General features: G+C 42.6%; 3 protein-coding genes and 1 long non-coding RNA gene across 7 annotated transcripts; 2 read left to right on the forward strand and 2 right to left on the reverse strand.

Moving 5' to 3' along the window:
- The first annotated feature begins 32,412 nt into the window (after positions 1-32,412).
- LOC135523133 (uncharacterized) lies at positions 32,413-35,334 on the forward strand. Of its 2 annotated transcripts, none has more exons than XR_010452781.1 (3): positions 32,413-32,582; positions 33,637-33,806; positions 33,916-35,334. It is a non-coding gene; the product is annotated as an uncharacterized LOC135523133 (long non-coding RNA). The 2 variants fall into 2 exon arrangements; XR_010452782.1 differs by having other exon boundaries at positions 33,662-33,806.
- Positions 35,335-44,354: 9,020 nt separating this feature from the next.
- LOC135523134 (PR domain zinc finger protein 13-like) lies at positions 44,355-49,853 on the reverse strand. The gene is made up of 4 exons (XM_064949859.1): positions 49,680-49,853; positions 48,070-48,201; positions 47,845-47,965; positions 44,355-45,823 (listed from the first exon to the last, which is right to left on the reverse strand). The coding sequence occupies exons 1-4, from the start codon at positions 49,851-49,853 to the stop codon at positions 44,355-44,357; spliced, it is 1,896 nt and encodes a 631-aa protein (XP_064805931.1).
- Positions 49,854-58,382: 8,529 nt separating this feature from the next.
- Positions 58,383-65,502, reverse strand: LOC135523137 (glial fibrillary acidic protein-like). Its single transcript, XM_064949860.1, has 11 exons — positions 65,071-65,502; positions 62,280-62,439; positions 61,625-61,774; positions 61,117-61,236; positions 60,922-61,017; positions 60,278-60,412; positions 60,061-60,171; positions 59,772-59,882; positions 59,477-59,601; positions 58,816-59,325; positions 58,383-58,641 (listed from the first exon to the last, which is right to left on the reverse strand). Exons 1-11 carry the CDS (start codon positions 65,289-65,291, stop codon positions 58,548-58,550), a joined length of 1,833 nt encoding a protein of 610 aa, XP_064805932.1. The 5' UTR covers positions 65,292-65,502; the 3' UTR covers positions 58,383-58,547.
- A 10,315-nt stretch (positions 65,503-75,817) lies between these two features.
- On the forward strand, positions 75,818-121,268 carry LOC135522489 (ubiquitin carboxyl-terminal hydrolase 45-like). 3 transcript variants are annotated; one of them, XM_064948786.1, is made up of 18 exons: positions 75,818-76,086; positions 77,164-77,272; positions 77,545-77,714; positions 77,934-78,034; positions 78,336-78,436; positions 103,056-103,207; positions 104,746-104,841; positions 105,148-105,278; positions 111,007-111,094; positions 115,616-115,697; positions 115,925-116,016; positions 116,431-116,487; positions 116,623-116,748; positions 116,843-117,473; positions 118,415-118,512; positions 118,727-118,813; positions 119,034-119,181; positions 120,403-121,268. In XM_064948786.1, exons 2-18 carry the CDS (start codon positions 77,170-77,172, stop codon positions 120,531-120,533), a joined length of 2,394 nt encoding a protein of 797 aa, XP_064804858.1. In that variant the 5' UTR covers positions 75,818-76,086; positions 77,164-77,169; the 3' UTR covers positions 120,534-121,268. The 3 variants fall into 3 exon arrangements, with proteins under 3 accessions (XP_064804858.1, XP_064804859.1, XP_064804860.1); XM_064948787.1 differs by having other exon boundaries at positions 116,846-117,473; XM_064948788.1 differs by lacking the exons at positions 75,818-76,086; positions 77,164-77,272; positions 77,545-77,714; positions 77,934-78,034; positions 78,336-78,436 and adding an exon at positions 98,581-99,152.
- Positions 121,269-122,266: the final 998 nt, after the last annotated feature.

Consider the following 122,266-nt stretch of genomic DNA (forward strand, 5'->3'; position numbering starts at 1 on the left):
TGGCTCTGTCATAACCTCACATGGTCTCTCCTATCATTGCTATGCAGACGACACACAATTAATCTTCTCCTTTCCCCCTTCTGATGACCAGGTGGCGAATCGCATCTCTGCATGTCTGGCAGACATATCAGTGTGGATGACTGATCACCACCTCAAGCTGAACCTCGGCAAGACGGAGCTGCTCTTCCTCCCGGGGAAGGACTGCCCGTTCCATGATCTCGCCATCACGGTTGACAACTCCATTGTGTCCTCCTCCCAGAGCGCTAAGAACCTTGGCGTGATCCTGGACAACACCCTGTCGTTCTCAACTAACATCAAGGCGGTGGCCCGTTCCTGTAGGTTCATGCTCTACAACATCCGCAGAGTACGACCCTGCCTCACACAGGAAGCGGCGCAGGTCCTAATCCAGGCACTTGTCATCTCCCGTCTGGATTACTGCAACTCGCTGTTGGCTGGGCTCCCTGCCTGTGCCATTAAACCCCTACAACTAATCCAGAACGCCGCAGCCCGTCTGGTGTTCAACCTTCCCAAGTTCTCTCACGTCACCCTGCTCCTCCGCTCTCTCCACTGGCTTCCAGTTGAAGCTCGCATCCGCTACAAGACCATGGTGCTTGCCTACGGAGCTGTGAGGGGAACGGCACCGCAGTACCTCCAGGCTCTGATCAGGCCCTACACCCAAACAAAGGCACTGCGTTCATCCACCTCTGGCCTGCTCGCCTCCCTACCACTGAGGAAGTACAGTACCCGCTCAGCCCAGTCAAAACTGTTCGCTGCTCTGGCCCCCCAATGGTGGAACAAACTCCCTCACGATGCCAGGACAGCGGAGTCAATCACCACCTTCCGGAGACACCTGAAACCCCACCTCTTTAAGGAATACCTAGGATAGGATAAAGTAATCCTTCTCACCCCCCCTTAAATGATTTAGATGCACTATTGTAAAGTGGCTGTTCCACTGGATGTCATAAGGTGAATTCACCAATTTGTAAGTCGCTCTGGATAAGAGCGTCTGCCAAATGACTTAAATGTAAATGTTAAATGAGTAAAATAAGCTAATATTTTGGGTTCTGACGGGTATGACAGTTGAACTACGCTGATGAGGAATTTACAGAGCATTCGGAAGGTATTCAGACCCCTTGACATTTTCAACATTTTGTTATGTTAATCAATCTACAAAACAATAACACATAAAAACAGTTTTTTGACATTTTTGAAACTGTATTAAAAATAATAAACTGAAGTAATCACATTTACATAAGTATTCAGAACCTTTACTCAGTACTTTGTTGAAGCATCTTTGGCAGCGATTACAGCCTTGAGTCTTGTTGAGTACAACACTACAAGCTTGGCACACCTGTATTTGGGGTTTCTCCCATTTGTCTCTGCAGTCTCTCCAGAGACTCCTGCATTGTCTTGGCTGCTTGCTTAGGGTCATTGTCTTGTTGAAAGGTGAACCTTCACCCCGGTCTGAGGTCTTGAGCGTTCAGGAGCGATTTTCATTGAGTATCTCTCTGTTCTTTGCTCCTTCATCTTTCCCTCGACCCTGACTAGTCTCCCAGTCCCTGCAGCTGAAAGACATCCCCACAGCATGATGCTGCCACCACCATGCTTCACCGTAAGGATGGTGCCAGGTTGCCTCCAGACATGACGCTTAGCATTCAAGTTCATTCTTGGTTTCATCAGACTAGATAATCTTGTTTCTCAATGTCAGAGTCCTTTAGGTGCCTTTTGGCAAACTCCAAGCGGGCTGTCATGTGCCTTTTACTGAGTAGTGGCTTCCTTCTGGCCACTCTACCATAAAGGCCTGATTGGTGAAGTGCTACAGAGATGGTTGTCTTTCTGGAAGGTTCTCCCATCTCCACAGAGGAACTATTGAGCTCTGTCAGAGTGACCATCGGTTCTTAGTCACCTCCCTGACCAGGGCCCTTCTCCCCCGATTACTCAGTTTGGAAGGGCGGTCAGTTTTAGGAAGAGTCTTGGTGGTTCTAAACTTCTTCCATTTATAAATAATGGAGGCCATTGTTTTCTTAGGGACTTGTGCCTTTCCAAATCATGTCCAAATCATGTCCAATCAATTGAATTTACTACAGGTGGATTCCAATCAAGTTGTTGAAACATCTCAAGGATGATTAATGGGAACAGGATGCATCTGAGCTCAATTTTGAGTCTCATAGTAAAGGGTCTGAACACTTATGTAAATAAGGTATTTCTGATTTTTATTTGTAATCAATTTGCAAAAATGTCTTAACTTGTTTTGGCTTTGTTATTATGGGGTATTGTGTGTAGATTGATGAGGGAGAAAAAAATATTTAATCAATTTTGGAATAAGGTTGTAACGTAAACAAAATGTGGAAAAAGTAAAGGGGTCTGAATACATTCCGAATGCACTGTAGATATATTCTTCAAGAGTCAATGGGTACATATCATTAATTTATATGTCCAAAAATGGATGTAGCGACTGCAGATTGACCCTAGTTAGTTGTATTAGTTGTCTCATTGCAGACAGATGCCACCAAGTTTGGGACTCGACACAGATGTAGTGATGTAACATACACGATTGACAGGATTCCCAATCCAGTCATTAATTGGCACCCATGTAGTTTCTGTGAGACTTCTGATTTGACGTGCCTGAGGTGCTTACACTCTGTCTCGCTTGCTTTTATAATATTCCCTTGTAATACTCCTACACAACTTTTCTTCTTGGGTCATTCTACAAATGTCACATAGCAGTGTGTGCACAATTCATTCTTCATCTCACACAACTTTTTATCGCTTCGATTCAAGCAACACTGAACCAAGCACCAGCTGTTCCCGGATGACTTTGTGATCACAATCTCCATAGCAGATGAGAGAAATACCTTACAAAAGGTTAATATTCACAAGGCCTCAGGGCCAGACGGATTACCACGATGTGTACTCAGAGCAAGCGCTGACCAGCTGGCAAGTGTCTTCACTGACATTTTCAACCTCTCCCTGATCCAGTCTGTAATACCTACATGTTTCAAGCACACCACCACAGTCCCTGTGCCCAAGAACGCCAAGTTAACCTGTCTAAATGACCTGTAGCACTCACATCTGTAGTCATGAAATGTTTTGAAAGGCTGGTCATGGCTCACACCATCATCCAGACACACACTCTAATTCACATACTCCACCAACAGATCCACAGATGATAATCTTTATTGCACTCCACTCTGCCCTCTCCCACCTGGACAAAACAAATATCTATGTGAGAATGCTATTCATTGACTACAGCTCAGTGTTCAACACCATAGTGCCCTCCAAGCTCATCACAAAGCTAAGGACCCTGGCACTGAACACCCCCCTGTGCAACTGGATCCTGAACCTCCTGACGGGCCGCCCCCAGGTAGTAAGGCTAGGTAATAACACATTTGCCACGCTGATCCTCAACACGGGGACCCCTAAGGAGTGTGTGCTCAGTCCTCTCCTGTACTCCCTGTTCACTCATGACGGCACGGCCAGGCACGACTCCAACACCATCATTAAGTTTGCTGATGACAGAACAGTGGTAGGCCTGATCACCAACAACAACAAGACAGCCTATAGGGAGAAGGTCAGAGACCTTAGTATGGAGTGCAGTGTGGAGTGCAATAGAGATTGCATCATTTGTGGATCTGTTGGTGCGGTATGCAAATTGGAGTGGATCTAGGGTTTCTTAGATAATGTTGTTGATGTGAGCCATGACCAGCCTTTCAAAGCATTTAATGGCAACAGATGAGAGTGCTACGGGTTGGTAGTAATTTAGGCAGGTTACCTTAGTGTTCTTTGGCACAGGGACTGTGGTGGTCTGCTTGAAACATGTTGGTATTACAGACTATCAGGGACAGGTTGAAAATGTCAGGGAAGACACTTGCCAGTTGATCAGCACCTGCTCGGAATACACGTCCTGGTAATCCGTCTGGCCCTGCGGCCTTGTGAATGTTGACCTGTTTAAAAGGTCTTACTCACATCGGCTACGGAGAGCATGATCACACAGTCATTCAGAACAGCTGATGCTCTCATGCATGTTTCAGTGCTACTTGCCTCGAAGCGAGCATAGAAGTGATTTAGTTTGTCTAGTAGGCTTGTGTCACTGGGCAGCTTACGGCTGTGCTTTTCTTTGTAGTCTGTAATAGTTTGCAAGCCCTGCAAAATACGACGAGCATCGGAGCCAGTGTAGTACGATTCACTCTTAGTCCTGTATTGATGGTTTGCCTGTTTGATGGTTTGCCTGAGGGCTTAGCGGGATTTATTTTAAGCTTCTGGGTCCCGCTCCTTGGAAGCAGCAGCTCTACCCTTTAGCTCAGTGCGGATGTTGCCTGTAATCAATGGCTTCTGGTTGGGGTTATGTACGTACGTACAGTCCCTGAGGGGATGACATCATCGATGCACTTATTGATAAAGCCAGTGACTGATGTGGTTTACTCCACAATGCCATCGGAAGAATCCCGGAATATATCCCAGTCTGTGCTAGCAAAACAGTCCTGTAGCTTAGCATCTGCTTCATCTGACCTCTTATTTATTGACCGAGTCACTGGTGCTTCCTGCTTTAGTTTTTGCTTGTAAGCATGAATCAGGAGGATAGAATTATGGTCAGATTTGCCAAATGGAGGGCGAGGGAGAGCTTTGTATGTGTCTCTGTGTGTGGAGTAAAGGTCGTCTAGAGTTTTTTTCCCCTCTGATTGCACATTTAACATGCTAGGTAAAACGGTTTTAAGTTTCCCTGCATTGAAGTCCCTGGCCACTAGGAGCGCCTCCTCTGGATGAGCATTTTCCTGTTTGCTTATGGCCTTATACAGCTCGTAAAGTGCAGTCTTTGACAGCTACAAAGAATATAGATGAAAACTCTCTTGGTAAAAAGTGTGTTCTACAGCTTATCATGAAATACTCTACCTCAGGCGAGCAAAACCTTGAGACTTCCTTAGATTTCGTGCACCAGCTGTTGTTTACAAATATACATTGACCACCACCCCTTGTCTTACCAGAGGCTGCTCTTCTATCCTGACGAAAAAAGTGTAAAACACCCAAGCCAGCTGTATGTTATTCATATCTCTTCTTCAGCCACAACTCGATGAAACATTAGATATTATAATTTTGAATGTCCCGTTGGTAGGATATACGTGCTCATAGTTTGTCTATTTTATTATCCAATGATTGTACGTTGGCTAATAGGACAGATGGAAGAGGCAGATTACTCACCCGCCGTCGGATCCTTACAAGGCACTCAGACCTACGTCCCCGATATCCTCCATCTTTTTCTTCTGCGAATGATGGGGATGAGGGCCTTGTCGTGTGTCTGGAGTAAATCCTTTGCGTCCGACTTGTTAAAGTATATTCTTCCAGTACGGGGTGAGTAATCGCTGTCCTGATATCTAGAAGCTATTTCTGGTCATGAGAGACGGTGGCAGAAACATTCTGTACAAAATAAGCAACAAATAACACTAGGTAGAAGGACGTCCTACGGAAGTCGTCATAATTACTGTGTAAGTCTATGGAAGGGGGTGAGAACCATGAGCCACCTAGGTTTTGTATTGAAGTCAATGAAAATAGCTGTCCTCCGGCTACACCATGGTGCTACCCTACAGAGTGCTTATTGAGACTACTGTAGACCATCATTTCAGACAGTGTTTTAATCAGTTATTTGGTGACGTGAATATATTTAGCATAGTTTTATCTAAAAAGTACCGCTATTAATGTTTCACTATTTGATTTTTTAATGTGTAGGATGGTCCAACCTTTCTCCTCTGAGGAGCGGGGACTGCAGTTAACATGTATACAAAATGAAATTGCTGGGGTCTTTTTGATGGGTGGGGGGGGGAGGGATCACACTGCTTTACTAAAATTACAATACTGTAATATATGCCATTTACGTGCAGCCGTTTTATCCACAACAATGAGTCCACATAATTTTGTATGTGACTTCAGTGGGAATCAAACCCGCAACTTGTGTTGCTAGTGCCATGCTCTTACTAACACAGGAGCACTACAATACATAAGTACAATACAATACTGTGAAATACAGTACATGATTACAATAGAGGTGGTACGTGTAGGATCATCTTCCCCATGAGCGTGCCACTCTCCTCCAGGCCATGGGTGAGGCATGCATAACATCAATCCAGATCTACAGTATGTCAGGCTTGGATTCTCCATTAATTCGACATAAATTATACAGCGATGTCGATGAGAACCTAGGCCAAATTCTCAAGACAAGCTTGATGCAAACTAGTGCCCGCTAAACGTTATGTTTCTTTCATTCATATAATTTGTTTCATTTGATTATAGTACATCTACGTTGTAATTATATCTGAACAATACATTAATTTATTTGTGTCAAGGAAATATCTCTTTAATGATCACACCTTTGATCACACATGGGATAGAAATGATGGAAATTTGATTTTCAGTCAATTTTGATGGGTATTTCAAGTGTATTGCCTGATGTGAAAACGGTACAATGTACTGTAATGTGCAGTACTGTAGCATATTACATTCCAAGGGGAATTGTAAAACATGTATTTTGCATTTTTTGCTATTGGATTAACTGGTTGTTAGAACAACTACATTGAGAAGATACAGAATTATTATGTTTTGATGATTAAATCAATGTCCTCATGGCATTTCACAGTACATTTATATTTTTGATCAATGGTTATGTGTTAAAAGATGTTTCCATGTCACGGCCGTTAAAAGAACTGGACCAAGGTGCAGAGTGTTGAGCGTACATTTTCTCTTTTATTCGAAATGACGCCAACAAAACAATAAACAATGCAATGCAATGCAATGCAATGCAATGCAATGCAATGCAATGCAATGCAATGCAATGCAATGCAATGCAATGCAATGCAATGCAATCAAACAAAGTTAACTTCCCACAAACACAGGTGGGGAAAAGGGTACCTAAGTATGGTTCCCAATCAGAGACAACAATAGACAGCTGTCCCTGATTGAGAACCATACCTGGCCAAAACATAGAAATAGAAAATCATAGAAACGCAAAACATAGAATGCCCACCCCAACTCACGCCCTGACCAAACCAAAATAGAGACATAAAAAGGATCTCTAAGGTCAGGGTGTGACACTCCAAACAAAATGAATGCACAATAAAAAGTTTTTAAGATAAGACTAGCTGCGTTACAAGGGTAACCTTGGGTTTGGAGTTTTGTTCTAAGAGTATAGAAAATTCACCACATACTTTTGAAAATAGCACCAAACAATTGAAGTTAACATGGTTTGGACAGAATCGAATATGGATGCGGTTGGATAAGACATTAAACAGTATGATTGAGGGCTGAAAGGCAGTGTACAATAGGAATGTTTAAAGGGGAAGGGCCCCCAAAAAAACATTGGAAGAATATAGCTCCTGCTGATCAATGACCTCATTTAGAGCCAGCAGCTCTTTGAAAGGCGGTGAGACCAAAGAGGGCCGCCTCCTTTTCAGAGGGCCGATAACAAACCAACACCAGACACCCAATAAAGAGACTTCCACTTCATTTAAAAGCAATTAATATTCTTGGCTGGCCGGTGTGGTCTCTTTGGTGTGGCAGGTCTGTACACGCCCCCTGCACTGTAATGGAGTTGACTGGTTAACTTTGTCTGTAGCCAGTGTTGCTGCTGCCTGGGTGAGAGCGCTGATGCACAGTCTGACACCGTGCTTAGATTTGGCTCAATGGGCCTGTCTCACACCCCACTGCACCCCAAAAGAGACCCTTCTCTATCTCCCTCTCCCTCTCTCTCTACCCTCTCTCTTTCTTACTCTTCTACTCTATTTTGCTCTCTGTGTTCTGTCTTGCCTTTGTTTCCCTTCTTTCCATTTTTCTCACTTTCTTGATCTTTTATCTTCTTTAATGCAGAAGTATAGCCCTACAGGGATAGGGTTTACATTTTAACAGTATATTATCGTCTCAAATAACTAATCTATGTAAAAACATTATTAAAACAGCATGCATAATCAGAAGGATAGCTAAATATTTACCAGGGAAAATCCTTCAGCAAATAACACAGGCATTGGTTGAGAGTCAAGTGAACTATTGTTCGGTGGTCTGGGGAAATGCATCATCGAGTGAAGTTAGGAGGCTGCAGAATGCACAGAATAAAGCAGCAAGGATTGTTTTAAGGCGGAGATATGGTTCTTCTGTTGCAGTCATGCGCAGTGTTCATGGTTGGTCATCAATCGACAAGATAATTGAAAAAAACATGCTTATCTTATTTTATAATATACATAATTTAAAACTGCCAAGTTCTATTCACAATGGTATTCAGTTGGTAAGAGACAGACATTCCGTAAATACTAGGAATAGATTGTCCACCATCTATGCGTTATCCAGAGAAAAAAGAAATGGGCAAAAGAACATTTCAATTTAGAGCAATAAAGAAATGGAATATACGTATTAACTGAGCAAACTAGAAACCTTTCAATATATAAGTTTAAACATTATTTAAAAACAATTTAAATATAGTATATAGAAATGTTGTGGGACTATAGTAGATGAAGAATCAATATTATTTTTTTTTTATATATATATAGTTTTAATTTTTAGATTGAGTATTTGTTGGGTCATTATGCTAGTGTATTATGTATGGTTGTAATAGTGTGTTATATGTGAAAGTGTGTTTGTATTATAAATTGTATTTTAATGTTAAGGACTCTTGGAAGATTAGTCCAAATGGGGACAAAAAGAGATCCTAATAAAATAAAATCCCAAATTATCTGTTTGGCTCAACAGCAGGCCTATGCCTCATACCAGAAATGAATGAAAGACGGACTTAGGGATATTATGATGGACCAACTGTATGTGTTTTGAAATTAAAGTTAACATAGACACCTCTGCACTGTTTTCAGAAAAGTCCATAGTTTAGTTCATCACGGACAAAACGGATAGCTTACCTTCTATATTTGCCACGCCTGCTCCCGCTCTCCGTCTCTGGCACTCAAGGGCACCAGGCTGCCCTTCAACATGCTCCTCAGTTTGTTCCCTGTGTCAGCATTAATGTCATTATTTTTCCTGTCCAGACACTGTTCCTGTTCTGTTTCACGTCCGTTGTTTATTAAATGTTCACTCCCTGTACCTACTTCTCATCTCCAGCGTTGATCCTCACAATATTGGTTTATTGCTAGACAGTGAGTTAAGGTGAACATTGAGCTAAGTATTCAAATAGCGGAAAACAAAGCCAAACCTGTATAGGCCTGCCAGTATTCTGCATCCACTTCAAGGTCTTACGTTCAGACATTTCAGAGACTAAAAGAGAAAAGTGAAGGTTGGGATGTCTTCCAAACAGTGGAAGTTACTAAGAAAACATTATCTAAGATTGTGGTTTGAATGAAAATGTACAAAGGATGGTATTCTGAGATCTCTGCACTTAGAAAATACATTCTGTATAATCAACAGGTTTTACACAAGTAGAGTTTTTCCTCCTCATGTGATGTCATGTGAGGAAATAATTGAATAGACCAGTAAAAAATCATTTAATTTCAAACTATCTCCCAATATTGTTACCCAGAAATAATTTGTTAAAAGGAAAGAACATGAAAATGGCTTTACTGCGCCTTTAAGTCTCCCATTGGTATCATTTAATGATTTACGTGAATGCCTGAGTGGCACACGCTTATCTCAAATCTGAATCTCAATGCACCTTCTAAGGCAAATGGAGACATTTTTCGTTTCTCCAGGCAACATAGATTACAGTGTTTATTGCCCTTTTAATTACATTTTGGTGCCATTTTAAAATTATGAAATGTGTTACCCTTTTAATTACAGAGTGTGTGGCGATGTGTTAGCTATCAGTCAAACTGCACAAAAGTGAAACCAAAACTAACCTCAATTTTAACATTAGGCATTATTCCGAGATTTTATTTAAAGTTTAGGCATTAGGGTTAAATTTGGGTATTAATTCCGACTGATTGAGGTTAGGGTTAAGGTTTGGGTTAAAACAAACACACAAAATGCTAAATGAGTGCCTTGCGCTGAGATTGAATCTGCGATGTTCAGAGATGTAGCGCATGATTTTAGCCTATCCTCAACCCTTTCGTCCAGGCCCTAGCCTGTTGTGAGCCGACTTGATGATAACATGTAAGGGTGTGCCGAGTACTCGGACAAAATGAGTACCTTAACGGACATGGGGTATTTTCCAGATATGATTATGATCAGATAGTTTTTTCTAATTAGCCGCATCTCTCTTATGTCACTCAAACATGTGTGAGGTACTCTAAATGCTCTAAATAATTGCTCTTAATAAACAGACGGGCTAGTTCTGCTTTCTGTAAAGAAATGGGCGGGCTGTCTGTTGATCATAGTATTACGATTGGATATAGCGCAGTTTTAACTCCATTCAGTCGCAAACTCCAATCATCGACATTCATTTTACGATTACAAATACGAGTATAGCCAGATCGGCACACCACGTAGAGCTCTTCTACCCGACCCAAGCCCGACGGGTCCCAACACTCTACATTGGGTTAAGGCTGGGTCGGGCCTGTTTTTTCATCCTAGACGGGCCGACTCTGGTATTATTTTCAAGAATTATTCAATTAATTTTGAAGCTTCAAACTTGTCAAATATATGACCAGAACATTGTCTGAGTTGACAGAAGAGATTATTTGACAGAAAATAACGATGTTCTGTGAGTTTTGTTTGAGTTAAGAGTGACAAGATGTAGCTAGCTAACAGCTAAGAGGTCTCCCAGGCTTTGTCAATGAGCAGCCCAAAGTGGGCTGTTGCTATGGATACTCACACATGCAGAGAGCGCATGAAGCGGGGTTAGTGCAGGGAGCAGGGGACAGATAGAGACGAGCAGCTAATGGAATGGATATAGTAGCAGAGGAAGTTGTTTCTGATTTCGGGTTCGTGCACGGCTGGGCCTTAAATTTGGCATAAGCCAAACGAGGCCTGAACATCATGGGCATGGTTAGGGCTCAGGCATCAATTTCATTCCCATGTGGCGTGCAGGGTTCTCATTAAAGGCACTTGCATTGCCCCAAGTGGATGGTTGGAAATTGCCAAGGAAATATAATGCCAAGTGGTGCCCATAATGACTAGTGCGTAACCACTGTAGTTTGGGCTTCTTAATCTGTAATGGAGTTGGCTGGGCCCTATGTCTGTATTATTTAAACATCTGACTGATAATACCAGTTTAAGGATGACTACCTTTGAAAATAGCTGCTGTCCTAGTAAAAGCACGTTGAACTAAATATAAGGGCATACCTTGCCTTTTAAAATAAGTTATCGATGAGCCTTGACTTCATCAAAAACCACAGATAATGATAGTGTTCTTTCACTTCAGGGAGGGAGTCCACTGAGTGTGTGTTGATTCACAGTGCATTAGCAGAGTAGCCTGACTGTTTAATAGGCTGAGGGTAATGAGGAAATCAATGGGCCACATTTACGCATCTTTAGCCATGCCCACGCACACGCACGCACACACACACACACACACAGCAAAGCATAAAAGCAGACAGTAGTCCCTCAAACCTATGGGCCTCATATTGAATTCTTCCTCTAAGTTAGTACCATAGTAGTGGCCGTAATGGCCCTAGAACATACCCTATAGCTATAACTGTATTGCTCATAGATTAAGCACATTGATGAGATGTTACACTCCTCTACAGTCATGTGGTCAACTGCAACCAGACAGTCGATGTGGCAGGCTCCAATTGAGTCCAACCTTTGACCCACCCGTTAGTCGATCCAAACCCAACCTGGTACTTTGAGTGCCTTTCACTTGTTTGTTTTTTCCCCTTCTTCCCCAGTAAACAGGTTGGTCAGTACATGTTGGTAACCAGCTTTGTTTGGAGTGATCCAACCAAGGTACTCAGTCCTGCTTTCAACTTACTCTTGAAAGTTGTAATGCTAGAATGCACAAGGTGCAATTTATTTAATTGTGTAGTGCATCATCAGTTTTCCTCTTGCCATGTCAGTCTTTGTGTTCCTTAGAGAGCTATTGTAACGTTCTCAGTAATGTCCAGATCAACTGGCCCATGTCAGCTAAAGTTTTTTGCTAGGTTTTTTAACCCACCGATTATGGTGTAATGTTTGAGTCACTCAAATATCAAATGAATATACGTGAGACATAGCTAAATGTATCGAATTGCAAGACAATTAGCTTTAAAAACTGCTAAATGTTCTCTGCACCCCATGACAAAATGTGTAGAATTGCAGAAAATAAGCTTGAAACCTACAACATGTTTCCGATATCATTTCCTATGACTGAAAAGTTCCTTGGTGTCCACATCTCTAAGGACCTATCATGGTCCAAACACACCAACACTGTCGTGAGGAGGGCACGACAATACCTATTCCGCCTCAGGAGGCTGAAAATATGTGTCATGGGTCCTCAGATCCTCCAAAAGTTCTACAGCTACACCATCGAGGGCGTGCTGACTGGTTACATCACCGCTTGGTATGGCAACTGCTCAGCATCTAGGATACAATACTATACTATACTGTATACTATGTGGTGTTAGAGGAAGCAGGTAGACTGTTCTCTCTGCTACCGGATGCAAGCGGTACCGGAGCGCCAAGTCTGGGACCAAAAGGACCCTTAACCTTTTCACATGTGAGTTCCAAATATCTCTAACGGTCACCTCAGCGACTGTTGTTTTATGCACGTGATGTCAGAATGCACTCACTTTTTTCAAAAGGTGATTGTTATGCAACAGGACACATGTGGCCTGCTAATTATCTATAGGCTGTTTCAACTTGTCTATTTCAACATTATTTTCCAACAAGTTATATTTTCTAACAACAGTTTGAATAGAAGTGTGTTCCACCTCCTCATTAATTCACATAGAAGTAGCCCATTTCAGTGTTGCGGACAATTTATATTTGAGGCTTTACTGAGCCGGACAAAACTTCCAGGAGAGCCCTTCCCCATTTATTTCACACATCAAGTATGCAGACATTTGCACAGATTTCTACGAACTGGCAAATTTTCTGACTGGCGCTCACATTGTTTTTTTTCCCTTACAAATAAAAACTTTGGACATGTGTGCGTTCCTATCAAAGTAAGTGCCTTATTTTCTGTATATTATGTTGCCGTTTCTACTGTAGCATACAGTATGTATGTATGGAGCATAATGTGTGCTGGTTGCAAATAATGCATTCTGATTATTACATAGATTGTAATGTACACCTATGATGTGTGCAAAATAGTTTTTTGCTATTTTGTTGTACTGATTCTAATGAGCTAATGCTAAGCTAATTGCCAGCTATGTGTGGAGCCATGTTAGTTGAGATACAATGCATTCTGGGTTTCATGTAAATGTCTGTCAGACCAAAGACATTATAATGAGGTGAGAGAGGGTTTGTTCATTTTTCGAGTAAACTTCCGGAAGTGAATGAAGGGATGTGAACAATGGTAGATGACACACCCCCTTTAACATGCATACAATAAACAGACCAAACTCATCTTGTCTCCTCTTATTGTCTATGGTTGATGTGAAAAAACAAACATGACACAAACTACCCATCGTTTAATTATTTTCAATTTCTTGAAAGTGTTTTACTCAATTATTTCGATCAATGGTGAGCTCACCCATGATGTGATTAATTATAAATAGTAATTGCTTTAGCTAATTCATATTGTAGTTTCTGTCAGCCGAGAGTTATAAAAATATGACTGCTTGTGTTAAGTCTATCTTTCCTCAGTTTGCGCTAGGACAAATGTAGCCTACATTTTCCAGTTTGGATAATTGTGTTATGCTGTAGCTACTTCTGGGAATGTCTGAACATTACATCCAAAAATAAACTGCTCACATTCTGGACCTAACTTTGTATGGGCTGTGTTTGTACAAAATGTTTCAGTGTGGCCAGCAGTCTGGCCAGCTCAAATGCTGACTGTTGCCTCAATCGAAACTGGACGTTCTAAATAAGCATTCTAATCACATCGGTTGGAGCGTATGCTGCAGGGACCACTGTAAAATGATCACACCCAGTTTGCTGGTATGAGTGAAAAGGTTAACAGATTCTACCCCCAAGCAATAAGTGGGCCTGAACAGGTAGTCAAATGACTACCCAGACTATTTGCATTGTCCTATCGATTCTTATCTTTTGCACTTAATCTCTTGCACAGGCTCATGTACACTCACTGGACCACGTACCCACACATACTCCACTGACACTCCAACACTCACACATACATATGGACCATTGGCAGCCACTGCCCTTTTATGATGAGGGAGTATGATTTTTCTTTGTTTGTGAGCACAACCTTATTTCTATTACAGCATATTGGATGACTGTTATTCATTTTCCATTCACCCAGTTCAATGTAACAGCCGTAGGTTTAGGCTACGGCAGTACACAACACTTTAATTTCCCTATACCCATCATGAGGTTGCTACAAATAAGCCTATGAATGAAAGTTTACAACGTACAGTGGCAAGAAAAGTATTTGAAACCTTTTGAATTACATGGATTTCTGCATAAATTAGTCATAAAATATGATCTGATCTTTATCTAATTGACAACAATAGACAAACACAGTGTGCTTAAACTAAAAACACACATTATTGAATTTTTCGTGCCTACATTGAATAAATAATTTAAACATACAACGTGTAGATTGGGGAAATTATGTGAACCCCTAGGCTAATGACTTCTCCAAAAGCTAATTGGAGTCAGGAATCAGCTAACCTGGAGTCCAATCAGTGAGATGAGACTGGAGATGTTGGTTAAAGCTGCCCTGCCCTATAAAAAACACTCACAAAATGTGAATTTGCTATTCACAAGAAGTAGTGCCTGATGTGAACCATACCTCGAACAAAAGAGATCTCAGAAGACCTAAAATTAAGAATTGCTGACTTGTATAAAGCTGGAAAGGGTTACAAAAGTATCTCTAAAAGCCTTGATGTTCATCACTGCACGGTAAGACAAATTGTCTATAAATGGAGAAAGTTCAGCACTGTTGCTACTCTCCCTAGGTGTGGCCATCCTGCAAAGATGATTGCAAGTGCACAGGGCAGAATGCTCAATGAGGTTAAGAAGAATCCTGTCAGCTAAAGACTTACAGAAATCCCTGGAACATTCTAACATCTCTGTTGATGAGTCGCCACTGCTGTCCAAAAAAGCATTGCTGCACGTCTGAAGTTCGCAAAAGAGCACCTGGATGTTCCACAGCGTTACTGACAAAATATTCTGTGGACAGATTTAACTAAAGTTGAGTTGTTTGGAAGGAAGGAACACACAACACTATATGTGGAGGGAAAAAAGGCACTGCACACCAACATCAAAACCTCATCCCAACTGTAAAGTATGGTGGAGGTAGCATCATGATTTGGGGCTGCTTTGCTGCCTCAGGGCCTAAACAGCTTGCTAAAAATGAATTCCCAAGTTTATCAAGACATTTTGCAGGAGAATCTAAGGCTATCTGTCTGCCAATTAAAGCTCAACATAAGTTGGGTGATGCACCAGGACAACAACCCAAACACAGAGATAAATCAACAACAGAAGAAAATACGGTTTCTGGAGTGACCCAGTCAGAGTCCTGACCTCAACCCGATTGAGATGCTATGGTATGACCTCGAGAGCAGTTCACACCAGATATCCCAGAAATATTACCGAACTGAAACAGTTTTGTAAAGAGGAATGGTCCAAAATTCCTCCTGACTGTTGTGCAGGTCTGAGCCACAACTACAGAAAATGTTTGGTTGCGGTTATTTCTGCCGAAGGAAGGTCAACAAGTTATTAAATCCAAGGGTTCACATTCCTTTCCCACCCTGCACTGTGAATGTTTACACGGTGTATTCAATAAAGACATTAAAATGTATAATTGTTTGTGTGCGTTTAAGCATATTGTGTTTGTCTATTGTTTTGACTTAGATAAAGATCCAATAAAATGTTATGACCAATTTATGCAGAAATCCATCTAATTCCAAAGGGTTCACATACTTTTTCTTGCCACTGTAGCGGTGCACACAGGTCGAGAGTGAAATTTGAGGTGACAGACAGTGACACATTCAAACCTTGCACACCCTTGCCTGCATCTAGCTGATTTAGGGTGTAATCATTAGTGCAACAGTTGCAAACATGAATTTCTATTGAACAAATGCAGGTATGTTTATATTGTTTTGTTCCATTTGCTTCCGTTTAAGAAACATTTTTTAACACTATCGGCGGAATGAATACACCCCTTATCACGCGTAAACACAGTTCACTTTCATAGCAGCCACTTTATATTCCTTCTTGCATTTATGTGCTCTCCTCCTCTAACTGTTTCCCTTCGCTTGTGGGCTTCAATGCACAACTCATCAGCTGTATGTGACCAGGCAAAAAATACTTCCCAAGCCAAACCATATCATAACCGCTACACCCAGCCTACATCATTGTCACGATATTACTTTAAAGTAATGTCATAGCCAACAAAGCTAATAGATCTAGAACTATAGAACTAACACGTTAGTAAACCCACTACACTTTTGCAGTAACGTTACAGTGTACAGTCAGTAAGCAGTTTAACACTTACACTGGCGGGCCCCCGTGGCAATAAATTAGTCAAACCAAAAGCTTACCTTGACTTGGAAGAGGTCAGTGTTGTGTTGGATAGTCATTGCCAGCTACAGTGCCTTGCGAAAGTATTCGGCCTCCTTGAACTTTGCGACCTTTTGCCACATTTCAGGCTTCAAACATAAAGATATAAAACTATTTTTTTGTGAAGAATCAACAACATGTGGGACACAATCATGAAAAAAACGACATTTATTGGATATTTCAAACTTTTTTAACAAATCAGAAACTGAAAAATTGGGCGTGCAAAATTATTCAGCCCCCTTAAGTTAATACTTTGTAGCGCCACCTTTTGCTGCGATTACAGCTGTAAGTCGCTTGGGGTATGTCTCTATCAGTTTTGCACATCGAGAGACCAAATGTTTTTCCCATTCCTCCTTGCAAAACAGCTCGAGTTCAGTGAGGTTGGATGGAGAGCATTCAGTTCTTTCCACAGATTCTCGATTGGATTCAGTTCTGGACTTTGACTTGGCCATTCTAACACATGGATATGTTTATTTTTGAACCATTCCATTGTAGATTTTGCTTTATGTTTTGGATCATTGTCTTGTTGGAAGACAAATCTCCGTCCCAGTCTCAGGTCTTTTGCAGACTCCATCAGGTTTTCTTCCAGAATCGTCCTGTATTTGGCTCCATCCATCTTCCCATCAATTTTAACCATCTTCCCTGTCCCTGCTGAAGAAAAGCAGGCCCAAACCATGATGCTGCCACCACCATGTTTGACAGTGGGGATGGTGTGGTCAGGGTGGTGAGCTGTGTTGCTTTTACGCCAAACATAACGTTTTGCATTGTTGCCAAAAAGTTCAATTTTGGTTTCATCTGACCAGAGCACCTTCTTCCACATGTTTGGTGTGTCTCCCAGGTGGCTTGTGGCAAACTGTAAACGACACTTTTTATGGATATCTTTAAGAAATGGCTTTCTTCTTGCCACTCTTCCATAAAGGCCAGATTTGTGCAATATACGACTGATTGTTGTCCTATGAACAGAGTCTCCCACCTCAGCTGTAGATCTCTGCAGTTCATCCAGAGTGATCATGGGCCTCTTGGCTGCATCTCTGATCAGTCTTCTCCTTGTATGAGCTGAAAGTTTAGAGGGACGGCCAGGTCTTGGTAGATTTGCAGTGGTCTGATACTCCTTCCATTTCAATATTATCGCTTGCACAGTGCTCCTTGGGATGTTTAAAGCTTGGGAAATCTTTTTGTATCCAAATCCGGCTTTAAACTTCTTCACAACAGTATCTCGGACCTGCCTGGTGTGTTCCTTGTTCTTCATGATGCTCTCTGCGCTTTTAACGGACCTCTGAGACTATCACAGTGCATGTGCATTTATACAGAGACTTGATTACACACAGGTGGATTGTATTTATCATCATTAGTCATTTAGGTCAACATTGGATCATTCAGAGATCCTCACTGAACTTCTGGAGAGGGTTTGCTGCACTGAAAGTAAAGGGGCTGAATAATTTTGCACGCCCAATTTTTCAGTTTTTGATTTGTTAAAAAAGTTTGAAATATCCAATAAATGTCGTTCCACTTCATGATTGTGTCCCACTTGTTGTTGATTCTTCACAAAAAAATACAGTTTTATATCTTTATGTTTGAAGCCTGAAATATGGCAAAAGGTCGCAAAGTTCAAGGGGGCCGAATACTTTCGCAAGGCACTGTAGCTAACATAGCATCCCACTGTTTGAGTAGGTTAAACTAGCTAGCTGCATTTGCCTGCTAAGTAAGTGAAAGTGAAAAAACTTACACTCTCTCTCTCTTGTTCAACTACTGTCTTTCTTTCTCTTTCAGTCAAATACTCACCACATGTATGCACTGCAGTGCTAGCTAGCTGTAGCTTATGCTTACAGTACTAGATTCATTCTCTGATCCTTTAATTGGATCGACAACATGTCAGTTCATGCTGCAAGAGCTCTGACTGGTTGGAGGACGTCCTTCGGAAGTCATAATTACTGTGTAATTTTTTGGAAGGGGGTGATTAACTATGAACCTCCTAGATTTTGTATTGAAGTCAATGTACCCAAAGGAGGATGGAGGCTAGCTGTCCTCCAGCTACACCATGGTGCTACTCTACAGAGTGTTGTTGAGGCTACTGTATTTTGTTCATTGCAAAATATTGTGTTTTAGTATGGTTTTATCTAAAAAATGATCACCTTTTAAATGTTTTACAATTGAATTCTTATGAAATCACTGAGGAGGATGTGTCACAGATCACCCCGGTACTGATGCTCATTCTGTTTACCAGTTCCGGAGGTCTACGCCACTGGCTTTCTAGGCTTTACTGAAGAGGATGCATTATCATCAGCCCGGACTGTCTTATCTGATTACACACACCTGGTTCCCATTTCCCCTGATTAGTATGTTATAAATGTGCCCTCTGTTACCTCTGTTGATAATTGTTCCCATATCTGTTGGTGGTGTGAGTACCTATGCGTTGGTGCAGCTGTTATGCTGCGTGCTATATGCAGTTGAAGTCGGAAGTTTACATACACTTAGGTTGGAGTAAATAAAACTTGTTTTTCAACCTCTCCACAAATTTCTTGTTAACAAACCATAGTTGTGGCAAGTCGGATAGCACATCTACTTTGTGCATGACACAAGTAATTTTTCCAACAATTGTTTACAGACATAATTTCACGTATAATTCACTGTATCACAATTCCAGTGGGTCAGAAGTTTTCATACACTAAGTTGACTGTGCCTTTAAACAGCTTGGAAAATTCCAGAAAATGATGTCATGGCTTTAGAAGCTTCTGATTGGCTAATTTACATAATTTGAGTCAATTGGAGGTGTACCTATGGATGTATTTCAAGGCCTACCTTCAAACTCAGTGCCTCATTGCTTGACATCATGGGAAAATCAAAAGAAGTCAGCCAAGTCCTTAGAAGGAATTGTAGACCTCCACAAGTCTAGTTCATCCTTGGGAGCAATTTCCAAATGCCTGAAGGTACCACGTTCGTCTGTACAAACAACAGTACACAAGTATAAACATCATGGGACCACGCAGCCGTCATAACGCTCAGGAAGGAGACCCATCCTGTCTCCTAGAGAACGTACTTTTGTGCAAAAAGTGTAAATCAATACTATAACAACAGCACAGGACCTTGTGAAGATGCTGGAGGAAACGGGTACAAAAGTATCTATATCCACAGTGAAACGAGTCCTAAATCAACATAACCAGAAAGGCTGCACAGCAAGGAAGAAGCCACTGCTCCAAAACCGCCATAAAAAGCCTGACTATGGTTTGCAACTGCACATGGGGACAAAGATCATACTTTTTGGAGAAATGTCCTCTGGTCTGATGAAACAAAAATAGAACTGTTTGGCAATAATGACCATCGTTATGTTTGGAGGAAAAGGGGGAGGCTTGCAAGCCGAAGAACACCATCCCAACCGTGAAGCACGGGGGTGGCAGCATCATGTTGTGGGGGAGCTTTGCTGCAGGAGGGACTGGTGCACTTCACAAAATAGATGGCATCATGAGAACAGAAAATGATGTGGATATATAGAAGCAACATCTCAAAACATCAGTCAGGAAGTTAAAGCTTGGTCGCAGATGGCTCTTCCAAATGGACAATGACCCCCAAGCCTACTTCCAAAGTTGTGGCAAAATGGCTTAAGGACAACATATTCAAGATATTGGAGTGGCCATCACAAAGCCCTGACCTCAATCCTATAAAAAATGTGTGGGCAGAACTGAAAAAGCATGTGCGAGCAAGGAGACCTACAAACCTGACTCAGTTACACCAGCTCTGTCAGGAGGAATGGGACAAAATTCACCCAATGTATTGTGGGAAGCTTGTGGAAGGCTACCCGAAACATTTGACCCAAGTTTTTAAATTTAAAGGCAATGCTGCCAAATACTAATTGAGTGTATGTAAACTTCTGGCCCATTGGGAATGTGATGAAAGAAATAAAAGCTGAAATAAAACACTCTCTACTATTATTCTGACATTTCACTTCAAATAAAGTGGTGATCCTCACAGACCTAAAACAGGGAATTTCTACCAGGATTAAATGTCAGGAATTGTGAAAATGTATGTGAGTTTAAATGTATTTGGCTAAGGTGTATGTAAACTTCCGCCTTCAACTGTACATTCACATTCCTTCACACGCTGCTGGGGGGCCGGGATGTTCCCCAATGCTGGAGTGGGGCCTGAGTGAAAAAGTTTGAATCTGGCCCACTGCTGTTTTAGCACACTCTCTCCTCTATATTTCCTGTCCTTTCCAATACAATATACCAAATGAAAAACGGAAACGATTCAGGAGAAAAGCATTTGCAGTGTGCCAAGTTAATGTAACCATCAAATTCGATGGAACGGTACATCCAAGGCTGGTTCTGAACACTGCAACTGTGTATTCTTTGCACAATTTAGTGCTGTTTTGTGTTGAGGAAAATGTAGCCCTTACTATTTTGAGTCTATCTGAGTGTGTATGCAGTGTATCTAGTGGGTGACCAGTTGTGTATGTTTACTCTACCTGCGCTCTCCTGTTTTACCTGCTCCGGGAGAGCCAGTCTGTCAGCATCAGCAACAGCAGGAGAGCAGTCACATCACATCCTATCTCTCTGACCTCAGATAGACACAACACTGACATAAGGGACAGATGTTTCTATGAGATGGATTCTCAAAATACTGGGGGAGGGGGCTGGCTGCTTGTGTGTGTGTGTGTGTGTGTGTGTGTGTGTGTGTGTGTGTGTGTGTGTGTGTGTGTGTGTGTGTGTGTGTGTGTGTGTGTGTGTGTGTGTGTGTGTGTGTGTGTGTGTCTACTTGCTTATTCTGTATGTGTATGGACTAGATCACGCTTTGTGTGAGGGACACACAATGCACATTAGCGTTTTCAGGCCTGGACGAATGCGAATGCATTCACATTATTCCTCACATCAAACAGGGGTAGTGAGGCCCATATGCTGGCTCATTTGCAGCTGAATGTGGGAGGCAGTGGGGATGGAGCTCTGTTTAGCATGTGTTTATTTGTGGATGCGGCCGTGGGATAGAGGAGGAGAGGGTACCAGTGAGCCACAGCTGGTGTGTGCCGCCCCCCTACCTGCTGGTGCATCAGGTCTGACTTGGGATGACCTTAACACAAACTAGCTGTCACCTCCATACCGTTTATTTTTATTTAACCACCAGTCAGTTAAGAACAAATTCTTATTTACAATGACAGCCTAGCCCGGTCAAACCCTCCCCTATCCCAGACAACACTGGGGCAATTGTGCGCTGCCCTATGGGACTCCCGATCACGGCTGGTTGTGATACAGCCCGTGATCAAACCAGGGTCTGTAGGTACACCTCTAACACTGGGACGCAGTGCTTTAGATTGCTGCGCCACTCGAGATGCCAAGGTGGATCACTATCAGTCTGGGTGGCAGGTTCAGGTTTACGCTGAGGTACAGTGAGTGACATGAGTTATTCTGATGTGAGTGAGGATGGGGCAGGTGTGCTTGGCATGTGTTCTATGAGAAGTGCAAACAGTACAGTAATAGAAGAATTTTAGACTGAATCGGAAGAGGAAAACAACATGTAAATATGTGTTCACTGTTGACTACTGTATATATTGTGTGTGTGTGTGTGTGTGTGTGTGTGTGTGTGTGTGTGTGTGTGTGTGTGTGTGTGTGTGTGTGTGTGTGTGTGTGTGTGTGTGTGTGTGTGTGTGTGTGTGTGTGTGTGTGTGTGTGTGTGTGTGTATAGACCCTCAGACCCTCGCTATCCAGTGTATGTGTTTGACCAGCATTGTGTGTTTACTCTACCTGCACTCCTCTTCTGTTTTACCTGCTCCAGGAAATCCAGTCTGTCAGCAGCAGCAGGAGAGCAGTCACATCACATCCTATCTCTCTGACCTTAGATAGACAGAACACTGGGCTGAGAGCTCACTGCTCCACTGAGAGGGACAGGTTCACCCCATAGAGGACTCTAGATTGATATAACCCGTTTAAGCATGGACATTGCCATCGAGGGCTTCCACCATTTTAATGTAGTCAACTGGTGGGGATTCCTATAGGTTTGGAGTGATCGGCCCATGATCAGAGCATTGTCTTCTCCTTTAAATTTGGTTTCCTATGGTTTGTAAATGGCTTTAAACTATATCACCACCATCTAGTGGCTACAATAGAATTAATGACACACAAGATTCGGTTTAGGACTCCAGCACTGCGGGTGCAGTAAATCACCAATATTATTAGCTTTATGCTTTTTTCAAACATAAAATGTAGTACTTTAAAATGGAGAGTACAGCAATCAAATTTTATTGGCCACATACACATGGTTAGCAGATGTTGTTTCGAGTGTAGCAAAATACAGTATTGATATATATATATATATATATATATATGAGATGAGTAATGCAAGATATGTAGACATTATTAAAGTGACTAGTGATCCATTTATTAAATTGGCCAATGATGAGGCTGCAGCCTCTCTGTGTTAGTGATGGCTGTTTAACAGTCTGATGGCCTTGAGATAGAAGCTGTTTTTCAGTCGCTCGATCCCAGCTTTGATGCACCTGTACTGACCTCACCTTCTGGATCGTAGTGGGGGTGAACAGGCAGTGGCTCGGGTGGTTGTGTCCTTGATGACCTTTTTGGTATGCTATCATCAGATGTCATAATTGCACAGATGCAAAGATGAGTCCTCTATCTATCTCTGTGGTTCACCCTGAGACATCAGCTGGGAAAAGACAGTTAAACCACAAATACAAATAAAAAAAGTTGTTTTTTATATCAAATAAATGCAGATCTCCCCACACATGCAGAGCCGGGCACTTAGTTCCACCAGTTTGGTGGCAGTGTTCTTTCCTGAGAGGAACTGTGTCCTTCCTTTTTTTAGTAAACATTTGGTTGATACAGAGGCAGGTAAGGTTGGCCTTCCTGTTTTGACTGAGAGGGGACCAATACTGGTGATACTGAATGCCCCTGAAGGAGATTGTCTCTGACTCTGCTCCAGTGCAGGCTGCCTGTTATCTTTGTGCTCGCTTGTCCTTGCTCTGCTGTCTTTCCAACAACATGTTCATTTCTCCCTGCCAATTGTGTTAGTCTCCACCACGGCCTCTGTTTGTGTGTGTGTGTGTGTGTGTGTGTGCGTGTGTGCACACACGCATGTGTTTGCGAGTACTTGCAAGCTTCCTCTTTCTGGTGGTGAGGTAGGTGCAGTATCACACCTCGCCTTCGTCTTTCAAGTGGCTTAAATCTGTTGACGGCCACTGTATAAACATGAATGTGTACAATAATTAAACAGAATTCTGCTTTGTGTCCATAGAATGTTTTTAGGGTCATGTTCATTAGTTAATTTGCTTCAAAACGTTGTGCAACAGAAAACAAATAAAGCAGTTTCTTACTGGACAAGTTCTGATAGTACTTCCGTGTTTTCCTCAATTTCAGACCATTTTCTTGTGTCCCGTGCCTAGTAAATATAACACAAGATCAGGATGTTGTGGATGAGAGACGCTGAGGATGTGCTGAGGTTGTAGTTCAACGTTGATCATCATGGATAATGGTGGATTGTATTTGCTACATGTAGCGCCTCCTTTCTGGTCTTGTGCCCATCACCAAGGTGTAATGGCACCCTCCTACAGATACACCATCTTAATTTTACCCTGCTTCTCACAGCAGGAAAATAATCCTGCAGCAACAGGAAATGTGAATTATTATATGGATTATAATTAATGGACATTTTGTTGGGGTTGATGCATTTTTCGTTATTGCAAATCAAGTCTGACATTTTTAATTGGAAATTACAAACTTCGGAAGCATTTTTAAAATAGCAAATCTGTACCTGTGTGTTGCATAGTGGTGGACATTTTGCACCATAATGCCCACCACACATAAACAATTGCAGTAAGAGAGATACTTTGGCAAATATGACCTCGAGATAAATTCATCCGTGAGGTTAATATCGATTGGCCCCTTCAACAGTGACATTATGGTGTACTAGGGATGTGCATCTCTCCTTTCAAGCACAATTCTATTCACATCTAAATACATCACTGTCTGCCCATATGTAGCCATTCTCTGTGGCTTAGAGATTGAGATCCATTAACCTGTTAATGGAGCTTGTTGATAAACTCCTCATAAGGACTGATTTTTTTAAATTGAATTTTATTTATTTCACCTTTATTTAATCAGGTAGGCCAGTTGAGAACAAGTTCTCATTTATAACTGTGATCTGGCCAAGATAAAGCAAAGCAGTGCCACACAAACAACAACACAGAGGTACACAGGGAATAAACAAACGTACAGTCAATAACACAATAGGAAAAAATCTATTTACAATGTGTGCAAATTAGGTAAGATTAGGGAGGTAAGGCATTAAAATAGGCCGTAGTGGCGAAGTAATTACAATTTAGCAATTAAACACTAGAGTGATAGATGTGCAGAAGATGAATGTGCAAGTAGAGATACTGGGGTGCAAAGGAGCAAAAAGATTTAAAAAAAAAAATAACAATATGGGGATGAGGTAGTTGGATGGGCTATTTACAGATGGGCTATGTACAGGTGCAGTGATCTGTGAGCTGCTCTGACAGCTGATGCTTAAATTTTGTGAGGGAGATATAAGTCTCCAGCTTCAGTGATTTTTGCAATTCGTTCCAGTCATTTGCAGCAGAGAACTGTGAGGAAAGGCGGACAATGGAGGAATAAGCTTTGGGGGTGACCAGTGAAATATACCTGCTGGAGCACGTGCTACGGGTGGGTGCTGCTATGGTGACCAGTGAGTTGAGATAAGGCGGGGCATTACCTAGCAAAGACTTAGATGACCTGGCGGCAGTGGGTTTGGTGATGAATATGAAGCGAGGGCCAGCCAACGAGAGCAACCAGGTCACAGTGGTGGGTACTATTTGAGGCTTTGGTGACAAAACGAATGGCAATGTGATAGACTGCATCCATTTTGTTAAGTAGAGTGTTAGAGGCTATTGTATAAATGACATCGCCGAAGTCAAGGATTGTTAGGATAGTCAGTTTTACGAGGGTATGTTTGTCAGCACGAGTGAAGGATGCTTTGTTGCGAAATAGGAAGCCGATTCTAGATTTAATTTTGGATGGGAGATGCTTAATGTGAGTCTGGAAGGAGAGTTTACAGTCTAACCAGACACCTAGGTATTTATAATTGTCTACATATTCAGAATCGTCCAGAGTAGTGATGCTGGACGGGCGGGCAGGTGCGGGCAGCGATCGGTTGAAGAGCATGCATTTAGTTTAATTTGCATTTAAGAGCAGTTGGAGGCCATGGAAGGAGAGTTGTATGGCATTGACGCTCATCTGGTGGTTAGTTAACAACAAAGTGTCCAACGAAGGGCCAGAAGTATACAGAATGGTGTCGTCTGCATAGAGGTGGATCAGAGAATCACCAGCAGCAAGAGCGACATCATTGATGTATACAGAGAAAAGACTCGGCCCAAGAATTGAACCCTGTGGCACCCCCATAGAGACTGCCAGAGGTCCGGACAACAGGCCCTCCGATTTGACACACTGAACTCTGTCTGAGAAGTAATTGGTGAACCAGGCGAGGCAGTCATTTGAGAAACCATGGCTGTTAAGTCTGCCGATAAGAATGTTGAGATGGCCAGGTCGATGAATATGGCTGCACAGTATTGTCTTTTATTGATGGCGGTTATGATATCGTTTAGGACCTTGAGCGTGGCTGAGATGTACCCATGTACCCAGTTTGGGTCTAGAGTGTCTCCCCCTTTGAAGAGAGGGATGACCGCGGCAGCTTTCCAAACTTTGGGGATCTCAGACGATACGAGAGAGAGGTTGAACAGGCTAGTAATAGGGGTTGCAACAATTGCGACGGATAATTTTAGAAAGAGAGGGTCCAGATTGTCTAGCTCGGCTGATTTGTAGGGGTCCAGTTTTTGCAGCTCTTTCAGAAAATCAGCTATCTGGATTTGGGTGAAGGAGAAATGGGGGAGGTTTTGGCAAGTTGCTGTGGGGGGTGCAGGGCTGTTGACCTGGGTAGGGGTAGCCAGGTGGAAACCATGGCCAGCCGTAGAAAAATGCTTATTGAAATTCTCAATTATCATGGATTTATCGGTGGTGATAGTATTTCCTACCCTTAGTGCAGTGGGCAGCTGGGAGGAGGTGCTCTTATTCTCCATGGACTTTACAGTGTCCCAGAACTTTTTGGAGTTTGTGCTACAGGATGCACATTTCTGTTTGAAAAAGCCAGCCTTTGCTTTCTTAACTGCCTGTGTATACTGGTTCCTAACTTCCCTGAAAAGTTGCATATCGGGGAGGCTATTCGACGCTAATGCAGTACACCACAGGATGGTTTTGTGCTGATCAAGGGCAGTTAGGTCTGGAGTGAACCAATGGCAATATCTGTTCCTGGTTCTACATTTTTTGAATGGGGCATGCTTATTTAAGTGGTGAGGAAAGCACTTTTAAAGAATAACCAGGCATCCTCTACTGATAGAATGAGGTCAATATTCTTCCAGGATACCCGGGCCAGGTCGATGAGAAAGGCCTGATGTGCTCTGACCCCTCTAGAAGCAGGTAATACACTGCTGTAGCTGTATCCTAGTCAAATGAAATAGTAAGATTCATCCCCCTGAAGCATAAAGACGTGTAATTCACATCCCCTCCTGAGGAGTTTGGAGTATATACTCTGATAGGTGCTGACTTCCCAGATGCCCTAGAAACGAGACATGTCTTCAACCAAAGTACAGGCAGTTGTGTTAGCTGGCATCGCAGAGCATCACTATCAAATTGTGTCATCCATGGACAGATTTGAGGCAATATGCACACATGCATACACACACACACACACACACACGCACATTCACACGTACAAAGATGCCTGGGGTTCTGCGCTGTTGTGGTGTATTTCTTATGCTCTCACACTGTTACTTTCTCTTTCTCCATCAGATTCCCTCAATAGGAGCAGTTCAACAAAGCCAATGAGATTATATCTTACAGAGAAATCCAATGAAAGAGAAGTACATGTCAATACAAAAAAACTCATTTTGATTCACCTGAACTTTGTCTCACTCTAAGCTCAAGGTTGCTTCACAAATGAAAATTGCAATTATTAATTTAGGTCTGTTTGACCTGTTAGTTTTCTTTGTAATTATCCTTATCGGATTTAATTATCAAAAAAAATATGTTGACTGTGTTGTGCGTGGCCTTTTTGTGTACCTGGTTTGTGTGACTCCAGGAGTGAGCAAATTGAGAGAATTGAATCAACTTATTTTTGACAGACTTAGTGGGTGAACAAGAGATTTTCAACATAACCAAGATTTTTTCAACTGTTGATAATAGATATAAGCACTGATGCTTGCAAGTGTATTGGTGGTGGTTGTATAGTGGATTCAATGAGAGAGATCAGTCTCTGATAAGGGAGGAGAGTTGCCTGTCAAACACACACATTTGTAAAGCATATGTGCAATGCTTATGAAGAGTTTATTAATGTCATATATATATATATATATATATATATAATAGATTTTTTTTCATGCTTTGGAACACTTGATTTCTAGTAAACTTGTTAAGAGACTGGAAGAAACTTAAATACCTTCAAATACCTTTAAATAACTGATATTAAAGGGTCTTAAATTTGATCAAGCACTTTAGCCTTCCACTAAAAATTCTGAAGATAGTCCACCAAGTGCTCTTGTTCTATCAGCAACAAATGAGTAATAGTTGTTTTTTTATGGCTGCATAAGCCCTGTGGGACCGTGAAGTGCTATTTATATTCTGTATCTTCCTGTGTGGATAACACCTACGACCCGTACTATTTCATCCTATATACACGGTTCTCCTATTCACAGTATGAACTGTTGGCCCTCAGTGTTTTCCCATGGTACCACCTGAGTGGGTCTTCTTTTCTGTACCTGCACTTCTCCTCTTTCTCCATTCTCCTCCTTCATGACAATATGTCTTCCTCGGATGAACTGAAGACATGGCATTGATCGAATGCACATCTTTCTCCGAGAGTTTTTCCAATTGTACCTACCAATGTCATTATATTCCTATGTACGTACCAGCCTTTCAAAAAGTCTGAAACATAGAATTTTCTCTGACTGGTTTTACAGGGCCATGTTTTTCAGTTTCGATGGTGGTCTAGTTGTTTGGTTGGTAGGAATGGACAGCCACATGGATTTGGATTTTGGCTGTAGTTCCAGGGCCGAGTGTCAAATTCTCTCAATGAAACTCGTTCTAGTGTCCTCACTAATGAACGACACTAATCGATTAGAACGCTGGTGGGAGGGGGTGGGTGTTAGCAGGGTGTTGGACTGGGAGGGTGAATATGGTCTCTAGCCTCATTCCAGACCGATGTGGCCCACAGCACAGAGAAAGATGGGAAAACATACCGTATTGTGAACCCAGTGAAACATTATTCCAGAATATATAGCACAGCTATAGAACAAAAGGCAAGCTTACCAGTGTACAGAGAGCATGTTTGCATATGAATAAACAGGAATGGAAATAGATACAGAGGCACTCTCCAACATGCACCACCTCACAGGCACACAAAGAGATCAGGTGTACACAGGCAAACACTCATAAACAAAGAAATGCACACCAATGCCCTATATAATACTGGAATGCAACACATGCATATGCACACGCAGACAGAAAAATAAGCACTCCACCTACAAAAAGCAAACACCGTCAATCACAGTCATTTGAAACCACCACTAGAAAGATATTGAAGATGTTGCCCATAGAAATAGAATGGCCATGGCTTATGGTGTAAGCCCAAGTCTTTCACATGTCACTGTCATGACAACCTGCTAAATGTGACTGGTAACAACAGAGGACTGAAGGAGACTAAAGACACTGTGTTTGTGTGCCAGGCCAGCCAGAGACCGACAGACAGAGCCAGGTTGTTCAAACTGAGAATCAGTCAGCAGGCCATGTCAAAGCCACGCCAGTCCTTTTCTATACATAATGCGCTGAGATTAGTAAGTGAGATAACAAATGACTTCGAAAAAAGCACTAAAGGAATTGAAAGTCTTAGATTTCCAGGCTAACTATTTCAAAGATGTTAGATTTCCAGTAAAATAGTACAATTTCCCTATAGTCAAATATCTATGACATATATGTTTTGTGAGTAGGTTATTGCTTTGTAAAGACTGCAATTCAACTGCAGTATATGCAAGAGGAGGGATGAAAAAAAACAGAGCACACAATATCATGACTAAGACCAAGTCAAAATGGACAATAATGGTGCATACTGTAAATTGCCTCTCGTCTGAATGGCCATCATCTTCTTATTTTATCTCCAGTTTTGTGATTGCAGGCAATATGCCAGATTCAGTAGACAACCGTCAGACACCGCACAGGGCTTCGTTTCCCAGAGCCTTCATAGGGTTAAGATCATTGTTAGAACCATCTTAAAATGTATCTTTAGTAGCCAATCTTTTTTCCCCAGAGCATTCGTGAGCAACGTTACTCTTAAAAACCTTAGCACATCTATGAGTGATCACAACCTGGGTGATCCAGACATCTCGTAAAGCAGCCAAAGTGAATCTTGAGATGGTTTTTGCCATTCCGCATAACTTTATTCACAGAAGATTTCTGCAAAACAGAATCAAGATGTTTAGGCTAGGTATGCAGGTCTGGTTGATGTGTTTTCATAAGGTTGAGAAGGTTTTTAAAGATCCACTGAACATGCATATTGGCACATGAATTTTTCTGTTGCTCATTAGAAAAACAAGATTACAGTCTCAGAGGTGTGTTGCCTGACCAATTCTGTGTTTGGTTAATGATGTTTGTTCACCATGAGAAGCCTATTTCACTTTCTCAAAACCCCCAGAATGAATCTAACTCAAGAAATCTCTAATTCCTTTTGGCACTTTTGCCGAGGATGTTTAGTTGCTTCGTTTTACATCTAAGGTGCTTGGTGCAATTTCTCAAGTAAAGAAATGTGCGACATGTTGTCTTGTGTAAACAAAGTCGGAGCTGCTGGGCAGGTCTGTCTCATTGTCTATGCTATTGGATAGAGAGCAATTACCACAGCTGTTTACCCCATGTTAGTGGGCAAGTGAACATTGTCAAATCAAAACCCAACCTTCATTAACCAATTGTGACACACACACGTTCCAAACTCTATTTTTAGACAAGACTGACTTTATCCTATTTAAACTTTGTAGTACATTTTGACACTAGAATAACTGTTTCTGACTCATGTACACTGAACAAAAACATAAACGCAACATGCAACAATTTCAAAGATTTTACTGAGTTACAGTTCATATAAGGAAATCAGTCAATTTAAATAAATAAATTAGGCCCTAATCTAATCTGCAAGTTCAAACCCCGAGCTGACAAGGTACAAATCTGTCGTTCTGACCCTGAACAGGCAGTTAACCCACTGTTCCTCGGCCATCATTGTAAATAAGAATTTGTTCTTAACTGACTTGCCTGGTAAAATAAAAAATAAAGAAATATGCATCTGTTGGTCACAGATACCTTAAAAAGAAACATGTAGGGACGTGGATCAGAAAACTAGTCAGTATCTGGTGTGACCACCATTTGCCTCAAGCAGTACGACACATCTCCTTCGTATAGAGTTGATCAGGCTGTTGATTGTGGCCTGTGGAATGTTGTCCCACTCCTCTTCAAAGGCTGTGCAAAGTTGCTGGATATTGGCGGGAACTGGAAAACGCTGTCATACAAGTCGATCCAGAGCAATCCAAATATGCTCAATGGGTGACATGTCTGGTGTTATGCAGACCATGGAAGAACTGGGACATTTTTAGCTTCCATGAATTGTGTACAGATCCTTGCGACATGGGGCTATGCATTATCATGCTGAAACATGAGGTGATGGCAGCGGATGAATGGCATGACAATGGGCCTCGGGATGTCGTCACGGTATCACGACATCAGCAAACCGCTCGCCCACACGACACCATACACACTGTCGTCTGCCTGGTACAGTTGAAACCGGATTCATCCATGAAGAGCACACTTCTTCAGTGTGCCAGTGGCCATCAAAGGTGAGCATTTGTCCACTGAAGTTGGTTACGATGCCGAAATACAGTCAGGTCAAGATCCTGTTGAGGATGCAGATGAACTTCCCAGAGACGGTTTCTGACAGCTTGTGCAGAAATGATTTGGTTGTGCAAACACAGTTTCATCAGCTGTCAGGGTGGCTGGTCTCATACGATCCCGCAGGTGAAGTTCCTAGGCTGGCGTGGTTACATGTGGTCTGTGGTTGTGAGGCCAGTTGGACGTACTGCCAAATTCTCTAAAATGGCGTCAGATGTGGCTTATAGTAGAGAAATGAACATTCAATTATCTGGCAACAGCACTGGTGGACATTCCTGTAGTCAGCATACCAAATGCACACTCCCTCAAAACTTGAGACATCTGTGGCATTTTGTTGTGTGACAAAAATGCACATTTTGCAGTGGCCCTTTATTGTCCAGATCACAAGGTCCACCTGTGTAATGATCATGCTGTTTAATCGGCTTATTGATATGCCACACCTGTCAGGTGGATGGATTATCTTGGCAAAGGAGAGATGCTAAATAACATGGATGTAAACACATTTTGTGCACAACATTTTAAAGAAATTAGCTTTCTGTGTGTATGGAACATTTCTGGGATCTTTTATTTCAGCTCATGAAACATTTTGGATTTGGCGGGTTTTTTTTCAGCATTGATGCCACATTGGCCGTTTCGTAGATTTTTAAACGCAGTCGCTCGAGCCACGTTTCTAACGAAGGCTGTTGAAACACCTCAGCTACTAAAAAATACATCGTAAGAAGGTTCTAACGATAATCTTAACGCTAAGAATAGCACTAAGACGCAACATGGAAGCACAAATCACATGGAGAGACGTCAATTGCATCAAAATGTGCAATTCACATACACTGCCCTTAATTATTGTTGTGTGTTCTCTTTAACTCTCCTTATATGTCCTACTGGAGCCACCATACCTGCCTGCTCTAAACAGTTGTTACGTCAGCTCACGAACGTGAGGACAGTTGTAGCTAATACACCTGAGCACTTTAGAAATAATTTAGCTGGTATTTTCTTTACTACATAACAATATTCTCTCTTGTGAAATCTGAGTTTTTCGAGTTTCCCAGCCGTAGCCTGCCTAGGCTATATGCCTGTGATCGAAATCAAATCAAGGTAATGTTATTGTTTTCAAATATGTATTATTGGCACTGGCAGTATTATTACCAACACTAAATAGACACCTTTTAACTATACATGTCACAATTCCAGACTTAATGTATAAACAGTCTATTTTCTGGGAATTTATCTGCTAAGTTCACCAGCATTGCTTTGCGTAGAAGTGAGAAAAATAGATTTGCCTTTTACAGCTATGATACTGTTGACTCTCACGGCCTCTCTGTTTAAATAAAAAAAGATAATTATTATTATAAAAAAATAAATTACCCACAATTTTGTGATATCCAATCTTCGATCCAATTACGATCTTGTCTCATCGCTGCAACTCCCCAACGGGCTCGGGAGAGGCGATGGTCGAGTCATGCGTCCTCCAAAATATGATCCGCCAAACTGCGCTCCTTAACCCGGAAGCCAGCTGCACCAATGTGTCAGAGGAAACACCGTTCAACTGACGACCAGAGTCAGCCTGCAGGCGCCCGGCATTCACAAGTATTCACAAGAGTGTGACAAGCCAATTAAGCACTACAGACCCTGGTTCGATCCTGGGCTGTATTGCACCCGGCTGTGATCGGGAGTCCCATATGGTGGCTCACAATTGGCCCAGCATCATCCGGGTTAGGGTGGGTTTGGCCGGGGAAGGCCGTCATTGTAAAATAAGAATTTATTCTTTACAGAATTGCCAAGTTAAATAAAAATATATTTTGAGGGCATATAAATGACAGCACTTTGTCTCAGAGTCCCATCTCTTCTGCAACACATCTATCAAAATGGCTTTTATCTTCCATTTGGCCTCACCTTTACCCAGTGGAACATTAATATCAATTGTATCTAATTTCAAAGCTCTTTTGGCTAACTGGTCTATAATTTTATTCCCTTCCACAACAGAATGTGCTGGAAATCTCATTACTACACACATTCTCTCAATTCTCCATAATAACATGAATACCTCCAATTGTAGGTCCCTCCTGTTAGATTTACCAGATTCAATACAGACAGAATCTAAGCATATTATAATTGCTCAGATTCTAACAAGTTGTTATAATTATAACAGGTTGTACGTCCTCCACCCACTGTAGGGCAACTACTATCGCCAACAGTTCAACTGAGTATACTGGCAGTTCATCTGTTAGTCTTCTACATATCTTCACATCAAATTCAGAAACGTAAACACCTGCTTCTGTGCGCCCACTATCTGGGTCCTTGGATCCATCTGTGAAAGTGGTAAAAAACATAAAAACTTTACCCAAAACTTTACCCAAAACTTTACCCAACTTCAACCAGTTTACCTATATCATTGACATCTGACCAATCTTTCCTTTTCACTATCAAGGTTAGATCAAGAACAGGATCTGGGAGTAACCATGGAGGAACATTCTCTATCATCACAGAAGGGCCAACCTCTAACACCTTCAAACCACTCTCATCAGCAAGCTTTCCAACTGTCCAACCAAAACCACTGCCTTGTCTACAAGTATTCCCAACAGTCATCTAGAACTGTAGTAGTGGGTTGCTCAACCTCACATCCTTTCAACCTAACCCAATAAGCTAATGATTTTTTTTACGCCGTATATCCAAAGGCATCTCACCTGCCTCCACTATTAAGACGCATACAGATGTTAATTCACCAGATGTTGATTCACCAATTCATATCCTTAAAGTAATCAGACCCCTTAACTTTTTCCACATTTTATTATGCTACAGCCTTATTCTAACATGGATTAAATAGTTTTTTTCCTTATCAAAAACAGGTTTTTAGACGTTTTTGTAAATGTACAAAAAAAAAGGAAATATCACATTTACATAAGTATTCAGACCCTTTACTCAGTACCTTGTTGCAACACCTTTGGCAGCGATTACAGCTGTCTTCTTGGGTATGACGCTACAAGCTTGGCACACCTGTATTTGGGGAGTTTCTCCCATTTTTCTCTGCAGATCCTCTCAAACTCTGTCAGGTTGGATGGTGAGCGTCGCTGCACAGCTATTTTCAGGTCTCTCCAGAAATTTTAAATTAAGTTCATGTCCAGACTCTGGCTGGGTCACTCAATTACATTCAGAGTCTTGTCCCAAAACTACTCAAGCATTGTCTTAGCTGTGTGCTTAGGGTTGTTGTTCAGTTGGAAGGTGAACCTTTGTCCCAGTCTGAGATCCTGAGCAGGTTTTCATCAAGGATCTCGCTATACTTTGCTCCGTTCTTCTTTCCCTCGATCCTTACTAGTCTCCCAGTCTCTGCCGCTGAAAAACATCCCCACAGCCACCACCGTGCTTCACCGTATGGATGGAATTGGCCAGGTGGTGAGCGCAACGTTTGGCTATCAGGCCAAAGAGTTAAATCTTGGTTTAATCAGACCAGAGAATCTTGTTTCTCATGTCTAAGAGTCCATTAGGTTCCTTTTGACAAACTCAAGCGGGCTGTCATGTGCTTTTTACTGAGGATTGGCTTCCTTCTGGCCACTGTACCATAAAGCCCTGATTGGTGGAGTTATCTCATCTCCAAAGAGGAACTCTGGAGCTCTGTCAGAGTGACCATCGGGTTCTTGGTCACCTCCCTGACCAAAGTCCTTCTCCACCGATGTGTGCCTTTCCAAATCATGTCCAATCAATTGAATTTACCATACCATACCAATCAAGTTCTAGAAACATCTCAAAGATGATCAATGGAAACAGGGTTTTTCCTGTTTTCGCTTTGTCATTATGGTGCATTGTGTGTAGATTGATGTAATGTAATGAATAAATAATAAAATGTGCAAAAGGTAAAGCGGTCTGAATACTTTCCAAATGCACTATATTGGATTCTGTCCAGCTTCTGAAGCTAAGTCTTCACCACTGTTCCTTAAACTATACACCTGTAATCAATTGTTGTCCTGATCCGAGCTCTATAAATATTAATCAACGATTGTCTCTCAGCACCCCATTCATAAGCATAAGATTCAACACCTTCTTACACATTGTGTCAACATTTATGACATGATCTTCCCATGCATATCGCTCATTGAAACAGACCCATACAACAAGACTTCGCCACTGACTATTTAAAACCCCAGTCAATCGCTCATCTTTCAACATCCACTATAGCTTGTTGAATTATTTTGATCACGAGAGACATTCCTTCCCCTCTTCCAAATAGCTCCATCATCAGCATATAAGGAAGCCCCATTACCCCCCAAAACAATTGTTAATCATAATATTGAACAAAGTAGGACTGATAGCACTGCCTTGAGGAATACCATTGTCAACTCCATATGCATCAGATAAAATGTATCCTATTTTAACTCGAGCAAATAAATAAGAAAGCCAAACCCCAGTTATATAATCTCCCACCAATACAAAGTATTTCGAGTAGGCCTTTTCTCCACATAGTGTCATAAGCCTTTTCAATGTAAAAAAAGGACAGTAGCCATTACTTCTGTCATGACCAGAGTTTTTTCAAGTTCATTACTCACCTTTACTAATACATCCAAAGTATATCTATCTTTACGGAATCCACTTTGACATTGACTCAATAAACCTTTATGTTCCAGGAAATGTGACAATCATCTTTTCCATCAGTTTACACAAGTTAGAGGTCAGTGCTATTGGTCTATAACTATCAGCACATGAAGGGTCCTTACCAGGCTTTACGAAAGATAATATTACAGCACGTTTTCAACCAGAAGGTATAACCCCCTCACTCTAAATCACATTACATAATCCCAGGAGAACATGTATGATCTCATCAGGTAGATGCTTAAATGATGCATAGCACAACTGATCATGACCTGGGGCTGTATATCCACAGCCGATTAAGGCTGAACGCATCTCATGTATGGTAAAAACAGCATCCAAAGAAGAGTTAACAGTATCCCTTTTCTTATACACATTAACATGAGCATTTCAAATCTCACACCTGCATTGCTTATATACTTCACCCAAAGTAACACCACTATGTACCCTAGCAAATGTTTTCCCCAACAAGTCAGCTTTTTCTCTATCAGTTGTTTGACCCACAATCAAAACAGGAATTCGAGTGGACTTCCTTCTTCCAGTCATCTTCTTCAACATAGACCCTACATCCCCCAGCTCAGTACCCCTGCCTATTGTAGAGCAGAACTGTCTCCATGCATTTTTTTTTACATTATTGACTGTGCGCACATTTTTTACATTATTGACTGTGCGTGCTCTCTTTCTTTGGAAATCAAGTAGATTCTCAGGAGTCATATTCAGATGCAACACTCTGTAATCCCTATTTCTTTCTCGATTAACCGCAGTGCACTCTTCAGTCCATCAAGGCGCCACCTTCCTTTTCTCACCCACTTCACTCACTGGTACATATTTGCAGCACTCAAAATCAGAGAGGTCACAGAGGCAGCACATACATCAACCGGCCTCTCTAAAGACAACTGTCCAACAGACTTTAAGCAATGAACACCAACATTTTCCAAGTCTGCTTCATTAAAGCCCCATCTTCTGAATGGTACTCTATCTGGAATAGTATCATCAAAGTTCATGGTATACGAAATCTATAAATGATCACTTCCAACAGTAGAATCATTCTTTCCATTCCATTCACACATACAGTAGATGCAATAGAGTTAGAAGCCAGTCCAGGCAGGATGTAACCTCTCTAACAACATTAACTATTGTAAAACATCCATTGTTGAGACATACTAATGCTTCCATCATATCTTCCACAATAGTACCATTAGTATCTGTATGTTTGCTTCCCAATAAACTACTATGTGCATTAATGTCTCCGCACCATATCTCTCAAGAGCCCAATTCCACTGATATTTCATAAATATTGCTACAGATAGTTGATGACAAGGCTTGTAAAAATGTTGTAACTTAATATTCCTACCTGCACTGTAGATTTCCACCATCACACATTGATATTCATATTTGAAAGGTATATTACGATATACAAGACCTTCCCTTGTGAACATAGCACACCCACCACCCTGTCCAGTTGATCTATCAGATTGGATTGAGCAATAACCAGGAATAATACAATCAAGATGTGGTCAAAGCCATGTTTCTTGAACACATATCACATCAGGTTTGATACTTAAACGTTCAGGAGTTCTAGTATTCTTAAACTCCTGACCGTTAGCAATAAGGCTTCTGGCATTCCACTGAAGGATAACAAAAACCATAACTCTAATTATCATCATACTGAGACATTCCATCATTAGTATTGTTAGGAGTCAACATATCAACAATCATGGCGACAGTAATATCTGTTACTCCTAAATACTCTGTTGTTGCTTCCACAATGAACTTCAACTTGGCAGTTCTTCCTTCCACAAACACAATCAGATTGGTAACTTTTCCAATGAAGGCTATGAAGTCAATCTGATTCACTTTTAAAGATGTCCTCTGAAACAACACATTTGTGAGAGCAATATTTCTGAGCAGGTCTTCTATCTGTGTCTGGACCAACATAAGCAACATTTTCTACAGTAGGTCTACTTATTCCAGTAGTAACCCTATTATCTCCATCATTCTGCCTAATAGTTCCACCAATCTATCTTGCGGCCTCTGCATAAGAGACCATATGAGTGAGTTTATATCTTTGGGCCTCTTGCCTCTTTCTGCACCTGGCATCTACCAAATGCTGCACTGTGTTCCCCCCAAATTACAACATTTAACCCTGACATTGTTCCCACATTCGCCATAATCATGTTCCCATCCACACTTGACACATATTTTCTATCCTTTGCACAGAGCCGCTACATGTCCCATTTTATCAAGGTACAAGGCGATACCCAAATGCAGACACAGGAGGCAGATAGTTGGAGTTTTACAATGTTTATTAATCCAAAAAGGGGTAGGCAAGAGAATGGGTTCTCTTCGTTTGATCACATGGTTTTTCAAACTTTGTGTTGTAAAATGTGAGATCCCACTGATTTCGCCATGGTTCTGGTGCTTTCTTCAATTCTAAGCTGCTTTTAAATGCCGACCTCTACTCGGCAACGTATTTACAATGTATTTAGGATTTTTTTCATATAGTGTCACCTGATTGCTAGCTTAGCAGGTAGAGTTGGGGACAGGGACAAGATCACTCTCATACCACAGTGAATGGGGTTGAATCCTGCCAACGGCATTTTAGTTTGAAAATAGAGACACCACACTTTATGCACATTGTTGTTCAAACAATTTGTTTTATTTAGTAAAGTATAAGCATCTATCCTAAATAATGTCATAGATTCACAATTTCTGACAGCAAAAAAACAACGTTTTTCACTTCAAAAAAAGGGAAGCACGATTGAAGGTGCAAACCTGTAACAGTAGCTAGCAGAAAATAGGCGACTAACCACTGCGACACGGATATATCATATATTGTGCAATAAACGTCTATATGAACATCAAACCCTGCTTTTTGTTGCTGACCAGCGGATATCACTAATTTGCATTGTGTTAAAAGCTCAGAGTAATGAACCGGTTTTCAGGAACAATTGGTGGAATTCCCAAAGGCTTCAGAAAGCCTCGGTTTCCCCTTCACCAGCTACCAAGGCCTTGTTCAATTAGTTTGGTGCCAATCTTTTTTAAATCTTTTTTTTCTCATTTACACCTGCGACCTGGCCAAGATAGCGCAAAGCAGTGTGACACAAACAACAACACAGAGTTACACATGGAATAAACAATGGATAGTCAATAACGCAATAGGAAAAAAATAAAGTCTATATACAGTGTGTACAGCTGCATTGATCGGTTAGCAGCTCCGATAGCTCATGTTTAAAGTTACTGAGGGAAATATAAGTCTCCATCTTTAGCAATTTTTGCAATTCGTTACAGTCATTGGCAGCAGAGAACTGGAAGGAAAGGCGGCCAAAGTAGGTGTTTGCTTTGGGGATGACCAGTGAGATATACCTGCTGGAGCGCGTGCTACAGGTGGGTGTTGTTATCGTGACCAGTGAGCTGAGAAAAGGCGGAGCTTTACCTAGCATAGACTTATAGATGACCTGGAGCCAGTGGGTCTGTCGACGAATATGTAGCGAGGGCCAGCCGACTAGAGCATACAGGTCGCAGTGGTTCATCTTCTGGTGAGGGCCGCTGACATCTGAGCGGTCTTAATGTACTGCGTATTCAGTCGCTTCCTCCCACAGGCTCGCGCTCATTTGGCAGTCAAACGTCATCCATCACAGAGAAACGGAACCAGCAGAGAGCCTCGTCATAATTACCTTCAGTATAGCTCAGGGCCTCATTTCCCTGTTGTGATGGCACATAAGCATTACGATAATCATACCAGTTGCATCATTATTTATGAGCCAAATTTTTAAGAGTTTTTCCCAAACAAGCATGTAGAGAGAACCTTTGCTAAGAACTTTGTTAGACTATGTGTCGATACTGATAGGATTAAAAGAAAAGCAATGCCGCTCTCGGATTGGCCATCACTCATATCGTACCTTAGTATTATAATTATTCCACAATAGTGACAAGGGATCAGCTCCTAAAGAGATACAACTACCTATGGCTGCAAATATTGAGGTGGCTGATTATGCATACCCAATAATAATGCACTAAATCACAAATTGGGTGCATCATTGCAAGTACTTTGGAAACTTTGTATTGGTCGTCAACTTCGTTCTGAAGTTAGCCTACCTGCGTTGAGCAGCCAAAGTGCATCATTAGATTATTTTTGGCCATTCTACTTCACTTCATTCACAGAAGATCTCTGCTAAACATAGAATCAAGATGTTTAGGCTGATTAGTAGAGGTCTTCTGTGAATAAAGTGAAGCGGAAGTCCAAAAATAATCTAATGATACACTTTGGCTGCTCAACGCAGGTAGGCTATCTGTCTGACTGACTGACGATAACTTCAGAACGAAGTTCACTAGGCCTACAAATACAAAGTTGCCAAAGTGTTTGCAATTGTACAAACAAATGAAGGATAAAATTATGTTTCAAATGAAAACCGAGATGACTGCATTAAAATATACATAGGCTACATGGGCCTATATAGGCTATTTAAATCATATTGAAATCAATTTCATGTTCAATCAATTGAGTTCTATTTTGTGACTAGGCTACTGTCCATTTTTTTGTGTGTTTCATGATGTGTGACAACGTGCGCAGTGATGTGCCCGATCTGTTATTCAGTAGATTATTAATGGGTAGGCATAATCAATCAATCAATCAAATGTATTTATAAAGTCCTTTTTACATCAGCATTTTGCAAAACGTGCTCATACAGAAAGCGAGCCTAAACCCTCAGAGAGCAAGCAATGCAGATGTAGAGGCACAGTGGCTAGGAAAAACTCCCTAGAAAGGCTGGAACCTTGGAAGAAACCTAGAGAGGAACCAGGTTCTGAGGGGTGGCCAGTCCTCTTCTGGCTGTGCCTGGTGGAGATAAGAGTACATGGCCTTAAAGGCCAGATCGTTCTTCAAGATGTTCAAACGTTGATGGATGACCAGAAGGGTCAAATAATAATCACAATGATTATAGTGGGTGCAACAGGTCAGCATCTCAGGAGTAAATGTCAGTTGGCTTTTCATAGCCAAGTATTTAGAGGTCGAGACAGCAGATGAGCGACGGGGGGGGGCAAACAGCAAGTCCGGGACAGGGTAGCACGACCAGTGACCAGATCAGGGTTCCGTAACTGCGGGCAGAACAGCAGAAACTGGATCAGCAGCACAACAATGTAGCATGTTCGGTGAACAGATCAGGGTTTCATAACCACAGGCAGAACCGCAGAAACTGGATCAGCAGCACGACCCAGTAGTGTGCAACTTCAGCCTGCAATTCGGGGCGTTACTGCATGCGGAAATTCCTCCATCTGCAGGGACATCTGCAGGAACACCTCTTCCCTGGGGGGGGGAAAGGACACTGTCTTCCGGTCGCCCCCGCCTCCTGCTAGCACAGGAGGCTGGAGCGACACCATGTGCTAGCTGGCTAGCTAGAGTTGTTACCGACACCGTGGCGTCCCAGCCTGCTGTGTGCTGGAGAAAACAGTGCCTGACAGGCGGGGGGTGAAGGACAATGTCTACCGGTCACCCCCAACTCCCACTTGACACAGCAGATGGGAGGCTGGGGTGAAATTGTGTGTTAGCTAACTAGCCAGCTTGATAATTGGGGACACCCGGTGCCTACGGTGCCTACGGTGTACCAGACAAGCTGACTAGGCTAGCACAATGTCCTTCACTCTCTCCTGCTGAAAACCTGCCCTTGCCATCATTAACAGAACTGCGGGAAAACAGTTCCAACAGGCAGAGACAAAGGATACTGTCTACCGGTGTAAAGCTAGCTAGCTACCATGATCACCACCGCCCCTTCTTCTGTGGGGTTTATCAGCAGCTGGAATCCAACATTATTGTGCATTAACGCCACCTACTGTACAGGAGTGCCCCCACCTGTCCTAGCTAGACCAATAGAACCATACATTCCTGTAGATGCAGGAATGCCCACATGCAGAAACGCCCTGAATAGCTGGCAGCAATTGCACCCTTCAAGCACAGCCAGGAGTCATCAAGCCAGGTAGTCCTGAGGCATGGTAAAGGTCCTCCGGGAGGGAGGAGAGAGAGAGATGGGAGATTTTTATTTTTTTATTTTACCTTTATTTAACTAGGCAAGTCAATTAAGAACAAATTCTTACTTACAATGACGGCCTAGGAACAGTGGGTTAACTGCCTGTTCAGGGGCAGAACTAGTCTAGTCTAATGCTCTAACCACTAGGCTAACCTAGAGGGAGCATACCTAAAATAACACAGGACACCAGATAAAACAGGAGGATTAGGCCTACACCAGATATGACATAATGATAAGCACCTCAATAGCCTATTTGCAGCCATAGGTGGTAATATCTCTCCATGAGCTGATCCGTCGTCAGTATTGTGGAATAATTATAATGTTAAGGTTTCCATGAAGAAAGCTGATTTGAGAACAGCTGCTATTCTTTCGATTCTATCAGTATCGACACATGGTCTAGCGACGCACTTGGCGAACCTTCTCTCTGCATGCTTGTTTGGGAAACGTTGGCTGTAAATAAAAATGAAAAGTTGGCTGTAAATAGTTATTAATCTAGTACGATCATCATAATGCTTAAATTACATTGCAACTTGGAAACGAGACCCAGAGCCCTTTAGCAAAGGAAAAAGTAGACAGCGGGAGTCGTTAAAACGTCTGATAGGTTTTTGTTTCAAACTGGGAAAACCAAATAAGAGGGGTTTGTTTTATAGATTTTTTAATGCGTGTTATTAACTTTACACTGTTTCAGAACTATCTGCGTCTCAAATGCATCAATATTTTTGTTCTAAACCTTTTCTGGATCTCACCATTTACCCAAATAAACGTATTTTTCCCTTTTAAATGTTCCTTTTTACAACAGGCCATAAATCTGACGTCCTGATATTTTAAGATTATATCTGCTCTTTCCATGGAACAAGACATGTTCCGAAAATTCACTTTTACGCACAATGTAGGAAGGAACCATTTTCACTGCACGGTTAAAACTGTTCGCTATCTCTATAGCGAAAAGTTGACATTATTTCGTGAATAGTGCATGTTGTCGAAGGTTTAGCTCTCTATCAAGATTGAGGTTGATTTCCTTTCCAGGCAGGCATTTCAGCACACATTCGTATACATTCATGAATGTGTTGGAAACGGACCATGTTTATTTATTTTCCTATTTAAATTCCGATTATTTTTTAAATTTGAATTAAATGTATCCAGTATGTATCTAGAAGCCTACTTGTTGCAGACCCCAATCATTCTCCTTAATGGCTACACCATGCCCTACAGTGGTGAGATGTATTGCAGGTTTACTGTAATGCGCACAGCCAAGCGTTTCGTCTGGGTGCGATTGCGTCCTCAGAGGAATTCAGAGGTCACCCCATTTGAAAAACAAGAACAGGAAATATAGTGACTAACATCCTGATGATAACCCTGTCTACAATGTAGGCCTACAAATGGAAATTATTAATTAGTGCACTAACCATGGCAGTTAAAAGTGAGGGGAATTTTGTTTATGTGCATTTGTTAGCCTAATAAACAAGTAGGCTTCAGAGTAGACTATATATTTGAATCAAGCAAGTTACAAACAATTTCAAAGTTTTAAATTACATTTATTAAAAAGGAACAACTCAGTGAACAAGAGGAAAATATTGTCAATATACAATATCACTTATGAACAAACGTACAACACTTTTTCACTGAACAGTGAAATATCATATTCTTACATTTGTACATTATGCTTTTTAAATCAGATGTTATTTTCTACTATAAACAAGATCCTTAAATAATGGATTGGTACTAACTGCTATAAATATTTGCTGTCCTTCTCAACTTTGTCCTAAAACAATTAAATGCCCTCGCAAGAAAGTGCAACATTTAAGTTATTGTACTTCAAATGAATAAAAAAATAGCAGTAAGTGTGATATTCAGTGTTTAAACACTTGACCTACATGGCTTGATAATGAATTGTTCATAACTGTTTTAAAGTGCAGCCGACCTCTATTTGGGGAACATATTGGCTACCAATTAGCATATAAAAAAGAAATGCATTATCATCAGCTGTGATATTATACAATTCTGAAATCATACTGCCTATAATTTGTTCCATCTGAAACGAATAGACATTGTTGTAAAAGAAAAGGCTGTAATTTGAAACTTGTCTAGTCCTAATAAATACAAAATAAAAACAATTACATTTTCAATAGCTTTAAAACATACATAAATAACTTTCGTTCCTTGGGGGAAACATAAATTACACGGAAATCTGTACAGGTAACCTGTAACCATTTCACAAAACATTGTGCCGTCTTTGCCATAGCCCCTATTTGTGTAAAAATCTCAATTAATCATCTATTTTACTGGATTCTTGGTCGCTCTGATCATCGGTGAAGCATACATCTACGTCGCTGTCATTGTCGCTCTTTTGCTCTTGATCCTCGAATATGCCCTCGGTTTTGTCCTCAGCTTTTTTAATTGTTTGTCCAGGGTGCCTTGATTTGACATGACGCTCCAAATCCCTCCGGCGCACCAGCACCTTGCCACAGAACTCGCACCTGTACGGGGTGTTCCCCTCCGCGTGCAGACGGATGTGCTTATTCAGGTTGCTGGGGTCACCGAAGGGCCGAAAACAAACTTTGCACTTCAGTGGTTTGTACCCTGTGTGAGTTCTCATGTGGATCTTGAGTCCGTATTTCCGAGAGTACAGTTTACCACAGTAAAGACATAAGTGCCCCTTTTTGGGCTTCCCTGAGCCTGTGTTAGCAGTGGGCATAGAGTCGAGCCTGACTCGGTTCTTTTCGACGGCTATTTCAGACAACTGTTGAGTGTGCATGGCTATCTCCCTGTCGATGTTGGTTATTGAACCCAGGTCTTGGTTGAGTGCAGGTGCGCCAAAGTAGGACATAGACTCCGGGTATTTTAGGAGATTGCTAAAATGGAATTTCAGTGGGTAGTAGGGTGAACTATAAAGCAGCTCGCCATTGTACACGGTGAATGGCATGAGGGGGATATTGCAATCTCCATTATATGGCTTGACGCCATCGAACTGAGGCAGAGAAAACCTCTCAATTTGGAATCCAGAGGACATCTGAGAGTAACGCGAGGGGGACAGTCCAGAGTGCATCCGGCTCTCCACGTGCTTGAAAGCCGATGTCTCATCGAAATTAGGTATTAACGGAAAACCCCTGATGGCGTTTGCGCACGGGACCACGGGAGATGTGGAATCTAATGGATGGACGCACTTGGAGGGATGGCTTCCGGTTAAAGGTTCATTCAAGGCTCGCGTCGATTTCATGTTCCCCAGGAGTTTGCTGAAGCCTAGTCCATTATGCTTCCCATTAGTTTCCTCTCTGTAGACGTCAGCCGCGGGGACCTTGGATTGGCCCATTGGCTTGAATGCAGAGCGCACGCCTGGGTGGAACCCCATGTTGCTCAACATTGAAGACGTTGCGCCCAGGCCCATGATATGTCCGTGGTTTCTGGCTGAGGTAACGCTCATGTCAAGTGCTCTGTCCTGCTCCTCAGAGCTGGGTTTCTTTGCTACCCCCGCTTTGTTGAGGAAGGGTGAGGAAGACACGGTCCGTCTGACAGAGTCTGAGATGGAGGTGTTGTGGCCGTTCCTGGGCGAGGCCGAGGTGTTGGGAATGTCCCCGGATTTGGGTGACCTGCTGAAGCTGTCTGTGCTCCTGGCCTGCTCGCTGTTCACAAAGCCCCGCCCGTTGCTCAAAGCGCAGTGGAAATGGACGTGGGCCTTGAGTGTGTTGGGATATTTAAATATTCTCCAGCAGTACCAGCAAATGTAGCGTTCTTCACCTGTAGAGAAGCAGAGAGACATGATATTAATGTCGATGGGTCTCGATATTCGTTATTCTCCCCACTTCTGTCAATAAGGCACGTTCAATCTTGAACATTTGTGTTACTACACATTTCTATCTATTGCTTTGTGAGAGTAGAAGCCTATTACTGGGTTCTTTATGACTGATGTTCCATCTGCAGACGCTCCCAGTGGCCTATTAAAGTAACCTCAAACTGTACTGTTATTTTGTGCCACATGCAAATCTTTTCCGTTTCCTATTTACATGTTTTGGATAAATCCATTGAGATGAATCTACACGTTTCCAATTCGGGTTTTGAATAGGCGGCAGAGTATATTAACCCTATCCACCTCATCAAAGTGAGCAATGACACAAGTTGAACAATAGGAGGTCAATTATATAGATGTAATGATTTTGTAATCCTTATAGGACTGTTGTTTATCATCGCCATCAAAAGAGCAAACGCCCCGTCCAATCTGTCGCTCCGAAACCAATACGTTGGATAGGGGGACTTTCTCTGTGCTCTTTCCCGTAGAAGTGACAGCAGCTGTTGCTTGAAATCGCGAATCGCCATAGACAATAAGGCTGGCCCATCTGTTAACGCCAAATAATAGGACGCGTATGTCAAGGAGCGCACGGTGTATTGGCCAGAGAGCAGCAGAAAGTGCTTCGCCACAAATCAGGGCAATATACATCCCACATAAAAGTTAGCATTCATTAGATAACAATACCTTATGTAGCCAGCTAATTTACCGTAAAGTACCTTTTTTGAATTAATTTTCTTTTGAATACATGAATATTAATGAGGCGATGACATTTGTTAACCTCTTGTCCCCCATGAATTACTATCGACTGCTTTGAAGTTGTTAAAACACGCCTATCCCTGTTTTTAAATTGCGGGTTTATTCCATGTGCCTGTCACTGTAATTAGTTTAACAGTCGAATATAATTTTGGTAGGCTATATCTTGAAAATGATTGTCAGGCCCTCCATTTCTCATGCCTAATTTTTCTCAGACAGAGTAATTACACACACAAACATATTATAGATAGAACCAAATAGGGTTCATTATTGGCACCCCTAAAGGTTCTATATAGAATCCCTTAAGGGGTACCATAAATGCAACAACCATAGAACCATTTTTCGTTCCAGAACCTTTTTTTTCTAAGAGTGCAGTAATAGATCGGTATTGGTATTTGGTATTTTATTAGAATCCCAATTAGTTGTTGAACAAGCAGCAGCTACTCTAATATAGTCTAGGCATTATAATTGAATCTAAACACAGTTGTTGTATTTTCCTGAGTAGGCGGTACCCGTTAGGTGTAATCTGATTAAAACCGGATTATTTTGCTGGTGATCATATGATTAGGCTTTCATTTGACAAGCCTATAAAGCCATGGCATCGATGCCACTGTTTGAATATCCAGATAATCTTTTTTTTGGGGGGAGGGTGGGGGGTGGGTTATTATTATTATTGTTATTTTCTGTTTATTACACTAGCACAACGAAGCCTAATAGGTGGTGGTTAGGCCTATTGCTGGCTGTTTTGCACATTTACATTTTATTATTGAATTGTTCAACATGAAATTCTGTCAGGCCTATTTAGTTAACAAGGCCATTTAACTTGTAATGTAAATAAAACCATCAAATGAACCCGGAATCGAAATGAATGCTCTGGGGGTGCACGTTTGTCGACCGTGAAAATATAGGACTTACAACCTTTCCACAGAAATTGATTTTTCTAGCTGGACGCCAAGGTTTGGACAGTCACTTAACTGTGCAATGATGGAACTCACAAAATGTCAATTCCAGTGAACAGCATCATCAGGCCTATACTGTAGCCTAATCCATTTCTATTCAAACTTTTGTTTGGACAATACCACATAATGATATATGTGGATTTCGATCGTGCATAAGCGTGTTGAACCAGCCTGCAAACAAATATCCATGATCTATTTTTGGCTACTTTTCTCATCGTTTTGTATGGTTATATTACAGAGTCATTCTACAGTTGTCTTACCTTTCTCGTCGTGTGTTGGAGTGGCAGTGGTAGGGATGTCGTACCACTGGGCCAGAGTGTTGGAGTACCACACACTCAGCTCCTCGCCTGCTGGGATCTCCGTCAGCACACGATAGAAAATCTAACGTAAAAGGGCAACGTTAGATACATGCAACTTTCAGTTTGAGTTTTAAAAGAATCAAATGACTTGAGCTTTATGCATTTTAAATTAAACACAGTACTGACCTGCCCACCAGGTAGATCTGAGACAGCCTCCAAATTCTGTTCTTGACTGTTTCTGGCTGCCCGGATACACCCAATCCAGTCTGGCACATGGCAACCTGATTCATCCACGATTTCCCCCCTCAGCAGCCGAATCTAGGTCCACAGCATGGATGGTTCAACGTTAAAAATGATGCTAATAAGGCCTAACATGCGATGAAATCACAGCTCACTAAAAGTGCGGCAGCCGCAGCTTATAATAGTTTATGAATAAATCATAAACAGAGTTGCATTTCTGACATTGCGACGTCACGCTTGACTGCAATTGGAGCACTAAACAAACTTGGTGTTTCTTTTCGTATAGGCTTAGCACATGTACATATTCAAGGATTTCGTTTTAGAAATATTGGTTTATTAAATATTGAATTAATTATTTGTAAATATGATTGTTATTATGCCCAATGGCTAAATGACAAGCTTACCTTGAGGTGTGCCAATGCGTTTAATGCGTCTTTATCCGCGATGTTAACCAGCGGTGATAATTTACCAGGGAGAATGACACATAATTGAGTTGATATGGGAAACGAATTTGAGAAGTGTCAAAGGGTTTCTAAACTGTTCAAGCAAATTAATGAATGAAGCGTGACATTTGACACGGAGATTGCACCTGATGCATCACATGAAGCCCAGGGCGATGCATTTAGCCGCATCAATCACAAACTACGACAGCAGGGTGTAGGCCTTTTCCTATCTTAAAATGCAGTTATAATGTAGGGTACTTATCAATTGGTTTGTTAAGGACCATAAATTCACCAATAAACAATTAGCCTGTATAAAATAATTATGTTAAATCAATGAAAAAACATTACATTAAAATAGAAATAGCAGCCATTTCTGATAGTTCCATATTGTATTAATAACGATATGTTGCAATAATGTTATTTTAGATGTTCAATACATTTCTACAGGCTATATTTTAGTATTTCTTATTCATGTTGTTATTTTATAACTCGAGGCTGTGTTCTAGGATGTAGCATCTTTCCATGGCCGAAGTGCATTAAAATTAAATTGGTCATTTGAATAACTTGCCTACTAGCCTGTGAAATTTAAAGTGGGCGAGGAAATGAAATCTCACATAGCACCCCATGTCGCCCTATTAGGGCGGTTAAGTAAAGGCACAGAGTGACAAGTCGTCCCACTAATATTACTCAATTATTTCCAACCTGACAGCACGAACCAATTAATAACCGAAGGCCCAATGAACTATGACAGGTCTGGTTCAATAATGTTTAAAAAAAATATCACTGTGTCCCCTTTACCTGCCCTGATAATTAAATGTAGGTCCTATATAAAGAAAATAATGTTTTCGAAATGCATCCATTATTCATATCAGTCTTATACATAAATAATAATATGAGTATTAATATAGGCCTAAAGGTGATAATGATGATAATGGAATGATTTTTTTAAAATAGGAGAATACAATTTTTCCCCCGTTAGTTTGTAATTCAATTCTGAAAGACTGCAAAAATCATCCTACAAAAAGTAGAATTGTAAAAAAAAATAATGAATTTTTGTAGATAGAAATCATTAGGAATAAATCCTATTTCATGCCATAATAAAACTGCGCTTACCTTTTTCTTGGTTACCACCTCTTTGCGATCAGTAACGTATTTCCCTAGTTTGAAGATACCCTGCACCGGTCCTATCCGCAGGCCGGCCGGGATGCTGCAGTCTGCAAACACACTGATAGTGGATGCCCGAGTTGCTTGCATGGCTGGCTCTGCGTTCAGTGGTTTGAGAACCATGAAGACCACGCAGTGACTGATTGAGACAAGAAGGAGTCAGAGAGACGAGGACAGGCCAATCTCCGCCCGCAAAGTGATGCGGTGGCGTATGTGATCCGGCTTTTCTAATGGAGCAGCAAGGTACCCCCTCGACACATTAACGCGCAAGGGCGAGCAGTATGCGCGCGGTGTGAGAGAGTTTGCCTCTTTCGGCAGCTGTGGGGAGAAAACAGGCTGAGATGGTCACATGGAGACTTTCCCTCACCCTTGCACATAATGAATTGCTGCAAAACCGCCATCAGACAATGGGCCAGGCGACCTTCCCATCCCCAAAATCCAATTTGTCAAGGGCAAAGAAAAAAGAGTACAGAATCAAAGGTCTGGAGCTACCATTAATCCTCAGCATGTGGCTTTGTACCCCAGACAGCTCCGATATTTTAACTGACAAATCCACTGTATAATTTCTCCATAAATTCTCCCCTTTTTATTGTTCCTTTACAAACCCGTTTTTGGAAATCAGTCACTACTTTAAATCTACTTGGCTGCGTTATTTTGGGTTTGTATACTTCAAAGCACTTTATTATCTCCGTTTGGCTGCATTATGTGTCCCTAGTTTAACAAAAGGAGCAGGAATGCTTGGAAGACTTGTTAACTTCTATTGACTCCCGGCGTGTGCCGGGTTGAGATCGGGCAGGTACCAGAACCACCAGAAAAATAGCAACAGCTTTCAAAATAACCACCATCTTATCATTTCACACTTGTGGGTTTTCTTGTCACGAATTCACTCCAGACGTTTTAATTTAGATGTGACATGGCACATAACTTTAACTTTAAGTGGCCACATTTTTGAGTTTGATCATTTACATTTCATCCAATTATTTATTTCAAATAAATCTTATTTTAAGATGTTTTTTAAAGTTTTTTTATTCATCCTTTATTTTAGCAGGGAAATTACGTTGAGACTTGTATCTCTTTTTCAAGTGAGCCCTGGTATTTTAAGAGCATATTTTATATTTTACATTATTATATCATAATCTATATGTTTGTTATAAACTTCCATTTTTTTTTCTTTGTATTGATACATTCAAATACGAATCAATACATTAGGCAATAAACCATTTATTTATGCTGTGTTTTTCTTAGGCTACTATTTGTAGTAGATTTACTGGCTATTGGATGCTCAAATCCTCTGAATGAACTTTGTTTTGCGTGGTAAAACGTCACTAGTTCTACTTATAAGCTACAATAGGCATGCCTATATTATGAAATACTAGTATACTAGGCTGAGTATAGGCCTACTCAGTATTTTGTACAGTCTAAATTCCATAGAGGACGTTTATAGGCCTATTATTGTTAGGCCTACTTAATAACACAAAGTCAAGTTATGTGATCTCAAAAAAATAAAAAAATAAACCTACAGTCGCTTTTTCACCGCAGGTTTTAAAACTGCGATTGATCCCTTGATCATCTGTCGTGGAAGTCTCAACAGAGGGCGAGATAGTGAGAACAATAATCTGTGGGCGATAAATTCAGGCCATGAACATGTCCTGCTAACCTCTGCCCTGGCGACTCTGGGATGACACTGCGCCATAATTGAGGGGGGTGGAGATGGGGTCTCTCTCTAGCCACGTAAAGGTATCCCACTGCTCCATTCTGTAAGGCTTCTCTTCTCCCCGCTTCACGAGTCAACGAGCGTGAACGACACGCGAACAATTTCATCAATAGGCGTATGCAAAGTCCGGCTGTGCGGAGGGTTATTTATTAATGTTGCCATTTGTGACTGGTTCCCATCCACCCGGGAATAACGGGTCCGGCCTCCAAATCTCTCACACCAGTCGGGCCGATTCTCATTCGCATCCTGTGGCTCAACGTCGAAGTTCTCAAAGTGAAATTAATTATTCTCAGAGGGGGAACGGAAGACATTTCCTTTCTGTTAGCTAACCCTCGAAAAGTAAGGGTGAATCTCATTCCAATGCGCGCACTGAAGCACAGTGAACAGTCAAAGGCGAGGTGTCAGAAGTGAAAGCAGCGTTCGAAACAAATGAGATGGAAAATTAAATGAAATTAAATAGCTTGACAGCCGGCATTGTCCTCCTCTTTTTAAACGACACATTAATTACATGGTCTCAGCTTTATTCGATAACAGTATTGCGGAGTCAATCACAATATTCCACAAAACCTTACTCTCTTAACGAATTTCGCATCTCTTTAATGATTTCAAATAACGACCACTGAATAATTGGAACTTGAGCGGAGGAAGACGTTTTTATAGGAGTTGGCCTATTTCGCTTTGCCCAGGACCTACAGATTAGAGTGCCAGCACTTCAATTTTACAATCCCATGGTAATGTGGGGTTTTGATTTAACAAGTTGGCCCTTAATGAGCCATGAATGTAGAGGGACAACCAGTGTGTAAAACAGCGCAGTTACGGGGACCAATGCCCCACCAGGGAACTCAATTCATGCTCCTTAACTACCCGAGAGTGCCAAGGGTTCAACACACATTCTTCTGGACCGGTTACAATACCATTTCAGTCCCACCTGACTCCCTGGAAAAACAAGTAGACCATAAACTTAGTTCAGGCCTTTTCAAATAACCAAATCATTGTTCCATTTAAACTTAGCCTGTTAGGTCATTCTTTCCCATGTATAATCATGTGTTGGGTAGAGGGGGTAGCGTTGCATCTTATGCACAATGATTATTATATTTTCTTACTTAACCTTCATTTAGATTGTCTCTTTGATGCTTATTGCTTTTACTTTAGCATGTTCAGTGTGATGAAGTGCAAAGACGAGACAAAGTTTCATACTTCATACCATCATCAGTGTCACATTATTGGCCCCATGTTCGGCTAACTGACATAATGACATTTTGTGAAATATCATGTCATTCTGGTTCTTTTCCTCCACAATCACCTGACCTCAACCAAATTGAGATGGTTTGGGATGAGTTGGACCGCAGAGTGAAGGAAAAGCATCCAACAAGTGCTCAGCATATGTGGGAACTCCTTCACGACTGTTGGAAAAGCATTCCAGGCGAAGCTGGTTGAGAGAATGCCAAGAGTGTGCAAAGCTATCATCAAGGCAAAGGGTGGCTACTTTGAATAATCTAAAATAGATTTTGATTTGTTTAACACCTTTTTGGTTACTACATAATTCCATATGTGTTATTTTATAGTTTTGATCTCTTTACTATTAATTTGCAATGTAGAATAAATAGTAAAAAATAAAGAAAAACTCTTGAATGAGTAGTTGTGTCCAGACTTTTGACTGGTAATGTAATATATTTATTTGTAATGTTTGTCATATTTAAACAGGACAAATCTGAGGGGGCACGTGCCCCTGTGGCCTCTATGTGAGGACACCACTGGCATGGACTATAGCCAGGTCCACTGGGGGAACAAGTGCATTTTCATAAAGAGCATGCTTTAAAGAATGAGAGCAACGTATTTTCCTTTAATAATTTCACACTTCAGACATAGCCTATCCTTTTAATGACAATATTACCATGATGATGTTTTTCACTTTTAGGAAATTCTACAGGCTTTATTTAAATTTACTTTTCCATCTAAAACGTGGAAAATGTATGCTGCACAAAGGGTGGACCAGTTGCTTTGCAGATAGGTGATGCGTTACATACGGACTCGGATTTGAACCCAGACTAATATTCAAAATCGCATTAAAGAGTGGCGAAATAAGTGGCAACTGATTCGACGCTGTTCATGCGTGCTCTCATTTTAAAACGCTCCCTTTTTAGAGGAGGGCTGCTTCATTTTCAGCATTCAAAATCCTCAAATAAGTTTTCGCCGGGTTTTGAACCACATTTCCCTGACCTTAACTCACTTGTCTCGGTTGAGGAGACCCGGATAATGGGGTGTAACATTGTTTGAATTGAAAATTTGTTTCGGTGTACCTTATAAATTCATACCTTTTCTCACTCGACCGCCTCAGAATGAAACTGTCACTCTATTCGATTTTCTCTGTTGTTGAGCGCATTTAAGCACGAGCTCTATTTGTGAAGTTCATTCCTTGGCAAATGTATTCAGGGAGCGTTCGAGATGAATAGCGCGGCGTGTCAGCCGCCCCTAATTGGGATTAAGGCACTTAAAACAATCAAAAAGTGACAGAAATTCGCAGGTTTTAAAGAAGTCAAACGCTTGTCCTTCCAGCGCACTCAGAGCTTTATCTTTTGGCCATAAATATGAAATATTATGGCATTTTTTAAATGTTTTGTGTGGATTAGCCTATGTCGCGTATGCACGTTTTTCGCTGGATGCATGATGTGTAATGTGTGTTTTAGCCTTCTTGCTTCTCGTATGCACTATATGTAAATCATTTGAATTAGACATTGGCTGCTTATCAAAGGTAGGACTAAAACACATTCATCAAAAAAAGTTGCACTCACTTGCTGCTGTCTGCTCATTTAAAAAAAGATCACCACAAATTATATTAGGAAAATAAAATGTTTCCATGTATATATTTTCAAGATTTTCTTATTGCGGAAATACTAAAGGATCTCAATGAAGGTATAGAGGAAGTGAAAATAATATCATATATTCTTGGAATTGTAAATCAACAAGGAACGTGCATTTCAGTAGCCTACATATATTATATGTTATTATTATATTCTCATAGGTCTAATTGTTAGTTTAGTTTGCATAGGCCTACATTTGATTGATTTTTGACTGACATTAATTTCTTAATTTATCGTACAGGACTATTAACAACCGTTTTAATGTTGTGTCTGTCAAGCTCATAGCCTAAATTAATTAATCAATAGAAAAATCCATGAAGTCAATTGTTAAGGCATCATTTGGGGAGAAATATGAGTATTTACACAAATATAAGTGGGATATTTTTCATTCACAATGAGGACAATCTTCCTTGCTCGAGTAACAACTACAAGTAACAACTGATAAACGTCAATATCGCTTACCTTTTCTCTATTAAATGCATTAGGCCTACATGGAATATTATATATTTCAGTTGAACATGCACGTGTCAATATAAGGGATGTAACAAGGCCTATTTTTAGGATACTCAAGTATTTTGTCTACGATAAATGTCAAAGTGCTTTTGCTTTTATTTGTCTATTTTTCAGACATTTCTCAAAGCCGGTCAATTTCGGGGGACTTTATTCCAATAGCATGATTTATAGGTCTATAACAAAGTTAGTGCAGGAACTTTGCACACGTATAAGCTACTTCAACGGACTAGATTTAGTCTACGTTTTCATTGCCGTTCTACACAATAACTGGTTGTTAGTGGACTAATATTTATTTTATGATATTTATACTGAACAAAGCTATGAAAGCAACATGCGACAATGTAAAATATTTTACTGAGTTACAGTTCATATAAGGAAATCAGTCCATTTAAATAAATTCATTAGGCCTTCACATGAATGGGAAACCTTAAAAAAGGTAGGGGCATGGATCAGAAAACCAGTCAGTATCTGGTGTGCCCACCATTTGCCTCATGCAGTGCTACACAGCTCCTTCGCTTAGAGTTGATCAGATTGTTGACTATTGCCTGTGGAATGTTGTCAAATTCCTCTTCAATAGCTGTGCGAAGTTGCTGCATATTGGCGGGCACTGGAAAAGGTTTCTTAAACGTCAATCCAGAGCATCTCAAACATGCTCAATGGGTGACCTGCCTGGTCAGTATGCAGGCCATGGAAGAACTGGGACATTTTCAGCTTCGATGAATTGTGTTCAGATCCTTGCACCATGCGGCCGTGCATTATCATGGTGAAACATATGAGGTGATGGAGATGGATGAATGGCACGACATTGGGCTTCAGGGTCTCGTCAGGGTCAGGGCATTCAAATTGCCATTGATACAATGCAATTGTGTTCGTTGTCCATAGTTTATGCCTGCCCATACCATATTCCCACCGCCTTTGACATCATCAAACGCTCTCCCACACGTCGCCATATTTATTTACATTTTTTTATTTTACCTTTATTTAACTAGGCAAGTCAGTTAAGAACAAATTATTATTTTATACAGGTGATCTGTTGTTGTGAGGCGGGTTGTATGTACTGCCAAATTCTCTAAAACGACGTTGGCTTATGGTAGAGAAATGAACATTCAATTCTCTGGCAAAAACTCTGGTGGACATTCCTACAGTCAGCATGCCAAGCACACTCCCTCAAATGTTGAGGCATCTGTGGCATCGTGCACATTTTAGAGTGGCCTTGTATTGTCCCCAGCACAAGGTGGACCTGTGTAATGATCAGCTTCTTGATATGCCACACATATCAGGTGGATGGATTATCTAGGCAGACAAGAAATGCTCACTAACAGGGATGTAAACATATTTGTGCACAACATTTTTGAGAAATAAGCTTTTTGTGCATATGGAACATGTTTTATTTCAGCTCATAAAACATGGGACCAACACTACACATGTTGAGTTTATATTTTTGTTCAATATATATTCTGCCTGTTTAATATGTTCGATTTTGAGCAGACGATGGAATGTGCTTGACAGAACCATGGCTAGCTCCGGTTTGTGCCTGCGCCACATCAACGCATCTTGACGCAGAGGTCACTCGCAGGCCTCTGGCTCCTTCTTACGTCTTAATTATATTGATAATACACTGCATCCCATCATTTTGATGAAGGCTATTGTTCGCTGTTTTACTATTTCGCAAGTCGTCCTACAAGATCCGAGTCTCCTTTAGGTTGGATGCACATTAAGTAGCGAACAAAATAGAATCTAATGACATGAATCAAGGCCAATCAAAATCGAGAGAACGTCTGTCTGGCTCTTCCTCATTAGAGCGCGGGATTGACAGTTCTAGGTTCAAATAATCTCCTGTTCGCTTCTACATAGAAACAACAAGAGAGTGAGAGTCCTGTATACTGGATATTAATTGCGCCTGTGTTTCGATGGGATGAGCTTGTGGAAATGATGACCCAGGGACATAGGCGGCTATTGATTAATTCGATATATGCCTACATTATCTCGTGCATGATCCTGAATTATCCTGATAATTGCTCCATTAAAATGATTTGAGCTGGATAAGAACCTATAGCCTACACATATCCTACATTCGTATTTTACAAATGCATTTGCATCTTACTGTAGACCCAGCAGGTTTTTCTTTGCGCTTGGCTACATATTAAGTAACATACCCCTAACTCTGAAATTGTATTTACAACAATATAAATACAATTAGACCCTCCCCTAAATGATCCAAGAATGCTACATATTTTCGTTCATGATTACAAGTCACTACATTCACGAACGGCGTAATAAAATACACATTCAGAGAACAAAGCTGAGTATAAAATAAAATCACATCGAGAGAACAAAGCTGAGTATCGACCTCAGCTACCACAGGCCTTGTTCTTCAGATAATTGGTGTATTTTTATCTAATGTATATTTTTCTTTAGAGAAACAGAATGAGAGAGATGTATTGAGAGGTAAACACCATATATTATAGATTTTCTTCTATACCCATAGGCATGAAAACCTTTTCAACTTCTCAAACATCTTCAACGTTTGAATCATATTTCTCTTTTGTATTAATTACAAATTGACCTAAATTCATGGCAAAATACTCCTTATTATCCACAAACAGCAGCAAGTGTTTCTTTTCCTTTACTCCCACATTTATATTTTATAGGTTTTGAGGAATGGCAATGTCAAAACACTCCCTGCCTGTAGCCAAACCAGCAATAGTTCTCAGTTTATCTTGAACACAACTAGGTGAGTGAGGTCTCCAAGATCCACTGACGCTACAATTCAATTCACTAACACAAGAGCGCAGGTGCATTCGCATATATGACTAGAATCATGATACTATTCTGATATAGTACAACCGGTATTCTAATCTCAGTTGTGTTGTGGATTGGTGTTGCATGACCTTTAGATGCTCCGATCTGCCTCATGTCCTCTCCATCATGGGACGCAGACTGTGTTTGGCATGTGCTGACGAGACCCAATCACTCCCGATCAGTGGTAGATAGAAAAGGTGTGGATATGGATGGAATGGGGACATGGGACGCCTGTGTGCCTTCGCTTCGCTGCAAGACCAAAGCTGTATGATGGCCCCTCGAGAGGATGTCAAGGGCGAAGGACCCCTCAGGTGACTCTTTCTTTACTCATTCCTCACGTTACCTCTCCTTCACTCTCTTTTTGCTCTATTGCACCTTACCTCTCCACACACTCATACAACCTGTAGGCCTAGTGTGCAGCGCAAGGACCACCTCATATATTCAATGTGAGTGGGAGAACGAGTGTGAATCTGTGTAACATGGAATGTGTGTAATTTAACCTCTCCATGGTACCATATTGATTGTGGTTTTCATTGTGCCTTAGGGGGATGTCACAAAAGCTTATATGGAAATGTGTTTCAGGGTAACATTTTCTATGATTCATCGTGCACAAAAACATTATGTAGCCTAATAACTAAACCAAACTACACATAATGTAATGAATGAAACAGCAGACACAACAGGAATTGATTGCTGAGAGCTTTATTTGCTGCTTGTTGAGTAGCTGTGTAATGCACACAGAGGTTCTGAATATGCGGTTCAAAGGCACATCACAAGAGCCAAATGGGTACTACTTGACTAGGTTGCAGGGTCATTCATGGTCTCATGTCTTGGTCAAAGGTCAGAGACCAGACATGAGCCATCAGTGCAAAGCTCCAGGGGCGTGAGGGGTTAAGGGGTGAGAGAAGGTTACATGGTCATTCACGCCTATTCCTCGTCCGAGTCATCGGCAGCGCCAGAGATTATGTAGGTTTGCTCCGTTGTGTCGCTTTCCAGTGTCTCATCCTCTGATTTAACCGTTCTAAGGGAAGTTAAAAAAATGAACTGGTTGAATAAGTTTCTTTACAGAGACACAATGTGAAGAAAATGTTTTCTACTGTGTTAAACATTCTGACCTAACAATGTTCTGTCCTAACAATCGTCAATGATAAGCCTACATTACTCTCATTATTGTTTAAGTGCAGGTTACTTTTACCTGATGAGCACCGTCCTCCTCTCCGTCATCTCCACTGCCTGGTCCTCGTGGGAGTACTCCATGGAGGCGCCGTACCCATATTCACCTGCACCATTTCCCATGCCTCCTCCATTGCCTCCAGCAACCATGCCTTTAGCACCAATTCCTCCACCATCCATGCCTCCACCCATTCCTCCAGCACCTGTGCTTCCACCTCCTAGGCCTCTAGCACCCACGCCTCCAGCACCCACGCCTTTGGCTCCAATTCCTCCAGCTCCCATTCCTCCACCACCCATGATTCCAGCTCCAACCCTGCCTCCAGGGCCATGGCCTCCTGCACCCATGCCTCCTGCACCCATCCCTCCACCTAAGCCTCCAGCTCCACCCATTCCTCCACCACTGCCTCCAGGTCCAATGCCTCTAGCCATGCCCACACTCATCCCAGCGCTCATGGAGCCTGAGCTGCTACTCATTATGGACATGGTCCCAACCATGGTTGTGAGTCGCAAGTCCTCACCCTCAATCAGCTTCCTATGAAAACAGAGAAAAGCCGTATCAATGGATCAGAATCAAGAATATGACATTACCACAAATTCACTCTTCTAAAGGTTATTTACATGCTCTCTATGATCCTATCTAAATCCATTGCACTAAACCTGGCACCACCTGAGTGGTACCTCACCTGTAAGTTGTGATCTCAATCTCCAGAGCCATCTTCATGTTCAGAAGGTCCTGGTATTCACGCAGGTGCAGAGCGATTTTAGACTTGGTGGATTTCAGCTCCTCCTTCAGGGCCTCAATTCTTGCCTGTGACGTCAAAAGAGCCAGCTTGAGTTTGCACCTTAGTAGGCTACAGATGAAAGGTTCAATACCAACCATACATATGCAGCCTACTTGGATTTGAACTGTGTACAATCAATTCAGATATATTTAATGGTTGAGTTCTGTAGTAAACCAGACTGATCGAACATGCTCACCTGAAGATCCTCCAGCTCTTTCTTGTACTTTTCCTGTGCTTCACGAACTTGTGCCTCCAGAGCCTCATTCTTGGTCTTCAGAGCTTCCAGGCCACGCTCTTTGTTTAGGATCTTCAAAAGGTTAGGAAAAATACAATAAAAAATGCATTTTTCATTCACATTTTGATTAAGGAAAAATGTCCATTGCCATAGGCTACAACTCTTATTTAGATTTAGCCTCAGTAATAACAGTTCATGTGTCACATTTTACAACCATGTAGGAATATCTTTATCAAATAGCCTAACTTACATCCTTCTTGGCGCCAGAAACTTCTTCCCTGACACTTCGAACCATATCCACATGTTTTGTCGTCTTGTTGTTCAGGTCTTCAAATTTACTTTTATACCAGGAATCCATTTCCTAGAACATTTAGGGGCCATGAAACACATATTCTGGGGTCACACCTTGAAATGAATGACTGCTGTACGTATACCGTCCAGTTAATTATAAATAGGCCTAGGCCTACCTGTAGATTTTTTGCCGCAATTTCGTCATACTGAGCTTGGATTTGTTTGAGAGCGCCTGAGAGGTCGGGGAGGTCATAAGCGCTCTGGGCTGAGGAATGGGCAGCATATATCATTTTCAGTAGCTCTTCAATTTCCTGAGGAAAAAAAAAAGTGAAATTAAGTCCAGTGTAATACTATTTTGGGGTTTATATGGTCCCACCACCAGTGTTGTGTTGATATTTTTGGAGTTAAAATGACACTAATTGGAGTAAATATCCAACTCCCATAGTTGCTTAAATTGAATTCCACATATTGAAAAACACATATTGAAACAATATTTAAAAAATCTGCCTGCAACAGAGCATGCTGGGAAATATGACAGCGGCCCCTCCCACATATGTGGATAACTCCATAGATTTAACTGCCTGTCTCTGGTTACTCTTAATGGAGTTAAAAGTACTCCATCACAATGAACTCCAGTTATCAACACAGGAAGAATATCACTCTCTTGAGGGTTAAGATAACTCCTAAGAGTGAATTTAACCCACATTTGTTTTAAACACTGATTACAACTATCCTTGATTTACTGTTTAGCATTTCGTCCATTAGCTAGAGTTGGTACAGGTCGGTCCAAATCAATCAGTGCATGCTATGCGGGACCTACCTCTTTGTGCACCCTCTGAAGGAATTCAATCTCCACCTCCAACTGCTCGAGCTGATTCTCCAGGGCGATGCGCTGAGAGGTGGCTCTGTCCACATCCTGAAAACCACATAGCGGGCACACAATGGCGTCAATGGCACTTTAATGTTTATTAGGCAATTTTGGCTAAGATTATACAGTGACTAAACAATCGCTCACCGGACGGAATGCTTCTATCTCCATCTCGACCCGCCTTCTCAGCTCAACTGCCTCCTCATATTTGACTTTGGTTATCTCCAGTTGACCTGCCATGGCCTCTTTACTGGCTAAAGCATGGTCCTGTAAACCAAAACACAGATGAACCTTTATTGGGGTATAAAGGTAACAAGCCGATAATAAATGATAGGCTGTGTCAGCCGTGTCACCATATTGGACACATTCTAATTGTCGCTCTCTTTCATTCCTTCTCCCTCTCCTCCTGTGTGTGTGTGTGTGTGTGTGTGTGTGTGTGTGTGTGTGTGTGTGTGTGTGTGTGTGTGTGTGTGTGTGTGTGTGTGTGTGTGTGTGTGTGTGTGTGTGTGTGTGTGTGTGTGTGTGTGTGTGTGTGTGTGTGTGTGTGTGTGTGTGTGTGTGTGTGTGTGTGTGTGTGTGTGATTTCTGTTTTCTGCAAGGTAAACAAGAAAAACAGGGATAGTGATGACATGTGGATTAAGCCATTCCGTCTCACCCGCTGCCTTCTCATCTGATCTGCAATCCTCTTCAGATCTCTCAGCTGATCCTCATAGAGTTTGCGCAGGCCCGACGGCTTCACGAACCGGTTCTGGATGCCGTCAATCTCCATCTCCAACAGCTTGTTCTGCTGCTCCAGGGACCGAACCTTTTTAAGAGAATGACAATGGCAGGGTATGAATTATCATCATGTTCGCCAGGGCCCCCCACTTGAATATGGTCGCTGCCCAAATAAGTGGGAATAATGAGCGCCTCCGTCTCCACAGCCAGAAGGCGCGTTTCTCCACTGCAGGCCTGTATGGCACACTCAAGCAAGCGTAGTCTAATCAGACAAATTCCATCAAATAAAAATTGTTCCCCTACGTTAAGGGCGGCAGAATATCGCACAGATGTTAAAGAATATTGGCAGTGGCACTGAGGCAATGTATCCGTTCAGAATCTACACACAATAGCACATGCATGTGTGAAGAACAGATATGTGTAGGCTATAGCTTACTAGAAAGTGGGCTCTCTCTAATTAGAAAAGGCACTAAACAACAAGTTCATCCCCATATGTTGCGTGAAGTAGTCTGTGCGCGCACACCTATCCAATAAGCTGTTTATGTGCACTAGCCTTGGCGCCTTGTGTGTGAGCAAGCCTGGTGAGTGCTTACCTTCTCAATGTAAACAGCAAGTCTGTCGTTCAATACGACCATCTCCTGCCGCTCACCACTGCGCGTGCTGAGGAATTCTTTGTTCTCGGCAGCAGATGCGTCCAGGTCCACCGGGGCCCCGTTGCCATAGCCCACACATGCCATGGTTCCCACATTCCCGCTAAAATGACAGACAGTTCAACACTCACTGCTTGACCTGGAGATAACTGACGTCACTTTGTTATTCTGTGACCATCACGGCATAACGTAAACATTCAACTTTTTAAAGGTTATTGTCACTTGCACGTCATATCACAGCCATATGGTTGATCGATGGCCAGTCAAATAATATTTTATTAATTTCCAGGTCCCACATTTGTTCCTACTCTGATGTCAGATGCAAAAAAAAAACGTTTTGGCTGCGCTGAAGAAGTCTATATCTGTCTGCTAATACAGGACGAGTAAAGGCCAGTACTTCTGGAATAAAAAAATAAAAAAGACTAAATGTATTTGTATTTGAGTGTTTAATAGCATTTATAACTTGAGTCTAATAATTATCTGACAATCTGAGCCTAATACTTGCTTGATATAAAGTATGGTTTGCAGTTTCTTGAAATACTTTGCAAATGCAACCTATTTCTACGTGAAAATTGAAATGGTCCATTCATTAATTTTACTAGTCACGCTTATCCAGAGAAACTTACTGTAGTGAGTGCATACCTAGTGCATACCTATTCATACTTTTTTGTACTGGTCCCCCGTGGAAATCAAAACCACATCCCTAGCATTGCGACGTGCTGTACCAACTGAGCCACATCATCACAAACCACTTGATGTCTCAGTGTACTCGATTACTGTATTGTGCATTGTTTTCCTTCATGGTGATGGAAAGTCTACAGGGACAAACCTAGATGACCAGCCAATACAGTAATGTACATTGACATTAACTGGTTCGTAAGGATGGTAATTTAATACTTCTCAAAAAGTGGTTGTTTTCCATGTTATTTGATCAAGAAAAATATTTTATTTGATGTGGATGTTTTGTGCCTTTGCCCATAACTTTGCACCTTTTGATGTAAATGTTTGAGGACAGGGTTTCATTCTTTATTGATTCCATTAGAATGACAATCACAGAGAAAGCGAGAGGGCAGCAACTCTTACAATTCCAACTCTTGAATCCTTCAAAATACTGTTCTTAATTATATGACACTCTTTTAAAAACATATTTTTTATACAAAGCATCATTTATATATATTTTTTTTTAAATTCGGACTTTTCAGCACCCATAAATCCCGCAGCTATGGCCCACAGCTGTTACAAATTAAAATAATACATTTTAATAAAATACATTTTGTTCTCATGGATATGAACTATTTGCTATTTTGCGGTTTTTGAAATGTATTGAATTTAGTCTCTTACAATGTTTAGGCCTACCTACTTGTGTATTTATTGATACCTAAAACCTACAATTCACAATAATATAAAGAGTTGTAAATTATTTAGATGCCAGGCCTGTAGGCTAAGCTTTATGTAGAAAATTGACATAGTTGTCAAAAAAGTAAGGCCTAATAGTTTCTCTATTAATTTTAATCAATTGATGCCTTCGAATTGTATCAAATATACCTTTAGAAATAGGCTAAAGCTGCACAATAAGAAACCATTGTGTAAGAGAGGGGGAGGTGGTGGATTATACATTGTCTGTGGTTCCACTATCTATAGCCTCAGAAGAGCAGTAAGGGCAGGGGAGGTACATACACTGTTGACAGCAACATATCATCTATCTTGTACTGTAATAATTGCATGTATTTTGATGGTAATGTAACACGAGTAGTTTTCTGTAAATTCACAAATAGAATACTTGTCGTGTATCAGCAGTGTGTAATCTCACATTATCTATTTAAGATGTTACCTATGTTTTATCAAATGTATCTATATATCTCCATTACCCACTACTATGCCAAACCGAACCATACTGTGCCGTACTGGGCTTGAACATTTGAGTATAGCCGCAGATGGAACAATGAACCAGATATTTCACTGGATGTATAAATGTGTAGCATTCAGTTAGCGTTTCCACTCACTACCAAATATGGTGATGAAAGGGGGATACCTAGTCAGTTGTCCGCATTTAACCCAACCCCATTGAATCAGAGAGGTGCGGGGGGGGGCTGCCTTAATCAACATCTACGTCCTTGGCGCCCAGGGAACAGTGGGTTAACTGCCTTGCTCAGGGGCTGAACAACATATTTTTACCTTGTCAGCTCAGGGATTCGATCCAGCAACCTTTCTGTTACTGGCCCAACACTCTAACCACTAGGCTACCTGGGAGAAGATGGAGAGATGGATTTGGGCAGACATTCCGCACATTTTCTCCTCGATGAAACATTTGATCTTAATACTGTTTTCTGTTTCCAAAACTAGAATCTGTAACAAACAGAGTGGACCACGTTTGGTAGACTTTATCTTTTGCCAAAGTTTCTAAAAAATGGCATTGTTTAGAAGGAGTGCAAGGGCCAATTGAGTTATTACACATAGGGACTTCAGAGAGTAGGCATTCCCCAACTGAAATAAATGCTCAAATGCACCAGTAGGATCTCGCTAGCTCATGCTTGTTCTGTCCACTATAATTAATTTGCACCCATTGGAAACGGCAGGCTGTGGTCTTTCTTGGTTTAGTTATAAAGATCTTTGCTATAGCCCTTGCAACTATGGTGGAGGCAGAACCAGGCCAGCTCAATACAGCTCAGCTTGGCTTAGTTGTGTGAAAAGGCTGTTAGTGTACTAGGTGTACAGGGTGGAGTGAGTGTCTTACCCAGCCATGCGGGCGTTACGTGAGGTGGAGACGGTCCTTCTGCCCATGGTCTGGGCCTGCATTCTGCTGGCTCCGGCACTGGGCGAGTAGTTGGCTGACTGGTGGCGGTTAACTCTCAGGGTCGGGGATGGGCTGGACACCCTAACCTGGTAGGAGGATGAGCTGCTGCTGTCCTCAAAGTGGCGTCGGTAGGACGAAATCCTCTCAGGGCTGCGACTCATGTTGGCGGCTGCTCGGGTTTGCCTATGTATGGGTTTTCTGGAGGTGGTCAGTCTTCACCTATGGGACCTCTGCTGCTTTTGTTGTACACTAGCTCCATCGCCAAGGCTTTTTATACTCCACACGGCCTGGCTTAGCCCAACCCAAAAACATGGCCTGGCCCAACCCAACTCATGAGCCAAGAACTCTGGAATCTCTAACCTCAGCACGACACTGGGCCAGACCTGCCACGACATTCAGACATCTGCCAGCAACCTGAGAGGATCTGAATAGGGGCTATGGAACAGAAAGGTAGATAGAACAGAGGCAGCACTAGCAGGGACCATTAGACAGTAGGCACGCGCAGCAGCAGTCACTGATGTAATCTGCTCTGATGTGGCAGGGGGCTTTAATTGCACGCAGAGCATAGGGGGTGACCCGATGAGGTCAGGCTGGCTTCAGAGGGACAAGGGGCTGCCTGAGATTTGACATAAATTAGTACTTATTACTCTGGTCTGTTTTTTACATTAAATAAAGGATATGCAGAATTCCTTTTTGAATTAACTGCTTGAGAGAGAATCAGGGAAAATGAAGAAGCAGGGGGTTTATCTGAAGTTCACGCTTGATGTGGCAGAAGGATGTGAATGGAATAAACGGTAGTCTGGTCTGGCCAGGGAGTAGCTCCTACTACAACACCTATAAGGCCACTCAGCCGGTCAGGGCGTCAGCAAATAGACATGGTCCTGACAAGATACTGCCTTCCTTGACCCTAAACCCTCATTGGCCACTAACAAACCAAACTCCCCAAACCTATTCACAAGCATAGACAGCAAGTACATACATTTGAAGTCGGAAGTTTACATACACCTTAGCCAAATACATTTAAACTCAGTTTTTCACAATTTCTGACATTTAATCGAGTAAAAATTCAGTCTTAGGTCAGTTAGGATCACCACCGTATTTTAAGAATGTGAAAAGTCAGAATAATAGTCGAGAGAATTATTTATTTCAACTTTTATTTCTTTCATCACATTCCCAGTGGGTCAGACGTATACATACATATTTGGTAGCATTGCCTTTAAATTGTTTAACTTGGGTCAAACGTTTCGTGGAGCCTTCCACAAGCTTGCCACAATAAGTTGGGTGAAATTTGGCCCATTCCTCCTGACAGAGCTGGTGTAACTGAGTCAGGTTTGTAGGCCTCCTTCTGCCCACAAATTGTCTATAAGATTGAGGTCAGGGCTTTGAGATGGCCACTCCAATACCTTGACTTTGTTGTCCTTAAGCCATTTTGCCACAACTTTGGAAGCAGGCTTGGGGTCATTGTCCATTTGGAAGACCCATTTGCGACCAAGCTTTTAACTTCCTGACTGATGTCTTGAGATGTTGCTTCAATATATCTACATAATTGTCTGTCCTCATGATGCCATCTATTTTGTGAAGTGCACCAGTCCCTCCTTCAGAAAAGCACCCCCACAACATGTTGCTACCCTCGTGCTTCACGGTAGGGATGGTGTTCCTCGGCTTGCAAGCCTCCCCCTTTTTCCTCCAAACATAACGATGGTCATTTTGGCCAAACAGTTCTATTTTTTTTCATCAGACCAGAGGACATTTCTCCAAAAAGTACAGTCTTTGTCCCCATGTGCAGTTGCAAACCGTAGTCTGACTTTTTTATGGTGGTTTTGGAGCAGTGGCTCCTTCCTTGCTGAGCAGCCTTTCAGGTTATGTCGATATAGGACTTGTTTCACTGTGGATATAGATACTTTTGTACCCGTTTCCTCCAGCATCTTCACAAGGTAATTTTCTGTTGTTGTAACGGTTTTCTTTCCTTGAAGGATAGGCGGACCAAAACGCAGCATGGTGGTTATTCATGTTTAATTAAAAAATACACTATACATGAATAAACAAACAAAACAAGAAACGTGAAAACTGGCGGCCCGTGGCTGACTGGCGGCCCCTGGCTGACTGGCGGCACTGGCGGCCCCTGGCTGACTGGCGGCCCCTGGCTGACTGGCGGCTCCTGGCAGACTGGCGGCATTGGCGGCGCTGGGCAGACTGGCGGCACTGGCGGCGCTGGGCAGACTGGTGGCACTGGCGGCACTGGGCAGACTGGCAGCACTGGCGGTGCTGGGCAGACTGGTGGCACTGGCGGAGCTGGACAGACGGGTGGCTCAGGCAGCGCTGGGCAGACGGGTGGCTCAGGCGGCGCTGGGCAGACGGGTAACTCAGATGGCGCTGGGCAGACGGGAAGCTCCGGCAACGCTGGAGAGGAAGGCTCTGGCAGCGCTGGACTGAGTAGCTCTGGCCCCTCTGGAATGAGGGGCTCTAGCGCCTCTGGACTGAGGGGCGGGAGCTCTGGCAGCGCCAAACAGGCGGGAGACTCCGACTGCGCTGGAGAGGAGGAAGGCTCCGGCAGCACTGGACAGGCGGGAGCACCTGTAAGGATGAGGCGGAGAGACAGCCTGGTGCGGGGGGCTGCCACCGGAGGGCTGGTGCGTGGAGGTGGTGACGGATAGACCGGACCGTGCAGGCGCACTGGAGCACTGGAGCACCGAGCCTGGGGGCTGACTCTCGGGCTTCCATCCACGCCGCCGTGCTGCCTCCTCATACCAGCGCCTCTCCGCCTTCACCGCTTCCAGCTCTTCTTTGGGACGGCGATATTCTCCAGGCTGTGCCCAGGGTCCTTTACCATCTAACTCATCCTCCCATGTCCATTTCTCCTCGCACTGCTCCTGCTGCACCTTGGGACGGCGACACTCCCCTGGTTTTGCCCAGGGTCCTCTCCCGTCAAGGATTTCTTCCCAAGTCCAGAAATCTTTATTAGCCTATCAGAAGCTTCTAAGGCCATGACATAATTTTCTGGAATTTTCCAAGCTGTTTAAGGCACAGTCAACTTTATGTATGTAAACTTCTGACGCACTGGAATTGTGATACAATTAATTATAAGTGAAATAATATGTCTGTAAACAATTGTTGGAAAAATTACTTGTGTCATGCACAAAGTAGATGTCCTAACCGACTTGCCAAAACTGTAGTTTGTTAACAAGAAATTTGTGGAGTGGTTGAAAAACAAGTTTTCATGGCTCCAACCTAAGTGTACGTAAACTTCCGACTTCAACTGTACATACAGCATGAATATATGTGTCCCTATTACAACCTATGCACCACTGAAGTCAGGCTTCTCGAATGAACTACACTTGGCCAGCACTGTATATAGAAGATAGCAAACCTTCTGCTGGCCTGCGTACTATACTCAGGATTTCATGGTTCCCACTCATTACACTTTATTTTACAGTGATATTTCTACAATAATTATTGTACATACAGTGTAGGTAATGAATACTCAATGTTATACTGTACGTATAGCAGTAAAACGATTCACAATAAAGGGACCATCTCACAGCTGTTTACAAAAACAGTGGCGTAGTGTAGGCTTTGTTGTTGTTTGAACTGCAGATTGCCCCTTTAAGTACAGCAAAACAATGGCTATTGATTGACAAGAATAATCACATATTAAAGTGTTACCTCAAATACAATACATTGGACTCCTGTCCTATAGGCCTTATGCCTGATCTGACAAACTGCAACATTGTAACATTGTAACACTTTTACGAGAGATTCACAGAGTTTTTGTTGGTAAGATTCTTTCCATTTAACTCAGAGCTTGCAGGCGTGTGGGATGTGGAGGAGTCTGCTCTGCATATCTCAGGGATGAGAACAGAAGCTAAGTATGCCCACAAGCGCAGTTCAACAACTAATCTAACTATGACATCACTCATCCATAACATACTCGCTCCATTGCACAAGGGTGCACTGTGCCGGAGCCATATATAGAGCGATATACAGTACCTTCAGAAAGTATTCACACCCCTTTACTTTTCCCACATTTTTTTGTGTTACAGTCTGAATTTTAAATGGATTACATTTAGATTTTGTGTCACTGGCATACAGACACACAATACCCCATAGTGTCAAAGTGGAACTATGTGAAGAAAATTTTCCAAATTCATTTAAAATGAAAAGCTAAAATGTCTTGAGTCAATAGGTATTCAACTCCTTATTTATGGCAAGCCTAAATAAGTTCAGGAGTATACATTTGATTAACAATAACATAATAAGTATCATGGATGCACTCCGTGGGGAAAAAAATAGTGTTTAGTATAATTGTTTAATGACTACCTCATCTCTGTACTCCAGACATATAATTATCTGCAAGATCCCTCAGTGGAGGGATCACCCGGTCACTACAAAGACACAGGCGTCCTTCCTAACTCAGTTGCCGGAGAGGAAGGAAACCACTCAGGGATGAGGCCAATGGTGACTTTAAAACAGTTTAATGGCTGTGATAGGAGAAAACTAAGGATGGATCAACAACATTGTAGTTATTCCACAATACTAACCTAAATTACAGAGTGAAAAGAAGGAAGCCTGTACAGAGTACAAGTATTACAAAACATAAAACATGCATCCTGTTTGCAATAAGGCACTAAAGGGAAACTCCCAAAAAATGGGCAAATATTTTTTGTTGTTGTCTTGAATACAAAGTGTTATGTTTGGGGGCAATTCCAACACAACACATCACTGAGTACCACTCTTCATATTTTCAAGCACGGTGGTGGCTGCATCATGTTATGGGTATGCATGTCATCGACAAAGACTGGGGGATTTTTTTTAGGATAAAGAGAAACGGAAGAGAGCTAAGCTAGGCAAAATCCTAGAGGAAAACCGTGTCCCGTCTGCTTTCCAACAGACACTAGGAGACAAATTCACCTTTCAGCAAGACAATGAGCTAAACACAAGGCCAAAAACACTGGAGATGCTGACCAAGATAACATTGAATGTTCCCGAGTGGCCTGGTTACAGTTTTGACTTAGATCTGCTTGAAGATCTATGGCAAGACTTGAAAATGGCTGTCTAGGCAATGATCAACTACCAACTTGACAGCGCTTGAAGAATTTAAAAAAGAATAATGTGCAAATATTGTACAATCCAGGTGTGCAAAGCTCTTAGAGACTAACCAAGAAAGACTCACAGCTGTAATCGCTGCCAAAGGTGATTCTAACATGCATTGACTCAAGGGTTTGAATACTTATGTAAATTGGATATTTCGGTATTTCATTCTCAATAAATTTGCTAAAATTCTAAAAACATGTTTTCACTTTGTCATTATGGCATATTGTGTCTAATCAATTTTTAATTAAGGCTGTAATACTAGTCAACGGTTACTAATACTTTCTGAAGGCACTGTAAATAACTATGGCTCTGCATTGTCCTAGAGAAGACGTCAAATTGTCCAAAGATATTTCTTACTTTCTGTTTTTGGCTACGTACCCTTTCATGAACAGGGTTTGGGTCAATTCCATTTATATTCAGGAAGTAAACAGAAATTCCTATTCCAATTTGCCTCAATGGATCTCTATGCGAAAACCATGTAATTGGAATTACAAGTTACCTCCTGAAATGGTATTGGCCCCAACCCTGGTGATAAATTAGTTCAAGATGGCAATTCAATTAAACAGAGAATGCTAAGCCAGGAAAATTAAGAAGACACAGACATTGTTGCTTCTGAAGCAATTCTAAATGATCTGCCTCTCATTATTGGACCTGAATTGTGTTTATGGTGGGTTTTTAGTTGGATGAAGTGGAGAACCACTAGGTGAATAGATGCCCACGACTATGTATTTGTGTACAAGGACTGATGAATTTGGAAACAAACTTGACACATCTGTCATTGATGACAAAGGAACTAATGAATGCCTTCTGGAGGTTGTGGCAAATTCATATAGAGAGGTATTTGTTATTTGAAGTGGTTATTACATACAGTATAGCACCAGCTTTTTACATGGTAGGGATTAAGTTTCCAATACCTTTTTTCATAGCAGACAAATATCCTAATTTAATTCAGTTATATAGCATTTTATATGGTCATGTCTGTTATTTAATGAGAACATGTATTTCCCTAGAAAATAATGTTCTTTGCACCTTCTATAGATTTTGCCTAGTTTCCATTGCTCGATCCTCAGAAAACCTTTTTGACAATAAAAAGACACCGGTAAATCAATGTGTTTATTTCATTTCATTCAAAGCTAAATAAAATAGTTTATTTGATCAGTATATGCAGCACCAACCTACCTACCTACCTATATTATATCCAATAAATTAGCCTTCAACGCATGTTGTATTCACCAATGCTCATATTTACATCACAGGAGAGACCTGGGCGACGTTGAGTAGGCAAACATTATGGAACGTTGCAGATAGAAATGTCACGAATTGATGTAATTCAATATTATCCATGTCAATCAAGTTCATTGTATAAAGCCCTTTTTACAACAGCAGTTGTGTCACGTTCTGACCGTAGTTCTTTTATTATATCTTTGTTTTAGTATGGTCAGGGTGTGAGTTGGGTGGGTTGTCTATGTTTGCGTTTGGCCTGGTATGGTTCTCAATCAGAGGCAGGTGTCGTTAGTTGTCTCTGATTGAGAATCATACTTAGGTAGCCTTTTTTCACCTGTGTTTCGGGGGTGGTTATGTTCCTGTATGCACCATACAGGACTGTTTCGGTTTCATTTCGGTCGCTTTGTTGTTTTATTATTTTGTGTTCTGAGTTATAAATAAATATAATGAACACTTACCACGCTGCACATTGGTCCTCCAATCCTTCTTACTACTCCTCCTCAGAGTAGTAAGTCCTTAATGATCTTTTTGGCCTTCCTGTGACATCGGGTGGCCTAGGTGTCCTGCAGGGCAGATAGTTTGCCCAACGAACAGTTCTTGTGCTGACGTTGTTTCCAGAGGCAGTTTGGAACTCAGTAGTGAGTGTTGCAACCGGGGACAAGCGGTTTTTACGCGCTACGTGCTTCAGCACACGTCAGTCCCGTTCTGTGAGCTTGTGTGGCCTACCACTTTGTGGATGAACCATTGTTGCTCCTAGATGTTTCCACTTCACAACAGTTGACTGGGGCAGCTCTAGCAGCTCAGAACTTTTACGAACTGACTTGTTGGAAAGGTGGCATCCTATGACGGTGCCATGTTGAAAGTCACTGAGTTCTTCAGCAGTCATGGCAACGGAACATTTAGAATGAACGTCCATAGACAAAAGGACTTAACGACTGGGTCGATACTCTGGCAACCGAACTGAAAGAATGAACGACCAGCCGACTTGGGTAGTAACCCTAGATTTGTGTCGGGACTATCTATATCTCGTGGAATAATTCAATAGTATGAATAAATTCATCAAAATAATGTTTAATGAAAATATGTCAATCATTATTTGAACATGTTGGTAACCCATTGTATACAAATGATAATGCCCTCGAAGCCAGTGTTTGGAGGCTATATTAGCATAGTTTGCTAATAATACCCGTGGCAATATATCCTCCAAACACTGGCTTCTCTGGCATTATCAGTTAATTAAAATGAGTACCCGATGTGTTTGACAGTGCTCTTCTTGAGGCTGGAATGACATTTCGGTTTGCTAAAATCCATGTAATCGCTGCAGCAAGCCTCGAACATGCTTTCTGAGCCATGTCAATTTTGACCCATTAACTAAATCAAAGATTTCAAAACGGCACTACCGTATTGTTAAGCGTGTTCACTGCTCCAGCACGGTCGTTTTCTTCTTCTTCTTCTTTTGGTTTTATGACGAACTACACTCAAAAGATGTGTTGTCGCCACCAACTGGGCGGGGGTAAAACATTTACAAAATAAAATTCAAGCCCTCCTCTCAGCCTCCAGTATTTATGCTGCAGTAGCTTATGTGTCGGGGGGCTAGGGTCAGTCTGTTATATCTGGAGTATTTCTCCTGTCTTATCCGGTGTCCTGTGTGAATTTAAGTATGCTCTCTCTAATTCTCTCTTTCTCTCTCTCTCTTTCTTTCTTTCTTTCTTTCTCTCTCTCTGAGGCCTGATGACGACTTGCTGTCCCCAGTCCACCTGGCCATGCTGCTGCTCCAGTTTCAACTGTTCTGCCTGCGGCTATGGAACCCTGACATGTTCAACAGACATGCTACCTGTCCCAGACCTGCTGTTTTCAACTCTCTTTAGACAGCAGGAGTGGTAGAGACACACTGAATGATCGGCTATGAAAAGCCAACTGACATTTACTCCTGAGGTGCTGACCTGTTGCACCCTCGACAACCACTGTGATTATTATTATTTGACCCTGCTGGTCATCTATGAACATTTGAACATCTTGGCCATGTTCTGTTATAATCTCCACCCGGCACAGCCAGAAGAGGACTGGCCACCCCTCAGAGCCTGGTTCCTCTCTAGGTTTCTTCCTAGAAGCCTTCTGGAACCTTCTGGTTCTGGTATTTATAGGGAGTTTTTCCTAGCCAACTTGCTTCCACACCTGCATTGCTTGCTGGTTGAGGTTTTAGGTTGGGTTTCTGTACAGCACTTTGAGATATCAGCTATCAGGAAGCGAAAATTTACATAAATCCACACGCACTTCAACAAAAAAAGTAACAAACGTATATACATTCCCATCCCTTCAGTCTTTCAAAAACTAAAATACCCTACTCAGGCAGAGAAAGTAGGTGTATACTTGGTGTGTGTCTGAAAGTGGGCGTTGCAAAAAAAAGTGGGTGGATCAACAGCCATGGGTGTAACATCAGTGGGTGGATCAACAGTGATGGGTGTAACATCAGCACTCCATTATTGGTTAGACCAGCTATAGCCAGGTGCACCGTGGAGCGAGCGGACCACCGGGGAGTGCCATCACTTACCTCTGTTTCTAGGGCTCCTTGTGTGCCTGCTTGCTTCTTAAGTTGTTCTTCCTCCCTTCTGCAGATCCAGAACCAGTTTCAACACCAATACAGATCCCATTGGCCGGTCCCAGCACCAGACCACGAGGTGCAGAGGAGGGAACAAACACCCGACCTTCACCCGGAGCAAGTGGACCACAGGGGAGTGCCACAATTGACCTCCAGGTCTAGGGCTCCCTTGTGTCTGCTTGCTCTTCAGGTTGTCTTTCCTCCCCTCTACAGATCCCGACCCAGCCCCAGGTTCCTGTTTTCTCAGAGGCCCCAACACCAACCCAGGTTTTCCTGATCCCAGGCCCAGCACCAACCCTGGACACAGCACTGACCAACCAGAACTGTCACCTTCATCCAGAAATTGCCAGCTCAACCCTTCCCCTCCCCAAAGACACATTGTGGACTGACTGGCGGACTGAATTGACTGACTGACTGACTGAATTGACTGACCGATTTTTCTCATTCCTTTTTTATTTAATGATTCCTTCTTTACTTTTGTTTGATTGGATGACCATTTGGTTTGATTAATTTTAATTGATTACTTATAGTTTGAATTGTTGATTATTTTGAATTTTGAATTAATGTTGGACTGAATTTTTACTTGTTGAACATTTTAAACTGAAATTAATTTTGGAATAACTCTTGCTGCTGGCGATTCTCTTATCCACCTCTAAGCAGACAACACCATTCTGTATACTTCTGGCCCTTCTTTGGACACTGTGTTAACAAACCTCCAGACGAGCTTCAATGCCATACAACTCTCCTTCTGTGGCCTCCAACTGCTCTTAAATGCAAGTAATACTAAATGCATGCTCTTCAACCAATCATTGCCTGTACCTGCCTGCCTGTCTAGCATCACTACTATGGACGGTTCTGATTTAGAATATGTGGACAACTACAAATACCTAGGTGTCTGGACAGACTGTAAACTCTCCTTCCAGACTCACATTTAGCTTCCTATTTTGCATCAAAGCATCCTTCACTCATGCTGCCAAACATACCCTCAATAAAACTGACTATCCTACCAATCCTTGACTTCAGCGAAGTCACCCAACTAACTCATCCCCATATTGTTTTTTTCTTCTTCTCCTTTGCACCCCAGTATCTCTACTTGCACATTAATCTTCTGCACATCTATAACTCCAGTGTTAAATTGTAATTATTTCGCCACTGTCGCCTATTTATTGCCTTACCTCCCCAATCTTACTTAATTTGCACACACTGTATATAGACTTTTCTATTGTGTTATTGACTGTAGGTTTTTTTATTCCATGTGTTTGTGTCGCACTGCTTTGCTTTATCTTGGCCAGGTCGCCGTTGTAAATGAGAACTTGTTCTCAACCTCCCTACCTGGTTAAATAAAAATGTTTACATAGCAGGTTAAGATAACTAATGTAGCAGGTTATGAGAATGAAGGTAGCTGGTTATGATAATTAACGTGGCAGGTTAGGATAATGAGGATACGGGTAGGAAAATGGTTAGGGTTAGGTTTAGCTAAATGTAGCTCTTCAGATGCAAAATCGTTCAATCCCAGAAAGTGTTCAACTGCAAAACAATCAAGTACCGTCCTTCTGACTAACATGCGCAACATTGCACGTGTGCAAAAGACAGAAAAGCGCACTTCTCAAATCAAATATGTAGTATGTTTACACAAGCATACGTTGATCATATATATTTTCTTAGAATATAGCTCTATTATTGACTTTCCTTCCATCACAACTTCGCCTTTTCTGCTAGCTGTGTTTAACCTGATCGAGCCACCGTATTGCGTCACATGTTGACTTCAGCAATTTGACCATGTGACTTTTTGTGGGTTCAGATGCTAGCTTTTGATGTTCCCGACAGTTTTAGAAAGTCAAGATTATAACTGAAACTGTATTTTGCGTTTTGGACACTAGCTGCAAGTATTATATGGACTCCATTCGAGTTTCTTGTCGTGTATGACCTACAATAAAGTTATCAATCGTTTGAAATAAGCTACGACGCTACAGTGTGTTGACATATTAGCTATCTAGCTAACCTGCTAGCTCATTGGCCAGTTTAAGGGCAAAATCAAAGAGGTGAGTTGTTTCATGTTAGCAACATCATATTTTTTAAATCTTCAGAGGCATTGTGGCATGCCAGCTAAGTAGCTAGTAGTAAAAAGCTTTAAAAACCACGAACTCCCAAGTTAACTTGGCCAGCTAACGTTACAGTCTATATGGCGACCAATTTGACAGTACGAGTAGCTACCTGTCACGTTAGTTAACTTGTCATGCACTGTGTTAATTAAACGTCACCGTGGCTTGACTTGGTTTTATATTGTTATATTAAGTGTAACCCAGTTAAAATAGATTTGGAAACCTAATTAAACGTATTGTTTTCTGTTTTTGTAGCTATGGCCTTCTACAAAATAGAGCTGTATCATATGCTTTTACATCATGTTGAAATTGATGACTTTATAAATTATTTGAATGAACCATTGTCGACATCTTTACAGAACAAAACAGATTTCAGCTATTGTCGTTTAGATTATTGTGTGTGACTGTGCCCTCCTAACGTTAGTTCACGCTGGAGACCAGGCATCATCAGTCTGGCCACTACAGCTCTTACCTACACTAGATTAAACTAATTCTAATTTTGGTGGCAATTCAAGACCATGTCTATGTGATTCTTTGAATCTGGTGGTGTGTTGGGGCTGGGCTGAAACAAAAGCCTGCACATACAGCAACCCATCAATGCCAGAGATGCCCAGTAAGTAAATAAGTAACCTTGCACAAGTTAGAATAGATATCCTGTTTCTGTAGCTTGAGGCAGGTTGTTGAACAAGTATATCCCCTGGACATGATGCTAGTCTATCGCAGGTCCTTACCCCCAATCTATCTACTTAATGCGGGGTGCCAAGCAGAGACACACTGGGTCCCATTTTTACTGGCTTTGGTATGACTCTGTCAGGGATCGAAATCCCAACCTTCCAATCTCAGGCGGACACTCAAACCACAAGGTCACTGAATTGGTTAGAGTTGCCCAGCCCTATACTAAATCATGCAGCAAATCTCTTAGATTTGCCTTCAATGTTTTCTCTTGGCCCGGTCAGTTTTGAGCACTGCTTAAAACCCAGAGTAGTATTGATATTCCTATGTTTCTCCAATCTACAGCTTCAGATGCGGCTAAAGGATCCCTTCTCCTTGAAAGCTGCCGACATGACTAAGCGGACTAACAAGCCGAGGAAGCCTCGAGATGAGGAGTCATCGGACGAAGTTAGCGGTAAGATCATGGGAAGCTCATGCTCCCTGTTGTGATGAAAAAAACATATGTTTCTTTATAGGCTGCCTAAAAAAGTTGAATTGACCCAATAAGCCTTCCGCATGTTCTGCTCTAGTAATGGCTAGTCCAATCATGTCTGATTCATTCTAGAGCAGGGGATTCGTGTAGTTCAGATTATGCCTTTATTTGACATCTATTGTAAATCATGGTCATTAAGGGATTTGTAGATGCTGGGTTAGCGAGCAAAATCAATGTGACTTTGTGCTCCTCAGGGCTGACCTGCCAGCATGTCAGCAAGGCGGTAGACCTGAACTCAGTCAAGAAGGCAGTGACCTCGAGCATGTGGTCGATGTGTTCAGATTGCCTGAGGGAAAGGACTATGATAGATGGAGAGCCAGCCAGTGGCCACGACATCCTCGTATGCCTCAAGTGCGGCTTCCAGGTGAGCTTGGACTTTGAACGCTTTTAACTAAGGTGGGAGGATTAAGGTTTTGTCAGTATTTTGATGTATGAATTGCTGTACTTGACATGTGATTCAGAAATGAAACCCTGTTTGTTTCATTTGTAACAATCTAACCGACAAAGTGTATGGATGGTGGTGTATGGATGGTGGTAGCCTATCTAAGAAATGGTGATCCAGTGATCTTTACCCCTTTCACAGGGCTGTAGCCAGTCAGAGAGCCAGCACTCCACCAAGCACCACCAAACCCTCCACCCTGAGTCCCATTGCATCACCATCAGCCTCGGCACCTGGAAGGCCTGGTGAGGACCCTACAGCAATACATGGAACATACAGATTATAACAGGACAACACATTTTTTTTTACAGCCATTCTGCTGTTCCAAATAGGCTGATGTAGCACTATTCCTGTCCCTTTGTGTTCATTGTAGGCAGAGGATCTTGAACTGAAAAGTTATTTGAATATTTATGTTTTGCCTCTGAATATCTCCAGTAAATGTTGTGAGCAGTAGTTATTCACACCACCACAAAGGAATGACAATTCCGTATCAGTAAGCTGATGGCTTTGTTTGCTGCTCTCTCTATCTCTCCAATTCGTTCACAGGTGTTTTGAATGTAATGAAGAGCTCTCCACTCACTGCAATAAGAAGGCTTTGGCCCAGACCCTGGACTTCCTACAAAAGCACTCTGTCAAGGCGGCCTCAGGTAACACATTCAACACACCTGACAAGGCCATGGGTTGCCAGCCACTCAATGAAAGGTGATCAATTTTAGGTATATTTATGTGTAGACAAAGAGAACAGCAGGCTACCACCTGAAATGAAAAGGGGTGGGTAAACAGTGCTATACCGCACAAAGTGCTGCTACAACTCCCACTTCTTTTAAAATTGAAATATTGATGTTTCTTGGCTTTGACAAAGGCGCTGGACTGAATGAAGAATTTAATAAATGAGAACCACTATCAAAAAAAAGCATTTTATCTTCTAGGTTAGAGCCTAGATTTCCAAGAAGCCACTTCAGCTTCCTTTCACTTCCATGTATTTTGAGTGCAATTACTATTGGTTTTTACAATATGTGCTAATACATAGAGATACAAGTTATTACTGAATGCAGAAACCCTCTGTGGAGACTCTTCTCCTCTACAAACTTACATTGGTGCCTGTAACTCCATTGATGTTCACCTGAAGATGTGGTGTTGATTGCAACACACCAACTCCCCCTGGTGGACAAGGCTTTTTGGATTCCAAAATCTAGACACCTTTTTCTTTGCCGCTGTGGCCCATAACATTGTTAACTAAGGACGTGCATCACTTCTTTCATGAAAGATTTGATACGCATCTAACTGCATGGGCTCCGATATGATACAGGAACGATGCGTTTTAGTTCGAAAATATTCGTTTTGATTAGGGGTGCAAATTAATGTGAAGCGATTCCATGCACTAAAATGTATAGCATTAACACATTTCTATTAGAATTCATTTCTGCTGATGAAGGAGCCCCATAACTGGATCTGTCTGAGGTTACTTCTCTAAGCTGAGTGGCCCCCTCTCTCTCTCTCTCTCTCTTTCTCTCTGTGTGTGTCCATGGTGTGTGTGTGAGTGTCCATGGTGTGTGTGTGAGTGTCCATGGTGTGTGTGTGAGTGTCCATGGTGTGTGTGTGAGTGTCCATGGTGTGTGTGTGAGTGTCCATGGTGTGTATAGGCAGCTGAGCCCAGACTGAGCATCTACCACCCCACTATCAGATTAGGGGTGGTGGAAATGTATGCTTTTTGTTCCCCCACTTTTTATCTGAAATCACCATCACCAACTAATTAACTTGTCATTTTTACAGATTCAAAATGTTTTGAGCTAGTACGATGTCAATATTTATATTTAGAAATTAGCATGGCATTTAGCCAATTAATATTATGCAGCGCTGGATTTTACTCTGTCTCGAAAGCGAATGGTTTAGACAGGGTTCGTCAACTAGGTTATATCTCGGGCCAATTTCTTTCCTAAGCTAATAGTCTGTGGGCCAGAACATAATTAGTATATAAGTATATTAGCACAATTAGTTGGTCTACACTACAAATTGAACAACATTTTTAACACATCTGATTAGTACATAATAAATTCAGTGACAATAACAATCATTTTGATCTGATTACGCTTATAAAATCCCCATGCCGCTATTCAATTATTATTTTTGTCTTTAACTGTGTGTTGATAGGTGGCGGAAAATCGGTCTACGTAGCCTACTGTAGGCTACTCTACTTTTTCTAATGTCAACATTTGTTCAGAACAAATAGCTTGATAGCAAGAAAAAATGTCACTCTCAAAAAGTAGCAAAAGAAAAGTGGATAATGAAAATGGAAGTTTCAGGGAAGAATGAACAGAGAGATATGCGTTCATCTTACCGTATTTTCCCAATGCCAAGCCAGTGTGTTTTAGTTGCAATGAAAATGTCTCTGTTTGCAAAGAATTCGATCTCCGACATCATTATGAATCTTAGCATAGAACTTTCAAAGTGGCCTTCCGGCCCCAGACTGAGGCCAGACACAAACATTGAAGCCTTAACTGCAAGTTATGCACACTGCTTTTTGGGCTGACGTATTCTGTCACTTAAACCGGTTAAATCTGTAGTTACAAGGAAGAGGGAAAACCGTTGTGGACATGGTGGAAAAACTTGAGGCCTTTACTTCGAAGTTTGAGTTGTTCGATTTGGACTTGTCATCTGGAAGGCTACTGCACTTCAGCACACTGAAGAAACGACTGCACGCCGCAGTATTGTCACAGAGGTGGTGGAAGATTTCATCAAGCACTTGAGGGACAACTTCTCCACCAGATTTGAAGTCTACAGCAAGCCCAAAGATATCATTGCGTTAGTACGTGATCCTTTCACAGTCCGCCCAGGTGGAGACTTCTCCTCCCTTGCTAAGAAAACGATACTCGCTGGATGAGGCCTCAATTCAAACTGAGCTGATTGAATTCCAGACATCGAGCCAAATCAGGGATGCACTCAGGAGTGCTGAGTTCTTGTGTGTTTTGGGTGGGATGCTCAGAGAGATACAGCACAATAAAGAAACTTGCCTTTTATGTGCTAACAATGTTTGGATCGACTTACACCTATGATAGTACTCATTTTCCTCTATGTACGCAATATAGACTCACGACAGGGAACCGGCTTTCACATAAGTCAATCGAGGTTAAAATCACATCCATCTCACCCGACATCCACAAGATCGTGACCGAGGTTAAATACAACTTTTCCGATTGAGTAATTAGCTTAGTGGCCTATATGACTGTATTTAGTAAATACTAACATTATCGTGAGTGCTTATCCAGGGATATTTAGGTCTCAAGCTGACAGTATTTTCTGTTTGTTCTGTTGTTACGGGAACAGGCTATCCCGATACAGACATTCAGACGTTGCCTTTTTTCCTTTAAATGATTGTTTTTATTTGTGCTACATTTTTGTCCTGTTAGGCCATATTTTTGTTGTTGTTGTGAAAGATGCTGTTAAGCGTCATAGTCTAAGACTACCTCAGCCAGTTGTTATTTTACATAGGCATAGGCTCGGAAGAAATAGACTCCAATTAAGCCCCCTTGTTGTTTGTGAAGTCAAATTAAAATGAAGATTATTATTTAAATGAATTACTCGACTGGTGTAGTTTTTCTCTGTATGTTGCTGTGCAACACTTATTATGTAAGTTAGCAATATTTTCAGCACCAGGCGCTGTTCACCTTCTATTGATTGCACTGCGGTTGCAGTGTTACATTTCAGCAGCACAACAAAATGTTCCGCTGCCTGCTTTATTAGTTGACTGTCTCCTGCATTCTCTCTCCTCATGAATTAGGTTCAAATGTAACTTTTTCATTATTTAGGTTGGGTAACTTCCTTCTTGGGACATTGCATTTGGGAGGTTTTGCATCTTGGGTGCGAGATAAAAAAAAATATATATATATTATATATATTATTATTCTTTTATTTTTTATGAAAACAATATTCATAATTAATTTGGGGGGCTTGTTGGGGAACCCTGGTTTAGACCGTTTGGAATTCAAGCTCTGACCAATGAATACGAAATGATTGCTGTCCTTTATGAAGTTACGTTGTTCATGTAAAAATTACCATATACACTGACACTTTAAAGCAAAACTATTTCTTATGATGAACCTGAACAATCTAAATCAAATCTGAATGATTGAAAACCCCAATTGGCAGTTGGATCGGAGTTGCTGCTTTACACAACTCCGGTAAAACATGCAGTACAATTGTCTACAGCGCATTTGGTAACAATGACCTCTAACAATTTACATTGGTTGTCACTCAACTAAAACAGCACTGTGTGCACAGTTGTTGTCTGACAGTTGTATGCACTTACATGCATACAAGTTCGATAGGCTACTGAACTGAAGGAGAGGACGCAACAGATTTTTTAAATTGTTTTTTACATTTTTGTTATAAAACAATATGAGTAAAAGACATCATTAGTGAAGGCGATTCTTAACATTTGAATGGGTTTTCTTACTGATGCATGCGTAATTTGGATCGGTTTGTACTGCAACAGATGCACTCATATCTTACGCATCAGTCCCCGGTTCAAATGTTTATTGGTTTATTACATCCCTTTTGTTAACCATCATGTTCCGTGTAGGTCAATAATCCTCTGAGAATGTTGCATGTAATAACGGAGGTATTACTGTGCAAATATGTCAACTAATAATTTTCTGTGGTTGCATCAGGTTCAAGAATGTTCAAAGATTTGTTACAGCACATTTCTGCATTAAAATATGCACTGATGTGTGTTTTTAAGTTGACGAAAGCTGTGATGACCTCCCCATTCATGTTGGTCAGGGCCACAGTATGGCATAACTGCTGACATCACTGAAATGAAAAGCTGCTGTTTGGAGGCCACACAGGTGGCAACAACTGAAAACTTGTGAAGTTGATTCATTGTACAGCTTTTTCTCCAATTGAAATGATATGTAATACGCAATTTGGTAAATTCTTTTCTGAAGGGCCTTGTACAGGATTCATTTCCTTGGAAATTTCTGTATTCTGTCTTTTCTGCACTCGCCATGACTGTTTCATGATTCTACCTATTCACAAAAGTGGTTTTATAGCCTAGCCATATGTATCCCAAACTGTACAGACCAAGCCAATTCCACCTTATCCCAGCCAGCTGAGCCACCCTCACCCAGCCCACCACATTCTCCTAGACCCCCGCCCCCATCTCCCATATGGTAGATTCACATTCCTTGTGATGCCCTGTTTATTAAAGTTCCCTGGCCTAAAGACTACCAACTGCCCTTACTGAGCTGCCCTATGGATGTCTCCTGCCTGTCCTGAGCCTCCTAGCTCTGCTGCTCTTCCTCCCGCCTGCCCCATGTTCATGTCCAAGCTTAGGCTGGTTCACCACAGTCAGTCAGACAGGCTGTAGTGTTGCGGGAGTGACGCTCCAGTTCCCTGCCTGTGCCGCATGGCCACACTCATTAGTGTCATTATTCGCTTGAGCGACGCTCCCCGGCTGGGTTCCCTGAAGAACGAGAGCAGCTGTGTGGGGTCCGGCCACTGAGCTGAGCCCCCCCCCTCTCCCACAGTCCCTCCCACCTCACTGTGCCCCCTGTCCAACGCTGCATGTCTCAGCACCTCTGGGAAGGGCCTGTGGGGCATGCTTGTGGGAGCCAGGGTCCAACAACGACAACTCCAAAGTGCTGGAGATTAACAGCTGCAGCGCATTCCCAGGGCTGAACGCACTCAATGACTGGACACACACACACACACACACACAAATTCCTTCAATTGACAAGCATTTCACTATACCCACAATAACATCTGCTAAACACGTGTATGTGACAAATCAATTTTGATTTGTTAAGAATTGTATAGAATGTGTGAATAGGTACATTTATGTATTTTTTTGGTATCTGAGTATGTGTTGGGCTTTACAAGTCTCTTCCTGTGTCTTAGAAATCACAGAATGATGCTGTACCTCCAGTATTATTTCCCCAGCTTCAAGGGCACTGTGGTTTGAACATACCAGTATCCAATTAGATTCTCCAGTCCTCCTCTCACTTGTCTTAACAAAGCGTACAGGACTACACAGAACTGAAATTCCATATTGTTCCCTCATAAATTACTTTCACTCTGGTTGTGATGGCAGAGCTGGGCATTCCTTTTCAAGAAACATGGTGTTCTCTCTAGATAATTTCCTGTCACCCATCTACTCACTCAGTGGAATAGACAAAACCTGCGCGATGCATCAGTCACATGTCGATGTCCCTGAACCTTTGTTTTTTGATCAGGACCTTTGAGTCTGTGGGGGTGGCAGGGGTCCAGTGTTGAGGGGTCACAGAGGGTGAACACTGCTGGGTGCCAACATCCCTTCCCCTTTACCTCTACATTACCTGTTACCTTTCTTCCCACCTGATTGTTCCACACCGGCTGGGAGAGAAAACAGGCGGCCATTGTTGCGGTGAAAATGGACTGCTGCTGTCAGATGGGGAGCTGGTGAAATTGCATTTCTGGTTGAAGGCCAGGTTTTAGGCAGAGTCTGTTTTTGTATTCTCCTTTTACCATAGACCCCAGGCACAAAAGAGCCCCAGCAAGAATTTTTCTAAATCCATAATAGTTTTGTACAACAACAGCTCAGGGAAGAAAGAAAATCTATTAACTGTACTCTCTCACCAACAAGGCCTTCAGCTCAAGTACCAGAGTCCCACTAAAAGGAGACATGACCTCAGGGAGCTAGTGTTCGGCTTGTAACACAGCTGGGGTGTCTTTGTGGAGGAAATTAAAATGTTTCCTTTCAATAGGCATCAGAGCTTGGTGCTCGCTGCGTTTTGCCCATTATTTTCTGGTAGTGAGAAATGTTTCCCCCTCTCTTTGTTATTAGTGTACTTGCAACAGCAAGGACACACACAATTGTATGGAATCTTTACTTATTACTATTATACTATTATATTTTTCTTCCACATACCTCTCCTACATATACCAAAACCGATGGCTATACGTTTAATAGATTGGTTGTTCTTTTTGAGCTGATAAATTTTAATTACATTTTTAAGACCAGCGTACACTCTGATAACGTCTCTATGACCACAATATTTCTGTATTTTATGGTCAGTAGAATTTTTAGAAGTATAAGAACCACAGCTCGATTTCTAAAGCTGATAACATAGAAATGGGGATTCTTCAATACCAAACAAGAGAACCCATGTCAACTTTGTTAAAGGGACAGTGCAGTCAATAACATGATTTGCCTGTTTTGTTAATGATATTTCACCACTATGAGGTTGACATAACCTATGATAATGCCATTTTACTAGTATAAGAACTTTTTGTATTTGAATTTCAGCATGTTTAGGTGGGATGGAGTTTTTGGTCCCAGCATGACATCACAATCTTATCTGATTATTCTGACAATTAACCAGTCATCATTTATTTGCATAATGTATCCTCCTACTTTGAAGGGGTAAGCGGGGTAGGCTCTAGACTAGAGTCTAGTTGATCCTATCTGCGAATCAGGGCTGTGTATGTAGAAATGTTGAAATTTGTATCGAACATACCGACGCGATCAGTGTGACGACCCTCCCACTCTGTCTGCCGAATTCTTTCTCTTTGCTCTTGTTTTCCTTAATAGGATGTCGGTGGGTGGAGCATGGAGGGACCTCAGAGAAATGGGACACACCTGGGCTCGGGTGTGTCCCAGGAAAAATGCACCTCTTCCCCATTCGTTGGGGGAGATTCTCTCCATGCAGACACCTTTATAGATTTTGTTGTGGTATTTTTTGTGGCCTTTTGGTTGTTTGCTTTGGCACCTTTCAACAACCGCTTTATCACATTTATGCATGCAAAACACTCACTTACATTACTGATTACACACACTATTGTTAATAGTATTTAATTTACTTTATTTAATAAATATATTTTGTTATTCCTTGTCTCCATGTTGTCTCCCTTTTGTTACGAACTTTGAGCCGGTTCTTGACAAGTGGGGGCTCATCCAGGTTAATAAGGTTGGTTCCTAGACATTTTGGCGTATAGCAATTTGTTGCATTATGAAGGACTAATACTAGTGTCGTTTGGCTTACTAGTATGTGTGTTGTGTTTGGGAGAAAATGTGGAGTTAATGTTAAATTCTGTAGGTGCTTTGTTTGCATCTTTTGTTAGTTTTTGAGTTTGGTGCCAAGTACTGGTTGTTTGTTTTTGGTTAGTTTGCCATTGCGGTGGATAGTTTGTGTGCTGCTTTGGAGTGAGTACATTGGTTAGTTTCCAGGCCCCTGTCCAGCCTGGAAATTCTTGCTCTACTCACTGTTGGGACATCGGTCTGAGGTGAGTACAATCGGCTGTGTACCTCAGCGGGAGATTTGGATAGGGTATTGATACTCGCTACCCGGAGCTGTAGCCTTTTTCCCCTGTTAGGCTTAGGGACGTGTACCATTTTGGAATACATTGGGCATGGTTATTTTGTTTTATTTTTGTGTAGTGTCTGTGGACTGAGCAGTTGTCTCGGGGGCACATTCGTGGCTTGGGGGAATCTGCCAGCATGCTGGGTGGTTTATTTCCTTGCCAGCGGGCTACAGTGCGTAATTACCCACCGCAAATCTGCACGAAGACTAGGGTTGAGTTATTGCAGGTTTTGGGGAAGCTCCATATATATCTCATCTCTCTTCTGTGGTGCCCAGTGTGATTCTCACTTCTCTTGTGGTCTGGTGTGTTCAGCAGAGGGGAAGAGCGAGATGATAGATATTTTTATTTTTTTACATCTGACTATGGCTTTCCATCAGAGGAACTGTTAGAATTATGTACTTAAGAACAGCTGTTGAAGATTGCTGAACACTACAAGGTTGAAATTAGTGATAAACGTCTAAAAGATTCTATTAGGTTAATATTTAAGGCCAATTTGATGGAGAGTGGTTTTCTGGAAGTTACCACTGGGACAGCCTCTGCTGAGGACTTGCTGTCTCCCCGTAACGTTACAATGGCCGCTCCATCTGTTAATCCTAGTAGTCCTCTTTTTGAACAGCAGAAAGAACTGCTTCTGTTACAGCTAGAGTATGACCTTGAAAAATATGTAAAGGAATTGGAATTTAAACAGGATTTGGAGCGTGCTAAAATCAAGCTGCAACAAGAGCGGCTAGAGCTGGTTAGGGAAGGTGAGCTCTCAGGGAAGGTGACCCAGATTTACCTAGGGGTCGTTTCTATTTTGGTCATTTGATATCGTTGGGAACTTACGGTTGTTGCCTAAATTTAATGAGAAGGACCCTGAGACATTATTTTTGTTATTTGAGGAGTTGGCCTGATTCTGACCCCACTTTAATGTTGCAGTGTGTGTTGACTGGTGAAGCGCAGGAAGCATATTCAGCTCTTGGTGTAGCTGACAGTGTAAGTTATGATAAGGTTAAAATGGCTGTGTTACAGATTTATGAATTGGTCCCTGAGGCTTACCGCCACCGATTTCAAACTTTAAAAAGGGATACATCAAATCAAATTTTATTTGTCACATACACATGGTTAGCAGATGTTAATGCGAGTGTAGCGAAATGCTTGTGCTTCTAGTTCCGACAATGCCGTAATAACCAACCAGTAATCTAACTAACAATTCCAAAATTACTGTCTTATACACACAAGTGTAAGGGGATAAAGAATATGTACATAAAGATATATGAATGAGTGATGGTACAGAGCAGCATAGGCAAGATACAGTAGATGGTCTCGAGTACAGTATATACATATGAGATGAGTATGTAAAAAGAGTGGCATAGTTAGTGGCTAGTGATACATGTATTACATAAAGATGCAGTAGATGATATAGAGTACAGTATATACGTATACATATGAGATGAATAATGTAGGGTATGTAAACATTATATTAGGTAGCATTGTTTAAAGTGGCTAGTGATATATTTGACATAATTTCCCATCAATTCCCATTATTAAAGTGGCTGGAGTTGAGTCAGTGTGTTGGCAGCAGCCACGCAATGTTAGTGGTGGCTGTTTAACAGTCTGATGGCCTTGAGATAGAAGCTGTTTTTCAGTCTCTCGGTCCCAGCTTTGATGCACCTGTACTGACCTCGCCTTCTGGATGATAGCGGGGTGAACAGGCAGTGGCTCGGGTGGTTGTTGTCCTTGATGATCTTTATGGCCTTCCTGTAACATTGGGTGGTATAGGTGTCCTGGAGGGCAGGTAGTTTGCCCCCGGTGATGCGTTGTGCAGACCTCACTACCCTCTGGAGAGCCTTACGGTTGTGGGCGGAGCAGTTGCCATACCAGGCGGTGATACAGCCCGCCAGGATGCTCTCGATTGTGCATCTGTAGAAGTTTGTGAGTGCTTTTGGTGACAAGCCGAATTTCTTCAGCCTCCTGAGGTTGAAGAGGCGCTGCTGCGCCTTCTTCACGATGCTGTCTGTGTGAGTGGACCAATTCAGTTTGTCTGTGATGTGTATGCCGAGGAACTTAAAACTTGCTACTCTCTCCACTACTGTTCCATCGATGTGGATAGGGGGGTGTTCCCTCTGCTGTTTCCTGACGTCCACAATCATCTCCTTAGTTTTGTTGACGTTGAGTGTGAGGTTATTTTCCTGACACCACACTCCGAGGGCCCTCACCTCCTCCCTGTAGGCCGTCTCGTTGTGTTGGTAATCAAGCCTACCACTGTTGTGTCGTCCGCAAACTTGATGATTGAGTTGGAGGCGTGTGTGGCCGCGCAGTCGTGGGTGAACAGGGAGTACAGGAGAGGGCTCAGAACGCACCCTTGTGGGGCCCCAGTGTTGAGGATCAGCGGGGTTGAGATATTGTTGTCTACCCTCACCACCTGGGGGCTGCCCGTCAGGAAGTCCAGTACCCAGTTGCACAGGGCGGGGTTAAGACCCAGGGTCTCGAGCTTGATGACGAGCTTGGAGGGTACTATGGTGTTAAATGCCGAGCTGTAGTCGATGAACAGCATTCTCACATAGGTATTCCTCTTGTCCCGATGGGTTAGGGCAGTGTGGTTGAGATTGCATCGTCTGTGACCCTATTTGGGCGGTAAGCAAATTGGAGTGGGTCTAGGGTGTCAGGTAGGGTGGAGGTGATATGGTCCTTGACTAGTCTCTCAAAGCACTTCATGATGACGGAAGTGAGTGCTACGGGGCGGTAGTCGTTTAGCTCAGTTACCTTAGCTTTCTTGGGAACAGGAACAGTGGTGGCCCTCTTGAAGCATGTGGGAACATCAGACTGGTATAGGGATTGATTGAATATGTCCGTAAACACACCAGCCAGCTGGTCTGCGCATGCTCTGAGGGCGCGGCTGGGGATGCCGTCTGGGCCTGCAGCCTTGCGAGGGTTAACACGTTTAAATGTTTTACTCACCTCGGCTGCAGTGAAGGAGAGTCCGCATGTTTTCGTTGCAGGCCATGCCAGTGGCACTGTATTGTCCTCAAAGCGGGCAAAAAATTATTTAGTCTGCCTGGGAGCAAGACATCCTGGTCCGTGACGGGGCTGGATTTCTTTTTGTAATCTGTGATTGACTGTAGACCCTGCCACATACCTCTTGTGTCTGAGCCGTTGAATTGAGATTCTACTTTGTCTCTATACTGACGCTTAGCTTGTTTGATTGCCTTGCGGAGGGAATAGCTGCACTGTTTGTATTCGGTCATAATAAACAGACTCATGTTGAGTTTGCGCGAGAGTTATCTTCACAGTTTAATCGCTGGTGTTCCACCTCTGCAGTTATGACTTTCCAAGGGCTGTGTGATCTGATTATGCTAGAACAATTTATGGACACAATCCCTGATCATATAGCCACGTACATTAATGAACGAAAAAGTAAAAGACTACCGCTGCGGTTTTGGCGAACGAGTATGTTTTGACTCACAAAAGTGTCTTTGCAGAGCCCCGTATTTGGAGTGAGTGGGGGCGTTTGGAGAGATTTGGGCCTCGTTCACCGAGATACTTTGGTTCACGGGCAGAGTTTCATTCAACTAGGGTTGAGCCTGACTCCCGTGGTAAATTTGACTTTGGTCAAGAGTTTCACTACTGTCAAGGTTCAGGTCATTGGAAAAACGGATGTCCTGTTCGCAGGGCTGGGGGTAAATTCAGTATGTGTGCTTACGTTAAATCTAAGCCTACGGCGTTGGCTGTGCCTGTTCCACATCAGTTCACTCCTGACATATTGTCTCGTGCTCAAGGTGATGTGAAAGTCCATATTGGCCCAGACTATTTACCCTTCATTACGGAGGGTTTTGTGTTAGGGAGTAAGGCTCTAGTGCCAGTTAAGATCCTGAGAGACACAGATGTCTCTAAATCGTTTGTGTTGGAGTCTGTGTTACCCTTCTCTGCTGAGACTAACTCGGGGAATAGTGTTCTAATCAGGGGAATAGGTTTGAACACTCTGTCAGTCACATTGCTTAAACTGATGTTGGATTGTGGCCTGGTGAAAGGTGAGGTTGTTGTGGGGGGTGCATCCTTCATTGCCTATTGAGGGTATCAACATTATCCTTGGGAATAACTTGGCTGGTGAGCGTGTATGGCCTGTCGTTTATCCATCTCTAGTGGTTTCCACTAAGCCGTCATTTGTAGGGATTCCTGATGTGTGCAGAGTTTCCCAGAGGTGTTCTCTGCGTGTGCAGTGACACGTTCTATGAGCCGTGGTGACCTGGTTGCTGCTCCGGCTAACGAGAATACCACAAAGAAATCTGTCACTACTTTCCCTGTTATACCGTTATCTGTACCCCGCTCTGGTCTAATCAAGGCGCAACAGGCTGATCCCACATTAGAAGAGTTGCGTGACCAAATTGTGCTTATGGAACAGTTGGGAGATGTCGCCCATGGCTACTTTCTGCAAGAGGATGTCCTGATGAGAAAGTGGGTGTCTCATGGTAGTTGTTTTCTGGGGGAGGTGATTAGTCAGGTTGTTGTACCAGTTAAGTTGGTTTTGACAACTTCCCACAATGACGTTGCTGGACATATGGGTGTGAGGAAAACCTACAATCGCATATTAAGACATTTTTTTTGGCCTTGGTTGAAGAGGGACGTTGCTAAGTTCATCCAAACTTGTCACACCTGTCAATTAACTGGTAAACCTAATCAAGCTATTAAGCCGGTACCACTGTGTCCTATTCCTGAACTCAGCCAACCTTTTGAGTATCTGATTGTTGGCTGTGTTGGTCCTCTGCCTCGTTCTTTACAGGGTAGTAGTTACCTGTTCACTGATGTGTCAGACCACTAGGTTTCCTGCTGCCTATCTTCTCTGGCCTATCACGACTAAGTCTGTGCTAAAAGCTTTGACTCAGTTTCTCTCACTGTTTAGAATCCCTAAGGTCATTCAGAGTGATCAAGGATCTAATTTCACCTCTAATCATTTTGGTCAGGTTCTTCCAACAGCTCCATATTAAACACAATTTGTCTAGCGCCTATCACGCGCAAAGTCGGGGAGCGCTGGAATGTTTCCATCAAACACTTAAGTCTTTGTTGAGAGCTTATTGTACTGAGATGGATTGGGAGGAGGGGTTGCCTTGGTTACTGTTAGCCGCTAGGGAGGTTTCACAGGAGAGCACGGGGTTCAGTCCAAATGACCTTGTGTTTGGGCATGGGGTTGCATGGACTTCTATCTGTTCTCCAGGATGACTGGAAGTATCCCGAGCCACCTCAGTCCCTGTTATCTTATGTGTGTGATTTCCGGCGACGCCTGTACGCCGCTGGTGAAATGGCTAATGAGAAGCTATCATCTTCACAGGAGAGGATGAAAGGCCTAATTGATCGGCGAACTGAGCCTCGTCACTTTAGTCCAGGTGACCAGGTTCTTGCTCTGCTGCCAATTGTTGGATATTCTTTTCAAGCCAAGTTTCAAGGTCCATATATGGTTGTGCGCCTGTGCACTGAGCATTGATATGGCAAAAGGTGGCTCAGGGAAATAAATGATAAAAATATACATTTTGAGTTATTTTAATGAAAAACACAGTGATGATTTAAAAATAACATGAAAACGACTGCGTACGGGCTTTAATATGGCTGCTCCCACCTCAATCTTGCCATTCATACAAAATATATTGGTTACTCTACTATTGTTTCAGAGAAAACTTTAGCTTTCTAGTTACTGGTGTTATGTATTTTTTGTATTTAGAAAGTTGCTTGCCACAGTGGAACAGAATGTTGTACCTGGTGAAAGCTAATGTTTTTTTTCTCTTGACAAATAAACACAATTTGTACTATAGAAATATTTCCCTCCCAGAAGAGACAAATACCATATTGTGCAATGCATTCCATTTATATAATGGAGCTAGACACTCTTTTTCTCTTTTTGACATTTTGGTTTTATGTGTTCAGCCCTTTTCATCTAGGACCTTTCAACCCTGAGAAAACAATGTATTTATTCTCTGTGCCCATATACATGGCATCTCTCAAAGGATACAACTCAACTCTTACCATGTAACATGTTGGATAACCCTGTAGTGTTACAAGTTGGCTAGATGTTCTGTTTTTGGGTACCTGGTCAACCCATAAGAACCTTGTTTAAATCCAGGGTTCCTGTTCTACATGTGATGTCGTGTTGGTCTACAGTCAGTCCAGTGGGCAATGTCCATAAGAAAACATATATTACCCTGGTGGTCCCTTTTTATGAAGCTAATCAAGGGTGCTTCTGTCGTTTTTCCCACCACTGCACACTAATGTAGGCAAGCAATGTGGCCAGCAACAGCTTGGAAAGTGTGTGTGTGTGTGTGTGTGTGTGTGTGTGTGTATTTGCGTGTGTGTTTTGCATGTGTAGGTTTAACATGGCAGTGGGCTCTTTTGGCCTCAGATGGCAAGAAAGCAGGCTTTTCATGCCCTGCAGTCACAACAAATGTACAAATGAATAAGACATTTGGTGTTGCTCAGTCTTCCCCTTGACTGCCCGTTTACTGCTAAATGACGAGAGCTGTCCCTGGCTCTCCAACTACGGTCCCATTCTAAATGGTGAAATTAATCAAACAAGTCTCTCTGCTTCAATGTTTTAATGTGAGGACACTGCTTCATAGGCTTTTGTCAAATGAGAGGTCATTTAGCTTATCTGTTGATCAGTTAGGTTTTGGATATACATTTTTCTTTAGCCTAGCCCTATGCTGTGGCTGGTGTATTCAAGTTTTCAACCATAGTTACAATACTCTGCTCTAGACTAATAGCTACTGTAGTGATTATTTTATATGTCAACATCCCGAATATGTTTCATACAGCGCGTCAATCCAGTGAGTCTTGTAAATTCAATTTATAGTTCAAAATAGTTTGTGGTGTAATGGCGGTATATTTGATCATATGAATAACCTCTATCGTCTTGACAAGATTTGCAATTTATTTTGTGAACAATTGTTTTTTTTTAGATTACAAAGGCATTACAACAACAAAAAAATAGCATTTTCCTCATTTTTAACCCCGCCACCCTAATCCCTAGCAACGCATACTATAAAAAATGTGACTCCAACGTAACCACGTCCTGAAAACAAGCCAACCATTTCCTTATATGAAGGTCATGTGGTGGCAACCTGTGCTGAACAAGTTTTTTTTTTTTTGGCAGCAGTCAGCCAAATCTTGCACTGTTTGTTATTCAGCTGCATACCTGATCCGTCATTGACAGAGGAATTTGTTCAAGGGGTACAGTTTTATCAATCGTGTCAGAGAGAATACCGTCCTCCAGAACTCATCAGGACAATCCCATATCATATGTTTATAGTCTGTTTTGGAGTTTGTTTTGCATGAAATCTTACAAGTGTTGTGAAGTATGACCAATGAGCTTCAAATGTATTAACTGATCGTTTGGGTTCTTTGAGTGAAATATATTCTCCTAGACATTCTCCCAATCAACAGCCTCATCAGTAGTCATATCCTAAAACCCACGCTTTAACAATTGAAAGATCTTTCCGCTTTAGTAATTGAAGATGAGAGTAATTAACTGACACATCAGAGTGAATTTTTACATTCCCGTCCAATCACAGCATGCCTTCCCAAACGCATACCACATGGAGCAGATGCTAAGCTACATGACTGTTTTGCTAGAACGGACTGGAATATGTTCCGGGATTCCTCCGATGGCATTGAGGAGTACACCACATCAGTCATTGGCGTCATCAATAAGTGGATTGACGACTTCGTCCCCACAGTGACCGTACGTACATAAGCCATGGATTACAAGCAACATCCGCACTGAGCTAAAGGCTAGAGCTGCCGCTTTCAAGGAGCGGGACTCTAACCCGGAGGCTTATAAGAAATCCTGCTATGCCCTCCAACGAACCATCAAACAGGGAAAGAGTCAACACAGGACTAAGATCGAATCGTACTATACGCGTACTGACGCTCGTCGGATGTGGCAGGGCTTGCAAACCATTACAGACTACAAAGGGAAGCACAGCCAAGAGTTGCCCAGTGATACGAGCCTACCAGGCGAACTAAACTACTTCTATGCTCGCTTCGAGGCAAATGACACTGAAACATGCATGAGACCAGCTGTTCCGGAAGACTGTGTAATCACGCTCTCCGCAGCTGATGTGAATGTTGACCTGTTTAAAGGTCTTACTCACAAGGTCGCAGGTCCAGGCGGATTACCAGGACGTGTACTGTGACCAACTGGCAAGTGTCTAAACTGATATTTTCAACGTCTCCCTCTGTCTTAGTCTGTAATACGGAAGACTAGTAACCGGAAGGTTGCGAGTTCAAACCCCCGAGCTGACAAGGTACAAATCTGTCGTTCTGCCCCTGAACAGGCAGTTAACCCACTGTTCCCAGGCCGTCATTGAAAATAAGAATGTGTTCTTAACTGACTTGCCTGGTTAAATAAAGGTAAAATTAAAAAATTAAAATACCAACATGTTTTAAGAAGACCACCATAGTGCCTGTGCCCGCGAACACTAAAGTAACCTGCCTAAATGACTACTGACCCTTAGCACTCACGTCTGTAGCCATGAAGTGCTTTGAAAGTCTGATAATGGCTCACATCAACAACATTATCCCAGAATCCGTAGACACACTCCAATTTGCATACCGCCCCAACAGATCAACAGATGATGCAGTCTCTATTGCACTCCATACTTCCCTTTCCTACCTGGACAAAATGAACACCTATGTAAGAATGCTATTCATAGACTACAGTTTAGCGTTCAACACCATAGTGCCATCAAAGCTCATCAATAAGCTAAGCACCTCGGGACTAAACAGCTCCCTCTGCAACTGGATCCTGGACTTCCTGATGGGCTGCCCCCAGGTGGCAAGGGTAGGTAACAACACATCTGCAACGCTGATTCTCAACACAGGGGCCCCTCCTGTGCTCCCTGTTCACTCATGACTGCACGGCCAGGCATGACTCCAACACCATCAATACGTTTGGCACTGACACAACAGGGGTAGAACTGATCACCGACAATGACAAGACCGCATATAGGCAGGAGGTCAGAGACCCGGCCATGTGGTGCCGGGACAACAACCTCTCCCTCAACGTGATCAAGATAAAGGAGATGATTGTGGACTACAGGAAAAAATGGATCAAGCACACCCCCATTCTCATCGACGGGGATGTAGTGGAGCAGGTGGGAGCTTCAAGTTCCTTGGTGTCCACATCACCAACAAACTAACATGGTCCAAGCACACCAAGACAGCTGTGAAGAGGGCACAACAAAACCTATTCCCCCTCAGGAGATTGAAAGGATTTGGCATGGGTCCTCAGATCCTCTAAAGGTTCTATAGCTGCACCATCGAGAGCATCCTGACCAATTGCATCACTGCCTAGTATGGCAACTGCTCGGCATCTGACCATAAGGCACTACAGAGGGTAGTGCGAACTGCCCGATACATCACTGGGGCCAAGCTTCTTGCCATCCAGGACCTCTATACCGGTGTCAGAGGGAGGCCCTAAAAATTGTGAAAGAAAGACCACCCTAGTCATAGACTGTTCTCTCTGCTACCACATGGCAAGCAGTACCGGAGCACCAAGTCTAGGTCCAAGAGGCTTCTGAACAGCTTCTAACCCAAAGCCATAAGACTCCTTAACACCTAATCAAATGGCTACCCAGACTATTTGCATTGCCCCTCTCCACACCACTGCCACTCTTGTCATCTATGCATAGTCACTTTAATAACTCTACCTACATGTACATATTACCTCAACTAACCGGTGCCCCCGTACATTGATCCTGTACTGGTACCACCCTGTGTATAGTCTCGCTATTGTTATTTTACTGCTGCTCTTTAATTACTTGTTACTTTTATTTCTCATTCTTATCTGTATTTTTTAAAACTGCATTGTTAGTGGCTCGTAAGTAAGCATTGCTCTGTAAGGTCTTCTTCACCTGTTGTATTCGGCGCATGTGACTAATAAGATTTGATTTGAGTTTCAATACATGTATTTCCCCGAGATTATCGACCCCTTTTGCAGACCAGACTTGACTCAAATGCTTCAGTACCTGAAGTAACAGCCTGGTTATGCCACAGAGGAGTATGGAGATGCCTCTTCCAGTTACCACCTATTCACTTCTCAACCCTCCTAAAATTATATTTTGTATTGGAGATGATGGGACCATAATATAACATGCATTTCTTGATAGTTATACCAGAAAATAACACATAAAATAACATCTTGTAATCTAATAGGAAAAACGAGTACCTCAATAGTTCTCCAAGAGACTGATGTCGACTGATCGAACCATGATCTAAGTCGGTGTAACTGGAAAAACTGGTGGTAAATATAAACATTTGGTTATGCAAGTCCCCCATCTCCCTTCGGTCGTTGTAGTACCTCAAACAGAATCTTTGGATGTTTGGAATGACAAAGGTATTTACGTACAGGTTTATCAATCCTTACCCAATAACCTAGTGGCGGAAAGAGAGGAATCATCATTGTTTAGGAAATGAATACTCATCTTTATGGAAGCAAACCCTTGTTTGTAAGGAGGCAGGCAACTTCTCCCAAATGTTTAGATCTTGTTCAACCTCTTTTGTAAATTTTCTCATAATTAAACTTCACCAAACCATGCAGAGATGTTTTGTGTATTAAAGATGCACTATGCAGAAATTGCTCCGCCATTTCTTGGTTGCTAAAATTCTAATAGTTTGCCTAATTTCAGTTTATGTGACAAAACAAGCAAGTATAGTGTAGAGGATTATTGTACCATCTAAACCACTGTCAAATATAGTTTCCAATAACCAAAAATATTGTATTTTCATCTGTTTGGATGTGGTGTACAAGGCCGAAAGTAAAAGACACAAAAACAAAACTTAAGAACGGGAAGCATAGAAATAGCGCACATAGAACAGCTCTAATACATACATTTCTATGTGAATTTGGCCGTGTCTCCATAAAAAGTTACATATTGCAGCTTTAATGCCCAAATAAGTGGACTGGGATTTAACAGGATTTGTTGAGTGAAGTGAAACTTTCTTGGCCGTTTCATTGATTAACATTTAATGCTGATTTATATCCTGACATCAATTTGTAATATTGAGTTCTCAATATCTATCATATCTAAGAGGATATCATACATGTATAGAGATATGAGATGATGATTTAATCAGTATTGGAGAAGCAATTGCATTCTGCCTCATGTGGCTCTAGAGAGAGAACGAATGCCGCGGAAAACCCGTCGCCTTGTCTACATCCACGAAAAATAGGAAATGGACTTGATTGAATGTCATTTTTAGACATCATGGCAAAAAGTTTAGCGTACGAACCATATCCATAAAATTCTTTCCCAAACCAAATTTCCTTAAATCCGCCAACAATACTGCCATTTGAGCCTGTCAAAAGCCCTTTTGGCATCTAGTGACAGCACAGCACACGGTGTGTCCAACTGTTGTTTCATGTATTCCGTGCATTAAATGATGGACTTAGATTTGCGCTATTGAATTATTATAGTAGCTTGTGTCCACAAATTCCGATATAAATGAAACCTCAATATGACTGCAACATTCAGGCTTGCCTGCTTTCTGGTCCAATTCCTTTAAGGTTTTTGGAGATGTTTAAAAAATATAAGAAAGAAAGCAAACAATAGCCATTTTTTTTCTCTCTCACTTGTGTGAAAAATAGCTGGGAGTCGAGGAGGGAGTCAGCAGGAGGGGGGCAGACAGGGATCGTGATCGTTTAGTCTGCCCTGGGGACAAGCTCCACAGTGTCACTGCTGCCCATATTCGGTGGCTGAGCAAGGAGGGCCAGGTGGTGGTTCCCGAGCGTGGCACAGTCAAGCGTGGACACAGCGCATGCTGACATTTTACCTTCCCCGACTGCTGCAGGGGGAGGAAAAATCTGCTTTTCCATATGCTTGTGCTCGTTGCACCCCTTTCCCGGGTCCCTGGCAGATGGCTCCCTGAACATTGTTTACCTTCAGTGGCAGTCCCAGATGAAGAGTGTGTCCATTGGCATTCCCATTCTGTCCAGTTTTCCCCTCTCTCCTTAGCCAAGGAGCCGGTCGGAATACTCTCTCACACACACACACTTGTATAAACAGGTACATTCTCACAAAGCTACATATCCATCTCGTCACATATTCCCCATCGCTTACAGATTCCAGAAAAAACGTAGCGTATTTCTCTAACTTGTTCTCTCATTCTACCAGAAACTACCCTGTCTACACTTGTTTGCAATGTGTTGTGTAGTGTGACCATATGGGCCCCTCCCTGATGTCTTTTTAGTTCCAGACAGACAGACCTCCAGATGTTTCCAGTGTGGCGGCTGGAGGGACAGATGCTTTTGGCTGGACTGGGTTGGACCAACACTCCATTCAATGGTCCCAAGGCGGAATTCATCCACATCCTCAGCCTGCCATAGTTACACACTTGTCCTGATCTCTGTTATGGGTTTACAAACTGGGTCATACTCAATGGTAGTGATTGGGGGGGGGGGGGGGGGGGGAGGAAATCATGATATTATATTGATATTTGACTAAATATACATTTGTAAAATATATTTATACTTGGTAGCTAGCGCTAGTCAGCTGTACTTACGCCAAAATGTTTCATCCTATAGCTTGTTCTTCATCTTTTTAAAGTGAGCCAACATGTTTTCAGTACTTATATTCTTGACTGATCAAAACTAACTTTGTCATGGTCTCTCTTGTCCCTCTGCAGCAGACATATTCTGTATAGTGAGCAATATGTTTGGAGCATCAAATCGCAATAAAATCACAGTATCGAATCACAATACATATAGAATCATGAGAATCGCAGGGAGAATTTCTTCAGGGAGCATGTGCAAGGCCTATGTGGGGGTTTTTTGAGGAGAGAAATGGTGGGCAGGAGGGTCGGTTGTTTTCACAATGAAAACTTTGGGTTAAAGGTCATGCCGTCCATGTCTCTCTCACCTTTCCCTTGTCATGCTAGGTGAGAGCCGAACTGGCCTCATTGGCTTGGGGAGCAGGGCAGCAGCAAGGGGTCCACTGCTAACTGAGCCGTCTGTCTGGAAGTGCTGCTGACAGATACCAGAATACATGGTCCTGAGACCTCAAGGTAGCTTAACCTCCTCTAACCAAGCACATGCTGGTTTGGTTTACTTATGGTACATGCAGCTATAGCAATCTCCATTTGATACCATTTATATGGTGAAATAGGTAGGTACTGCAGGTAGCCCCGTATCCTGTCACCCAAATAATAACATTGTCATATAATTATGGTCATAAAGATAATGTCACGTACTGACATTGAGCACCTAAGATGATCACATTTCTCATGTCTTCCCATTTAGAACATTTCAAATCAACAGAGAGAGACTGACAAAGGCATGGCCACCCACCTTTTCCTGTCTCTGGTAGTCTTGTAACACTGATTAAGGTACACATGAGAAGTGTGCGTTAATTCACTGTTAAGCAGCTTGCTGTCTCCCGGAGCATGAAAGAAAATGAATAAATTGTGTAAGTGGTGTGAGTTATGGGTTGGAGGAGGGGCAGGAAGGCAAACGGGCACAAAGGGTGCTTTCTCATCTCAACAGCCTTGGGTCCTCTCACTTGTTTTGTTCATTAATGCCTAATGTGACGGAACAGCACTTGTCTCTCCCTCCACAAATGACACTGATGACAACAGAATAGGAAAGGATGGCCTGTAACGTTGGTACTAGGTCCTAGCATGACAGGTGTATGAAATCAAGCGCACCGCCATGCAATCTCCATAGACAAACATTGGCAGTAGAACGGCCTTCCCTGAAGAGCTCAGTTACTTTCAACGCCGCACCGTCATATGATTTCACCTTTCCAATAAGTCAATTCGGCAAATTTCTGCCCTGCTAGAGCTGTCAACTGTAAGGGCTGTTGTTGAGAAGTGGAAACTTACAGGAGCAGCAACGGCTCAGCCGCGAATCTGTAGGCCACACAAGCTGACAGAACGAGACCGCCGAATGCAGAAGAGCATTGTGCGTCTGTCCTCTGTTTCAACACTCACTACCAAGTTCCAAACTGCCTCTGAAAGCAATGTCCGCACAAGAACTGTTCATTGGGAGCTTCATGAATTGAGTTTCCATGGCCGAGCAGCCACACACCATGCGCAATGCGAAGCGTTACCTGGAGTGGTGTAAAGCTTGCCGCCATTGGATGCCAGGAAAACGCTACCTGCACGAATGCATGGCGCCAACTGTATTTCCATTGATGGAGGAATCTTTATGCTTCAGCATAGAATTACATTATAGATGATTCTGTGCATCCAACTTTGTGGCAACAGTTTGGGGAAGGCCCTTTGCTGTTTCAGCATGACAATGTCCCCATGCATAAAGCGAAGTCCGTACAGAAATGGTTAGTCAAGATCGGTGTGGAAGAACTTGATTGACTTGCACAGAGCCCTGACCTCAACTCCATCGAACACCTTTGGGATGAATTGGAATGCCAACTTCGAGCCAGGCCTAATCCCCAACATCAGTTTCCAAACTCACTAATGGTCTTTTGGCTGAATGAAAGCAAGTCCCCGCAGCATCTAATGAAAAGCCTTCCCAGAAGAGTGTGTTATCAGCAAAGGGGCGACCAACTACATATTAACGCCCATGATTTTAGAATGAGATGTTTAACGAGCAGGTATCCACATACACTACATGACCAAAAGTATCTTCTGCGTGTGTTTTTGTGTTTGATTTCATCAAGACAACCATGTATACTTAATGATGTCAGCTGTGTCAAGAAGAAGTATCTTATTACTCTTTTGCCTCTTAGGGGCCCGATTTGCCCTGTGTTTCAGTGAGAAAGGTTTCTGACTTTCCTAAAGTGTTTCTTAGCATTGCATCCCCCTCGTTTTGTAGATTTCGTAGAGAGATGTACTTAGTTTGTCTCAGCCAGCCATACTCCATGCTTTGAGTGTTAGACTAGTGCACAGAGCTGTCAGCCTCCTGACTACTCCCCAACTATAATCCCTCAGTCCCTGCTGGCCTGCTCTGCACTGAAGACTGCCTCCCTCCTTGCTGAGTTGGGACAGTCATGGAGGAGTAACAGCTGGACCAGAGAGCCGTCTCTCCCTAAACAGCGGAAACTTCTCCAGCTGTCATCTGCTCTCTCCCACATGACCCATCTCTCCTTCCAGCTGCAGCCCTGGCCTCCCGCACTTTAACCCACTTCCACTGCAGAAGACCATGTTTGCAGTTTGCTCCGTGTGTGTGTGTGTGTGTGTGTGTGTGTGTGTCTGTGTGCTGCTTGGACCGGGACTGGCCCCCACTAAGAAGCTACCCCAGCACATAATGGGTTAAATGCAACCCCTGGCACCCTAAACAAACTATTAGGCTCTGGTCTAACAGGAGATTGAGAGACACTTTGGGTGTTTTGTTTTTTTCTCTGTCGACCTCAGAGAACTTGGTTCGTACGTAAAGTTTCAAAATGCCTTTGCTGCACCAAGCTACATCGATACAGACAAACTCTCTTACAAGGTGACGCCATGCGAAGAAAAGAAAAAACGTAACACATTTTCACTGCTCTTGACATACTAAACAAACAGTAAGTGCATCTTAGCTCAAACGTTTGTCAGTGCATATACAGTGCATTCGGAAAGTATTCAGACCCCTTGACTTTTTCCACATTTTGTTACGTTACAGCCTTATTTAATTATTTTTATTTTATAAAATCCTTCATAAAAAAAACAAAGCCATGAGGTTGAAGGAATTGTTCGTAGAGCTCCGAGACAGGCTTGTGTCAAGGAACAGCTCTACAGAAGGGTAAAAAAAAAATGTCTGCAGCATTGAAGGTGCCCAAGAACACAGTGGCCTCCATCATTCTTAAATGCAAGAAGTTTGGAACCACCTAGACTCTTCCTAGAGCTGGCCTCCCCACCAAACTGAGCAATCGGGGGAGAAGGGCCTTGGTCAGGGAGGTGACCAAGAAGCCAATGGTCACTCTGACAGAGCTCCAGAGTTCGTCTGTGGAGATGGGAGAACTTTCCAGAAGGACAACCATCTCTGCAGCAATCCACCAATCAGGCCTTTTATGGTAAAATGGCCAGATGGAAGCCACTCTTCAGTAAAAGGCACATGACAGCACGCTTTGAGTTTGCCAAAAGGCAGCTAAAGGACCATGAGAAACCAGATTTTCTGGTCTGATGAAACCAAGATTGAACTCTTTGGCCTAAATGCCAAACCTGGCACCATCCCTACGGTGAAGCATGGTAGTGGCAACATTATGCTTTGGGAGACTTGTCAGGATCGAGGGAAAGATGAATGGAGCAAAGTACAGAGAGATCCTTGATGAAAACCTGCTCCAGAATTCTCAGGACCTCAGACTGGGGCGAAGGTTCACCTTCCAATTGGACAGCGACCCTAACCACACAGCCAAGACAACGCAGGAGTGGCTGCGGGGCAAGTCTCTGAATGTCCTTGAGTGCCCCAGCCAGAGCTCGGCCTTTAACCCGATTTGAACATCTCTGGAGAGAACTGAAAATAGCTGAGTGGCGACGCTCCCCATCCAACCTGACAGAGCTTGAGAGAATCTGTAGAGGAGAATGGGAGAAACTCCCCAAGTACTGGTATGCCAAACTTGTAGCATCATACCCAAGAAGACTTGAGGCTGTAAGGCTGCCAAAGGTGCTTCAACAAAGTACTGAGTAAAGGGTCTGAATACTAATGTAAATGTGACATTTGCAAACATTTCTGAAAACCCGTTTTTGATTTGTCATTATGGGGTATTGTGTGGATTGATGACGGGAAAACTGTAATCAATTTTAGAATAAGGCTGTAATGTAACAAAATGTGGAAAAAGTCATGGGGTCTGAATACTTTCCCGAATGCACTGTACATTTCACTTACCTAATACTTGCATTTGAAAATGTCAAGTACTCATTAGTAATCGAATACAAACCATGAATCGAGTGCTCGCGTCCAACTCATCTACAGTTGAAAATGACAAAAACCTTGTATATAGGAGTAAAATAACTTTTCCTTTTTGTGCCTTGCAGGAACAACATCGAAAATGATCAAGCTTAGAGAGGAACCCAGCGACTATGCAGACCAGTCAAGAGGGAAGAGTCCGGTCAACAACAGCACACTGGTCCCGGTCAAAGGCATCAACAACCTAGGAAACACCTGCTTCTTTAACGCAGTTATGCAGGTGCGGTCATTATGAGATTGGTTTGTATACCGTAAACATTGACGAGGCTGCTTATGAAATGCAACCGTAGGGAAAAGGTCATGTCGAAGAGAGTCTTTACCGCGGGTGTACTGAAGCTCATTGCATACCTTAGAGAACTATTTTTAACTTGTCAGTAATGTCCAGATCAACTAGCCCATGTCAGTGAACATTGTTTTGCAGAATTTGTTAGCCCATAGATATTTTTGTCATGTTTGGGTCACTCAAATATCACATGAATAAACCTTAGACATGGCAAAATGTATAGAATTGCAAGAGAATTTGCTTTAAAACGGCAACATTTTCTCTGCACCCCATGACAAAATGTGTAGAATTGCTGGAAATAAGCTTTAAACATGCAACATTTTCTCTCCCTCAACAACCCTGGTCTAGGGAAGTGTACTGTAAACGGCTGGTCAAACTGGCATGTCGGGTGTTGCTCCTCCCGATAGTAAAATACCATAGCATACCAGCCTTGGGCTCCCGAGTGGCGCAGCATCGCCACTACAGACACCCTGGTGTCACTACGTCACTACAGACACCCTGGTTCGAATCCAGGCTGTATCACAACCGGCCGTGATTGGGAGTCCCATAGGGCGGCGCACAATTGGCCCAGCGTCGTCAAGGGTTTGGCCGGTGTAGGCCATCGTTGTAAATAAGAATTTGTTCTTAAACTCTACAACACATGAAAGGCTTGTAAAATTTCTTTAAAATACAGCAGTATAGGCAAGAACAAGTTATGCATATATAGTACAAGGGTATTTTATATGCGTATGTGTGACTCATCTATCCACGGGAGAATAGGACTGGTATGGAACACGTTCTCTATGTTCCAGTGTGTGTTGGCTGTCTAGTCTTGGGGAATTGAAACTTTCATTCCCTTCCCCTTTACCGCCATTTTGTTAATCACCTGGAGCTCTCTCGTGATTGAAACCAGACCGAACATTCTTCCTTTACATGTTTTTTTCCCCTCTCTCATTGTCTCCTTCAAAATTGCAATTTTGCTGGTGAAACAACATAATTGTCAGAGAAAAAGCTCACCCTGCTGATGCCATTGTGTCTTTTCCATAGCAACTGTCTTCATTGCCAGGATGTGACAAAACAACTGTCGTTTGAAAGGGAAGAAAGAGATGATGCAGTAATATGATGGGACAATGGTGGCTCTGGGCAATCCCTTCTGTGTTTCAGTCACAGCTCATCGTTTCTTTGGAAAGGGCTTTTTTAGCATAATGATATTTAGGCTCACACCCGCCAGTTTCTCAGAATTAATAGAGATTTTTTTCAATTGTAGACTCTCCAGTTTTTACCATTCATTTTTTTTGTTGCATTTGTAATATTTTTGATGTTTTTATTATTTTTTGTGAAGGGATGATAAAATAGAAAGGAAGGAGTGCAGTAAGATGTTAATTCATGATTCTTGTAACTGATAAGAAATGATTCTGTCCTGTCCATGCAGGTGAAAAACTATGATGACTAAATTAATGGTAATGGATTAATAGTGGCTGATTTCTGTCCATCAGAATCTGTCCCAGACTCACATGCTGAACGATCTGATACAGGATGTGAAGGAGAAGGGACACAAGCTGAAGATCTGCCCCCCTGCCGAGTCAAATGTGGTACGTTCCACGCTCATGTGCTTGGTATAGTCCAGTCCACCACTATAGTATTATACTGTACATGGCACAGGAAGTCACATATTACTGTCTATATGGGTGGTTATTTTTAATATTAGCATAACAGGCTATCGTAAATATCCCTTGACCAATTGTAGCCCACCCCCCACGTCTCCAGTCATCTGTAGAATAAAGTCATGCCCCTTCAGGCTTTCCATGGTAGTGCAACACTCCGTATGAAATACATGCCTTGTCTAACACTCATATGTTCTCTCGCTCACTCTCTCCTTTCCTGGGGTTGTCCTTCAGGGGGCGTTGATGGTGACTCTGCCCAGCCCAGAGCCCCTGACCTCGGCCATGTTCCTCTTCCTACACAGCATGAAGGAGTCTGGGAAGGGCCCTGTCAACCCCAAGACCCTTTTCAACCAGCTCTGCCAGAAGTAAGAAGCTATGTTCTGCATTAATCTTTATTTTATGTGTTGGCCGTCTTACAGCATTAGTGTTGATGGTGCCGGAACCCAGTATAGGCTATTGTATAGGCATGGGTGCTGACTTAACCTGCTTCCTGTGCTGGTCCATGCTAAAAGATTTTTAATGAAAAGAGCATATGTAGGGTGCCAGAGGAAGCACTACAGACCTGTAAAAAGTTGGCTAAAGCTTTCAGAATTATATTTTCTAATGCAAACTTTATCACCAAGAGATATTAATAGTTTTTGTTACCATCAATTCTTCCTTACTTGATTGATGGAATCAAATCAAATCAAATTTTATTTGTCACATACACATGGTTAGCAGATGTTAATGCGAGTGTAGCGAAATGCTTGTGCCTCTAGTTCCGACAATGCAGTAATAACCAACAAGTAATCTAACTAACAATTCCTAATCTACTGTCTTATACACAGTGTAAGGGGATAAAGAATATGTACATAAGGATATATGAATGAGTGATGATACAGAGCAGCATAGGCAAGATACAGTAGATGGAATCACCACTGCGCAACATTGTAGATACATTGCGCTGTGGTTGCGGCGTCGGCGATGCATCATTGTTAGACACACAGCCTCATATGCAGACAAGCTGCCCTGCTCCCAAGGTTAGTGGTCAGTGTGCCCCAACTGGTCTGGCACTTCTCCATTGCCATGACAACAGTCAACCAAATGGTACAGGCAAAGGCCACAGCTCTTACCTGCCCTGTTGTCAAGCTGCCATGGCGACCACTTCAGAGAAGAGGTTGTCTCAACCTGCTGGACCCTACCAGCACCTGGTCCATCCAGTCTTCAGTCCACCTTGCTCCCCAACGCTGTTCAACACTAAACCATTAACACCAACGCACTCCACACAGAACGAACAGTAGACCTCACTGCACAAAATGGCTCTGATGCAATCTGCTTCCACCTGCAATCAAAACAGCATGGCATGTCCTTGTTCTCTTTAACACGCCGCACCCCCTGTGTTCGTGTTTGAACTTGAGGATAGTAAACCGTCTGAGTGGCTGGCCCGGCCAGCCCTCCCAGTTTCATAGTGTACGCTTATGAACACGGTCACCTTTGAACATGCTGAATGGTTGGTTAGGTCTCTCTTTGAACGTGTGGGGAATGGTTGGTTGGCTCTTGTTGTTGGAACATGGTGAACGGCTGGTTTGGCCCAGGCTGGCCGTAGTGTGTGGGGCCTGTTGGGTTAGGTAGGACCAGGCTCTGTACAGTCGGCTCTGTCTGGGTGGGATGGGGAACGTTCGGGTGGCTGGAGCGCGGAGACGGTCGGCCGCCTGGGTGCCTCTGGTGTGTCCCGGTACCCAGGCTTTCATCTGCCCAGGTGTGTGTGTGTGTGTGTGTGTGTGTGTGTGTGTGTGTGTGTGTGTGTGTGTGTGTGTGTGTGTGTGTGTGTGTGTGTGAGAGCAATGACACCCCTCACCTGGTACCACCTCACCCTGCAGTGCATATGCACTCAGCCGGGCATACACATAGGCACAACACGCACGCATGCACGTACACGACACACATTCACCCAGTAGACCTCATTTCATGCCCTTCCTCACGCTCACTTGCGCATTACACAGACCCATGCCTTTATTCAAACCCTTCTTCCATGCACTCATTCACTCGACACCTACAAATGCACGTGCTACACACCTCATCCCGTGTTTCTACGCACACATGATTTGCCATCGCTCTCCCGTCCTTCGCAAACAAACTCTACATCTCTCTCCTCATTCTGTCTGTAACTGCATGTCAGTGGGGCAGGGTCAAGAGTGGCTCCTCTATACAGGAACATTCTCCTGATGCTGATAATGATATTTCTCCTGCCGCGTGTTGACCTTCGGGATGGCTAAAGCCATATACACACTAGGCTGTGTGCGTGTCCAATCCTCGTCTTTATTTCCCGAGGTCTCCTAGCTCAGTGGCGTGTTGCCGGCCCTGACCTGAGATTGTGCACCCTAGTGCTTAACAACACACTGGTTGGTTAAACTGGCTACTTGTGTAGGACCCCACAGTGTGTGTGTGTGTGTGTGTGTGTGTGTGTGTGTGTGTGTGTTTTCCATTGGTATTTAAGGCAGATTGAGCCTAGTGTGTTGTTGTGTTCACCCTTGACCAGCTGAGTCACTCCCTGTCTGGCCTGCTCTTCTGGCTGCCCCACTGTACCCAACGCCAGGCCCCCTGTGCCAGCTGGACGGGTCGGGCTCGGACCAGCGCCAGGCCCAGTGGTTTGGAGGGTCAACACCACACACACTGTTTCTGGTGCCAGTGAGAGACTCGGATTGTACCCAGACCCACCACTAGGCCTATGCTGCTGTGGTGGGGGATGTGTGTATGGCGCACAAGAGGAAAAAGCTCTACAATTTATTCTGATAAAAAAATGTTTAAAAAATTGTCATTGAAGTTTAATCTAGAGAATCTTGCCTATGCTTACACAGGAACACTTTTACCTCCCTTTTTCCTTACACTAGTGTTCAGTTATGAAATAATACACGCACACACTTGCACAAATGCACTCTGCGAACGCGCGTACACACTTACTGACGTTCTTTCATAACTTGTAGGCAATTTTTTTTAAACTAACCTGTGTGTAATTCCAACCGCAGAAGGAAAATAGCAGGGTTCAACAATGAGCAGGCGGCCACACAAAGGCACATGGCCACACAGGTCTGAACATGCATGGAAGATCTCCTGCAGCTGAAGCGTTGAAGAGCAGGCATTCTCTCAAGGAAGGTCACATTCAGCTGGTCTCACAATGCCTGATATAAATCATGTCCACAGACCTTCAGCTGCCTATGCAAAGGCATTCATTATATTTCTGATGTTACGCGTCCCGCTTTTGTCTGTCCCTGTGAGGAATAGTCTATATGTGCATCAAAGCTGAGAATGAGAAACTGCTTCCATCTCAAGGCCATCAGACTGCTAAACAGCAATCGCTAACTCAGAGAGGCTGCTGCCTTCATTGAGACCCAATCACTGGACACTTTAAGAAATGGATCACTCGTCACTTTAAACAATGCCACTTTAAGTAATGCCACATTTTAATATTGTTTACAAATCTTACATTACTCATATCACATGGGGAAGCTGCATTCGATAATGTGGGTACGGCAGAAGAGAAATAGACCTACACTTATTGAAAGGAATGTCTTTCATAATTGATTGCATGTGGCACTGTGACCCTGTGAATGTGATTACATATGAGGCAGGGTGTTCTATGAGTCAGATAAGTGTTGATTTTTTAAATATTATAGATGCTTTTTTTTTTACGTGCATGATAATGAGTGTTTTTACATGCTTATGCTGGATAGATACAGTAAGTGGCTCTTATTATGTAAATGTGTGTGTCAATGTGAAAGCGACTCAATGTATAGGATTTATATGTTGTATTGAAAGTGTGTGAGAGTGTGTGTGTGTGTGTGTGCGCCCCTCTGCCTGTCGAGGTGGTGCAACGTGCCGGGGTTGCCTTGCGTCTGGTACTAACTCATCCGCTGTTAATTGTGTTAGCACCGCAGCTGTCTGCATTGGTCAGGGCCAGATTGGGAGCAGCGCTACAGGGCCCTTCTGCCTCTCTTCCACTGGGATGAGCTTCCAGACGGCGCCGTTCCCACTGATCCCATTGGAGCTGCTCGTCTGCCTCGTCACCCGTCGCTGCTCTGTGTTCCGTTCCCGGGACAAAATACCCCAAGACTGCTGCGTGCCTCTGTCTTTTAATCCCAACTATCACTGTGTGACGACCAGATACTGTACCAGTCTGACCCGCTTTGTGTTTGAGCTGTTAGATAAGCAGAGTTGGGGATGAGTGTGTTTGGCATGAATACAAGACACGATTTGCTTGATAAAAAGCCATATTCCTACTGTAATCCCCATTGTAATTTCCATTTTTCATATAAGAAAACATGCTTTAAAACACTAATTTTGTACACGTTTGAAGGAAGATATTCCATTATGTTTTGGCATCTTTAAAGGGGATGAAATGAGGGACACGTGATTTCCCCCCCTCCCTCCTCTGCCCTTGCGTGTGGTAGAGAAGGGGGGCTGAGTTGGTCCTCTAGACCTCCTGCTCATGACCTGTGTTGGGGGCAGGTGGTCATTCGTCTCTCCCCGAGCTCCAGTCACCCATTCTGGGGCTTGACGTCAACATCCATCAGCACATGGCAGACATGATCCAGACTGTAGGCCCATCCACTCTGCTGCCAGTTAGAGGATGAGTACCTCTGTTCTGATTGGGTCTGGGAGCTCGCCAGGAAGAATGGTTCACCAGTTCAAAGGGGTAAATCGTTTGGTTTCATTTGCATTGCAGGCCAATCTGAACGGGTCATTGGCCTGTATGTAGAGATTATATGACATCAGATCAGGATGCTATACCTGGGACAATGAACCCCCTACAATGGCTTTTAAGAGGACCCATTTCTCTGTGGAGAGCTGCTAAGGGGCGTTATAAAATAGGACAAATTTAGGCTGACGCCCTTAGAACAAGTACCAGTATTCCGGTTATCCAGTGATAAAGACGGTGATCATTGTTATAGATGGTCAGATGCTAAACTGGTATCAAAGAGGCAACGAATGTACTTGCCTTCCTCTATGACCCCGTGCACTCAGAGAGCATTGGGTTAGGAGTGGTCAGTGGTTCTCTCAGGTCAGCTGCATGTTGTCCTGCCAGCCTGTCAGGCCAACCTGTTCTGTGGCTGACGCTGCCCAACAGGTTGTGGTGGTGGCTCTTGCACTGGCTGCACATCTGTCTCTACATCTGTCCCTACATCTGTCCTGCTGTGGCCAGGGACAGGTTCAAGGAGATCCCCCTTTACGAGCGCTGGGGCATGAACACGCAGGATGTCCACTGGCACAATCACCATACGTTTTCTCCCGTAGTTATATGTACTGCTGGGGAATGATAATGATGGGAGATATGTGTACTCTAGACAGTAAAGTGCTTTCTATTGAAGAAATACAGAATTGGCTTGCACAGTAGGCTGTTGGTAAGCCCTACAGCCATTTTCACCTGCAATGTCAGATTTAATTTGCAAATACTTGCACAGGTCTTAAAGTTAGCTACGAAATGAAAGAAATTCCATCAAATAATCAATGTGTAATTTTTATAAGAGACGCCTTTAACAAAATCAGTCATCTTCTTTACTTGGAATCTTGCTTAACACATGAAGCCAGAAGAAGGTCATTGTGTGTGTGTGTGTGTGTGTGTGTGTGTGTGTGTGTGTGTGTGTGTGTGTGTGTGACCATAACTGGTTTAATGAAAGCTGTGGGAATGAAACAATAGCTTCCTTTAAGCTGCAGAGAGGAAATTGAATGGATGAACCAACGAAAAGTCCTTAAAAAAATAATGGCCTTTCTCCGCTCTCATTGATGTCTCTGTATGCACTATTGATACCGCTGATTGCTTTACGCATGCGGTTGCTTGTTTGAGTGTGTGGGTGGGTGTTTGTGTACCAATGATTTGTGTTTGCCTGTCCTAGATTTACTCATTGTATCAACTATAAACAACGAACATGTGACTGGTCTAGCTTAGCGATAGAGCTGCCAGCTTCGGTCTGCAGTCCACCTCTAACTTTCATCCCTCTCAACTCTCTCCCTCTCTCAAGATCTCTGTTAAAAAAATAAAAAATAAAAACGGAATTACGTTTACACGAGTGTGTGCGTATGTGTTCTGACTAAACTGTGTTCTGTCCGTCTCACCAGGGCTCCACGCTTTAAGGGCTACCAGCAGCAGGACAGCCAGGAGCTGCTCCATTACCTACTGGACTCCATGAGAGTAGAAGAGACTAAGGTGAGACTATAGACCCACATTACAAACACCACATCCTTCTTCCACTCAGCCTAGAACCATGGCTCCGTCTCTGTGCCAGTGGCTGTGTTTGAGATCCAGACTGACCGATCTACAAATCGTAAAGAGTAGTTATTTAGGAAGCATTTATTTATTTATATATATATATATATAATTTTTCTACTAACATATACAGTGCCTTGCGAAAGTATTCGGCCCCCTTGAACTTTGCGACCTTTTGCCACATTTCAGGCTTCAAACATAAAGATATAAAACTGTATTTTTTTGTGAAGAATCAACATGTGGGACACAATCATGAAGTGGAACGACATTTATTGGATATTTCAAACTTTTTTAACAAATCAAAAACTGAAAAATTGGGCATGCAAAATTATTCAGCCCCTTTACTTTCAGTGCAGCAAACTCTCTCCAGAAGTTCAGTGAGGATCTCTGAATGATCCAATGTTGACCTAAATGACTAATGATGATAAATACAATCCACCTGTGTGTAATCAAGTCTCTGTATAAATGCACCTGCACTGTGATAGTCTCAGAGGTCCGTTAAAAGCGCAGAGAGCATCATGAAGAACAAGGAACACACCAGGCAGGTCCGAGATACTGTTGTGAAGAAGTTTAAAGCCGGATTTGGATACAAAAAGATTTCCCAAGCTTTAAACATCCCAAGGAGCACTGTGCAAGCGATAATATTGAAATGGAAGGAGTATCAGACCACTGCAAATCTACCAAGACCTGGCCGTCCCTCTAAACTTTCAGCTCATACAAGGAGAAGACTGATCAGAGATGCAGCCAAGAGGCCCATGATCACTCTGGATGAACTGCAGAGGTGGGAGAACTGCTGAGGTGGGAGACTCTGTCCATAGGACAACAATCAGTCGTATATTGCACAAATCTGCCCTTTATGGAAGAATGGCAAGAAGAAAGCCATTTCTTAAAGATATCCATAAAAAGTGTTGTTTAAAGTTCACCACAAGCCACCTGGGAGACACACCAAACATGTGGAAGAAGGTGCTCTGGTCAGATGAAACCAAAATTGAACTTTTTGGCAACAATGCAAAACGTTATGTTTGGCGTAAAAGCAACACAGCTCATCACCCTGAACACACCATCTCCACTGTCAAACATGGTGGTGGCAGCATCATGGTTTGGGCCTGCTTTTCTTCAGCAGGGACAGGGAAGATGGTTAAAATTGATGGGAAGATGGATGGAGCCAAATACAGGACCATTCTGGAAGAAAACCTGATGGAGTCTGCAAAAGACCTGAGACTGGGACAGAGATTTGTCTTCCAACAAGACAATGTTCCAAAACATAAAGCAAAATCTACAATGGAATGGTTCAAAAATAAACATATCCAGGTGTTAGAATGGCCAAGTCAAAGTCCAGACCTGAATCCAATCAAGAATCTGTGGAAAGAACTGAAAACTGCTGTTCAAATGCTCTCCATCCAACTTCACTGAGCTCGAGCTGTTTTGCGAGGAGGAATGGGAAAAAATGTCAGTCTCTCGATGTGCAAAACTGATAGAGACATACCCCAAGCGACTTCAGCTGTAATCGCAGCAAAAAGTGGCGCTACAAAGTATTAACTTAAGGGGGCTGAATAATTTTGCACGCCCAATTTTTCAGTTTTTGATTTGTTAAAAAAGTTTGAAATATCCAATAAATGTCGTTCCACTTCATGATTGTGTCCCACTTGTTGTTGATTCTTCACAAAAAATACAGTTTTATATCTATCTTTATGTTTGAAGCCTGAAATGTGGCAAAAGGTCGCAAAGTTCAAGGGGGCCGAATACTTTCGCAAGGCACTGTATATATATATATATATTTTCATGTAGATCAGTCAAGTGACTGAGCAGAATGTATGCTCTCAAACACACCCTGTGAAGTATGATTATGATGACATAAAGCCATTGGTCTCTCTGTCAACGGTGTCTATGATAGCTGTAGCCAAGCTACATGTAGGGTGGTGACCATGCTTGTAAGAGTACACAAAGAACAGGCAATGTTTTGATTGCAATTGAGAAGAACACTTCAATCGCCAACGTAGAGCAGGCTGAACGCTTGTGGATGACAGTGTGCAGGGTTTGGTCTTTCCCTTTGCTTCTCGGCCAGCCATTGTCTTTTAACCTTATGGTACCATATTTTCTGGCAAGTGCAGACTGCCCCCCCTTCAGCAATTAGGGGGAGCCCACTGTGGGCCCGGCCCAGGGCTGAGTCAGTTGGCCCCTCGGCCCCACCAGCGACTCAGCCAGCCCCAAAAAGAGAGGAGAGTAGCGGGTGTGGAGTGGAGTGGTCAGCCCGGGGCCTGGGACAGGGGGACAAGGGTACAGGCTGGGACTCCCCCCTGGTTCTTTTTAAACTTGTGAACACTGACAGTTGTGCCACTTACAGGACTTGCAAGTGGCACGACGGGCGTCATTGTGTGATCTGGGAAACACGCAGCTGTGGGTCGCCCCATTGTGCTGGAGGGTCACCCCCCCTTCCCCCGCTCCAATCAGGGAGTCCGAGAGGGAGGGTAAAGGGGGGAGCTGGCCCTATTCATGCATTCATTATAGATGCGCTCAAACGTAAACACACGCACATACGCTTATATGCATTTGACATCTACTGTCTGATGAATTTACAATAAATATACCTGCAAAAATGTGTAATGGGTTCGCACTCAAACATATTATTTTCACTGCATCAGGGATGGCGTACACAGACGTTTCACTGCATCAGGGATAGCGTACACAGACATTTCACTGCATCAGGGATAGCGTACACAGACGTTTCACTGCATCAGGGATAGCGTACACAGACGTTTCACTGCATCAGGGATAGCGTACACAGACATTTCACTGCATCAGGGATAGCGTACACAGACGTTTCACTGCATCAGGGATAGCGTACACAGACGTTTCACTGCATCAGGGATAGCGTACACAGACGTTTCACTGCATCAGGGATAGCGTACACAGACGTTTCACTGCATCAGGGATAGCGTACACAGACGTTTCACTGCATCAGGGATAGCGTACACAGACATTTCACTGCATCAGGGATAGCGTACACAGACGTTTCACTGCATCAGGGATAGCGTACACAGACGTTTCACTGCATCAGGGATAGCGTACACAGACGTTTCACTGCATCAGGGATAGCGTACACAGACGTTTCACTGCATCAGGGATAGCGTACACAGACGTTTCACTGCATCAGGGATGTCGTACACAAGACATTTCACTGCATCAGGGATGTCGTACACAGGACGTTTCACTGCATCAGGGATGTCGTACACAGACGTTTCACTGCATCAGGGATGTCGTACACAAGACATTTCACTGCATCAGGGATGTCGTACACAGGACGTTTCACTGCATCAGGGATGTCGTACACAGATGTTTCGGATTTACAGCCTTCAGTGTGTAGATACAAATGCTGTTTTGATTTAAAAGAAAATTGTAAAGAACTGCCGATGAGCAGCAGTTGCGTCTAATCAGGTTTGCCATTCATCTGCCATAAATTTACCTGCACAGCATACACAACCCAACAAATATTGTATACTCATAATTTTTTCGGTCAATGACACTTACACATTTTATTTACTCAGCCCAAACAAACGTGCAATAAAACACACACACATACACTGAGTGACTGGCCATTTCTCCCATAGCCTGTCACCACCAATCTAGGAGGCCCAAGTGTTTGTTTTGATTGGCCATTTAGTGTCCGAAGTCTAAATAGGCTAATTGCACACAGTCAATTATCACCAATTAGCTGAGACGTTAGGTACAGTAATGCTCCCACTCAGGGCATGGCCTGCGCTTCTTGGCCCATCTTAATTTAGTTTACACCCCTCCAACCTTCCCTTCCTCACCCCGCTTCTCTTACCCTGAGCCTACACACTACACGTTGGGGGGATCCTGATGGGGATTAATTAGTGTGGGGCTCAGCAGTGTCTGACTAGGGAGAGGAGGGCAGGGGGGGGGGCTGCAGAGCTGGGATTAACCAGGCTTTTGACCTAAATAGCCAGTCCAGTGCATGGGTCTGGGGACAATGGGGGCGACTAGTCGGTTACACAGACCACGGCCAATTATCTATTGATTGGTGCTTTACTGTGTTGGTGCCTCTTCTTCTACTAGCCAACACACTCACTGACCATGTCACCTTCAATCATTGCCCACGGCCACGCCACCGAGACTGTCAGAGACGGCTGGCTGACACACTCCACACCAACACATGCGCAGTGTACACACACAAACACACACAGGAGAAGTACACACACACACAGAGAGAGCGAGATGCAAGTGCACATTCAGATGCTCTGGAAGAAGTTTTGTATTTGTTTACTAATGTGTATTCACAAACACACTCATTTTTGTAATGGTTTCAGTTCCTTGGCTTCCCATGGTAGCTGTTATATGAATCACCCTTTGTTGTATAAAACCACCATTTTGTAGTCCTGCATTTTTCCATCTACTTAAGTTGCATTCATATGAGATCAATGTAGTGTTTGACATTCCCAGCGGATCAAAGCGGGCATTCTGAAATCCTTCAACAACCCCACAGAGAAGACTGCAGATGATGAGACCAAACGCCAAGTCAAAGGTTCCTGTTCCATTCTGACACTCAGTAGTTTTGACCTAAACCAATAGCGCCATCTTGTGGCGGCTTTGTGTACTGTCCAATGGCTTACTATGGAAAAATACCTCAACCACAGGAGGCATGTTTCATGATTTAAACATAAGGATTGATTAAAGTAAATTTATTCTGAATGATTGTAGCTGAATAATGTTGTTTTTAGTTGCCTAACCTTTATTTCCTCCTTATCTCAGCATACGGGAAGGAGGGTGTGAAGATGAACTTTGTGGATCGCATCTTTGTGGGGGAGTTGACCAACACCATCATGTGTGAGGAGTGTGAGCATGTAAGTGATTCATTGCCTGTCTATTCTGTTTATGGTTACTGGAATCTGTGTGTGTGGTCAACCACTGAACAGTTTGGCTGTAGTCCTTAATACTTAATGATTAATTATAAAACTACAGTTATATTAATAAGATATGCAATTTAGCAGATGCGTTTATCCAAAGTGACTTACAATCATGCTAAATACATTTTATGTACGGGTGACCCTGGGAATCGAAAGCACAATCCTGGTGTTGCAAGTGCCATGCTCGACTGAGCCATATGTTTTGTGTGTGTCATACACAGTTAAACCATTTTAAACCACTTCTCAATGAGCAGTGTTCATATTTCAGTAAGACTATAGTTATTCCCAGCTGAAAGCCATGCCATACTTTGATTGTGAGTGTTATGGGTGCCTGTCCTCTGTCTCCCTCAGATCTCCACAGTGAAGGAAGCCTTCATTGACATCTCCCTGCCCATCATTGAGGAGCGGGTGAGCATATCTTTGCATTAGCTTTGCAATAGTGTCCAGTCCAGAATACTGCTTCTGCCATGTTGATCATATGTGATACGTGTACAGTATGTTGGTTTCATCTCTGTCTTTGTGTCATGTCCTGTTGCTGTTCAGATGTCCAAGCCGTCCAACCCGGGCAGGACTGGGAAGAGCAGTCGGGAGCAAGAAGCTAACGTCTCCCACGGTGACGAGATGCTTTCCGCAGCGCTCAATAAGAACAGCAGGAAACTTAGCGGACAGGTGTGTGTGTGTTCTTTGTGTCTGTGTGTAAGTGTAGTTTGAGTCAGTTGGTGAGTGTGTTTTGCTGACTGTGTGTGTCTACCTCCCTCAAAAGCAGCAGCAGGGCCATAAGTCCCCTGGCTCTGTGGAAGAGAAGGGGGCAGACAGCCCCTCGGACCACCCCGAGGAGGAGTCCCCCTCTGTAATGGCTCGTGCTGCAGGAGTTTCCAAAATGGCCACCACCAGCAGCCTATCTGATGGCAGCGAGAAAGACTCGGGCCCCCAGGACAGCAGCAATGACGCCGACAGCGAGGCCTCGGAGAGCGAGTGGACCCCCCGGCACTCCTCGGGCCACAGCCATGGTGGCAGAGGGTCCACCCCTACCCAGTCTCCCACCCTGTCCGCCCTCTCCCCCAGGACCCAGCATGGTGGTGCTGTGGAGCAGCTGGTCAGTGCAGTGCATAAGATTAACCTGGGACCTGATTCAGCGGACTCACCCTCTACACACTGTCCTGAGGACCAGGTGGAGCCCCATTCTCAACATCCTCAACAGTCTCCTCACTCCCACCACCAGGGGGCATTCCAGGCCCTGTCCCACAGCTATACGCCCTGCTCCAAGGAGTGCTCCGTTCAGTCCTGCCTTCACCAGTTCACCTCGGTGGAGCTTCTGATGGGCAACAACAAGCTGTTGTGCGAGAGCTGCACGGACCGCCGGCAGAAACAACTGCGGAAGAGCACCTCAGCAGGTTAGTTAGAACACATACACCGTTTGATAGAGAACTTGTGCTGATTTGAATTTTTTTATTTGACCTTTATTTAAGTAGGCAAGTCAGTTAAGAACAAATTCTTATTTACAATGACGGCCTACCCCGGCCAAACCTGGACGATACTGGACCAATTGTGCTATGGGACTCCCAATCACGGCCAGATGTGATACAGCCTGGATTTAAACCAGGGACTGGAGTGACGCCTCTTGCATTGAGATGCAGTGCCTAAGACCGCTGTGCCACTCAGGAGCGCTCGATAACCACTGTTGTTAAAGATAATTTGTTGAGATTCTGATCTGATAGTGACAGCAGTAGGTGATATGGAAATGTGTGGCTATTCGGCACCTATCCATGTCATGCATTTACACAGATATTCAAATGCACACATTTAGGTTACACTGACTTGTAATCAGGCAGAGCAATCATGTTTTTGAAAAATTCTCATTCACAAAGTGACATTGTGGTGTCTGTATGTGCTTACAGACAGTGGTGTAAAGTAATTACTGGAAAATTACTTTAAAGTACTTTAAGTCGTTTTTTTTTAGGGAATCTGAACTTTACTTAACTATTTAGGTTTTAGACTACTTTTACTCCACATAAAATAATGTATTTTTTACTCCATACATTTTCCCTGACACCCAGAAGTACTCATTACATTTCCAATGCTTTGCAGGACTGGAAATGGTTAATATAAAGAATGTGAAAGGATTTATACTTTTACTTTTGATACTTAAGTATATTTTAGCAATTATATTTACTTTTGATACTTAAGTATGTTTAAAACCAAATACTTTTAGACTTTTACTGAAGTAGTATTTTACTGTGTGACAGTCACTTTTACTTTAGTAATTTCTTATTAAGGTATCTTTTAGTTTTACCCAAGTATGACAATTGTGTACTTTTTGCACCACTGCATACAGAGAAGAAGTCTGACAAGGTGTACACCAGCGCTCGCAAACAGATGCTGATCTCTTCGCTGCCCCCGGTGGTCACTCTGCACCTCAAACGCTTCCATCAGGTTAGCATATTATTTCATGTATTATTGTACACATCTTTACGTTATTGTATATGATATATCATGTTCATGTGAATAACGTTGTGTTCTCCTGTTTATCTAAATTGTTGTTGTGGTCATGGTGTAGGCTATTACTGTGTCTTATTGTGTGTTGATATCTTTGGGGTTGATTTGTGTGTGTGTGTGTGTGTGTGTGTGTGTGTGTGTGTGTGTGAAGGCAGGGATGAACCTACGAAAAGTCAACCGTCACGTCAACTTCCCTCTCATCCTGGACCTGGCTCCGTTCTGCTCGGCATCCTGCAAGGTACTAACTCTTCTTCACGTGAAAACAGGGACAATATCTTTACTAAAAACCTTGAAATGAACTGAAATAAATATGGGTCCTTGGACACTGTAGCTCAAGTACTTATCAGTATTTGTGCTTGTAATGAATAATTGAAAAGATAGCAATGGCTCAGATGCTCCTGTATCTGTCTGAGCTCTTGGCACTGCTGACTGTCTCATCCTGAGTTCATTTTGGGCAGAACCTGGTGGCAGGGGAGCGTGTGCTCTACAGCCTGTATGGCATCGTGGAACACAGCGGGTCGATGCGCGGGGGCCACTACACAGCGTATGTAAAGGTCCGCTCGCCCCAGAGGAGAACCGAGCAGCCACAGCGCAGAAACCTGGCAGGTATAAACGGTCTCTTTGTCTGTCCATAAAATACTCTCTACTCCTTTACCAATTTTGTGTTAAGAGTCTATGTCAATACGTTTACTTAAAAAAAGATGTATATATCGACCAAAGCATCGAATTGTATGATTGTAAAAAGTATGTGTCGCCTGTACATACAAACTCACTGTATTTGTGTGAAGGCCTCACTCCGCGTAACCTTGAAGGCGGCATTTATGAGAGAAAAAGCGCTGTAGTGTATATAGATGTCCAGTGTTATATAGATGTATTTTCTCCTGTCCTTGCTCAAGGAGAGCGCCTGCCATTCAGCGACGCTCAGCTGTAATGAAAATGTCTTTGTGACAGAGGTCTGTGTGAGTAGTTGTCCTCGCTGGTAATTAACTAGTATAGAACTTGAGGTGACATTGTCTTGGCAGCATTGGTGAGCCACCATAGAGGGGTCAAAAGGACCTCTGTAACCACCGCTGTCGTCCACCATCCATCTTCTCATGTCAACACATCCCTTCTTACAAACGCTCTTCTTATTTTCCTTTCATTTTCTTCTCACTGCTTTTCCTTTTCTCTTTCGCTTCAATGCATGTTTTCCTCACCCTGCTGTTAACCTTCCGTTGGGCAACGGCTGAAATGCTCTACGCGACTTTTGTCCGGTCTACGGGCTCTAAGAGAACCTCTGACATTTAACAATTCAGTCAAGCCAAATCGTAGTGTACACCTGGCGGCCTTAACGGCTGTACAATTTCGAAAACTCGCACTTGTTGATAATGGCTGATTTTACGGCCGAATGTATTCAATATATTTGAAAATTGTCGGGACACCGTAAGTGCCCTTGAGAGCCATCAACCGCAAATCGAGTATCCGCTTATACTTTATGGGCTGTGGCACTACGTTTTACTACAGTTTGCTCCGATTTCCTCCGATTTCCAAAAATGCGCCGGGATCCTGTAGATCAGGCTAAAAACCTAATGTCCGTCCAGTTTAAGTTTAAAATCAGACTTAGCACAAACACTAAGTGTAGTGTTGTTACAATTATGAAATGTGCTTGGCCTAATTGAATTGTCTTACCTACATACCAGTGTTGCTATGAACGTCTTTGTCCTTGCTGCTCCTCATTCTGTCACCGTTTCTGTGGTAAGCTAGCCACAGTCATTGGTTTCTCACAGTAATGGCTCCTAGAAAATCTCCATCTCTTCCCATTAACCACAGACCCTGACTGTGTTTCAGGTCCAAGGGAAGCAAGCAGTGCTACACAGGGTCAGTGGGTGTATGTAAGTGACACCAATGTCCAGACGGTACCAGAATCCAGGGTCCTCAACTCTCAAGCCTACCTGCTGTTCTACGAGGAGATGCTGTGACTGCCAGAGCACGGAGCTACTCAACAATCGTTGGTCTCTCAGGAGACCGGGGAAGAGGGGGGAAAAAAGAGAGAGACCTGCTTTGGGTATACCGCTCTCTAAACTTTGACTCGCAAGAGCATGATGGGATTTGTAGGCCATCAAGGACATGCATTACATTGATGTATACTGGACTGCTCAGCATTGAAGGGTTACCACACTCTTCGTGTCTCGGTCCACTTACTGAACGTCCCCATACAGTTGCTCATACCTCTGTAGGGGAAAGAGACTGAGTGAGAAAGCGAGAGAGTGGCAGAATAGTATGTTTAATTAGCACAAATTATACAGAAAAAAAAATGCTATGTTATTTATATTTTACAGCCTGCTGTGGTGAATACGAATTGTATTTTTTGTAGAACATGCGAATGTGTGACTATCATTAAATGGTGATTGCCAAAGAGTTTTTGGTAAAAGAAATAATATAAAATGATGGAAAACATACACAAAAGACTTAAGTGCCAAAAGAATGTGATCTCAAACTATTCCTGAAAGGAGAGGTCCATAATGTGACAGGCCATCCGAGTGTGTTTCAGACCAATACATTACTGTGTTGGTTGGCACTGTTCTTTTCAATTCTATTTCTACGCTTAAATGTCTACCCACACGTATTCAAACACATTGCGATGTTTAACAAAGGGACATTGCTACATATATGATTGCCAGCTCGCTGGACAATAAACAGTTGTTTTCATTTCATTAGTCTTTTTATCCCATTATTTTCTGCTGTAGTTAAACTAAAGGCAGTGAATGTGTTGATCAATCTTCAGATTCAAATGTGTCTCACCATTTATGTTAATCGTTCTGCAAATATTTTTTGGGGGGAATGAAATGGAGATATTTTATCTGTCGGTTGTTGGGACATTGCCAAATTATTCTGGTCAAGTGAAGGATTACTATAAGTAAAGATACGGTTTGATGAATTTCTTTCAAAACAAATAAATACTCAGTGCCTACACTCTAGGATTATTACGCTTCTGCATGTTAAGAACAAATAATTACGGTGAACACATATTTGCTTACAGATACTTGTGTGAAATGTATATGCAAAACCATGAGAATTTGGTGTTTTTACCACAATACTAAACCCTATATAGATATGGTGCCTCAGGCTACAGTGTTTATCTTCAGGCGTTCTTTTCCTTCTGAAAATGTCATTCGATTTCAATAAGGAACTCGGTGCACCGTTGGGTTATGTGAAGTCATATATATCGAAGAGAATAAATCTAACTTATGAAATGGGAAACCAACAAGGCTCAGCTCACATGTTCTTATTTTGGTTGGATGTTTGAATCCTCTCTTCTTCTTTCCCCCCCCCCCCAAAGGAAAGTACTTGATAGTGGATGAGTACAGCTGTTGTTTTCGCACTGGAATTTCTATCATCCCTCTTTACTGTGTGAAGACGGTGCCGGCCATTAGTCAGGGGCTGTCACAGTGAATCCCATAGTTGCCATATTCACTCTGTCGGTGGTGGCGATGTGCCATGACGGGTGCAAAGCAGCGCTGTTTTGAGAAACATGTCGTGAGCTGGTGAAGAGGAGGTGGGTGTGGAATCAGGAAAAGGGCAATGTCTAAAAGTATCCCATCTTCCACCCTCCTGGTCCCATACACTGTGACATCCCAATCACGCTGTTAAAACATTAAAACAGAGTGTCAAGCCACCCACCAACACAGCACTTTTTTAAAATGTATTTTTA

The sequence above is a fragment of the Oncorhynchus masou genome, chromosome 30, assembly GCF_036934945.1.
Source record: "Oncorhynchus masou masou isolate Uvic2021 chromosome 30, UVic_Omas_1.1, whole genome shotgun sequence".
Classification (NCBI taxonomy): Eukaryota; Metazoa; Chordata; class Actinopteri; order Salmoniformes; family Salmonidae; genus Oncorhynchus; species Oncorhynchus masou.

What these genes read in the sequence shown, in the direction of transcription:
- LOC135523134 (XM_064949859.1), bottom strand. Translation starts at nt 49,853, where the DNA reads ATGGTTCTCAAACCACTGAACGCAGAGCCAGCCATGCAAGCAACTCGG. An exon ending in AGGTGGTAACCAAGAAAAAG is followed by an intron (nt 48,202 to 49,679) that starts GTAAGCGCAGTT and finishes CTGTGGACCTAG; the next exon opens with ATTCGGCTGCTGAGGGGGGA. An exon ending in TCCAACACACGACGAGAAAG is followed by an intron (nt 45,824 to 47,844) that starts GTAAGACAACTG and finishes GCTTCTCTACAG; the next exon opens with GTGAAGAACGCTACATTTGC.
- LOC135523137 (XM_064949860.1), bottom strand. Translation starts at nt 65,291, where the DNA reads ATGAGTCGCAGCCCTGAGAGGATTTCGTCCTACCGACGCCACTTTGAG. An exon ending in CGTAACGCCCGCATGGCTGG is followed by an intron (nt 62,440 to 65,070) that starts GTAAGACACTCA and finishes CTGTCATTTTAG; the next exon opens with CGGGAATGTGGGAACCATGG. An exon ending in TTGCGGCAAAAAATCTACAG is followed by an intron (nt 60,172 to 60,277) that starts GTAGGCCTAGGC and finishes TAAATGTTCTAG; the next exon opens with GAAATGGATTCCTGGTATAA.
- LOC135522489 (XM_064948786.1), top strand. Translation starts at nt 77,170, where the DNA reads ATGCGGCTAAAGGATCCCTTCTCCTTGAAAGCTGCCGACATGACTAAG. An exon ending in TGCCCATCATTGAGGAGCGG is followed by an intron (nt 116,488 to 116,622) that starts GTGAGCATATCT and finishes GTTGCTGTTCAG; the next exon opens with ATGTCCAAGCCGTCCAACCC. An exon ending in TCTGCTCGGCATCCTGCAAG is followed by an intron (nt 118,814 to 119,033) that starts GTACTAACTCTT and finishes CATTTTGGGCAG; the next exon opens with AACCTGGTGGCAGGGGAGCG.